We start from the raw sequence: 144,179 nt of genomic DNA on the forward strand, positions 1-144,179 counted from the left end.
GCAATGATGGCTTGTGATTAGACTGCACCTGATATTGGTCAGCGCTTCAAGTTTAACGCCACTGAGCTAGGCTATTAGCGTTGATTTAACAGAAACTTCACATGAACATTGGTTAAACCTCTCAAGTGTCTACCCTTGTGTGTTGTTAGTTGGTATGCTTGCAGTAGAATGAGGGTGAGTGTGAGGGGTGGTTAGTGAGATGGGGAAGTGATAATGTAGAGAGGGATGGGTGGAGGTGCAAGGTAAGTTGGTGGGAGTAGTGATGTGCAGGAGTAGGGTAGGGAAGGCAGAGTGATGGGGATGCGATGAGTGGCAAAGCAGGGTGAGTTTGAGTGTGGCTTTGCAGTAACATTTCCTGATCTACTGAGATCATTGAAAGGTTGGTGCCACTGCAGCCAGGAACTCCTGATGATATTCCTGCTTGTGTCCTCCTGTGCAATGTGCAACCAGACTGCGTTGATCTCCTGGGGAGGTCTCTTCCGCCCATGGGAGGGGAAGAGAATCTCCCTGCGTGCTGTGAATCCCTCCATAAACATATGGAGGGAGTCATGCGTGAGCTTGAATGCAGACGTGCACTTCTGTGCAGTGCTTGTCCGTGTTTGCAGCACCTCAATGCTGTAGAACACTGACAGTGCAACTGTCAAAATCAAAATGGCTCCTTTAAGGAAACCGGCTGATGACGCATCATCAAATGATGTCATCAGACCCGCTTCCTGTTAATTGGCCAGGAAACGCGCAGGGCGGGCTTAAAAAGTCCAATCTACAGAAAATCATTTTCAGAGAGCGGCTGCAGAAGGGAGCGGGACCGGATCCCGCCAACCAGCTCTCCCGCCGCCATCCCGCCAACCAGCTCTCCCGCCGCCATCCCGCCAACCAGCTCTCCCGCCGCCATCCCGCCAACCAGCTCTCCCGCCGCCATCCCGCCAACCAGCTCTCCCGCCGCCAACCAGCTCTCCCGCCGCCATCCCGCCAACCAGCTCTCCCGCCGCCAACCAGCTCTCCCGCCGCCATCCCGCCAACCAGCTCTCCCGCCGCCATCCCGCCAACCAGCTCTCCCGCTGCCATCCCGCCAACCAGCTCTCCCGCCGCCATCCCGCCAACCAGCTCTCCCGCCGCCATCCCGCCAACCAGCTCTCCCGCCGCCATCCCGCCTCCACAGGGAAAATCCAGCCCGAAGGGTTTGTCAGCCTTGTCTCAGTGCTTGTGGGCTCAAGACCCACTCCAGAGACTTGAGCACATATATCCAGGCTGACACTCCAGTGCAGTACTGAGGGAGTGCTGCACTGTTGGAGGTGCCGGCTTTCAGATGAAACGTTAAATCAAGGTCCCATTTACCCTTTCAGGTGGATGTAAAAGATCCTATGGCACTATTGGAAGAAGAGCAGGGGAGTTCTCCCAGTTTCCTGGCTAATATTTATCCCTCAACCAACCTCATTAAAGAACAGATTATCTGGTCATTTATCCCATTGCTGTTTGTGGGACCTTGCTGTACACAAATTGGCGGATGCATTTCCCCATGTTAGAACAGTGACTACATTTCAAAAGTACTTCATTGTCTGTAAAGCGCTTTGGGACGTCCTGAGGTCATGAAAGGCGCTATAGACATGCAAGTCTTTCTTTAAAAGATTGTAGGAGTAAGGGAACACTGGGAAAGGTAAAGAATTGCACAGTTCTGAGGTCCTGGGAAACAATGAGTCGGAGCAGAGGAAAGTGATCATCATCCAATTGGTTTACACTAATAATCTCAGTCGTTAATCTTTCTGCTTGGATATTATATCAATAGTACAGATAGTGCACAGGCCATTAACTTCTGCCATGGTATTGACCGACAGCGAAAGAAAGTAAGCCTAGAGTTAATTAAAATACTTTCAGTGAACTGTAGATGTTATAAAAATACTAGATGCAGTAAAAGTGATACCACCGCTGGCAGGGGTGGGCTTTAGTTGACAGTTACAAACTGCTGTGGCATTTTTCTCGCTGTTTCTGACATTGTCTAGTCCCTTTGTATGTCTGATCCCACCCCCAAACATATCTTCCCCTCCCCTCACCCCCCTTTCAGCATTCCGAAGGGACCACTCCCTCCGCGACACCCTGGTCCACTCCTCAATCACCCCCAACAGTCACTCCCCTTCCTACGGCACCTTCCCGTGAAAGCACAGGAGATGCAACACCTGCCTTTTTACCTCCTCCTTCCCCACCATCCAGGGCCCCAAACATTCCTTCCAGGTGAAACAGCAATTTACTTGTACTTCTTGCAATTTAGTATACTGTATTCGCTGCTCACGATGCAGTCTCCTCTACACTGGGGAGACAAAACGCAGACTGGGTGACTGCTTTGCGGAACACCCCCATTCAGTCCGTAAATGTGACCCCGAGCTTCCGGTCGCCTGTCACTTTAATTCTCCGCTCCACTCCCACTCTGACCTCTCTGTCCTCGGCCTCTTACACTGCTCCAATGCAGCTCAACGCACGCTCGAGGAACAGCACCTCATCTTTCGATTAGGCACTTTACAGCCTTCTGGACTCAACATCGAGATCAACAATTTCAGACCATAACCTCTGCTCCCATTACCATCTCCTGCTTTGTACAATCGTACCTTTTGTCATTTAATTTCTCCTGTCTTCCACCCTATCACAGACCTTCCCTTTTGTTCTTTCCTCCCCTCCCCCTTTCCTTGCCCCTGCACTTGCTTAAAATCTCTTACATCTCTAACTTTTTCCAGTTCTGACAAAAGGTCATCGACCTGAAACGTTAACTCTGTTTCTCTCTCCGCAGATGCTGCCTGACCTGCTGAGTACTTCCAGCATTTTCTGTTTTTATTTCAGATTTCCACGTCCGCAGTATTTTGCTTTTGCCCTTTGTAAGACTGCTGGTTTCAAATCATTTAAAAGGCTCCTTTCGGGGTCATGTTCCAACTTTGCGTTGCTGGCATTAGGTGCTCGAATTTCCGATGCACATTCCCTGCTGGCAAGGCTCTCAGCCAGGAAGGCAAAGTCAGAAAATGAGCTCTGTCGTGTCTGCAGTGCCCAACCAGCAGCCCATGGGACAAATCCATTCATCTTACAGTTTTATCTGACCTGATGAACAGCTCTTCATTTAAAACAATTGCTGCACCTGACCTAATCTGATCCCTCCTGCTCCCAGAGACGAGTGAGATCAACACTATTCATGAAAAGTGCTCATTTCCAACAATCCCGCCAGCAGAATTAACTAATCTTCCGGACAGGACTACCTTTGACTGAGATGCTGACACTCTCAGCTGGAGTGTACATAGTTGATATGCATCTCCCACTTCTACTTCTCCTCTGAAGTGATTGTGCCATTAGCTAGGGATCAGCCAAGTCTATTTTGTGCTCACTCTCAATGTTGCAAAAATTCCATTTTTTTGCTGCTATTCAGTACTAATCATGTACCCATTGTTGGGCAGCCATCCAATCAAGTTAAGACGTCACTGCACAGGATGCAGGGACAGAGTAATTATTCATTTTCTTCTGTAGCTACAGTATTGACATCAGACAGCTGGAGGCCTGGCTATGGCACTCACTGCGAATACAACACAAAGCAACACTTTGAACAAACACTTTAATAAAAACAGCTCTGCATTATGGCTTTGCTACAACAACTTCTTTTGTTCCTCATTGTCATGCGTAAAACAACTCGTTTTTACATTAATTTTACATGGAAAAACACCGACAGAAATGTTCACAGCATTTAACATTCGCTTTTATTCATGTGTATCTGTGGAATGTGTTCAAACTGCTGTGCTTGTCCTTGTGGTTTGCGAGTATGTGTCTTGTTCTTTCTCGTGTCTTACTAAGTGATGCTCTTCTGGTAGGTGTAGGTGTGGATGGTTTCAGGCACTTGCAATAAAGTAGGGCTTCACTTTTCTCATTAGTGCCTTTGGGCGGAATCTTACCTTTCAGGCCAAGTTCGAGGTGGCTGGTTTTCGGGTTCCAGTCCTACCCCTAGCGATGTCTGACGAGCTGGCTATTTTGCCCTGATTGGCCTTGTTAAGCCCGCCCTGCGGGCTTGCCGGCCAATTAAGGGAAAGCCGGTGTCAGATGACGTCAGTTGATGACACTTCATCTGCCGATTTTCCTAAAGGCATATGCACCACACTTGTTTGACAGATGATTTGACAGTGTTTGACAGCATTGAGGTGCTGTCAAACACTGACAATCACGGTCCAAAAGTGAGCCCTTGCACCTAGGCTCTCCAGTTACTCTCTCCTTCGGATAAAATAGATGGCAGCTGCAGCTGAGATTGCAGATGCCATCTGTCACTTCTCCCAATGAGATGAGCCTACACAAACACTTCACAGCTTGTCACCTGCAGAAACATCTAAACACAATAAAAATTACTTTCATAACTTTTCCTTACCTCTGATACTCACCAGTTAGGACCCTGCTCATGGTCCCGACTCCCGGGAAGATTGGTTGGAGGTGGGTTGGGAGCAGGTTTGGGATTCGCTCCCATTTTTGGGGATTTTCCTAGCAGTCCTGTCTCCAGACCCGCCTCATCAGGGCTGGTAAGATCCAGCCCCTTAAGTCTACTGTCAAGCCAACGAGTTGTATCCCTGAGGACCTGCTCAGAATCCTGGCTGCCTACAGGGGCAGTGTTTACCTTCCTGCAGCAGCGGGGCAGGTGGGGGGTGGGGTGTCCCGTGCAAAGGTTCGGTTTGTAGCCCCTACGCTTTATCAGGCAATGGTATTAAATACTTATCACTTTGAGAAAGAGGTTGGATTGCACCTAATGACTGTTAGAAATATCTAAAGACATTTTTGCCCAGACTCAAAATAATACAATCCAAGCTATACCTGTACCGCGACATATGTAAATATTGTGAAGAAGCCATCCTAATACAGCAGATCTTCGATCATTGGGATGGAAAATGTGATTGTCATGTGATATCCATGTTGGTCTGAGCCAGAAATTTGAATAAAGAATTAGTTTTCAAACCAAATTAGCAAAATGTAGTGATCTTGACAGCATAAATATATAGGAAGGTTAGAAAATCCAGTGTAATTGCATAAACTACAGTGGATAGATTGTATCCTGACTGTATGATAAATAATGATTGATGATTTATAATTGACATATAAAACAATTCAAAGAGTTTAATTAATTAAGAGAAGAGAGAATCCCCAGGACTGGTTCTTGAACCTTAAAGCCACAGGTTAGAGCTAATGTCCTTGAGCTATCCTGACCACCGCAGGCTTTGTGCATCAACTGAAAAGCCTAATATTTGTGTGGGTAGCCGCCCAGCTAATTGGAACTTGATCACTGGCTAACCGCATGTGGCACATCACTAGTTGACTAATCCACCTTTAATTCAGCTAACAGCAGCAATGTTGGCACAGTGGGGCTTTATTTGCCCTTGGGTTCCTAAACTTCCTCTGGTAGACAAGCTCGGATGCACTGCTGTTGACCGCACTTGAGCTCCTATTGCTGCAGTAACCGCTTCAGATGACGTATGCATAATAGGAGAGCTGCCGCCTGAACATTGTTGAGCTTTATAGCCATCTTGATTCATGCCTCGTATATTTTCTAGAACCATTGCCACTTGAAGTGGTTTTGGAATGTATGTTCCAAACTCAGCCCACTGCGTGATCTACAACAAGTAAAGGGAGGGCGCAAAAAAAGTTTAGATTAAATACTTTATGGATAGGGTGGTGAACGTATGGGAGTTGTATAAGTATCTGGAGAAAAATTGATAGAGAGGTATGAGACGTAACGTCGGATATGATATTCCTAGACACTGGCATCGGCCACATGGACTGCAGTGATCCTTTCCAATCCTATATGTTCCTATGTAACTAATGGATGAAAGAACTGTGGGTTATGTGTCCACAAATCGCTAATATAACTGTCTGATGGTGACATGAATTAGAGCCTCTAGAATTTAATACATGGGATAAAATTAGTTAACCCTTAGAAAGATGAGGATTGATTAGGGATAGTCAGCATGGTTCTGTAATGGTTGTGCTTGACTAATTTAATTGAATTTTTTCAGAAATCAGTGTATTAATAAAGCGAATGAGAGGGAGGTTGTGTGTGTGTATATTTATATATATATATGGATTTTAAGAAGGCATTTGATTAAGTGCCAAGTTGTTGTGAAAATTAAGATACATGGTGGTAGATTTCCAACTTGCGTAAAACTCATTTTCATTTCCATTCTATAATGGATGTCTGATCTTCACAGAAGTTTATGTCCAGGCGGTAAGTTGAAAACCTACTCCATGGCGTTAAAGTGTATGCAGCCTCATGGATCAAGAAATGGCTAGGGGGCAGAAAGCAAAGAGGGATAAATGGATGTTCTTTGGTATTGCAAGACATGAGTAGTGGTGCACCCCAGGGATCGGTGCTAGGCCATCTTTTCTTTTCAATTCATAGAAATAATTTGGACATAGGCAGAAGAGGAATGATATTGAAGTTTATTGAAGATACCAAATTAAGAACATGGCAAGCCGAAAGGAAAAATGCAGGAGATTGTAGGAAGGCATGAACAGGTTAACAGAGTGAGCAGATTGGTGCCTGAAATAATTCAATGCAGAGAATATGAAGTTTTGGGAAAAAGAAAGGTGGAAGAAGTATACCATAAACAGTAAGAATCTTAATGGCAGTGGAAGAGCTAGGCTTGGCTGACCGGAAGGGTGAAATTTGAGATTTGGTAGACTTAGCAGGAAGGGGACCAAGCTGGGAACTGAGGATGCCGAGATACCTAGTTCAAAGGCCGGTCGGGACGACACAAACATGCAGGCTGAACCTGTAGGCTGAAGACGGGTGACAGAGGTTCCTGGGAGCGATATAGAGGCGGTCCTCCAAAGCCAGTTTGGCTGACCTCAAATTGATTGGGGGGGGGCGGCGGGGGGGAGGGGGAGGGGGGGGGAGAGATGTTATCACCCCCATTCCCCTGAACCCACATTGGTTCTGCCATTGCAGAGTGGAGGAACAGAGAGATCTAGTGGAAGACTTCACACTTCCCCACATTGAACTCCATCTGCCACAATTTTGCCGACTCATTTAAGCTATCAATGTTCCTTTGCAACTTTCTGCTCCCATCTACACTATTTACTGTGCCACCTAACATAATGTCGTCAGCAAACTTGAATATATGGCTCTCTATTCCTTCATCTAAGTTATTGATCGATATAGTGAAAAACTGATGCTCCAGTAGAGATCCTTGGGGGACACCGCTAGTCACATCCTGCTAATTGGAGTACATATCCACAATCCCTACTCTCTAACCAATTCCCTACCCATTTCAAAAGTTGCCTCCAATTCAATACACTTTCGTTTTTGCTAACAATCTCTTGTGTTGTACCTTATCGAATGCCTTCTGGAAGTCCATTAAAATAACATCCATAGAAACTCCTTTATCACATTGGTGACCTCCTCAAAATTTAACTAGTTTAGTTAGACATGACTTATCATTTACAAATCCATGCTGGCTCTCTCTGATCAGTTCATGTTTGTCCAAGTGCACAGTCACGCTGTCCCTAATGATTGATTCTAGTAACTTCCTCATAAAAGACGTTATACTAATAGGCCTATAATTTCCTGGTTTATCTCTCCCACCCTTCTTAAATCATGGAGTGACATTGGCGATTTTCCAATCCAAGGGGACAATTCCTGAATCGCGGGTTTTGGAAGATCATGACTCTCCTGGCCAGCCTCCCGTCCTCAACCCTCCGTAAACTTCAGCTCATCCAAAACTCTGCTGCCTGTAACCTCTGCTGCACCATCCAACTCACCCATTACCCCTGTCCTTAATGAACTACATTGGCTTCCACTGTGTTTAATCACTCCACGCTCTCACCCCTCACTATCTCTGTAACCTTCTCTAGTGCTACAACAGTCTCTCTCCAACCGCTCTGTTCCACTGATTCTATCCTCTTTTACAACCTCTCCTGTGCACAGTTTTGGCCTCCTTATCTAAGGAAGGATATACTTTCCTTGGAGGCGGTGCAACGAAGGTTCACTAGATTGATTCCTGGGATGAGAGGGCTGTCCTATGATGAGAGATTGTGTAGAATGGGCCGATACTCTCTGGAGTTTAGAAGAATGAGAGGTGATCTCATTGAATCATACAAAATTCTGAAGGGGATTGACAGGGTCGATGCTGAGAGGTTGTTTCCCCTGGCTGGAGTGTCTAGAACTAGGGGGCATAGTCTCAGGATAAGGGGTAAGCCATTTAAGACTGAGATGAGGAGGAATTTCTTCACTCAGAGGGTTGTGAATCTTTGGAATTCTCTGCCCCAGAGGGCTGTGCATGCCGAGTCTTTGAGTATATTCAAGGCTGAGATAGATGGATTTTTGGACTCTAGGGGAATCAAGGGACATGGAGATGGGGCAGGAAAGTGGAGTTGAGGTCGATGATCAGCCATGTTATTGAATGGCGGAGCAGGCTCGAGGGGCCGTATGGCCTACTCCTGCTCCTATTTCTTATGTTCTTTTGCCCCATCATTGGTGACCATACCTTCAGCTACCTAGGTCCCACGCTCCAAATTCCCCCCCAAACCCTAGTGCCTCTCCACCCCCTCTCCTCCTTCAAGACCCTCCTTAAAATCCACCTCTTTGACCAAGTCTTTGTTCACCTCTTTGCTCACCCCTCCTAATTTTTCCTTCTTTGCCTCAGCATGCATTTTTCCCCTTGTGCCTCCGCGAAGCACGTTGAGATATTTTTAAAGATGGTGTATAAATGCAAGTTGTTATTTTTTATAGTTACAAAACCAATATAGAAATGTTTATTTTTTCTCAGTGGAAAAACTTGGTATCTTTGCTTAGTATTTCAGTTTGTTTTTCCCAGAAGGGAGATGAATTGCTGACTAGTTATTTTTGTAAATGCCTTGCTACCTCCTGATTTAACTGCTGTCCATGCTAATCACAGCAAGCCATTTCAATTTTCAATTTGGCTTCGAGGCTTTTATTTGAGGCAAATAATGTTTTCTGAGAGAAATTCTGGAAACATTAGTACTTGACAACATTTCACTGGATAAAAGTGAAAATAAATTGATTTTTATATTAAAACATTTAAACAATATAAAACTTAATTTTTTTTTGGCACAGGCACTCAATATGCCAGAGCCACCATTTTTGAAGCCTTTCAATCATCTCAATATGAACTCACCCAGTGTTTACTTGACAACAAGTGGACTTTGCTCCCTTAAGGGACACAACATCACCTCACCAGCAGAATAGTAATTCCTACATTACATGATATAAAGCTGCTGTCCGTGTAAAGTAGCTTGATTTATTGTAAAACACCAGGAGAAATCATCCAGTTATATAAGTCTGCATTTCCTGTACCTCACAATTATCCATCACATTTCAAGAGTCACACCACAATTTTCAGTGTCATACCTAAAAGAAGAAATATTAGAAAGCAATCTTTTGGAATGTTTAAAGTTCCCCAGTGATTCAAAATGCTTTAATTGACTCAGGAGCCAGCTTGCCTGTAACACCTGATTGACCATACCTATTACACTTAAAAATGAGTAAAAAGCCTGACCTCCAGTCTGATAGACAATTACGGAGAAACTGTTTCCACTGACAGCTGGGTGGGTAACCAGAGGGCAGACATTTATGATAATTGACTAAAGAACCAGAGGGGAGATGAGGAGAATTTTTTTAATGCTGCGAGTTGTTATCATCTGGAATGCACTGCCTGAAAGGGCTGTGGAAGCAGATTCAATCGTAAATTCCAAAAGGGAATGAGATCATAAAATCATAGAATGATTCTATGAAGGAGGCTGACGTGAGAAAACTACTAGGCACTTGGTCTGAGGCTTTAATCAACTGTTTTTCAACATGGAGATCTAGTTGTGTCTTTCACTAGTTCCTGTTAAAGAATGTCCTGAGCAAGCTGGGCCCATGCCCAAATATTTATACTCTCCCTGGACAGCGCCACCAGCAGGCCGCCCAGTATCATTTCATAAGTCATTTCCACATGAATGACAAGATTCATGTCAGAGGCCATTCAGCCCATCATGTCTGTGCTGGCTCTTTGGTAGAGCTAGCCAATCAATCCCACTCCCCTGCTTTTATCCCCATAGCCCTGCAATTTTTTTCCCTTCAAGTATTGATCCAATTCTCCTTTGAATGTTACTATTCAATCTGCTCCCACCACCCTTTCAGGCAGTGCATTCCAGATCACAGAAACTCACTATGTAAAAAAAATGTTTCCTCATGTCGCCTCTGCTTCTTTTGCCTTATCACCTTAAAAATATATACTTGAAAATGGAAAAAATTGCAGGGCTATGGGGAAAGAGTGGGGGGGAGTGAGACTAATTGGATAGCTCTTTCAAAGGGCCGGCTGAATGGGCCCCTTCTGTGCTGTAAGAATCTAAGAACGCTAACCTCGCCTAATGTTTGCTTATCTGCAATTTAACTTTGTGTCTGTAAAAGGACGCAGTTTCACTTTAGCAGCAGAATAATACACTGTATAATGTCCCTGTTCTAATAAAACCGCATATCATGCAATGTAATATCAGCAATGTCACATAAATTCACTAGTGTACCTGTATATCTAAATGTTTTGAGTCCATCACACTTCAAAGTGTCAAAAGTATTTAAAAAAAAAGACAGAAAGCAATCATTTGATATTTTTTGCTGATCTACAGCCCAAAGTTTAAGAGCACCTCCCAATCTAAAAAGTTTCCTCACTAACCTCTAATTGTCTTCAGGATCTCCTATTTGCAGTGATTAGTCTTTGTGAATCTAAAGGGAAAGGTCCAGTCAAACCTAGTTGCACCTTAGCAGTAGAACAATGCACAGTTTAATGCTCCTATCGCAATCAAATGGCACATCATCTGACTTACCATAAGTAACAGCACAGGATATATGTATTACATGTTGGTAGCTTTTCTGCAGTAGTCAGATGATGAATGGGTCCATAAATGATGTGACAAGCCTGCTATTAATAAAATGAAATGCATTAGTGACATTACTGCCGACATTACAAAGAGTGTCAGCATTGTGAGCTACAGGAAAATATCAGGCGTGTGGTACAGTGCACAGTTACCACATGCTGCCAGATTGCTGTTTAAAGAAAGTAGCTTTGGGCAGTACAATGCTGACGTGTGTTAGGCTAATTGTTGCCGTAAACCATGTTCTAGGGTTCTGACTTCGCAAATGCTATCTTTCATATGAAAAAGGTGTTGTTGCTGAGGTTTACCTGCACAGACAGATGAGCTTATTAGATTCTGGTCTCTTGCGCATCCCCGATTTTAATCGCTCCACCATGCCTTCAGCTGCCAAGGCACTAAGCTCTGGAATTCCCTCCTTAAACCACTCCGCCTCTACCTCTAGAGAACCATATATCCAAGTTTGCCGATGACATAAAGATTGGTGGCATAGTAAGTAATGTAGACGGGAGCATTATATTACAAAGAGACATTGATAGATTAAGTGAGTGGGCGAAACTGTGGCAGATGGATTTCAACGCAGGTAAATGTGAGGCCATCAATTTTTTGGATCAATAAAGAATCAATCCGAGTATTATTTAAATGGTGAAGAGCTAGGAACAGTGGAGGTCCAAAGAGATTCAGACGTGTACACAGATCACTAAAATGCAGTGGTCAGGTACAAAAACATAATCAAAAAGGCTAATGGAATGTTCGCCTTTATAACTAGAGGGCTAGAATATAAAGGGAGGAAGTTTTGCTACAGCTATACAAAGCCCTGGTTAGACCACATCTGGAGTATTGTGAATAGTTCTGTGCACTTTAGATAAGATAAATTGTTCTTGGAAGGTGTGCAGCACAGAATCACAAGAATGTTACCAGGACCCCAAGGATTAGATTGAGGAAAGATTACATAAAATAGGCTTGTATTTCCTGGAATGTAAAAAGAAAAAAAAAGACTTGCATTTATATTGCGTCTTTCACGACCACTGGACATCCCAAAGCACTTTACAGCCAATGAAGTACTTTTTGAACTGCAGTCACTGTTGTAATGTAAGAAATGTGGCAGCCAATTTGTGCACAGCAAGCTCCCACAAACAGCAATGTGATAATGATCAGATAATCTGTTTTTTTGTTATGTTGATTGAGGGATAAATGTTGGCCTCAGGACACCGGGGATAATGCCCCTGCTCTTGTGTGAAATAGTGCCATGGGATCTGTTATATCTGAGTAGTAAGGTCCAATAACTATGATAAGTGAGACTTCAGGAACTCAAAACTTTACTTTTAATTACACAGAATAAGGAGAGAACAGAGCTCTTACAAGCTACAGGCATGCACTTCTAATTCTACTGCACGAGCAAAACATGGAGGGTGCTATGATGTCATTTTACCCATAATGCAATTTTACCTTAAGACAAGTAAATATAATCCCTTTGCATTTGTCTCCATCTAGTGGATAACTTAAGCATTACATCCAAGATTACTATAGGATCTTTCACATCCACCTCAGATGATAGATGGGGCCTTGGTTTAACGTCTCCTCCAAAAGACGGTATCTCCGACCGTGCAGCACTCCCTCAGCATTGCACTGGAGTGTCAGTCTAGATTTTGGTGCTCAAGTCCCTGGAGTGGGACTTGAACCCACAACCTTCTGACTCAGAGGCAAGAGTGCTACCCACTGAGCCACAGCTGACACTAAAATGTTATGTAGAAGGTTATGGGGTAATTTGATTGAGGCATTTCCACAAAAAGCAGTAGATGCTTGCTCAATTAATAATTTTAAATCAGAGTTCGATAGATTTTTGTTAGACAAGGGTATAAAAGGATCTGGAGCCAAGGCAGGTGGATGGAGTTAAGATACAGATTAGCCATGATCTCATTGAATGGCAGAACAGGCTCGAGGGGGTGAATGACCTACTCCTGTTCCTATGTTCCTCGCCCTCCTCCTTTAAGATGCTCCTACCTCTTAGGATAGATGACCAAAAGCTTATTCAAATATTGCCTTATGTGGCTAGGTGTCAAATATTGTTTGATAACGCTCCTGTGAAGTGCCTTGGGACGTTTTACTATGTTAAAGGTGCTATATAAATGCAAGTTGTTGTTGTTGCTGCATGCAGACACCTGGGTGGAGTTGCCAATCCCCAGTGCGGTATCTCACTGCAAAGGAAAAGATATCCCACAGCTCTCTGGAGGGTCAGCGGTAATTGGATTCAGTACTCCACTAGCACAGCAATTTGTTGAGAAGGACCACAAAGCAGGAAAGAGGTGCCCATAGCGTTGGTGGCACACAAAGTGCTGTTGGTGTATAACAAAGTGGGCCCACTGTTCGAAGAACAACTGCTACCCGGGGAAAAAAAATAAAAGAACACTGTCTCAAGAGGCTATGAATAGGGAAAACACAATTCTGCCATTTACTGACTGGTCATGGAATGGATCAATTGATTGTTGTCACTGAACTCATGAGGCTCATCCGAACTGTGCTGCCCATATCCTGTCCAACTAACGCATCACCTCTGTGTTCTACATTGTTGAACTACATTGGCTCTCGGTTTCCAAATGCCTCAAAATTAAAATTCTCATTGTTGTGTTTAAACCTCCTTAAAACCTACATAGCCTCACCCCTCCCTACTTCTGTAACCTTCTCCAGCCTTCTGAGAGCTCTGTGATCCTCCAACTCTGTCCTCCTGTGCATCCCCCATTCTCTTTGCCCTATCATTGGTGGCCATGACTTCAGCAATCTAGTACCTAAGCTATGGAATTCCCTCTCTGAACCTCTCTGCCTCTCTACATTCCTCGCTTCTTTTAAGACACTCCTTAAAACTCACCTCTTTGATCAAGCTATTAGTCACACCTGCTAATGTTTCCTTCTTTGGCTTGGCATCAGTTTTTGTCTGCTTACGACTGTATGATGTGCCTTGGGGTGTTTTTCTATGTTAAAGATTTCTATATAAATGCAAGTTGTTGTTGTAGCAAGCAAAAGATTGCTTATAAGAGTGGTCTTTGGCACTGAATCTGAGGGAAAATATTTGAAGTAAAAGAATAAAAACAAAACATTCCCTTTCCCAGTTTTTATTTCCAGTAAGTGTTCCTTCTCATTTTTCTGTATTTGACTGCATCTGCCACCTATCTGCCCAGCTTGATAGCCCATCTGGTTCCTCTTGCAGTCTTTCACAATCCTCAGCACAACTTACCATACTCCCAATTTTGTGTCTTCAGCAAATTTTAATTTTGTTTCTTCACATTCTAAGTCCAGATCCTGGAACTTTACCTCAGCTCTTCAGGAAAGGATAGAGGGGAACAGGGGAGAAAATTAGGGGTGGAAGAGGAATAGTAAAGTCTTTGAAACTGATGAATATTTATTCTATCCTTCCCAATGAATTATCTTGCGATACCAGTGCTTAATATATTAAAACTGCTAGAGAGATACTTTGGCCTAGAAATTGAGTTTTGGCGCAGCCAGGGCTTTAGCGCCGGAAGTTAGTGCCGGAGCTAAGTCGCGCTGGTCGGGCCCAAAATTCAATAGTTCTGCGCCCAAACGGCTGCCGGCGCTGCTGAGAGCTGTTTGCGCCTGAAAACTGGCGCTACGCGCTGAATTTCGGCGCTATTCCGGCGCTGCGGCGCCCGCTGCGGTGCGGCAGGTTCGGGAAGTGCAGGCCTCCTTCCCTTAAGGAGGAGCTGGCTGCACCCGGCCGCGGCCCGCGAAAATCTTTTAAAAAATGAGCCCGGCACCTCGGACAAGTGCCGGGCTTGCTTCTGTTCCGGGGGGGGGGGGGGGGAAGTCCGGGGAGGGAGCTGCGGCCAGGCGGCCGGCGGGAAAGCGGCCGGCCGCCGCGGGGCCTTTAATGCGCCGGCGCAAAGTCATGTAAGACTCTGTTGCCAGAGTCTTAGTTGCGGCTGCCACGGGCGAGGCGGCCGCAACTGAATTTCGGCGCTGGGGCCCGTCGGCATGGCAACCGGGACGCTGCGCACACCGATGACGTCATCGGTGCCGGCGCAGCGCTACCGGTGCAACGCCGCTTTAGGGCCCCAGGGAATTTTTGAACTGGCCATAACTCTGGCGCTAGTCCCTCTAGCGCCTCAAAAGCGGCGCTAAGGCAACTCAATTTCTAGGCCTTTGTGTTGATCGCTGCACACTGTAAAATCCTGTCCAGGAATTGGAGCAGAAAAATAATCTACACACTTTAAGGAAGGAGAACATACAAAATTGACAGACAGGAAAAGACAAGCTGGTGCACCAAGCCTGCTCCACACCATGATGGCCAAAGCATCATGACTAACCATTTCTTTCCTCCCCTGCCCCACCTCTCCCCCACTCCTGCAGCCATGTCATCTCCTGGGAGAGGCAAAAAACCAGAGGAAAAAACCCTGGGCCAAAAGGGAAAAAATACTCTGGAATAATTCTCTCCGACCACCTCAGGCAATCAAAACCAGTCCAGGAGCTCACGTGGACCAAGTGTTACCTATAAAGGCACTTACGTTCTATATGATGTGATATCTGCACCGCTCAAGAACCATTCCAGTTCCCTCTTGAAGGCAGGCAGAGAGTCAGCATTGACTGCACCAGCCGGCAGAGTATTCCAGAGGCTCGCTACTCTCTGGGAAGCAAGGAGCCGCCTAACAACCAGTCTATTCCTACTCTTAAACAGTTTAAACTCTGTCCCCTGGTCCACCCCAATCTGTTAAACTGGAATCATTTATCAATAGTCAAGCTAGCCAACCCTTTAATTATTATATCGACCTCTATTGGGTGACCTCTAAGTCTATGCTGCTCTAAAGTAAATAGAACAAGGTCTTTGAGCCTATCTGACTAGCTGAGGTTCTTTAAGCTAGGAATCATTCTTGTAGCTCTTCTCTAAATATTTGTGTTTTCCTGATATACAGTTAAGACTTATGTTAATTTGTGTGCAGGGAGAGGGGTGTGTGTGCAGGGAGAGGGGTGTGTGTGTAGGGAGGTGTGTGTGCAGGGAGAGGGGTGTGTGTGCAGGGAGAGGGGTGTGTGTGTAGGGAGGTGTGTGTGCAGGGAGAGGGGTGCGTGTGCAGGGAGAGGGGTGTGTGTGTAGGGAGGTGTGTGTGCAGGGAGAGGGGTGCGTGTGCAGGGAGAGGGGTGTGTGTGTAGGGAGGTCTGTGTGTGTAGGGAGAGGTGTGTGTGCAGGGAGAGGGGTGTGTGTGTAGGGAGGTGTGTGTGTGTGCAGGGAGAGGGGTTTTTGTGCAGGGAGAGGGGTGTGTGTGCAGGGAGAGGGGTGCGTGTGCAGGGAGAGGGGTGCGTGTGCAGGGAGAGGGGTGTGTGTGCAGGGAGAGGGGTGTGTGTGTAGGGAGGTCTGTGTGTGTAGGGAGAGGTGTGTGTGCAGGGAGAGGGGTGTGTGTGCAGGGAGAGGGGTGTGTGTGCAGGGAGAGGGGTGTGTGTGCAGGGAGAGGGGTGCGTGTGCAGGGAGAGGGGTGTGTGTGCAGGGAGAGGGGTGTGTGTGCAGGGAGAGGGGTGTGTGTGCAGGGAGAGGGGTGTGTGCAGGGAGAGGGGTGCGTGTGCAGGGAGAGGGGTGTGTGTGCAGGGAGAGGGGTGCGTGTGCAGGGAGAGGGGTGTGTGTGCAGGGAGGTGTGTGTGTAGGGGGAGGTGAGTGTGTGCAGGGAGAGGGGTGTGTGCAGGGAGAGGGGTGCGTGTGCAGGGAGAGGGGTGTGTGTGCAGGGAGGTGTGTGTGTGTAGGGAGAGGGGTGAGTGTGTAGGGGGAGGTGAGTGTGTGCAGGGAGAGGGGTGTGTGTGCAGGGAGAGGGGTGTGTGTGCAGGGAGAGGGGTGTGTGTGCAGGGAGAGGGGTGTGTGTGCAGGGAGAGTGTGTGTGTAGGGAGAGGTGTGTGTGTGTAGGGAGAGGTGTGTGTGTAAGGAGAGGGGTGTGTGTGTAGGGAGAGGTGTGTGTGTGTAGGGAGAGTGTGTGTGTAGGGAGAGATGTGTGTGTGTGTAGGGAGAGGTGTGTGTGTGTAGGGAGAGTGTGTGTGTAGGGAGAGGTGTGTGTGTGTAGGGAGAGGTGTGTGTGTGTAGGGAGAGGTGTGTGTCTGTAGGGAGAGGTGTGTGTGTGTGTAGGGAGGTGTGTATTTGTGTAGGGAGAGGGGTGTGTGTGCAGGGAGAGGGGTGTGTGTGCAGGGAGAGGGGTGTGTGTGCAGGGAGGTGTGTGTGTGTGTCGGGAGGTGTGTATTTGTGTAGGGAGAGGGGTGTGTGTGCAGGGAGAGGGGTGTGTGTGTAGGGAGAGGTGTGTGTGATGAAATATTCCATTCATCACTCATCAGTATTTCTCTGCCTGTGACTGTGGTTGGTTTCAGTTTCATTTCCATTGTATTGTACTGTGTGTAGGGCTCCGCCCATACCTGGCTCCTATGTAAGCTGGCCCAGCCTGCAGCACATCCAGTACGGCAGACCTCTGGATGGAAGATACATTCTCCTCTGTGTGTTACCTTCTAAGTCAATAAAAGCCTTGTTTTGTTTCGCTAACATCGAGTCTCGGATTTATTGAGGCACATCAATTTTATTGACTTAATTTTCAACACAATGGATCAACTCTTGAAACCCGAACGTTTGGATTTGGACCAGCATGCTTCGGACGCATCGGCACGCTTCGGACACTGGTTTATGTGTATGGAATTCTTCCTGGACAATTCCGCAGCCGTCAAAGACGCTACGGACGCTGCGAGTATGAAACTTGGAATTCTGCGGAATTGGGTAAGCCACCGGGTTTACCCCCTCATCCAAGACGCCGACACGTACCCGGCCGCCTGCGACATCTTAAAGGCGCATTACCAGCAGCCTACGAATGAGGTGTATGCTAGGCACCTGCTCGCTACTCGCGCACAGCGACCTGGGGAATCGGTGGAGGAGTTCCTAGGCACCCTGAAAACGCTTGGCAAAGACTGCAAGTGCCAAGATGTAAAAGCCACAGTGTACACTGACGAGCTTGTTCGCGATGCCTTTATCACAGGCCTCAGCTCCACTTACATCCGGCAGAGGCTGCTGGAAAAAACGGGATTGGACTTGAAACAGGCTGCGGACACAGCACGATCCCTGGATGTGGCCCAGAGAAACTCGGACGCCTACTCTTCAGCCCGCGCCGTCCACGCCGCCACATGTGCACCAAGGGCGCCGCCATCTTGGAAGGCACCTTCCCCGCCCGGCAGCCCGACACCGTCGGGGCCCCGCTCTCCCCCCAAAAGCCCTACGACAGCCGCGACGCGTCGGGGACCCAACTGCTACTTCTGCGGGCAGCCGAAGCACACCAGAAACCTGTGCCCGGCGAAAGGCACCACCTGCTTTAAGTGCGGTAAGAAGGGGCACTTCGGGAAGGTGTGCAGAGGGAACCCCGCCGGAAAACCCGCCACTGCCGCGTGTGCGCCGTGGGAGCGGCCATCTTGGACGCCATCTTGCCCGACCTCGTGGGGTCCGCCATCTTGTGAGCAGACAGCGTGGACGCCATCTTGTCTCGATCAGGGCCCTACAGTGGCATCGGTCACAGTGGACCAGACCAGGCCGCACCCGCTATCCAAATCAATGGTGGACATCGAGGTAAACGGGTGCAGGGTTAAATGTTTAATTGACAGTGGAAGCACGGAGAGTTTTATCCACCCTGAACTGGTACAACAACTCTCCCTAAAGGTGGTCCCTACTCGGGGTACCATCTCCATGGCTGATAAAACCCAGACATCGACCATTATGGGTTACTGCACGGTACAATTGTCCGTTAACGGAACTGTATACGATAATTTTAAAGTATTAATCATGAAGAATCTATGTGCGAGCGTGATCTTGGGCCTGGATTTCCAGTGCTACCACCAAAGCATCACACTCAATTACGGTGGGTCCCAGCCGCCCCTCACAGTGTGCGGTCTGGCTACCCTGAAGGTAAAGCCGCCTTCGCTATTCGCGAACCTTACCCCTAACTGCCGGCCAATAGCGACCAAAAGCAGGAGGTACAGCTGGGAGGACAGGCGGTTTATCGCGACCGAGGTAGACAGGCTCCTGAAAGAGCGCATTATTGAACGCAGCAATAGCCCGTGGCGCGCCCAAGTGGTGGTGGTAAGGGGTAGCGAGAAGAAACGGATGGTGATCGACTATAGCCAAACGATCAACAGGTACACCCAACTAGACGCCTACCCGCTACCCCGCATATCAGAAATGGTGAACCAAATCGCCCAATACCGGGTGTTCTCCACCATCGACCTCAAGTCAGCGTACCACCAGCTCCCCATCAGACCAGAGGACCGCCCGTACACCGCCTTCGAGGCGAACGGACGCCTCTACCAATTCCTCAGAGTCCCCTTTGGGGTGACGAATGGGGTCTCGGTCTTCCAGAGGGAGATGGACCGCATGGTCGATGACCACCACTTGCAGGCAACCTTCCCCTACCTCGACAACATCACCATCTGCGGTCACAACCAGCAGGATCACGACTCGAACCTCGAGAGGTTCCTGAAAACCGCACAAAAACTCAAGCTCACCTACAACGAGGACAAGTGCGTTTACAACACCACGCGCCTCTGCATACTAGGCAGCGTGGTGGAGAATGGGGAAATCGGACCAGACCCCGACTGATTGCGCCCCCTATGGGAGCTGCCCCTGCCCAACACTCCCAAAGCCCTGAAAAGGTGCCTGGGGTTATTTTCTTATTATTCCCAATGGGTCCCCAACTACTCCAACAAAGCCCGCCCCCTCTTGAAAGCATCCTCTTTTCTGTTCTCTGCTGAGGCCCATGCCGCCTTCAAAAGCATTAAGCAGGATATTGAGCGGGCCACGCTACAGGCAGTGGACGAGAACACTCCCTTTCAAGTGGAAAGTGATGCGTCTGACTTTGCCTTGGCGGCCACCCTCAACCAGGCGGGGCGGCCCGTAGCTTTCTTCTCGAGGACCCTCCAAGGGCCCGAGATCAGACACTCCTCCGTAGAAAAGGAGGCCCAAGCCATCGTGGAGGCAGTGCGCCACTGGCGCCACTACGTAGCCTGCAAACGCTTCACCCTACTTACCGACCAGCGGTCGGTAGCGTTTATGTTCAATAATAAACAGAGGGGGAAGATTAAAAACGATAAGATTCTTAGGTGGCGGATCGAGCTCTCCACCTTCGATTATGACATCATTTACCGGCCAGGGGCCCTTAACGAATCCCCCGACACCCTCTCACGAGGGATGTGTGCCAGCGCCACCGGGGATCGGCTACAGACCCTCCACAATGACCTCTGCCACCCAGGGGTCACGCGGCTGTTCCACTTCATAAAGTCCCGCAACTTACCCTACTCGATTGAGGAAGTTCGGTCCCTGACCAGGAACTGTCGCAATTGCGCTGAGTGCAAGCCTCAGTTCTACCGCCCAGATAGAGCCCACTTAATCAAAGCTACACGGCCCTTTGAGCGGCTCAGCTTAGATTTCAAGGGCCCCCTCCCGTCCGTCGACCGCAATGTTTACTTCCTGAACATTGTGGACGAATACTCCCGGTTCCCATTCGCCTTCCCCTGCCCAGACATGACCAGCGCCACGGTCATTAAATGCCTCAACAGCCTGTTCTGCCTGTTCGGTATGCCGAGCTACATCCATACGGATAGGGGGGCGTCCTTCAAGAGTGAAGAGCTACGCCAGTACATGCTGTCCAGGGGGATCGCCACGAGCCGTACCACCAGCTACAACCCCCGGGGTAACGGTCAAGTGGAGCGAGAGAACGGGACAGTATGGAAAGCAGTCACTCTAGCTCTAAGGACCAAAGGCCTCCCTATCTCCCGCTGGCAGGAAGTCCTCCCAGATGTGCTCCATTCGATACGGTCGCTATTGTGTACTGCCACTAATGCCACGCCTCATGAGCGAATGTTTGTCTTTCCCCGGAAATCCACCTCAGGCGTATCTATGCCGTCATGGCTCTCCACCCCAGGTCTGGTATTCGTGCGAAGGCATGTGAGGGGCCACAAGACGGACCCTCTCGTGGAGTCAGTGCACCTACTCCACGCCAACCCCCAATACGCGTATGTCCGGCACGCCGACGGAAGGGAGGACACCGTGTCTATAAAAGACGTCGCCCCAGCCGGTAACGACAACAACCACGACAACAGCAGCAACAACGACCACAGCAACTCTTACCCACCCACTACTCTTTCATCACCCCCGGAAGAACACCGACCAATGGTACCCCCACCAACTACCCCTTCAACAACCCTGGCGGCACCCCCGGCAGAGACCCAGGAGGCCACCGGGGACACCCAGCCGACACCCGCGGCACCACAACAGCCACGTCGGTCGCAGAGGACTATCAAACCCCCGAACAGACTAAATATATAGAAGGGGTGAATGTGATGAAATATTCCATTCATCACTCATCAGTATTTCTCTGCCTGTGACTGTGGTTGGTTTCAGTTTCATTTCCATTGTATTGTACTGTGTGTAGGGCTCCGCCCATACCTGGCTCCTATGTAAGCTGGCCCAGCCTGCAGCACATCCAGTACGGCAGACCTCTGGATGGAAGATACATTCTCCTCTGTGTGTTACCTTCTAAGTCAATAAAAGCCTTGTTTTGTTTCGCTAACATCAAGTCTCGGATTTATTGAGGCACATCAGTGTGTGTGTGTAGGGAGGTGTGTGTGTGTAGGGGGAGAGGTGTGTGTGTGTGTAGGGAGAGGTGTGTGTGTGTAGGGAGGTGTGTGTGTGTAGGGAGGTGTGTGTGTGTGTAGGGAGAGGTGTGTGTGTGTGTAGGGAGAGGTGTGTGTGTGTGTAGGGAGAGGGGTGTGTGTGTGTAGGGAGAGGGGTGTGTGTGTGTAGGGAGGTGTGTGTGTGTGTAGGGAGAGTGTGTGTGTGTAAGGAGAGGGGTGTGTGTGTGTAGGGAGAGGGGTGTGTGTGTAGGGAGAGGTGTGTGTGTGTAGGGAGAGGGGTGTGTGTGTAGGGAGAGGGGTGTGTGTGCAGGGAGAGGGGTTTTTGTGCAGGGAGGTGTGTGTGTGTGTAGGGAGAGGTGTGTGTGTGTAGGGAGGGGTGTGTGTGTAGGGAGAGGGGTGTGTGTGTAGGGAGAGGGGTGTGTGTGTAGGGAGAGGGGTGTGTGCGCAGGGAGGTGTGTGTGTGTGTAGGGAGAGGGGTGTGTGTGCAGGGAGAGGGGTGTGTGCGCAGGGAGGTGTGTGTGTGTGTAGGGAGAGGTGTGTGTAGGGAGGGGTGTGTGTAGGGAGAGGGGTGTGTGTGTAGGGAGAGGGGTGTGTGTGTAGGGAGAGGGGTGTGTGTGTAGGGAGAGGGGTGTGTGTGTAGGGAGAGGGGTGTGTCTGTGTAGGGAGAGGTGTGTGTGTGTGTAGGGAGAGGTGTGTGTGTAGGGAGGTGTGTGTGTGTGTAGGGAGAGGTGTGTGTGTATGTAGGGAGGTGTGTGTGCATGTAGGGAGAGGTGTGTGTGTGTGTGTAGGGAGAGAGGTGTGTGTGTAGGGAGAGGGGTGTGTGTGTAGGGAGAGGGGTGTGTGTGCAGGGAGAGTGTGTGTGTAGGGAGAGGGGTGTGTGTGTGTAGGGAGAGGGGTGTGTGTGTAGGGAGAGGTGTGTGTGTGTAGGGAGAGGGGTGTGTGTGTGTAGGGAGAGGGGTGTGTGTGTAGGGAGAGGGGTGTGTGTGTAGGGAGAGGGGTGTGTGTGTAGGGAGAGGGGTGTGTGTGTAGGGAGAGGTGTGTGTGTGTAGGGAGAGGTGTGTGTGTGTAGGGAGGTGTGTGTGTGTAGGGGGAGAGGTGTGTGTGTGTGTAGGGAGAGGTGTGTGTGTGTAGGGAGGTGTGTGTGTGTAGGGAGGTGTGTGTGTGTGTAGGGAGAGGTGTGTGTGTGTGTAGGGAGAGGTGTGTGTGTGTGTAGGGAGAGGGGTGTGTGTGTGTAGGGAGAGGGGTGTGTGTGTGTAGGGAGGTGTGTGTGTGTGTAGGGAGAGTGTGTGTGTGTAAGGAGAGGGGTGTGTGTGTGTAGGGAGAGGGGTGTGTGTGTAGGGAGAGGTGTGTGTGTGTAGGGAGAGGGGTGTGTGTGTAGGGAGAGGGGTGTGTGTGCAGGGAGAGGGGTTTTTGTGCAGGGAGGTGTGTGTGTGTGTAGGGAGAGGTGTGTGTGTGTAGGGAGGGGTGTGTGTGTAGGGAGAGGGGTGTGTGTGTAGGGAGAGGGGTGTGTGTGTAGGGAGAGGGGTGTGTGCGCAGGGAGGTGTGTGTGTGTGTAGGGAGAGGGGTGTGTGTGCAGGGAGAGGGGTGTGTGCGCAGGGAGGTGTGTGTGTGTGTAGGGAGAGGTGTGTGTAGGGAGGGGTGTGTGTAGGGAGAGGGGTGTGTGTGTAGGGAGAGGGGTGTGTGTGTAGGGAGAGGGGTGTGTGTGTAGGGAGAGGGGTGTGTGTGTAGGGAGAGGGGTGTGTCTGTGTAGGGAGAGGTGTGTGTGTGTGTAGGGAGAGGTGTGTGTGTAGGGAGGTGTGTGTGTGTGTAGGGAGAGGTGTGTGTGTATGTAGGGAGGTGTGTGTGCATGTAGGGAGAGGTGTGTGTGTGTGTGTAGGGAGAGAGGTGTGTGTGTAGGGAGAGGGGTGTGTGTGTAGGGAGAGGGGTGTGTGTGCAGGGAGAGTGTGTGTGTAGGGAGAGGGGTGTGTGTGTGTAGGGAGAGGGGTGTGTGTGTAGGGAGAGGTGTGTGTGTGTAGGGAGAGGGGTGTGTGTGTGTAGGGAGAGGGGTGTGTGTGTAGGGAGAGGGGTGTGTGTGTAGGGAGAGGGGTGTGTGTGTAGGGAGAGGGGTGTGTGTGTAGGGAGAGGTGTGTGTGTGTAGGGAGAGGGGTGTGTGTGTAGGGAGAGTGTGTGTGTAGGGAGAGGGGTGTGTGTGTAGGGAGAGGGGTGTGTGTGTAGGGAGAGGGGTGTGTGTGTAGGGAGAGGGGTGTGTGTGTAGGGAGAGGGGTGTGTGTGTAGGGAGAGTGTGTGTGTAGGGAGAGGGGTGTGTGTGTAGGGAGAGGGGTGTGTGTGTAGGGAGAGTGTGTGTGTAGGGAGAGGGGTGTGTGTGTAGGGAGAGGGGTGTGTGTGTAGGGAGAGGGGTGTGTGTGTAGGGAGAGGGGTGTGTGTGTAGGGAGAGGGGTGTGTGTGTAGGGAGAGTGTGTGTGTAGGGAGAGGGGTGTGTGTGTAGGGAGAGGGGTGTGTGTGTAGGGAGAGGGGTGTGTGTGTAGGGAGAGGGGTGTGTGTGTAGGGAGAGTGTGTGTGTAGGGAGAGGGGTGTGTGTGTAGGGAGAGGGGTGTGTGTGTAGGGAGAGGGGTGTGTGTAGGGAGAGGGGTGTGTGTGTAGGGAGAGTGTGTGTGTAGGGAGAGGGGTGTGTGTGTAGGGAGAGGGGTGTGTGTGTAGGGAGAGGGGTGTGTGTGTAGGGAGAGGGGTGTGTGTGTAGGGAGAGGGGTGTGTGTGTAGGGAGAGGGGTGTGTGTGTAGGGAGGGGGGTGTGTGTGTAGGGAGAGGGGTGTGTGTGTAGGGAGAGGGGTGTCTGTGTAGGGAGAGGGGTGTGTGTGTAGGGAGAGGGGTGTGTGTGTAGGGAGAGGGGTGTGTGTGTAGGGAGAGGGGTGTGTGTGTAGGGAGAGGGGTGTGTGTGTAGGGAGAGGTGTGTGTGTGTAGGGAGAGGTGTGTGTGTGTAGGGAGGTGTGTGTGTGTAGGGGGAGAGGTGTGTGTGTGTGTAGGGAGAGGTGTGTGTGTGTAGGGAGGTGTGTGTGTGTAGGGAGGTGTGTGTGTGTGTAGGGAGAGGTGTGTGTGTGTGTAGGGAGAGGTGTGTGTGTGTGTAGGGAGAGGGGTGTGTGTGTGTAGGGAGAGGGGTGTGTGTGTGTAGGGAGGTGTGTGTGTGTGTAGGGAGAGTGTGTGTGTGTAAGGAGAGGGGTGTGTGTGTGTAGGGAGAGGGGTGTGTGTGTAGGGAGAGGTGTGTGTGTGTAGGGAGAGGGGTGTGTGTGTAGGGAGAGGGGTGTGTGTGCAGGGAGAGGGGTTTTTGTGCAGGGAGGTGTGTGTGTGTGTAGGGAGAGGTGTGTGTGTGTAGGGAGGGGTGTGTGTGTAGGGAGAGGGGTGTGTGTGTAGGGAGAGGGGTGTGTGTGTAGGGAGAGGGGTGTGTGCGCAGGGAGGTGTGTGTGTGTGTAGGGAGAGGGGTGTGTGTGCAGGGAGAGGGGTGTGTGCGCAGGGAGGTGTGTGTGTGTGTAGGGAGAGGTGTGTGTAGGGAGAGGGGTGTGTGTGTAGGGAGAGGGGTGTGTGTGTAGGGAGAGGGGTGTGTGTGTAGGGAGAGGGGTGTGTGTGTAGGGAGAGGGGTGTGTGTGTAGGGAGAGGGGTGTGTCTGTGTAGGGAGAGGTGTGTGTGTGTGTAGGGAGAGGTGTGTGTGTAGGGAGGTGTGTGTGTGTGTAGGGAGAGGTGTGTGTGTATGTAGGGAGGTGTGTGTGCATGTAGGGAGAGGTGTGTGTGTGTGTGTAGGGAGAGAGGTGTGTGTGTAGGGAGAGGGGTGTGTGTGTAGGGAGAGGGGTGTGTGTGCAGGGAGAGTGTGTGTGTAGGGAGAGGGGTGTGTGTGTGTAGGGAGAGGGGTGTGTGTGTAGGGAGAGGTGTGTGTGTGTAGGGAGAGGGGTGTGTGTGTGTAGGGAGAGGGGTGTGTGTGTAGGGAGAGGGGTGTGTGTGTAGGGAGAGGGGTGTGTGTGTAGGGAGAGGGGTGTGTGTGTAGGGAGAGGTGTGTGTGTGTAGGGAGAGGGGTGTGTGTGTAGGGAGAGTGTGTGTGTAGGGAGAGGGGTGTGTGTGTAGGGAGAGGGGTGTGTGTGTAGGGAGAGGGGTGTGTGTGTAGGGAGAGGGGTGTGTGTGTAGGGAGAGGGGTGTGTGTGTAGGGAGAGTGTGTGTGTAGGGAGAGGGGTGTGTGTGTAGGGAGAGGGGTGTGTGTGTAGGGAGAGTGTGTGTGTAGGGAGAGGGGTGTGTGTGTAGGGAGAGGGGTGTGTGTGTAGGGAGAGGGGTGTGTGTGTAGGGAGAGGGGTGTGTGTGTAGGGAGAGGGGTGTGTGTGTAGGGAGAGTGTGTGTGTAGGGAGAGGGGTGTGTGTGTAGGGAGAGGGGTGTGTGTGTAGGGAGAGGGGTGTGTGTGTAGGGAGAGGGGTGTGTGTGTAGGGAGAGTGTGTGTGTAGGGAGAGGGGTGTGTGTGTAGGGAGAGGGGTGTGTGTGTAGGGAGAGGGGTGTGTGTGTAGGGAGTGGGGTGTGTGTGTAGGGAGAGTGTGTGTGTAGGGAGAGGGGTGTGTGTGTAGGGAGAGGGGTGTGTGTGTAGGGAGAGGGGTGTGTGTGTAGGGAGAGGGGTGTGTGTGTAGGGAGAGGGGTGTGTGTGTAGGGAGAGGGGTGTGTGTGTAGGGAGAGGGGTGTGTGTGTAGGGAGAGGGGTGTGTGTGTAGGGAGAGGGGTGTGTGTGTAGGGAGAGTGTGTGTGTAGGGAGAGGGGTGTGTGTGTAGGGAGAGGGGTGTGTGTGTAGGGAGAGGGGTGTGTGTGTAGGGAGAGGGGTGTGTGTGTAGGGAGAGTGTGTGTGTAGGGAGAGGGGTGTGTGTGTAGGGAGAGGGGTGTGTGTGTAGGGAGAGGGGTGTGTGTGTAGGGAGAGGGGTGTGTGTGTAGGGAGTGGGGTGTGTGTGTAGGGAGAGTGTGTGTGTAGGGAGAGGGGTGTGTGTGTAGGGAGAGGGGTGTGTGTGTAGGGAGAGGGGTGTGTGTGTAGGGAGAGGGGTGTGTGTGTAGGGAGAGGGGTGTGTGTGTAGGGAGAGGGGTGTGTGTGTAGGGAGGGGGGTGTGTGTGTAGGGAGAGGGGTGTGTGTGTAGGGAGAGGGGTGTCTGTGTAGGGAGAGGGGTGTGTGTGTAGGGAGAGGGGTGTGTGTGTAGGGAGAGGGGTGTGTGTGTAGGGAGAGGGGTGTGTGTGTAGGGAGAGGGGTGTGTGTGTAGGGAGAGGGGTGTGTGTGTGTAGGGAGAGGTGTGTGTGTGTAGGGAGAGGTGTGTGTGTGTAGGGAGAGGTGTGTGTGTGTAGGGAGAGGTGTGTGTGTGTAGGGAGAGGTGTGTGTGTGTAGGGAGAGGTGTGTGTGTGTAGGGAGAGGTGTGTGTGTGTAGGGAGAGGTGTGTGTGTGTAGCGAGGTGTGTGTGTGTAGGGAGAGGTGTGTGTGTGTAGGGAGAGGTGTGTGTGTGTGTGTGTGTGTAGGGAGAGGTGTGTGTGTGTAGGGAGAGGTGTGTGTGTGTAGGGAGAGGTGTGTGTGTGTAGCGAGGTGTGTGTGTGTGTGTGTAGGGAGAGGTGTGTGTGTGTAGGGAGAGGTGTGTGTGTGTAGGGAGAGGTGTGTGTGTGTAGGGAGAGGTGTGTGTGTGTAGCGAGGTGTGTGTGTGTAGGGAGAGGTGTGTGTGTGTAGGGAGAGGTGTGTGTGTGTAGGGAGAGGTGTGTGTGTGTAGGGAGAGGTGTGTGTGTGTAGGGAGGTGTGTGTAGGTAGAAGAGCGTGCAGAGGTTCGGAATGCACCCCTGAATACTTCCTGCCTTATTTCATCCTTTCATCATGATGCTGCTGAAGCCTGTCCTCTCATAGCGAATCTTGTCGCTAACGGTGTGGCTGGAAATCTGATTCCGGAGTCAGAGCAAGTACTGTACCCCCATGGCTCCGGTTGTGGTGCTATTATAAGCGGTAGATTGGAAACTGTTCCCCTCCCCCAGCCCCCCGTGGATTGCTGCTGTCATAAGCTGCTGACCAAATTCATCTGTATTCTGGCTGACAGTCATAGTGAAAAGCAATCCGCAAATGCATATCATTCTCGACATAGGTCAAGAAACCAGCTTCATATATTATTTTCTGACACTTGCACACTAAGGTGGGAAGCAGAGAAACAGAAATGTCTTTGTTCAAGATGTTGTACTGAAATATTAACTTGAGACCAAATATTTTGCATCACTTAAGTGTCTGTCTCCAAATTCAAGAGGACTAGAGGTGCTGATTTGTTTTCTTGGACATTTTACATATTAATCAACAATTTTGTGCAGGGTAGGAAGCATAAACAGAAAGATTTCAAAGGGAACTAGTTAGCAAGGAGACGGAACATGAGATTGGACACTAGGCTCATGTAGATTGACATAAGAACACAAGAAAAGGTCATGGACTAGAAAAGGCTATTCAGCTTATCCCTTCAGCATTCCATCTCACCAGCCAACCTGGACCAAGCCACATAAATGCTATGGCAGGTCAGAGGCTGGGAATTCTGTGGCAAGTGTCTCACCTCCCAAAGCCTTTCCACCATCTACAAGGCACAAGTCAGGAGTGTGATGGCACTTGCCTGGATGAGTGCAGCTTCAACAAGACTCAAGAGGCTCGACACCATCCAGGACAAAGCAACCCCATCCACCACCTTAAACATTCACTCCCTCCACCACTGGCGCACCGTGGCTGCAGTGTCTACTATCTACAAGATGCACTGCAGCAACTCACCAAGGCTTCTTCAGCAGCACCTCCCAAACCCGTGACCTCTTCCACCTAGAAGGACAAGGGCAGCAGGCGCATGGGAACACCACCACCTCCAAGTTCCCCTCCAAGTCACACACCATCCTGACTTGGAAATATATCACCATTCCTTCATCGTCGCTGGGACAAAGTCCTGGAACTCCCTCCCTAACAGCACTGTGGGAGTAACTTCACCACGCGGACTGCAGCGGTTCAAGAAGGCAGCTCACTACTGTTGTATCCGTGTGTTAATGAAGACACGGAATGCAGGAGTTGGTTTACAGGTGTTTACTGGACAAAGTCTGGAGGTGAACTAACAGATACAAGACACTATACAGGCTTATATAGCCCGAGTGGCCACTACTGGCATTACAGTACACAGGGGCTCTTAAAGGCACATACACCACAATTCCTCCCCTTTTAGATAACCAGTACATAACATTTTAAGTAATGGTTATTAACATGTGTACAAGAACAATAATCTAAACATTTGCTGCAGTTAATCAATTATAAGTCAGTCTCTCTGGAGGCTTCCTGACTCGGTCCGGATAACGCCTCGGTGGTGTAGTAGTTTTTGGTGGTGTAGTAGGTTCTTTTGGCAAGGTCGATTCGGCTTGAATGCCAGTGTCGGGTTCATCTGGTTCCAGTATCACCGGATCGGAGGTAGATACTATGGGTATCTCTACTTCATCATTAGGCGTATAGAGTGGTGGTGTAGGTTGTCCCTTTTCGGATGACTCTATGATCTGGTCAGCTGGTGCCTTATTATGCTTTCTCCAATGTCCACGGTATACATCAGTGGTCCTAGATGTGTGCAAATAGTTCCAGGCTGCCATTTCTCGGTACGGTAGTCCCGGGCCAAAACTTGTTGACCTATCTGGAAGGTTCTGGTTGGCCTTTCATTCATGCCTTGAAATTGCCGGTTCTCTACGTCCCTTCTGATGTTTGGCTTGATCAAATCCAGCCGGCATCTTAGTCTTCTATTGAAAAACATCATGGCGGGAGTTTGGTTTGTAACCATATGTGTTGCATTCCTGTAGGCAAACAAGAAGTTATCTACCTTATGCTGTAGATTAATGCCTTCATTACCCATAGCCTTTATGGCCTTCTTGAAGGTCTGGACAAACCTTTCAGCCAATCCATTGGTGGCGGGATGGTATGGGGCGGATATATAGTGCTTAACCCCATTGTTTCTTTAAGAACTTTCTGAATTCTTCGGACACAAATTGTGGTCCATTATCAGAACAGATCTGTTCAGGCAGCCCATTCCTGGCAAATATGGTCCTTAATACTGTGATGGTTTTTTCCGTGGTGGTGGAGGAGATCTTTATTACCTCCAGCCACTTGGAGTGTGCATCAACCGCGATTAAGAACATTGAGTCCATAAATGGACCAGCAAAGTCGATGTGTACCCTTTGCCATGGAGATGAGGGCCACTCCCATGGATGTAGAGGGGCTTGTGGTGGGGCGTTTTGGACCTTCTGGCATCCTAGACAGCTCTTGATCATTTCTTCGATGTCTCCATCGATACCTGGCCACCACACAAACGCTCTGGCTAGGTTCTTCATTTTCACTCCACCCAGATGCCCCTCGTGAAGCTCCTTTAGCACTTTATCCTGGAGTTTGGGTGGAATCACCACTCTGGATCCACACATCAAGGTTCCTCGGCACAATGACAGCTGTTCTCTTCTTTGCGAGAATGCTGGCAACAATGGTTCGCCATGTGCTGGCCATCCCTTCACCGTTAAATCGTAGACTCGAGAGAGAGTCGGGTCATTTCTCGTTTCCTTTTCAATGGTAGAATTTGTTATTGGTAGACATTCCACTATGGTTGAGTGGAACATTTCCACTGGGTCCACTGTAGGTGCCTCTTCTACCGTTGGCAACGGTAGGCGCGGTAACCCGTCAGCATTTCCATGCTGTTTTGACCCTTTGTATTCTATGTCATGTCGGTGTGCCCCTAGGAAAAGGGACCACCTCTGTAGCCTTTGTGCTGCCATAATGGGAGCGCCCTTTTTAGGGTTGAATATGCAGACGAAGGGTTGATGGTCAGTCAACAAGGTAAATTTTTGCCCGTGTAGGTAATGGTTGAATTTCTTCACTCCCCATACCAGGCTGAGTGCTTCCCTGTCGATCTGGGCATAGTTACGCTCAACTGAGTTCAATGAGCGTGAAGCAAAAGCTATCGGCCGCTCCGAGCCATCAGGGAATCTATGCGATAATACCGCTCCTATGTTGTAAGGGGATGCATCGCACGCCAGTGTGATTGGCAGTGATGGGTTGTAATGAGCCAAAACTTCCTTGGACGTGATCAAGCCTTTACATTTATGGAAGGCACGTTTACAGTCCTCGCTCCATTCCCAAATTACTCCTGTTTGCAGGGTGCAGAACAGTTGACAAGTTCGGTAAAAATTTATGATAGTAATTTATTAATCCCAGGAACGACCTTAATTGTGAGACATTTTCAGGTGCTGGGGCTTTTATGACCGCTTCAATTTTTTCAGGGGACTTATGCAACCCTTCTTCGTTAATTATGTGGCCATAATATGATATTTGTTTCTGGAAAAATTCACACTTGGGGCGGTTTGCTCGTAGGCCCCGTTCTCTCAGCCTAGTGAGCACCTGCTCCAAATTGGCAAGGTGCTCGTTGTCATTTTCTCCTGTTACAAGGATGTCGTCTAGGTAGCATTGAGTCCTAGGAATCCCTTGCAGGACTTGTTCCATAGCTCTTTGCCAGATAGCTGGAGCTGATGCTACTCCGAAAACCAGTCGATTGTACTGGTACAGGCCTTTGTGTGTGTTTATTGTGAGATACTTTTTAGAAGTCTCCTCAACCTCCATCTGTAGATATGCCTGTGCCAAGTCAATTTTTGTGAAACGTTTCCCTCCGGATAGTGAAGCGAAAATATCTTCTATCCTCGGAAGAGGATACTGTACCGTGTGAAGGACCGGGTTTACAGTCACCTTGAAGTCCCCACAGATGCGAATTTTTCTCTGTTCTTCAAATTTATCATTATTCAAAGTTTTCTTCATGACCGGGACGATGGGTGTTGCCCACTCACTCCAATCTATCTTGGATAACACACCTGTCCTTTCCAAATTCTCCAGCTCTGCCTCGACTGCTGGACGAATTGCGTATGGCACCGGCCTTGCCTTAAAAAACTTGGGAATTGCCGCATCCTCCACCTTTATTGAGGCGGTGACGCCTTTCAAGGTTCCTAGTTCCTGTTGGAACACTTCTTTGGCATTGGCCAAGATGTCTTTCAATCGTTCAGGTATGACGTCATCATCATTTTTTTTCTTACTGATCACCGTCAGTGCCTGAATGGAGTGCCAGTCTAAACGTATCTTTCTGATCCATTCACGTCCCAACAGCAGTGGACCACCATTTTGCAGAACGTATAAATACAACTTCTGTATTTCCTTGCCGTTGTATACAACAGGCACCCTTATTTTCCCTCTGGGGTATACTTTCTGCCCCGTATATGTTTTTAAGATAATGGATGTGTCTTTCAAAGGTATATGCGGAAATAGCCGCTCGTAATCCTGTCGACTTATGACGGTCAGAGCTGATCCTGTATCTAGCTCCATTTTAACTGGGGACCCTGCTATCGTGAGGGTAACCCAAATGGTCTGGTAATCTTCTTTGGCAATTACATTATGTAATTTGAGACAGCTTAGTCTCTTGTTTCCGGAGTCGCTATCGCTCTTCTGGTCTTCGGAGCTACTGTCCATCATCATTTGTACCTTTTTGTACTTTTTTTATTGATTTGTTTTTTGTCAGTGGATTTTTTGTTTCCAGAACGGCATACACATGCAATGTGTCCCATCTTTCCGCATTGCCTGCATGCTTTGTCCTTGAACCAGCAGTCTCTTTGGTCATGGGTGGATCTGCCGCACCGATAACATCTCTCGAAACCCTGTGTCATTTCATGGGTGCCGAAATCCTGTGGCTTTTGCTGTATCTCTGCAGCTCCTCTCGCTGCTGCTTCGTATGATACAGCCATACTGAAAGCCTTGTCCAGTGTTAACTCTTTCTCAGAAAGTAGCCTTTTCTGTGTTCCTTCACTTAGGAGACCGCAGACGAATTTGTCTCGAAGAGAATCTGCCAGTCCTGCTCCGAATTGGCAGTGCTTTGATAGCTTCCTTAATTCGGTGAGGTAATCAGCGTTACTTTCATTCTTGTGCTGATTCCTCCTGAAGAATTTGAACCGTTCCGCTATCAGCAGCGGTGTTGGGTTTAAGTGCTCCTGTAGGGTATCAACAATTTCCTTAAAATTCTTGTCCATCGGTTTGGCTGGAGTGATTAAGTTTCGTAACAGCCCGTATGTCTTTGCGCCCATTAGATTTAGGAGTATCGATGCCTTTTTATCATCCTCTATTTCATTTGCTGTGCAATATACCTCCACTCTTTCCTTATATGTGGTCCAATCCTCTACATCATTATCGAAAGCAGTAATATTGCCAGTCTTAGGCATCCTGGAAAAAAAATGGCGCCTCCCGCGCTTTCCTTTCTTCCTTGCTGAAAAAAAAATGGCGCCTCCCGCGCTTTCCCGCCGCTGTTGCTGCTGACAACGCTGTTCTCCGCGGTTTTTATCTATACAAATATTTTTAATAGTCAGAGACTTGTTTCCACCGGACTCTCTGGGACTTTCCCCGCCCTCTGCGTGGTCCGAACGCTGACCTGCTTTGCAGAGCTGGCCGTCTCCCGAGTGCTCCACCCTTTGTCTTTGTTTGCCTGCGCCTTCACTGCTTGGCCCCGCTGTAGAGCTAGGCGATCGAGCCCCAGCCCGCCGCCCAGGAAGGATTATTGCAGTACCTGCCACCAGCCCGGCTAGCTGGTGAAACCACAGTTTTTTTTGTTTTTTTTCTTCTTCCTTCGTCTGAGGAATCGATCTCCTTGAGGTGCTGCCGAACTGCAGGTAAGTCCGTTTCCAATTCGTCGCCACTGTTGTATCCGTGTGTTAATGAAGACACGGAATGCAGGAGTTGGTTTACAGGTGTTTACTGGACAAAGTCTGGAGGTGAACTAACAGATACAAGACACTATACAGGCTTATATAGCCCGAGTGGCCACTACCGGCATTACAGTACACAGGGCTCTTAAAGGCACATACACCACAATTACCACCTTCTCAAGCCAATTAGGGATCGGCAATAAATGCTGGCCTTGGCAACGACGCCCACATCCCAGGAACGAATATAAAAAAACCACCGATGAGGCTGTTGTTGACATTTTGAAAGAGGCCTACTGCTGGGCACCCGAAGCTCCCTCTTTTCTTCGGTAGTAGGCCCCTATTAATTTAAGCCAGAACTGGTTAGAGTGTGCGCTGTGTAAGCCAAGGTAAGTTTGGAATTATTTTTGTGGGTCCTGGAGGAGCAGGAGTCACTCCGGGACCCGCATCCTCTGCAATCATGATTTCACCTCCCTCCGCACATACCTTGTTGGTGGCTGGGGCAGCTCGATATCAGGAAGCCTGAATCCGTTGAGCCACATCGGGACTCCCGTTTGGCAGCCTGCAGCTCGCCGCTAAAATTGTTAATGGGGTTGGTGCCTCAAAATCACGGCTGCCTCTTTGCCGCAGTCACCCAAAGGCCAAAATTGACCCCACCCCGGGGGAGTCTGTTTGGTTGATGTTATAATAATGTTACTACAAAGTAATATAGGGATTTGTCATATTGTGGCTGTCATTGTTTGATTTACCACTGAAGCAATTATTACCTTCTTAAAGCAGCAACCCATCTCCTTCTGTGGCAAACAGTAATGGAGGTATAATTCCCCAAAAACTCGTTGAATCTCCACCAGGAACAAAGACAACCAGAAAAGTATCTCATAATTGAATCAGGTATCAAACATTCACAAGTTGCTATCTGGCCTTCGAGTTCAGACCTCAGATGTAGGCAAACAAAAGGTGACAACCCACTGATCCACTCAATTCAGTCAACTGATAAGTATTATTATATAAGCCTCTTGTGCACCCCTGACTTCCTTCACCTCTCCATTGGCAGCCGTGCCTTCAGCTGTCTAGGTCCTAGGCTCTGGAATTTGCTCGCTAAGCCTCTGCAGCTCTCTCTCCTCCTGTAAGACGCTCTTCAAAACCTACCTCATTGACCAAGCTTTTGGTCACCTATCCTAATGTCTCCTTCTTTGGCTCGGCGTCAAGTTTTGTCTGATTAGGCACCTGTGAAGTGGCTTGGGATGTTCCACTGCATTACAGGCTCTATATAAATCTAAGTTGTTGTTGTTATATCCCATGTATAACAGGAGATATTTCCAAAAGCATCTATTCAAAGACCCAAAACAGGCTCCAGCATACATAATAGTTGGTAGACATAAATCCATTTGCCAACTAGCTATGAAAACCCTTTGGACTCAATGACCACTCACAGAACAAAGTAAGCAGGTAAATAAGGTTGCAATTAAAAATTAGCATAATACTGCCTTCCTGACTCATAGCCAACACTTCATCACTGTTTCTAAAGCTGGCTGTGACAGTAAATGTATTGGCCCGTAATTAGCGGTCAGCGGCAATGCGACGGCAATCGCCACTGACCTCGAAGAAAGCTGCCCATGGAGATCTTGCGATCTCTGTGGTGAAAACTTGAGGTTTCTCGACGTGTAATTGATTGTAGCGCTGTGCATAGGGAATTCCTAGCTTAGCGCAGCAGTGATGGCATCAAGCTGTTTAAGCAGCCAATCACGTTGAAGAATTCTCACAGACAGCAAACCAGGAAATAAAAAGCAGCTTTCATCCTCACTTTAAAAAAATGTTAGAGAGTGAAATAATAATTGGGACATACACATGGGGTTAAGGTAGAAGCTGAAATATAATGAATAAACTTAAAAGTATATATATATTTTTCAAAAATTGTAATTTTTATCATAATGGAGAAATTTGACATTTCACAAATCTAAAAATTAGTTTTTCAGGGCCAGAATGGTTGTTTAGCAGTCAATCCGCTATTAAAAGCCCAGTTAGACCTATTCCAACAAGGCGTAACATTTAATGGGGTATTTAACAGCGATATTAGTGCAGAAAAGCTTAAGTTTTCATCAATTTCACTGATTTCACCGATTACACTGCCAGCTACGGGGGGGGGGGGGCGGTGGTCGTCCACTGCGCAACCTGTGTCAGAGCAGTGAACAATGGACTGCACCAAGGATTTCCACGTTTAGATGCACATGTGCTAAATCCTGAACTTACAGTCAGTTTCAGAGGAGTAAGGACGGCAAACGCTAACAGTTTATACCCACTGCAAAATCCGAGCCAATATAAAGTGACTTCAAGTTTCCTATACAGAGCTATATTGCTCTTGATGGTGCTGCTACCCTGTACATATTCTTTTAAATGCCAAGATATGATTCCATATTCCAACCTAAGGAGCTTATAATTCCATTGCAGCCATTTCTAGTGGAGCTAGTCTAATCCCTCATGCTAATTCTTGTGTATTTGACCATTGTACACTATGTAATTCACTAATTCTCCTACCACTTATGATGTGCTGACGTTATCTTATGAAGGCCATGTCTTTCTACTTTAGCACTGCTTTCAGAAACAGTTCTGCAATATAGCTTCAGGATTCCAGTTCTATGGAAAGTGCCCAATTTATATACATTGCACTCTCTGTGCTTCATCTAAATAGCTTCTCAAGTGTGAGCCTACAGTGAGTGCCTGCCGGCTGCTTGACCACATGTGCCAACCTTGAAAGCTGGTGCAAAAATGCCCCAAAAGCCTAAAGTAGCTGACAGCTCAAAAACAGCCCTGAATATGGACCGTATGATGCGCAAAGACGAGGAATTAGACTGAGAGTGCAGCCAGGCGGAACGTGGCTTGCCATGATCTTTAGCTGCCGGTATACCTGAATTGCAGGGGAAAGAGTACACTAAACTATCCAAAAGTGCAGGTTGCACCTGTGAATGCTAAAGGCATGAGATTAACTGAGCAAGATCTTTGGCCTCACAGTCCCTGAAAATTCTAATTTTGGGGGGCGGTTATCATTTTGCTATCACCCTGCTCATGCTCAAAAAACAGGGCAATAGCGGAGCCGACATTGAGCAGCTGCTGGACCCGCTCACGTACCACTGCGCTGATTTTTAGGCAGACGTGAATCCTGGGGGCCAAAGGTACCTGTCAGAAACAGATGGGAGCCTCATGGATATTATGTGTATATAATGGGTCAAGTGATGCCATTTAGACCCCAATGCTGTTTTCATCACTTGCCGCCTGACTACTGCCAGTTACTGCTCCCACCCGCCAACCAGAGGTAGTCCAAGTCGGCAGGTGGACAATTGGAGCTATACTTAAAGGGATCTTCAACTGCTCCGAGGTATTGAGTTTTTGTTTGCATTTTATTTTGCAGTCACTTGTGGGTTTTTCACCTTAATGGATTTGAAAGCTTATGTAGATGCTGCTGCAGGCCATGAATTCATGTTGCCTGCTGTTCTTCACTGTTGCTTCTCTCTGTCCCTGACAAAAATACACCTCCACTTTAAGCTGCTGTTGCAGCCCTTGAAAAGTGGCCATGCTGCCAAATTTCCTACCTCCAAATCAGTGAGCTGCCTATGGAGCATGTTTCGCATTGGTTTAATTCTGAAAATCAATGTAGTTGTAGGGACTTTAATACAGCTGTATAGGATTCCGTTCCTTTAATTGGGACTCTAAACTGTGATACATCTTGTTAATTTGTGGTGTGAAACCGTTTACAACACACACTTACAATAATTCTAACTGACAGTGCATTCCAGAAGACAGAACTGATTATCCCTGTCCCAATCCCTAAATCCGCTCTGAGGCAGGTGAGTAATCACTTGAGATGAGGGTATGCTGATTTAATGATTTTTAAGTCGTTTCAGGAGAGATAAGTCAATATCATCAAGATAAAACCTTTGAATGAAGTTGTGATGAAGGGTCACCTCCAAACTATAACCTGCCTTTTCCATGTGTAGATGCTGATCAACTTGCTGTGCATTTCAACTATTCTCCATTCTTAAAAACATTAAAACACATGAGAAGGCCCAGTCTTCCCTTAGATTTAGTAGCATGAGGTATTAGCATCTCCCAAACCTGCGACCTCCACCACCTAGAAGAACAAGGGCAGCAAATGCATGGGAACACCACCAGCTCCAGTCACAAACCATCCTGCCTTGGACATGTATCGGCGATCCTTCATCGTCGCTGGGCCAAACTCCTGGAACTCCCTACCTAACAGCACTGGGAGTACCTTCACCACACGGACTGAGCAATTCAAGAAGAAGGCTCACCATCTTTTCAAGGGCAACTAGGGATGGGCAATAAATGCCAGTCTTGCCAGCGATGCCCACATCCCTAGAATGAAAAAATTGTAACCATGTACTTGTGGGCTTGAAAATATCAGCAATGTTTGAAGTCTGCCAACTACATGAAACCAACTTACTTCAGCATAATGTTTTAGGGTTCGGAGTGGAGCGTGGGTTAGTATTTTCAGAAATAAAAACAGAAAATGCTGCAAACACTCAGCAGGTGAGGCAGCATCTGCGAAGAGAGAAACAGAGTTAATATTTCAGGTCAGTGAGTTTTCATCAGAACTGGAAGAAGTTAGAGATTTAACAATTTTTAAGCAAGTGCAGAGCCAGGGAAGAGGAGAGAGGAAAGAACAAAGGGAATGGTCTGTGATAGGGTGGAGGATAGGAGTTATTAAATGACCTGAAACATAAGAACATAAGAAATAGGAGCAGGAGTAGGCCATTTGGCCCTTTGAGCCTGCTCCACCATTCAGTAAGATCATGGCTGATCTTCTACCTCATCTCCGTAGAAGATAGGAGCAGGAGTAGGCCATTCGGCCCCTCGAGCCTGTTTCGCCATTTAATGAGGTCATGGCTGATCATCCAAATTCAGTACTCTGCCCCTGCTTTCTCCCCATATCCCTTGATCCCTTTAGCCTTAAGAAATATATCTAACTCCTTCTTGAATATATTTAATGAATTGGCCTCAACTGCCATCTGTGGTAGAGAATTCCACAGGTTCACCACTCTCTGGGTAAAGAAATTCCTCCTAATCTCATTCCTAAATGGCTTACCCCTTATCTTTAGACTGTGACCCTTGGTTCTGGACTCCCCGCCATCGGGAACATCATTCCTGCATCTAGTCTGTCTAGTCCTGTTAGAATTTTATAAGTTTCAATGAGATCCCCTCTCATTCTTCTAAACTCTAGCGAATATAAGCCTAATCGTCCCAATCTCTCCTCATATGTCATTCCTGTCATCCCAGGTATCAGTCTGGTGAATCTTCGCTGCACCCTCTCTATGGCAAGAACATCCTTCCTCAGATAAGGCTACCAGAACTGCACACAATACTCAAGGTGTGGTCTCACCAAGGCCCTGTACAACTGCAGCAAGACATCCTTGCTCCTGTACTCGAATCCTCTCGCTATGAAGGCCAACATACCATTTGCCTTCTTAACCGCCTGCTGCACCTGCATGCTTACCTTCAGCGACTGGTGCGCAAGAACACCCAGGTCTCATTGCACTTCCCCTTTTCCCAATCTATTGCTGTTCAGATAATAATCTGTCTTCCTGTTTTTGCCACCGAAGTGGATAACCTCGCATTTATCCACATTATACTGCATCTGCCATGCATCTGCCCAATCACCCAAGCTGTCCAAATCATACTGGAGTTTCTCTGCATCCAGCTCACAGCACACACCCCCACCCAGCTTTGTGTGATCTGCAAATTTGGAGATATTACATCTAGTTCCCTTGTCGAGATCATTAATATATATTGTGAATAGCTGGGGTCCTAGCACCGATCCCTGCGGTACCCCACTAGTCACTGCCTGCCACTCGGAAAAAGACTTGTTTATTCCAACTCTTTGCTTCCTGTCTGCCAACCAGTTCTCTATCCAAGTCAGTACCTTACCCCCAATCCCATGTGCTTTAACTTTACACGCTAATCTCTTATGCGGGACCTTATCGAAAGCCTTCTGAAAGTCCAAATACACCACATCCACTGGTTCTCCCTTATCTATTCTATCAGTTACATCCTCAAAAATTTCCAGTAGATTAGTCAAGCAGGATTTACCTTTTGTAAATCCATGTTGACTTTGTCCGATCCTGTCACTGTTTTCCAAGTGCTCTGCTATTACATCTTTTATAATGGACTCTAGCATTTTCCCCACTACCGATGTTAGGCTTACCGGCCTATAATTCCCCGTTTTCTCTCTGGCACCTTTTTTGAATAGTGGGGTTACATTAGCTACCCTCTAATCCATGGGAACTGTTCCAGAGTCTATAGAATTTTGGAAGATGACCAGCAATGCATCTACTATTTGTAGGGCCACTTCCTTAAGTACCCTAGGATGTAGATTATCAGGCCCTGGGGATTTATCAGCCTTCAATCCCGTCAATTTCCCTAACACCATTTCCCTACAAATACTGATTTCATTCAATTCCTCCCTCTCATTAGACCCTATGTTCCCCAACATCTCTGGGAGGTTATTTGTGTCCTCCTTTGTGAAGACAGAACCAAAGTATGTATTTAATTGGTCGGCCATTTCTTTGTTCCCCATTATAAATTCCCCTGATTCTGACTGCAAGGGACCTATGCTTGACTTCACCAATCTTTTTCTCTTCATATATCTATAGAAGCATTTACAATCAGTTTTTATGTTCCCTGCAAGCTTACTCTCATAATCTATTTCCCCCCTCTTAATTAATCCCTTTGTCCTCCTTTGCTGAATCCTAAACTGCTCCCAATCCTCAGGTTTGCTGCTTTTTCTGGCCACATTATATGTCCTCTCCTTGGATCTTATGCTATCTCTAATTTCCCTTGTTAGCCACGGTTGAGTCACCTTTTTTGTTTTATGCCAAACAGGGATGAACAAATTCTGTAGTTCATGCGATCTTTAAATGTTTGCCATTGCCTATACACCGTCAACCCTTTAAGTAACGTTCCCCAATCCATCCTAGTCAAATCGTGCCTCATACCATCGTAGTTTCCTTTATTTAAATTAAGGACCCTAGTCTCTGAGTCAACTACTTCACACTCCATCTTAATGAAGAAACCTATCATATTATGATCGCTCCTCCCCAAGGGGCCTCGCACAACAAGATTGCTAATTAATCCTTTCGCATTACATAATACCCAGTCTAAGATGGCCTGATCTCTAGTTGGTTCCTCAACATATTGGTTCAGGAAACCATCCCATATACACTCTAGGAATTCCTCCTCCACAGTATTTTTACTAATTTAGTTAGCCCAATCTATATGTAGATTAAAGTCACCCATGATAACTGCTGTGCCCTTATTGCACATGTCTCTAATTTCCCATTTAATGCCATCCCCAACCTCAGCATTACTCTTTGGGGGTCTGTATACAACTCCCACTAACGTTTTCTGCCCCTTGGTATTTTTCAGTTCTGCCCCCATACAGATTCCACATCATCAGAGCTAATATCCTTCCTTAATATTGTGTTAATCTCCTCTTTAACCAGCAATGCTACCCCACCTCCCTTTCCTTTTTTCCTGTCCTTCCTGTTCCCAGCCTTGGTCACCCTGGAGCCATGTCTCAGTAATCCCAATCATATCATATCCGTTTACATCTATTTGCGCAGCTAATTCATCCACCTTATTACGAATGATCCTCGCATTAAGACACAAAGCCTTCAGTCTTGACTTTTTAACACTCTTAGTCCTTTTAGAATTATTATTTACTGTAGCTCTGTTTGATTTACATCCTTGATTTCTCTGCCTTCCACTTTTGCTTTTCTCCTTCCTGTCTTTTGTTTCTATCCTTGCTTCCCTTTCCTCTGTCTCCCTGCACAGGTTCCCAACCCCCTGCCATTTTAGTTTAAACCCTCCCCAACAGCACTAGCAAACACGCCCCGTAGGACATCGGTCCCAGTCCCGCCCAGGTGCAAACCATCCAGTTTGTACTACATAGAAACATAGAAGATAGGAGCAGGAGTAGGCCATTCGGCCCTTCGAGCCTGCTCCGCCATTCAACGAGATCATGGCTGATCATCCAAACCCTAGCACCCGGTCCCTACACCGACAGCCATCCCACCCAAGCCCTATCCCCGTAACCCCATGTATTTAATCCCCCCTAACACTTAGGGTCAATTTTAATCATGGCCAATCAACCTAATCCGCACATCTTTGGACTGTGGGAGGAAACCGGAGCACCCGGAGAAAACCCACGCAAACACGGGGAGAATGTGCAAACTCCACACAGACAGTCACCCGAGGCCGGATTTGAACCCGGGCCCCTGGCGCTGTGAGGCAACAGTGCTAACCGCTATGCCACCGTGCTGGCCCCACCTCCCCCAGAACTGGTTCCAATGTCCCAGGAATTTGAATCCCTCCCCCTTGCACGTTCCTCTAGCCACGTATTCATCTGAAATATCCTTCTATTTCTACTCTGACTAGCACATGGCACTGGTAGCAATCCTGAGATTACTACCTTTGAGGTCCTATTTTTTAATTTACCTCCTAACTCCCTATATTCAGCTTTTAGGACCTCATCCCATTTTCTACCTATATCGTTGGTACCTATATACACCACGACAACTGGCTGTTCACCCTCCCCCTCCAGAATGCCCTGCAGCTGCCCCGAGACATCCTTGACCCTTGCACCAAGGAGGCAACATACCATCCTGGAGTCTCATTTGTGGCTGCAGAAATGCCTATCTATTCCCCTTACAATAGAATCCCTTATCACTATAGCTCTCCTACTCTTTTTCCCCCTGTCCTGTGCAGCAGGACCACCCATGGTACCAGGAAGTTGGCTGCTGCTGCCTTCCCCCGATAAACCATCTCCCTCAATAATATCCAAAGTGGTATATCTGTTTGAGAGGGGGATGGCCACAGGGTTCCCCTGCACTACCTGTCTGCTACTACTCTGCCTGGCGGTCACCCATTCCCTTCCTGCCTGTGCAGCCTTTACCTGCGGTGTGACCAACTCATTACATGTGCTATCCACAATGTCCTCAGCATCGCGAATGCTCCAGTATGTATCCATTCACAGCTCCAGCACTGCAATGCGGTCTGTCAGTAGTTGCAGCTGGATACACTTCCCGCACACATGGTTGTCAGGAACACAGGAAGTGTCCCTGATTTCCCACATAGTGCAGGAGGAGCATGCCACGGGGCCGAGCTGTGCTGCCATGACTTACCCTTTAATTAATTAAAATTAAATTAAATCAAATCAATACCACCAATTACACTGCAATTAAATTATATACTCAAGGGCCCTTGTTTACTAGCGCGCCCCACTACACAACAGAGACCTTACAAACTATAACCACAAAAATTAAGACCTTCTAAACTTTATAAACTATTAACCTTAACTGTCAAACTATAGAGTAGTATAAGTACTCACCTGGCCGTACTCACCCAATCAGCTGCTTCCTCTTGCCCGCGTCACCTTTTGAATCGTGACATGGCTCTAGAACGCCGCCGCTGGTCTGTGAGATTGGTAAGCCTCTGAAAAAAGCCCGTGAAAGTGAGTTTAAATACTCACCGGCTTCTCCCGACACTGGGCCTCTGAAAAAAGACCGTGAAACTGAGTGTAAATACTCAGCGGCTTCTCCCGACACTGGGCCTCCACTTTCCTGAACTATCCCCATATCCCTTAATTCCCTTAATATTCAAAATCTATCGCTCTCTATCTTGAATATACTCAACAATTGACCCTCCACAGCCCTCTGGGGTACAGAATTCCAAAGATTCACCACCCTCTGAGTGAAGAAATTTCTCCTCATCTCAGTCCTAAATGGCTGACCCCTTATTCTGAGACTGTGACCCCTGGTTCTAGACTCCCCAGCCAGGGGAATCATCCTCCCTGCATCTACCCTGTCGAGCCCTGTAAGAATTTTGTATGTTTCAATGAGATCACCTCTCATTCTTCTAAACTCCAGAGAATATAGGCCTAGTCTACTCAATCTGTCCTCCTAGGGCAATCCCCCCATCCCAGGAACCAGTCTGGTGAACCTTCGTTGCACTCCCTCTATGGCAAGTATACCTTTCCTTAGGTAAGGAGCCCAAAACTGTACACAATACTCCAGGTGTGGTTTCACCAGGGCCCTATATAATTGCAGTAAGACGTCTTTACTCTTATACTCAAATCCTCTTGTAATAAAGGCCAACATACCATTTGCTTTCCTAATTGGTTGCTGTACCTGTATGTTAACTTTCAGTGATTTGTGTACAAGGACACCCAGGTCCCTCTGAACACCAACATTTCCCAATCTCTCACCATTTAAAAAATACTCTGCTTTTCTATTTTTCCTACCAAAGTGGATAACTTCACAACTCGCCACATTATATTCCATTTGCCATGTTCTTGCCCACTCACTTAACTTGTCTATCTCCCCTTGAAGACTGCTTGCATCCTCCTCACAACTTACATTCCCACCTAGCTTTGTATCATCAGCAAACTTGGATATATTACATTTGGTCCCCTCATCCAAATCATTGATGTAGGTTGTGAATAGCTGAGGCCCAAGCACTGATCCTTGCGGTACTCCACTAGTTACAGCCTGCCAACCCGAAAATGACCCGTTTATTCCTGCACTAAAGTGCTGATGGTGCAAGGCAAAAGGGTATGGTAATGGGACAAGTGAAGAATCAATAGATGGGACCAGAGGGGATGTAAATCATCACAGCAGAACCATTATCAGCACCCGCGGTTCGAGAAAATGGGAGCAGTGGTTGAACTCTATATTGTGGCTGGAAAGTGCCTAATCAAAAGATGAGGTGCGGTTCCTCGAGCTTGTGTTGAGCTTGAGATGACTGCTAATCACAGACGGAGAACGTGTACAGGTCTTGCTGTTCAATAAATTTGTATTTATTTAAAGGCAGACAAGAAAAACACACGAGGATGGACATTAGAATTGACAGTAAGAGTGGGCGAGCGTGTTTGTGTGACATTCCTCTGACCGCTATTTTAATGCAGGTTTTAATCCAGTTAAAATAAACAGGTTAATTCTTTGGTTAATGTCAAATAAATGCAAAGTGTTTGTTCGCTACTATGACCAACATTAATTTCTGTCCCATGTTGCTCTTTTTTTTCCCCCCTGTTAGAGAGATTTATTTCCTTTGTACCAGGACACTGCAATCATTAAACAAAACACTGAAATACACAAGCATGTAATTGGCAGGAACTGGGAGCTGGATTTTGTGCTTTCAGGTGAACCTGACTGCCTCCAGTCTGGGACTTGCAATCTATTACACTGGTATTGATTATTAATGTCGCTCCTTATATTTCCCCGTGGATGTTGTCCACTCTAATACAGACGGCGCAATCTCTGCACGGTAACAAATGGACCTCCACCACCAGCGTGTAATCCGAAAACATCTTTCAAGGTTACAGAGCATAATCAGACGCTGTAACCCACTTACAAACAGGCTAATGTTCTGCATCACACATCACAGTAGTATCCTGTTGTTAAATCCTAAACATGGGAGTATATTATTTTTTCAATTAAATGCAACTCCTCATTATTCAAACCCCACTCCCTACTTGATTTTCCAACCCTGGCAATTCTGCAACTGCAGTGACAGGAATGCTGAAATAAAGCCAGTTAATGCATTCTCACATCTTCCTTATCGCAGGGGGCTGCAACCAAAAGACTTTTACATAAAACAACAGCTGGGTGTTACAATTCAGACTCTCTCCCAACACTCTATGCGTGACACTGACAGAGCCCTATTTCCAATGATGCATAACTTACACGCTTATGCCATGTCTGTCCACCATGCACACCTGAACACTGCAAAAGCTGGAAGAACACCATGCTATCGGAATGTATGGTTTAGACCAAAACTAGTGGCTAAATTTATCGACAAGTTTTATAATTATGCAGAAGCAACAGGGATCCAGTAGATAAGCGGCAATATAATGTTCGACTCACACAATGCTTTAAGCAGTCTAAGGAAGCCTGGATTTACCTGCACTATTCCTCCACAAATCAACTGGTATAGCGGAGAAAAATTTGGAGAAATCAGGTGATGAGGCCAACTGTCATGTACCCGCCCCGACCTCTATTCCCTCTTCCACTACGACTACTGGCCGTCCCTTCCCCGCCCACCACATGTAAATCATGATGGGGAGTCAAGGTCCAGCAAACCACCCGATTTCCCCTCTTACCACTGCTGATACCCACAACACCAGGGACAGCCAGGAGAGGAGTGATTATAATCCCTGGGGTTGCAGTGGCAACTCCCATCATTGGTTGGAGGGAGAAGGCTTAGTAGTGATCTCCTCTTCCTCCATAATAGCCGCAAAACCTCACCCATTGAAGGCCTTGGTCTAGTTCGACGCCTTCAGTACAAAGTTTGACAAAGCCTTTGGGGTGTTCTGCCCCTTTAATTATATAATCCACCTCTTCTGGTGCTGCAGTGGGTGTCCCACCATCTCTTCCTCCTCAGCAGCAGCAGGCTGCCTTTTGGTGGTGGAAATCTGATCAGGAGACCCGCCCTGCATATTTAATAAGGACTGAGGAGGAAACTGGGCCGGGGCTGGGGCCGGGTGTCTGGAACTAGAGCCCAGGAGTCTGGGGCCCAGGAGTCTGGGTCTGGGGCCCAGGAGTCTGGGGCTGGGGCCCAGGAGTCTGGGGCTGGGGCCCGGGAGTCTGGAACTAGGGCCCGGGAGCCTGGGGCCTAGGAGTCTGGGGTTGGGGCCCAGGAGTCTGGGGCTGGGGCCCGGGAGTCTGGAACTAGGGCCCGGGAGCCTGGGGCCTAGGAGTCTGGGGTTGGGGCCTGGGAGTCTGGGGTTGGGGCCCGGGAGTCTGGAACTAGGGCCCGGGAGTCTGGGGCCCAGGAGTCTGGGGTTGGGGCCCGGGAGTCTGGAACTAGGGCCCGGGAGTCTGGGGCCCAGGAGTCTGGGGCTGGGGCCCGGGAGTCTGGAACTAGGGCCCGGGAGTCTGGGGCCCAGGAGTCTGGGGCTGGGGCTGGAGCCCAGGAGTCTGGAGTTGGGGCCCGGGAGTCTGGAACTAGGGCCCGGGAGTCTGGGGCCCAGGAGTCTGGGGTTGGGGCCCAGGAGTCTAGGACTGGGTCGGGGTGGTGGCCAAAAGTCTCTCCCTGCCCCTTCAGACAATAGTTGTAGAATCATAGAAATTTATGGCACAGAAGGAGGCCATTCAGCTCGTCTATGTGCCGGCCGAAAAAGAGCTATCCAGCCTAGTCCCATGAGGGTTTCTGCCTCTACCACATCTATGCTGCAAATATGCAGTCTCCAGAGAATACGCCGCTACACCAGCAAAGACATGCCGATCCAGGGCGACTTGAACAACCTACCACCAACCCGTCTCAAACCTAGAAGGCCATTTTAGACCGTCATCGAAGCCCTTTAGTGATCTCCCCTCAGCCTTGATGACCGATGATGAAATGCTTGGAAGAACTGCGACATATAGGGTTAGGTTGATTGGCTATGATAAATTGACCCTTAGTGTTAGGGGGATTAAATACGTGGGGTTACGGGGATAGGGTGGGATATGTGTTGATGTAGGGGTTACGGGGATCGGGTGGGATATGTGTCGGTGCAGGCTCGATGGGCCGAAATGGCCTCTATCTGCACTGTGGGGTTTCTGTGATTCTGTGATTCTGTGTGATATGGAATGGATTCCTTATAGAGGACCCCACAGTACAACCTGAAGGATCAAACCTTTCTCGCAAACAGTGGACAACCATCAACTGCCTCAGAACTGGTCATGGTAGATGCTGCCACCTTCTCCATAGGTGGAAGATTAAAGCATCCTCATCATGTGACTGTGGAGCTCCTAATCAGACTCTGGTGCACATCATTGAGCACTGCCCTCAGAGGAAATTCGCAGGAAACCTACAAGATATCCACGCTGTTACACCGGAAGCTTTGGCCTGGATATCCAACGTAGCTATTGACGTTTGACTTGCTTTGCTACTACCATACGAAAGAAGAAGAAGCCTCTACCAGCCTTTCAGGCAATGAGTTCCAGACCCCCACCACCCTCTGGGTGAAAAAAGTTCTCCACAACTCCCCTCTAGTCCTTCTACCAATTACTTTAAATCTATGACCCCTGGTTATTGACCTTTCTTCTAAGGGAAATAGGTCCTTCCTATTCACTCTATCTAGGCCCCTCATAATTTTATACACCTCAATTATGTCTCCCCTCAGCCTCCTCCATTCCAAAGAAAAGAACCCCAGCCTATCCAATCTATCTTCATAGCTAAAATTCTCCAGTCCTGGTAACATCCTTGTAAATATCCTCTGAACCCTCTCTAATGTAATCACATCTTTCCTGTAATGTGGTGACCAGGTCTGTACGTAGTACTCTAGCTGAGGCCTAACTAGTGTTTTATACAGTTTAAGCATAACCTCCCTGCTCTTATATTCTATGCCTCGGCTAATCAAGGAAAGTATCCCATATGCCTTCTTAACCACCTTATCTACTTGTCTTGTTACCTTCAGGGATCTGTGGACATGTACTCCAAGGTCCCTCGGTTCCTCTACATTTCTCAGTATCCAAAATCTTACAGTCTTTTTCTGAATCGTTTAACTGAGACTTTGATGATCCTAACAGGGACAGTTCCTCACTCTGTGGAGTCCCACCTCTGCTGCGACTTGTAAACAAAGAGTTGAAGCAGGGAACTGCAGAATAGAGAATGGCAGTACTGATACGGCTACACGCAGGCTTTTGACAACCTCAGATCAGAGCAGTCCTCTCACACTAGGCAGGTAAACATGATACTAATCAATTTTACCTTTCAGGCAGATGGAATGTGACCTTGCCGACGTCCATGAGTTGATGGGATTCGATTGCTTTTGACACCTGACTTACATGTTGCATAGCTTGGCTCTCCTCAAACAGATAGCTTGGCGTTGATGTGAGGATTGCATCTCAGAAACAAGTAAAGGAAAGGAAGACTTACATTCACGTAGAGGGTGAATTTTAACCACCAAGGACAGTTGGGTATCGGGGTGGTGAGAGGTGAAAATAAAAAAAATCTCAAATTCGACCCCAACCCGCCCACTTCCCATCTTAACGGAGGCGGGTTGAGGGACGGGTGACCAATCTGCTCTCCAGCGGCGGGTCGATCAGTAAAAGCTTTTAAAGAGGCTGCATGCCTCCATTTTTATTTTTAACCTATGGAGGCCAGGTTTCCCAGGGCTGGGGAATCCCAGCAGGTAAAAGGAGTGGAGAAGGGCCGGATCCATGAGGTACTTGCCTTTACAGCGCTGCTTGTGGGCCAGGAGGAGCAGGATATCCTGCAGTTAATTTCAGCAGGACGTCCGTGAAGCGGCCCCGAGTGTCTTTCACATCCTCAGGATATCCCAAAATTCATAGAATAATACAGCACAGAAGGAGGCCATTTGGCCTATCGTGTCTGTGCTGGCTCTGTAAAAGAGCTATCCAATTAGCCCCACTCCCCTGCTCTTTTCCCATAGCCCTGTAAATTTTTCCCCTTCAAGTATTTATCCAATTCTCTTTTGAAAGTTACAATTGAATCTGCTTCCTCCACCCTTTCAGGCAGTGCATTCCAGATCATAACCACTCGGTGCGTAAATTTTTTTTTGCTCATGTCGCCTCTGGTTCTTTTGCCAATTATCTTAAATCTGTGTCTTCTGGTTACAGACCTTTCTGCCGCTGGAAACAATTTCTCCTTATTTACTCTATCAAAACCCTTCATGATTTTGAACACCTCTATCAAGGCTCCCCTCAACCTTCTCTGCTCTGAGGAGAACAATTCCAGTTTCTCCAGTATCTCCACATAACTGAAGTCCTGCATCCCTGGTACCATTCTAGTAAATCTCTTCTGCACCCTCTCCAAGGCCTTGACATCCTTCCTGAAGTGTGGTGCCCAAAATTGGCCACAATACACCAATGTTTTATAAAGCTTCAGCATAACCTCCTTGCTTTTTTACTCTATGCCTCTATTTATAAAGCCTTTTTAACAGCCTTCTCAATTTGTCCTGTCACCTTCAAAGATTTGTGTATGTATACACCCAGATCTCTCTGTTCCTGTTCCCCCTTTAAAATTGTACCATTTAGTTTATATTACCTCTCCTCATTCTTCCTACCAAAATTAATCACTTCACACTTCTCTGCATTAAATTGCATCTGCCACATGTCTGCCCATTTCACCAGTCTATGTCCTCCTGAAGTCTGTTACTATCCTCCTCACTGTTTACTACATTCCCGAGTTTCGTTAATCTGCAAACTTTGAAATTATGCCCTGTACCCAAGTCCAGGTCATTAATATATATCAAAAAGAGCAGTGGTCCTAATATTGATTAATGAGGGACACCACTGCACATTTCCCTCCAGTCTGATAAACAACCATTTGCCACTATTCTCTGCTTTCTGCCCCTTAGCCAATTTCATAGCCACGCAATCACTGCCCCTTTAAGTCCGTGGGCTTCAATTTTGTTAACAAGTCTATTATGTGGTACTTTATCAAACTCCTTCTGAAAGTCCATATACACAACATCAACCGCACTACCACCATCAACCCTCTCCATTACTGCATCAAAGAACTCAATCAAGATAGTTTGCTTTCAAAGCAAATAAATTACTTTTTCAAGTTTTTATTTTATTAGTTCCTGGGTGTCGCTGGCAAGGCCAGCATTTATTGCCCATCCCTAATTGCCCTTGAGAAGGTGGTGGTGAGCTGCCTTCTTGAACCGCTGCTGTCTGTGTGGTGAAGGTGTTTGTTTTTTTTTCTAATGTGCGCACAGCATGGGCCCACGAAGAGCAATGAGATTATTGACCATTATTAAATTTGGTGATGTTGCTTGAAGAATGAATGTTGGCCAGAACTTCCAGCTCTTCTTCATTAAAATGCTTTGGGCCCTTTTACATCCAGCCAACCAGGTAGGCTGGTTTTATGTCTCACCTGAAAGACAACACTTCCAACAATGCAGCACTTCCTCAGCACTGCACTGCACTGCATTGTACCTGTAACTATCAATAGAAAGATTTGTGTGTTGTCTGGAAAAAGAATCATTTTCATAAACCTCTGAGAGAGACATCAACTTGGCTCCATATCACTTCCTTTTACAAGCTATAATGGCTTCTGCTTCCACCATTTTTTTTTGGTAGGGCATTTTATGTCCTAACAACCGGCTGTGTAAAACAATGCTCCTAACTGTAAAGTCCGCGCCTCAATAATACACGGACTTCGGGAGAACAGTTTAACAGGTACTTTACTGAACAAGAGGCAGCTTGAAACTGAAACTACAGAAGCCTGCTAGGGCCTTTTATACAGGGGTGGTCACTGCCGGTACTGCAGTCTAAGACCAGTTATTCCCTTAAAAGTACATACACAACAATTCCTCCCCTTTTAGATAAACAGTACATAACATTCATTTAACAACTAAATAATAACTAATTACAATTACAATTTTCTCAGTAATATATACATCAACTGAAATAGTCATTTATAAGTTCAGTCTTTGAGGAGGCTTCCTGATCCGGACTGGATAGTGCCTTTCTCGAGTATCCTGTTCTGGCGGAGGAGTCAATTCTGGCTCATTGTCATTGGTTGGTTCGTCAGCTTCTAATACCCCTGCTTCTGAGGTAGATGCAATCTGTACTTCGGGCTCATTACCAGGTGCACATGCTTGTGGTACAGGTTTGGCTTGTTCCTGTGACTCTAGAATCTGGTCAGCATGGCGTCTCACGATGCTCTCTCCAACGTCCACTGTGTACATTAGTGGTCCCTGCTGTGTGCATATCATGCCTGGCTGCCATTTTTCTGTTCGGTAGTCGCGGGCCAAGACTGGTTGCCCTATCTTGAAGCTCCTGGTTGGCTTCTCATTTATGTGCTGGAACTGCTTATCCTCAACATCTCGTCTTATGTTTGGTTTGAGCAAATCCAAGCGACATCTTAGTCTCCGGTTGAAAAACAGTACGGCTGGAGTTTGGTTGGTTACTGCATGTGTCGCATTCCGGTAAGCAAACAGGAAGTTATCCACCTTGTGTTGCAGTGGAATGTCGTCATTATACATTGCCTTTATGGCCTTTTTAAAGGTCTGAACAAACCTCTCAGCCAATCCATTTGTGGCTGGATGATATGGGGCAGATGTGTAATGTTTCACCCCATTATTCTTCAGGAACCTCTGGAAATCCTCAGACACAAACTGTGGGCCATTGTTGGAACAGATCTGTTCTGGCAACCCATTCCTGGCGAAGATGGTCCTTAGGACTGCGATAGTTTTCTCCGTGGTGGTGGAGGACATTTTAATGACCTCTGGCCATTTTGAATGGGCGTCCACAGCGATTAGAAACATTGAGTCCATAAATGGACCAGCGAAATCAATGTGTACCCGTTGCCATGGAGATGAGGGCCACTCCCATGGATGTAGCGGGGCCTGTGGTGGAGCGTTTTGGACCTTCTGGCATCCTGTACATCTCTTGGTCATATCCTCGATTTCTTTATCGTTGTCTTTAATCCTTTTGGAGTCCCAAGTCCTTGTTGGAACACCTCTTCCGCGTCAGATAGAATTTGTGACAGACGTCCAGGTGCGACGTCATCATCTTTTTTGTCAGTCACAGTTAGTGCCAGAATGGAATGCCAATCCAATTGTAGTCTTCGGATCCATTCACGTCCCAATAATGGTGGTCCTCCATCTCGTAGTATATACATGTATAGTTTCTGTGTTTCCTTTCCGTTATATTCAACTGGCACCCTTATTTTTCCTCTGGGGTAGACCTTTTGCCCCGTGTATGTCTTCAATACAATGGACGTGTCCTTTAAGGGTATGTGTGAGAATAGCCGCTCATAGTCTCGTCGATTCATGACAGTTAGGGCTGATCCTGTGTCCAATTCCATCTTCACTGGGGACCCTGCTATCATGAGGGTGACCCAAATGGTTCAGTGATCTTCTTTTGCGATCACGTTGTTTAACTTTAAACAACTTAGTCGCCTGCTCCCGGAGTCCTTATCACTCTCCTGATCTTCGGAACTACTATCTGTTAGTTTCTTTACTTTCCTGTACTGTTCCTTAGTAGTTCTTGTCGTGTTGGTCTTCTTTCCCGACCTGCAGACTCTTGCTATATGTCCCATTTTCCCGCATTGCCTGCATATTTTGTCTTTAAACCAGCAGTCCTTCTGCTCATGGGTTGTTCTGCCGCAGCGATAGCACTTTTCGGCTCCATACGCCATTTTGTTAGCGCTGTATTCTTGTGGTTTCTGTTGTATTTCCGCAGCTCCCCGTGCTGCTGCTTCGTAGGATACTGCCACGCTGAAAGCCTGTTCTAGTGTCAGGTCCTTTTTTGAAAGTAGTCGTTTCTGGGTTCCTTCACTCTGGAGCCCGCAGACAAACTTATCCCGTAAGGTGTCTGCCAGTCCTGCTCCGAACTGGCAGTGCTTCGATAACTTGCGTAGTTCCGTAAGATAGTCAGCATTGCTCTCATCTTTGTGCTGGTTTCTTTTATGGAACTTGAATCTTTCTGCTATCAGCAGTGGTGTAGGGCTTAGGTGTTCCTGTAAGATATGAACAATCTCCTCAAAACTTTTCTCCATTAGTTTAGCTGGGGTAATTAAATTCCGCAATAGGCCGTACGTACTCGCACTCATCAGATTTAATAATACCGACGCCCTCTTTCCATCAGCCACCTCATTTGCCTTGCAGTACACTTCAATTCTTTCTACATACGTGGTCCAGTCTTCTACCTCGTTGTCGAAAGCAGTGATACTGCCACTTTTCGGCATCTTGGGCGATTTAAAATGGCGACTCCCGCGCTTTTTCTTCTTCCCCAACGGGATAAAATGGCGCTTCCCGTGCTTTTGCTTCTTCCCCTTACTGCCACGCTGCTCCTAGCGTTCTACGGGGTAATGGCGGCGACCCGCAGCTTCGGCGCGCCTCGCTTTCCCTTCCCCCCCGTTTAGTTTCTCTCCGCTGTGCTGTTCTCGAGCACCGACCGCGCCCTGTGCGCTCCACCCTCTCTCTCTTGTTTTCTTTTCCCGGCGATGCTGCGCGGCCCGATTTGTAGAGCCGCTCGATCGAGCTTGAGCCCGCCGCAGCACGATTCGCTGGAACCACAGTCTCTCCCGCAATTCTCCAAACACCGATGGATTCTTTGGGCGGTTGCCCTCGGTCGACGCCCGTTGCTCAGACTACGACCTTCCAGGACCTTCCTTTCAGGCGAGATCCCCGTGAGATGATGCCACACTGCAGGTGAGTTCGAACTTACTCGTCGCCACTGTAAAGTCCGCGCCTCAATAATACACGGACTTCGGGAGAACAGTTTAACAGGTACTTTACTGAACAAGAGGCAGCTTGAAACTGAAACTACAGAAGCCTGCTAGGGCCTTTTATACAGGGGTGGTCACTGCCGGTACTGCAGTCTAAGACCAGTTATTCCCTTAAAGGTACATACACAACACTAACTGTTAAGTCTGTGTGTTATAATGAGAATTACTACACAGACCACAAGAGTAAACTTTAACAGGTCTTTACTGGTTGAAGGTCAGGGCGGAACTGCCCAATAAATCCTTACACAGCACTTATATACCGGTGTGGTCACCACCGGTATTACAGTATACAGCAGCCAAGATAAAGTAGTGCAACCCTTAAAATAGTTCTCTTAAAGGTGGAACGGTTACATACACTACAATCCTCCCTTTTTAGGTTAACAGTACGTCTTCCCATTAAACATAACATCATAACATATATACACAACTTAATGTAAAAACAGTTCACAGATTCAGTCTCTCTGGAGGCTTCCTGACTCGGTCCGGATAACGCCTCGGTGGTGTAGTAGTTTTCGGTGGTGTAGTAGGTTCTTTTGGCAAGGTCGATTCGGCTTGAATGTCAGTGTCGGGTTCATCTGGTTCCAGTATCACCGGATCGGAGGTAAATACTATGGGTATCTCTGCTTCATCATTAGGCGTATAGAGTTGTGGTGTAGGTTGTCCCTTTTCGGATGACGCTATGATCTGGTCAGCATGGTGTCTTATTATGCTTTCACCAATGTCCACGGTATACATCAGCGGTCCTAGTCGTGTGCAAATAGTTCCAGGCTGCCATTTCTCGGTACGGTAGTCCCGGGACAAAACTTGTTGACCTATCTGGAAGGTTCTAGTTGGCCTTTCATTCATGCCTTGAAATTGCCGGTTCTCTACGTCCCTTCTGATGTTTGGCTTGATCAAATCCAGCCGGCATCTTAGTCTTCTATTGAAAAACATCATGGCGGGAGTTTGGTTTGTGACCGCATGTGTTGCATTCCTGTACGCCAACAAGAAGTTATCTACCTTATGTTGTAGATTTATGTCTTCATTACCCATGGCCTTTATGGCCTTCTTGAAGGTCTGGACAAACCTTTCAGCTAATCCATTGGTGGCGGGATGGTATGGGGCGGACGTGTAGTGCTTAACCCCATTGTTTTTTAAGAACTTCCTGAATTCTTCGGACACAAATTGCGGTCCATTATCAGAACAGATCTGTTCCAGCAGCCCATTCCTGGCAAATATGGTCCTTAATACTGTGATGGTTTTTTCCGTGGTGGTGGAGGACATCTTTATTACCTCCGGCCACTTGGAGTGTGCATCCACCGCGATTAAGAACATTGAGTCCATAAATGGACCAGCAAAGTCGATATGTACCCTTTGCCATGGAGATGAGGGCCACTCCCATGGATGCAGAGGAGCTTGTGGTGGGGCGTTTTGGACCTTCTGGCATCCTAAACAGCTCTTGGTCATTTCTTCGATGTCTCCATCGATACCTGGCCACCGCACGAATGCTCTGGCTAGGTTCTTCATTTTCACTCCACCCAGATGCCCCTCGTGAAGCTCCTTTAGCACTTTTTGCTGGAGTTTGGGTGGAATCACCACTCTGGATCCACACATCAAAGTTCCTCGGCACACTGACAGCTGTTCTCTTCTTTGCGAAAATGCTGGCAACAGTGGTTCGCCATGTGCTGGCCATCCCTTCACCGTTAAATCGTAGACTCGTGAGAGAGTCGGGTCATTTCTTGTTTCCTTTTCGATCGTAGAATTTGTTATTGGTAGACATTCCACTATGGTTGAGTGGAACATCTCCACTGGGTCCACTGTAGACGCCTCTTCTACCGTTGGCAACGGTAGGCGTGATAAACCATCAGCATTCCCATGCTGTTTTGATCCTTTGTATTCTATGTCATATTGGTGTGCCCCTAGGAAAAGGGACCACCTCTGTAGCCTTTGCGCTGTCATAATGGAAACGCCCTTTTTAGGGTTGAATATGGATACCAACGGCTGGTGGTCTGTCAGCAGTGTAAACTTCTGGCCCTGCAGGTAATGATGAAACTTCTTTACTCCCCACACCAGGCTGAGAGCCTCCCTATCTATCTGAGCATAGTTGCGCTCAGCGGAGGTCAATGATCTGGATGCAAATGCGACTGGCCTTTCCGAGCCATTTGGCAACTTGTGTGAGAGTACTGCCCCAATACCATAAGGAGAAGCGTCACAAGCTAATCGAATAGGTAGCGTTGGGTTGAAGTGAGCCAACACTTCCTCTGAGGTGATCAATGTCTTGCTTTTGCGAAAGGCCTTACAGTCCTCGCTCCACTTCCATGGTACTTCTTTCTGCAAAAGAGCATTCAGCGGGTGCAGCACCGTGGATAGATTTGGCAGAAACTTATGGTAATAGTTAATCAACCCTAGGAACGATCTCAACTGGGATACATTTTCCGGAGCGGGAGCCTTCACAACAGCTTCGATCTTGTCAGGTAACTTGTGCAGCCCCTCCTGGTCAATGACATGACCACAGTACGAGATCCGTTTCTGAAAGAACTCACATTTCTGGCGATTAACTCGAAGGCCATATTCCTTCAACCTGGTGAGCACCAGTTTCAAATTTGCAAGGTGTTCCTCATCGTCATCTCCTGTAATCAGGATATCGTCCAAGTAACATTGAGTGCTTGGAATTCCCTGTAATACCTGCTCCATGGCCCTCTGCCAAATTGCCGGAGCCGAAGCCACTCCAAAAACCAGTCTATTATATCGATACAAGCCTCTGTGCGTGCTGATTGTGAGATACTGGCGCGACTCTTCCTCAACTTCCATCTGTAAGTACGCTTGCGCCAGGTCTATCTTGGTGAAGTGTTTCCCGCCAGACAATGAAGCAAAGATATCCTCAATCCGCGGAAGCGGATATTGCACCGTGTGAAGCACCGGATTAACTGTGATCTTGAAGTCTCCACAGATGCGGACCTTCCCCGGTTCCCCTGGCTTGTTACTCGATGAACGCTTCATGACGGGGACAATGGGCGTGGCCCACTCACTCCAGTCCACCTTAGACAGTACTCCTGAATGTTCCAGCCCTTCCAGCTCAGCTTCCACAGCAGGTCGTATCGCATACGGTACCGATCTGGCTTTGAAAAATTTTGGGTTTGCATGTTCTGCAATCTTGATTTTTGCCTTACTTCCTCTCAGTGTTCCCAGTCCCTGTTGGAACACCTCTTTAGCCTCATCCAATATTCTGGACAATCATTCAGGTTTGACATCTTTTCCGGAATCTACCGTTATTGCGTTTAGGGAGTGCCAGTCCATATTTATTTTCCTGATCCACTCCCGTCCCAGAAGTGGTGGACCTCCCTCAGGTAGTACATATAAGTCCATTCCTTGGTGTTCTTTGCCCTTGTGTATCACCTTGACTTTTATCTTTCCGATGGGGTATACTTTTTGCCCCGTGTATGTCTGCAATACTATCTCCGTATCCCGTAGGGGAATATGTTTGAATAACTTTTTGTAATCTTGCTTATTCATGACCGTCAATGCTGATCCGGTGTCCAATTCCATCTTCACTTGGACTCCTGCTATCTGCAGTGTGACCCAGATAGTTTGTCGGTCAGCTTCCTTACTCACGTTGTGAATTCTCAGACTACCCAGTTCCTTGCTGTTGGAGTCTGAATCCAAATTCTGTTCATCCGAACTCTTCTCAGCCACCTTATGTACCTTTCTGCACTTTTCCTGTGGTGACTTTTTGTTGCTGGTCTTCTTTCCTGACCGGCATACTTTAGCTATGTGACCAAGCTTGCCACATTTTCTACATTCCTGGTTTTTAAACCAGCATTGGTTCTGATCGTGTGTTGTCTTCCCACAACGATAACATTTTGTTGTACCCGAAGCCATTTGATCTACGCTGAGTACCGCTGCCTTCAGCTGCATTTCCGCGGTGCCTCTCGCTGCGGCTTCGTGCGATGCTGCAATAGTGACAGCCTTATCAAGTGTAAGATCATTCTCTTCAAGCAACCGCTTTTGTGTTCCTTCTTTCGACAATCCACACACGAATTTGTCTCTCAGTGCCTCTGTCAGGCTTTCCCCAAACTGACAGTATTTCGCTAGCTTGCGCAGTTCAATTAAATACTCCGCGTTGCTTTCCACTTTCAGTTGCGTTCTCGCATAAAATTTAAATCGTTCCGCTAACATCAGCGATGTGGGGTTCAAATGATTCTTCAGGACAGCAACAATATTAGCGAAAGTCTGATCCGCCGGTTTAGCTGGTGATAGAAGATGCTTCAATAGCCCGTATGTCTTCGCACCCATTGAGTTTAGTAAGGTTAGTGCTTTATCTTCATCTGATATTTTATTTGCCTTACAATATATCTCTATGCGTTCTACATACGTGGCCCAATCTTCCACATCGGGATCGAAATCGTTGATGTTACCACGCTTAGGCATCCTCGCGATCTTCTTGAGAAACAAAAGAATTATTATTATTTTTTTCCTTTTACAAAATGGCGGTTTCCCGCGCTCGTCTTCTTCCCCCGCCTATGAAAATGGCGGCTTCCCACGCTTGCCTTTCTCCCCCGCTGGCTGTAATGGCGATTGCCGTATTGCTGCGTTCGCCCTCCCCAGCGGTTTGCAATCGTGCCTCCCAGCCCCTCTTGCAGTCCGGTCCTTTCCCCACCGGCTGCGGCTGAGTTCTCCGCGCTTTTTTTTATTTTCTCCCGCGCCTTACGATCGTCCCGGTCGCTGCGCCTCGCAGCCTCGGTAGCTGCCCGGCCTTTTTCACCGGTCGCGGTCGAGCTCTCTCTTGACGCTGTTGCGTCTCCCAGCCCGCTTGCAGCCCGGTCTCTCACACCGGCTGCGTTTGCAGTCACCGCGGCTTCCGTGCCTTACGCTGCCCCAGTCTCAGCGCCTCTGGCCCCGACTTCTGTCCGGCTCTTGTCCCCGGCCGTGGTCGAGTTCTCCGCCCTTATATCCTCCGTTTTTTTTAAATTTTCTCCCCTACTCACAGTCAACGTGGCCGACTTGCTGCTCGTCGCTGATCGGCTCACCCACCACCGTGATAGAAGGGACGATCACTGCCTGTTGCTGATGGAAGGCTTCGTGTCAGAATTCTTCCTTCTTCCTTTGCTCTGCAGACCCGAGTCTTTTCTCAGCAGAATGATGAGGGCGGATGCCTCCTCTCGACGCCCGTTAAACTGCCTTGGATGTATCTCTGCCGCAGGGTAAGATCGTACTCGTCGCCACTGTTAAGTCTGTGTGTTATAATGAGAATTACTACACAGACCACAAGAGTAAACTTTAACAGGTCTTTACTGGTTGAAGGCCAGGGCGGAACTGCCCAATAAATCATTACACAGCACTTATATACCGGTGTGGTCACCACCGGTATTACAGTATACAGCAGCCAAGATAAAGTAGTGCAACCCTTAAAATAGTTCTCTTAAAGGTGGAACGGTTACATACACTACACTAACCACTCCATTCATTCTTTTGATGATGACTTTAATTTATTGCACTTTAGTTACTAACTCATTGACCAGTGAAAATAATTTTTCCTGATTTTAGTTTATCAAAACCTCTCATAATTTGAACACCTCTATTGGAACTTTCCTTTGTTCTCAGCTAAAGAGCCCAAGGCTTAGAACTTCAAGCGCACCCACAAATGGGTGTGCAGGGAACGTCCCCGCGCCTGAATGGATAGGCCCGAGCCGCACGTGATATTGGACCTCGGGTTTCATTGTCATCGAGCTGGTGACCTGCGGACACCTAATAGACGTCACCAAGCAGATCACTGGTGAAGGAGTCGAAGATCGGGCTGCTGCAATGCCAGCAGCAGCCCTCACCTAAGTTGTTAAAGGAGAAGGGGGCGCTCGAGAAGGGGGATGACCCGATCGGGCAGGGGGGCAATCGGGGTTGGGAAGGGGGGGTGGCTATTGGGTCAGGACCGTAGTGGTGGCCTGGAGGGTTGGGTAGCGGTGATCGCGAAGGGTTGGTGATGGGCAGAGGCTTGGATTTGATGTGTGGGGGGTGGGGGTGGGGGTGGGGGTGGCGTAGTGGTAACCACGGTGATCGGGCAGTCGAGGCCACGATGGGTGGGCGGGAAATGGTGGCCAGCAGCGGCCCACGTGGTTTGAATGTGAGGTAATTTTAAACAGCTGTTGGTTGCCAATTGTTTTTTGCCTGCACCAATATGGTGGATGGTGCATGTTGGCTCGTAATGAGCGTGCATTTCCTGCCTGCCATATTGGAGCCTTAGGAAGCTGTTTAGTGTCCGAAAAACTGCCGCTTCTCAGTTAATTTTCTAGGCCTTAGTATATCTGCTATTCCTTCATCCTCCATAAAAGTATTTCATTTTTCATCTCTCATCGCCCTTACCCTTTCTTTAATTATCCTTTTACTTTTTATGTGTTTATAACATCCTTTCTATATCCTTACCTTTTACCTGGAAGTATCTCTTCATACCGCCATAACATTTTTAAACTCTTCTTAACTTCCCCTCTATATTTTCCATAATGGACTTGATTGTCTTTTGTATTAATGGCCCAAAATCTGCGATCGGAGGCTTCCCGCAGGCGGATGCCTCCGACCTGTAAAAAAATCTACGCATTTACCTGGTGGTCCGGGAGATATTGAGGCTTGTGATCCTGGGCCTCTCCGGGTACCCGCGGGCAGAGGCCCATGTATCCCAGGGGTGCAGGCGGTTCACAAGCGCCTCTGGGATCACATGGGCCGGCCCAACCAATAAAAGAAGGGAATCAATTCAATTCAATTCAAATCGCTTTATTGGCATGATAATGAATCTCCATTCATACTTATGGGAGTCCCGTGCAATTGTAAAACAGCAATAAGCTGACACATGGGATGTAACACTGATTGTCAGCTTAAAACACTGGTGTTTGGCCTAAATGCATGTGGGGCATCACAACACAGCTTGATTCTTGTGGCTAAAAATACACTATAGCCCGGGAATGGGCGGTATAATTAGAAAAGTTGGAGAATTAGCGCCAGGCGCTAATGCTTTAAACTGCACCAAGATTCATTCTCACTGCTCAAAAAAATGATTGGAGTGCTAATTCAAGTCTTGAAGCCCAAGCTCATTGGCGTTACACTCAAAAGGTGGACAAATATCAGGTGCAGTCTAATCGCAAGTCGTGATTGCCACAGGCTTTTTCCAGTTCTTAAAGGGAAAGTTCTTTGATGCTGCATAACCTCATCCTCAGCATTGCTGGCTGTGCAGCTGCCTCAGCAAGCAGCAGCAGGTCAAGGAGAAGGAGCAGGAGGACTGAAGCAGTTGTACTCATGGCAGAGCCACACCCGCAGATTCAGCAATCAAGCATTAGAGGCATTGGTGTTTGCTGTGGAGAGATGGAGGACGGTGCTCTACCCGGCAAGTGGCAGGAGGCCCTCGCCGCATCTTCCGCACCATGTGGAGGGAGGTAACCCAGCACATCCCGGGCAGCACTGTTTTCCCCAGGACCCGCACACAGTGCAGGAAGTAATTTAATGACCTCACTCGGGTGGTCAGCAAACCACCATCTGAACTATAGTCTTCACACACTGCCCAAAGCACCACATCCCCAGCACTCACCCACCCACAATCTCTACCTACAACCCACATCTCACACCTAGCACACAATGACAGCTATTCAACTATGGCAGGCACATCACCCAAACACATTGCTCCACACTCACTCACATACTTTTCTTTATCTGGCAGGCCAAGGTGGCTCACAACAGGAGGAAGCAGGAGCACACAGCCGGGGGACAAGCCGACACCCAACCACTGGAGAATAGAGTGCTGGAGATTATTGGGCACCAGGTGGTGGGCGCCGTGGCCACCGGCGACGTTGACCCCTTGGGGACAACGACGGTATGTTCATCCCTACTCCTTCTCACATCCCACTTCCCCCTCACCCCACAAGCGGTTTGCACCTACCAGCTATTCATGCTGTATGCATGCATTTCTCTCTTCTTGCCCCCCTCCCCTCACCTTAACCCGACTCTTGTGCCTTTATGCTTTCAGATAATGAGCAAACACCTGAGGAGCCTGTCCCTGAGGGTACCGTAGAGAGCGAGGCGGGAGAAGAGGAGGAGCAAGAACACACCGCGTCACTGCATGTCTCACCCGCAGGCACCAGCTCAGATACTGGCACTATGCGTTCTTTAGAGGCTAGTATAGTAGCGGGATCTGCACAGGGTGAGGCACCGGGGACGTGTCATGGGCAATCTGGCAGCTTCCATTGCAGCACAGGCAGAAGCAATGCAATGTCTTAGTGCTGTAATACAGTCTATGCTTGGTGGCATCTAATCTCAGACTGCTCTCTTGCAGTCTCAGCTTGATGCCACGCAATCTCTGACTGCTGCCATCATGGCTGGGTCTACCACCGTTGACCGGGGCTGTCACGGTGTTGCAGCAGGCCAGCAATCTCTGCTCCAACAGATTGCTAGGGATGCTGAGGTGCTGCCCTGAGGGGATGGCAGTGGGTCAGTGGAGCAGGAACCTGCTGCCCTCTCACAGGATGACAGCATTCCTGCTCCCACCACTGTTTACGGAGGTCACGGACCATCATCAAAGACCCTACCCACCCCAGCCACAGTCTGTTCGCCCTCCTGCCATCTGGGAGACGCTACAGATGCATTCGCACCCGTACGACCAGATTTAGGAACTGCTTCTTTCCCAGGGCTGTCATCCTACTGAACTCCACAAATAAACTCTAAAGCCTGCACATCTGCCAATGCACTTTATTATGGTTATGTTTATGTTAATGTATTACAAGCCAAATGTATGTTGAATGTTTAAATGTCTTAATCTAAATGAACACTCTCGGGAGCCGCAAGCCTCCATTTCGTTGTACTGCACTTGTGCACTAACAATGACAATAAAGTTGATTATGATTATGATTATGATTATGCTACTCCTTGTCGCTGTCTGTCATCCAGCCAGCCCAGACTGCTGCCGCCCATGCTGAGGTGGTGCAGTCTATAGCCAGACCTTCCAGCCCAGAGCTGGTCGAGGGCGTCCTGCAAGGCCATCTGAAGTCTCCCGCATGGACCCTCAGCAGCCTTCCACCAGCCCTGCTGCAGCCACTGGGCCAATACTTCGTAGGAGCACCAGAGTAGGCAAAGGCACAGTAACGAGAGGCACTAAGGGATTGCACAAGGGTGAATAGTTAATATTTTTATTGTAAATATGTGTTCACTGATTATTGATAAATTTATTAATTCAGTTTGGATTCTTTTGTGGAGTCACTCGTTTCCGCTTAGCGCTGTGATATGGCGACAGGGATGGAATGATGGATATGTGATGAGCAACAGGGATCTGGGGTTTAATTTATTGGAACCGCAGTCTGATGAGGAGGTCACGGACCGCCCTTCCGCAAGGCCGATTGAGTGACTGCCTCCTCCTTCGCTCCTGTTCCTCCTCCTCCTGTTCCTCTTCCTCCTCCTCTCCCTCTTCCTCCTCCTGAGGTGGTCCCGCAATCCCTGGTGGCCAGCGCTGGGCCCTCATGATGGCCAAGTTGTGGAACATGCAGCAGACCACCATGAAATGGGACACCCGCTCAGCCGAGTACTGGAGGGCTCCTCCCGAGCGGTCAAGGCAGCGGAATCATTGCTTCAGCAGGCCAATGGTCTGCTTGATGATGTTCCTGGTAGCATCATGGCTCTCATTACATGGGTACTGGGCAGGAGTGTTGGGGTTGTGGAGGGGAGTCATGAGCCAAGTGGAGAGTGGATAGCCCTTGTCTCCGAGCAGCCAGCCATGAACTTGATGTGGTGGCTGGAAGAGTGTTGGCTCACCGGTCTGGCACAGGACGAAGGCATTGTGGCTGCTGCCAGGATAGCGGGCATTGAGTGGTAGCCTTTGCGGTTACGGAAGATCTCAGGATTGTTATGCGGTGCCCGCAAAGTCACGTGGGTGCAGTCAATGGCGCCCTGCACCATGGGGAATCCCACTATCTTGGCAAAGCCACATGCACGTTTGTCCTGCTTCTCTCTGGTGATGGGGAAGGAAATGTAATCCCTTCTCCTACTGTAGAGAGCCTCTGTGACCTCCCAGATGCAGCGATGGATGGCGAACTGCAAGTGGTTAGCTATGTCTCCTGTTGCAGACTGGAAGGATCCACTGGCGAAGAAATTGAGGGCGACGGTGACCTTGACTGCCACTGAGAGAGCCGTGGTCGACCTGATCTGAGGCTGGAGGTCTGGTTGCAGGAGGTGGCAGAGTTCTGTGACCGCTTCCTTGGTGAAGCGGAGCATTCTAATACACTGCTTCTCTCTTAATTGGAGGTAGGAGAAGTGCTCTTGGAATACCCTCGGAGGGTAAGGCCTCCTGTTGAGAGCCCTGATGGCCCTCCTCCTCCCTCTGGCCACATTATCCAGTCTTTCTCGCCGCCTCTACTCCCTCCACCGTAGATCCTGGAGGGCAAGAACGACTGGCAGTACAGCCCCCATGAATGTAACCAAGTGTAGCAGTTTGATTATTTTTAAGAATAAATGTAGCTACTTTTTAGTTGCCACAACACTCCTGATACTAAATAACATTGAAATGACGGAATGACACTGTTGCACGATGTGAAACTGACAAGGAAGCATTGAAACTCCACTAACCTACAGCTGCGTCTCAGATACCACCCCTGGAGCTAGCTTCCTGTTGCTTCACACCAGCTCTCCCTGCCGCTGTTTCCTCCAGGCGCAAAAGTAGGTGGCGACAATCAATTTTGTAGATCGGGCGGTCGTGAGTGTTGCACACTCACTGACGTCATGATTCACCTGGCGTTGAGGTTACCAGCGATAACTGTTAGAGGTGGCACTGCTAACAGGAAGCGCTAAGGTACTGAATTTACCCTGCCAGATCCCTGATTTAGTTTCTAATTCACTGACCAGTGTAAATAATTTTTCCTGATTTAGCTTATCAAAACCTCTCATAATTTGAATACCTCTATTGAATTTTTCCTTTGTTCTCAGGTAACGAGGCCAAGGCCTAGAAATTCGAGCGCGCCCACAAATGGGTGTGCAGGGAACTACCCCCCACGCCTGAATGTGCACTTTCCAGCAAGGGTCACTGTATGGTGACCAGGAGAGTGAAATCTGGCTGTTGTTTCCCCTCTAACCCTCCTCCTTCCCCAGCAAGCATCACTGAGGCCAAATGTAGTGTTCTTATTGCTGTGGCTGATATCTACTAACTAATTATAAACCATGGGTTGGAACTAGGAACTTCATTGTCCAGGAGCATTGAGCAACCAGTTTCTGAGTAAGTAGATATAGTTAAAGCCATTAGAAGTACCTCTTGGCCCATTCTACTCATTGTACCCATTAGCTGTTGTAGACGCTGGTGACTCATGACACATAGGAGGAGAAATCACTTTTGCGGGAGCGCATAAGTATCGCCAGGCGCTACCCAATACTAATGGACATGGGCCTAGAAATTGGGTTTTGGCTTAGCCAGGGCTTTAGCGCCGGAAATTAGTGCCGGCGCTAAGTCCCCTGCGCGCGCCAAAAATTCAGTGGCGCCGCGCCCAAACGGCTGCCGGCGCTACTGAAGGGTCTTAGCGCCTGGAAAAGGGCGCTAACTGCCGTTTCGCGCCGCAATTCCGGCGCTGCGGCACCCGATGCGGTGCGGCAGGCTGGGGAAGTGCAGGCCTCCTCCTTCCGTTAAGGAGGAGCTGCCTGCACCCGGCCGCGGCCCGCGCAAATCTCCTCAAAAATGAGCCCGGCACCTCGGACAAGTGCCGGGCTTGCATCTGTTCCGGGGGGGGGGGTGGGGAGAAGTCCGGGGAGGGAGCTGCGGGCAGGCGGCCGGCGGGAAAGCGGCCGGCCGCCGCGCCTCCTTAAAGCGCCGGCGCAGACTCCGGCAGCACTCGTTTGCCGGAGTCTTAGTTGCGGCTGCCACTGGCGAGGCGGCCGCAACTGAATTTCGGCTTGGGGCCGGGTTACCACGGCAACCGGGACGCTGCGCACACCGATGACGTCATCGGTGCCGGCGCAGCGCTACCGGTCTACCGCGGCGGAAGGGCCCCAGGCAATTTCGGCGCCGGCGCCAATTGCAGCGCTAGGCCCTCTAGCGCCGCAAAATCGGCGCTAAGGGCACTCAATTTCTAGGCCATGAACTTCCGGTTTAGCGCTCCAGGAGGGAAGTGGAGCGCTAAATCAAGTGTTACCACTTCCCCTGGAGCGCTAAACCAGGCAAGAGGGGCGGTAGTGGCAGACCGTGGCACAATGTCCAGTGCAGCGCTGCCGGGATCAGAGGCTCCTTCTCTCCCTTAAAGGGAAGGGCCATTGCTGCAGGCTCTGCAAGAAAACAAATCCCCTGATCGCTAATGACACCTCCGATCGGCGCTGATCAGCCTCAAGCACTCTAACAGAGTGCAGGGCTGATCAATCACGGCACCTGAAAAATAGAAACAAATGCACAGAGTCTTGATGAAACGCTTTTCGCCTACCTCACCGGCAATCCCTTTGACTACCGCTCCCCAAGCGGCCGTCTGCAGTGACGACGCCTCCTGCAGCTGCCGGTGTTGACGCCCGCCGATACTGCAGAGGGCGGAAGCCAAGTTCCCATCTGGGGCGGTACCGGGGCACTGCGCACCGGATGATGTCATGATCTCCGGGGCGCAGGAGATCGTGGTGTTCGGGTTTACCGCTGCCGCTAACTTGCAGGGGAAGTTTGTGGGCGTCAGTACTCTCACCTCACCCAGTCGCAAAGCAGGTAGCGCCCTGTTATCGGCCCCACCCTCCCGGAGGCGCTAACAGGAGGCGCAAACCAGGGGAATTTCTAGCCCATAAACTTATCCCATACATTGGCAATGCCTTGTTGTTGCAGAACTCTCTCTTGCCAATTTGTTGATCTGAACAGTTTACTTGAGTTAGCTTCATTTAAAATGAATACAAGCTCTTAAACTGTGCCAGCATGTTGGCCCTGTCTTTTTAAAATATTTTAATGAGATAATTAGTAATGTAATCTCCCTCATACTGTAATCTCTTGAGCCTCTCAAATCTCTTGATTCTAACAAATGTAAAGTCTGTGGTCCCACCTCCTCAACTCTCCATGAATAATGTGTACAGCCTCTCAGCTTTCCCTCATAACCTTTAGCAAACATCTTTATTAATTGCACTCAACTAAAAAATACAAAAATGTTCCTACAGCTGTAACTGATTATGATTAATTATATCATGCCAGCCCCTCTGTTGATGGTTATGTTGTGAATGATGGGCTCAGGAACTGAAAGATTCTGTGATTATCTTATTTTAAATAGATGGAAGGGTTACCTCCCATTGTTTCTTCACAAAATTGCTTTGACTAACTTCCAAGAACAGTGATGGCACTTCAAAAGTAATTCATTGTATGTAAAGCATCTCAAGTTATTCTAAGGATGCGATAAGGTGCTATATAAATATAACTTAATTGGGCCAGATTGCATTGTAACGTGCTCCGTTAGTTAGACTTACAATTTCACATTTAGGTTTTTTAATTTTCTGCCCACAAAGTTGCTGGAAGTGCGAGCTGATAATGGTGCAGCGAGGGCAGCAGGGCATCTGGTGAACAACGGGACAAACAGTGTATCTCATAGAAACATAGAAGATAGGAGCAGGAGTAGGCCATTCGGCCCCTCAATAAGATCATGGCTGATCATCCAAATTCAGTACCCTGTTCCTGCCTTCTCTCCATGTCCCTTGATCCCTTTAGCCTTAAGAAATATATCCAACTCCTTCTTGAATATATTTAATGAATTGGCCTCTACTGCCTTCTTTGGCAGAGAATTCCACAGGTTCACCACTCTCTGGGTGAAGAAATTCCTCCTCATCTCTGTCCTAAATGGCTTACCCCTTATCCTTAGACTGTGACCCCTGGTTCTGGACTCCCCGACCATCGGGAACATCCTTCCTGCATCTAGTCTGTCTAGTCCTGATAGAATTTTATAAGTTTCGATGAGATCCCCTCTCATTCTTCTAAACTCCAGTGAGTACAAGCCCAATCGACCCAATCTCTCCTCATATGTCATTCCTGCCATCCCAGATATCAGTCTGGTGAATCTTCGCTGCACTCCTTCCATGGCAAGAACATCCTTCCTCAGATAAACTGCACACAATACTCCAGATATGGTCTCACCAAGGCCCTGTACAACTGCAGCAAGACATCCTTGTTCCTGTACTCAAACCCTCTCGCTACGAAGGCCAACATACCATTTGCCTTCTTAGTATCTCCTTAACCAATGAGATTTAAGGACTGAGAAATAAAAAGAGGAACGACTGAGAAGGAGGGCGATTAGAGTGGGCGAATTCAATGTCAAATCAGGTACAGAAAGAGAAAGAAAGATTGTATTGAGGGAAAGAAAACAAGAGACGGAAAGGAAAAGGAAGAAAAAAAATTGAAGTTAAAAATTGGACGTTTTTAAAACCTTCTAAATTAATTCACAACCTCAAGGAATTGGACACTTATAATTGTTTACTATCTGGGCAAGAGAGGTTTATTGGCAGTAATTAACAATAATCATGTCATTAAAAGGGTACTTACGCTGATAATTGCTAGACTTAACTTTCTGTGGTGAGTTTAATGGACAATTAATGTGCAAATGCAGTTTCCTCTAAATGTAGGGGCAGGCATTTCCTCCGCCTGCCCCTTCAGCAGTGTTGTTATGTAAAGAATATGGTAATTATAGGATGATACCCTATGTCCAATTTCCCATCATTACCCTCTTCACTGTACTGAGTGTAAAATACGACAATATAAATGAGGCATTATGGCTTGCCAGGATCAGCTGATCCTGGTGAGAATGCTGAACTTAAAGGAGCTCACTGCTTGGAGAAATTTGGCCCATATCTCAAGTTTGTCTGTATATTTTTTAACATTTTTTTTCTTTGGGGAGCTATTCAGATGGGCCTCAGCTGGAGAGAAGGACTCTTCTGTTACTTGCAGCTGGCTGACTCCCATCCCCCACTAAAAGATAGATTTTAACAGCATGGGTTTCCGTGCACGAACCGGGCGCTTTTCTTCCCCTCCCTGTCCGCAGCTCACCGGCAGCATTTAAATGAGGCCCGAAGCCAAATTTGGCTCAGACACGACGCACGATGCAGTTACTCTGCCGACTCCCTGCCTGTCTTGGCTGCAAGTCGAATTTCTCCCCAATTGGGCGTTATTTTATCCTGGATCAAGAGCAATATTGTTAGGTGACAGAAAACATTGGAAGGAAATCTCTCAGGTGGCGGCAGAGGGCTGAGTGCTAGAAGGACCCTGTGAAGTGAAAGGTTGGAGTTTTAAGGGCCGACATGCAAAAAAGACTTGTGAAGGGAATTCCAAACAGAGGTTCCAGGTGGAAGGGTTAGAGAGCCGTTGAACTACGATACGCGGTGCATGCTGAGTTTTTAGTCTATTATAAAAAGTCAGAGCGAGCAGTGAAGCTTCTAAAAAAATCACTAATCTTCTGGGCATCCAGAAAACTGCTGCCATGTTCCATAAGAACATAAGAAATAGGAGCAGGAGCAGGCCATTTGGCCCCTCGAGCCTGCTCCGCCTTTCAGTAAGATCATGGCTGATCTGATCTTGGCCTTAACTCCACTTTCCTGCCTATTCCCCATAACCCTTGACTCTCCTGTAGTGCAAATATCTGTCTATCTCAGCCTTGAATATATTCACTGACTCAGCCTCCACAGCTCTCTGGGGTAGAGAATTCCAAAGATGCATGACCCTCTGAGAGAAGAAATTCTTCCTCATCACCGTCTTAAATGGGTGACCCCTTATCCTGAAACTATGCCCCCTAGCTCTAGATTCCACCACGAGGGGAAACATCCTCTCAGCATCTACCCTGTCAAGCCCCCTCAGAATTTAATATGTTTCAATAAGATCACCTCTCATTCTTCTAAACTCCAATGAGTATAGGCCCAACCTGCTCAACCTTTCCTCATAAGACAACCCTTTCATCTCAGGAATCAACCTAGTGAACCTTTGCTGAACACTCTCCAATGCAAGTATATCCCTCTTTAAATAAGGTGACCAAATCTGTACGCAGTACTGCAGGTGTGGTCTCACCAGTGCCCTATACAGTTGTAGTAAGACTTCCCTACTTTTATACTCCATCCCCCTTGCAATAAAGGCCAACATTCCATTTGCCTTCCTAATTACTTGCTGTACCTGTATGCTAACATTTTGTGTTTCATGTACGAGGACACCCAGATCCTCCTGTACCGCAGCATTCTGTAGTCTCTCTCCATTTAAATAATGTTTTGCTTTTCTATTCTTCCTACCAAAGTGGATAACCTCACATTTTCCCACATTATACTCCACCTGTCAAATTTTTGCCCACTCACTTATCCTATCTATATCCCTTTGCAGACACTTTGTGTCCTCCTCACAACTAGCGTTCCCACCTATATTTGTATTGTCAGTAAATTTGGCTACAGTACACTTGGTCGCTTCATCCACATTAACGATTTAGACTTAGGAATCAGAAACACAATTTCTAAATTTGTGGATGACACCAAATTGGGAGGGATAGTCAATACTGAGGAGGACTGCAACAGGTTACAGGAGGACATTAATAAACTTGCAGAATGGGCATATAATTGGCAAATGGAGTTCAACACAGATAAATGGGAGGTATTACATTTTGGTAGGAAGAATAGGGAAGTCACTTATCACTTGGAGGGTGCGAGTCTAGGTGGGGTAGAGGAACAAAGGGATCTCAGAGTACAAATACACAAATCACTAAAAGTTATGACACAGGTTAGCAAGGCCATAAAAAAAGCAAACCAAGCAATAGGGTTTATTTCTAGAGGGATAGAATTGAAAAGTAGGGAAGTTATGCTAAACCTGTATCGAACCTTGGTTAGACCACACTTAGAGTACTGCGTACAGTTTTGGTCGACATAGTATAAAAAGGATATAGAGGCACTGGAGAGGGTGCAGAGAAGATTTACAAGGATGATACCAGAAATGCGAGGGTATACATATCAGGAAAGGATGAACAGGCTGGGTCTCTTTTCTTGTAAAAAGAAGGCTGAGGGGTGACCTAATAGAGGTCTTTAAAATTATGAAAGATTTTGATAGAATGGATAGAGAGAGAATGTTTCCACTTGTGGGGAAGAGCATAACTAGAGGCCTTCAATATAAGATAGTCACCAAGAAATCCAATAGGAAATTCAGAAGAAACTTCTTTACCCAAAGAGTGGTGAGAAAGTGGAACTCGCTTCCACAGGGAGCGGTTGAAGCGAATAGTATAGATGCATTTAAGGGGAGGCTGGACAAACATATGAGGGAGAAGGGAATAGAGGGTTACGCTGATAGATTTAGATGAGGAAAGACGGGAGGAGGCTCGAGTGGAGCATAATTGCTGGCATGGACTGGTTGGGCTGAATGGCCTGTTTCTGTGCCGTATATCCTAGGTAATCCTATGTAAGTCATTAATATAGATTGTAAATAGTTGAGGCCCCAGCACTGATCCCTGTGGCACCCTGCTAGTTACAGTTTGCCAACCTGAAAATGACCCATTTATCCCGACTCTCTGTTTTCTGTTAGTTAGCCAATCCTCTATCCATGCTAATATATTACCCTTACAACGTGAGCTCTTATCTTGTGCAGTAACCTTTTATGTGGCACCTTATCGAATGCCTTTTGGAAATCCAAATACACTACATCTACTGGTTCCCCTTGATCCACCCTGCTCGTAACATCCTCAAAGAACTTTAATAAATTTGTCAAACACGATTTCCCTTTCATAAAACCATGTTGACTCTGCTTGATTGTATTATGATTTTCTAAATGTCCTGCTATTACCTTGTTAATAATGGATTCCAGCATTTTCCCAATGACAGATGTTAGGCTAACCAGCCTATAGTTTCCTGCTTTCTGTCTCCCTCCTTTCTTGAATAGGGGTGCAACATTTGTGGTTTTCCAATCTGTTGAGACCTTTCCAGAATCTAGGGAATTTTGGAAGATCACAACCAATGCATCCACTATCTCTGCAGCTACCTCTTTTAATACCCTAGGATGCAGGCCATCAGGTCCAGGGGACTTGTCAGCCTTTAGTCCCATTAGTTTGCCTAGTACATTTTCTCTAGTGATAGTGATTGTTTTAAGTTCCTCCCTCCCTTTAGCCCCTTGATTATCTACTATTATTGGGATGCTTTTAGTGTCTTCTACAGTGAAGACAGGTAAAAAGTATTTGTTCAAAGTTTCTGCCATTTCCTTGTTTCCCATTATTAATTCTCAAGTCTCATCCTCTAAGGGACCAACGTTTACTTTAGCTACTCTCTTCCTTTTTATATACTTGTAAAAGCTCTTACTGTCTTTTTTTACATTTCTTTCTAGTTTGCTCTCATAATCTATTTTCTCCCTCTTTATAATTTTTTTAGTCATCCTTTGCTGGTTTCTAAAAATGTCCCAATCTTCTGGCCTACCACTAGTCTTCGCAACATTTTATGCCTTTTCTTTCAATTTGATATCATCCTTAACTTCCTTAGTGAGCCACGGATGGTTCATCCTTCTCATAGTCTTTCTTTCTTACTGGAATATATCTTTGTTGAGAGTTATGAAATATCTTCTTAAATGTCTGACACTGCTTATCTACCGTCTTACCATTTAATCTATTTTCCCAGTCCACTTTAGCCAACTCTGTCTTCATACCTTTGTAATTGCCTTTATTTAAGTTTAGACACTAGTTTCAGACCCAAATTTCTCACCCACAAACTGAATGTGAAATTCTATCATATTATGATCACTCTTCCCAGATGATCCTTTACTGTGAGATCATTAATTAATCCTGTCTCATTACACATTACCAGATCTAAAATAGCCTGTTCCCTGGTCGGTTCCACAATGTATTGTTCTAAGAAACCATCCTGAATATACTCTATGAACTCGACCTCAAGGCTACCATTGCCAGTTTGATTTGTCCAATCGATATGAAGATTAAAATCGCCCATGATTATCGCAGTACCTTTCTTACAAGCCCCCATTATTTCTTGATTTATGCTCTGTCCTACAGTGTAGCTACTGTTCGGGGGCCGATAGACTACTCCCACCATGACTTCTTTCCCTTTCTATTTCTTATTTCCACCCAAACTGATTCTACATCTTGATCTTCCGAGCCAAGATAATTTCTCACCACTGCACTGATCTCATCCTTTATTAACAGAGCTACCCCACCCCCTTTTCCTTTCTGCCTATCCTTCTGAAATGTCAAATACCCCTGACTATTCAATTCCCAACCTTATTCACCTTGCAACCACATCTCTGTAATGGCTATCAGATCATACCCATTTATTACTATTTGGGCCATCAATTCATCTATCTTGTTATGAATACTGCGTGCATTCAGATAAAGAGCCTTCAATTTTGTCTTTTTAACATTTTTCCCTACTCTGCCCCTATTTGCTGTTACACTCTTATGTTTGTACGCTCTGTCCTTTCCTGTCACACTCTGGTTATCATTACCCCTATCGCTACCCTGCACTATTGTCTTATCCTTTCTCTTTAACTTTCTAAATTTCCCCTCACCTGACCCCTGCCCCCCACTATTTAGTTTAAAGCCCTATCTACAGCCCTAGTTCGCCAGGATACTAGTCCCAGCAAGGTTCAAGTGAAGCCCATCCCAACAGAACAGCTCCCTCTTTCCCCAGTACTGGTGCCAGTGCCCCATGAATCGAAACCCATTTCTCCCACACCAATCCTTGAGCCACGCATTCAACTCTCTGATCTTATTGACCCTATGCCAAGTTGCTCGTGGCTCAGGTAATAATCCAGAGATTATTACCTTTGTGGTTCTGCTTTTTAATTTAGCTCCTAGCTGCTCATTCTCCCTCAGCAGAACCTTTTTCTTAGTACCAAAGTGCATAGGGGCAGGTGCCAGCTCTCTTACGTTGCCTGCCCTCGTCAGGTCACTGAACTTTTCCTGCTCTTGTCTGTCATCCTGGGCATGTGAGACGTGGCACTGCCACCTCACTCCACATGGCTCTGGCTACCCCTTTGATTAGTTTCTTCCCGTGTATCCCCAGTAATCTTTCGCTGTGCATTCTCACCTGCTCCTTCAAAACCTCTAGGTCAGCAGCGGGAAAATGGTGAGCCTTGGTCCTTTTGGTGCCAGGGAATTGGTTGGGGCTGCTCTTCTGGCATTTGTGCTTAGGAAGCTGCCCTGAAGTTATTAAGCACCTGGGAAAGCCTATTCTTAGTATCTAATTCTAGAAGCACAAAAAAGACGCTAACAAAAGCTGCAAAAGCAATCACCTACCGCTGGCCCTCCAGAGAGCTGTGCGATATCTTTTCCTTTGCAGTGAGATACCGCACTGGGGATTGGCAACTCCACCCAGGTGTCTGCATGCAAAAGCAACAACTTGCATTTATATAGCACCTTTGATGTAGTAAAATTGTCTAAAGTGCTTCACAGGAGTGATTATCAAACAAAATTTGACACCGGGCCACATATTAGGACAGGTAACCAAAAGCTTGGTCAAAGAGGTAGGTTTTAAGGAGCATCTTAAAGGAGGAAAGAGAGGTAGAGAGGCGGAGAGATTTAGGGAGGGAATTCCAGAGTGTAGGGCCTAGTGATATTGCTTTGAAGTGCAGGCTAGCTTTAATCGCATCTCCTTTGAGACTCACACTACCACCCTTGTGCCAGGCACTGAAAGAATGCACTGTGGTATGGTATGAAAGAGGTGTGTGAGCTGGTCCTGAGGTTTCTGATGAATATTGAGGTTTTACATCTACCCAGTCATTTATACTGAGAGGAGATGTTAGATATGGAGGTGAGTCATGCTTCTATCATTCTCACAGGTGTTGTATGGGGACTTCTGGTTCCACTTAGTTTGGCCAAGCCATTGCCGGCACCATGGCAGGAACTTTCCCATCAAAAAATGGGTGGGTTTGGAGCGTGGGGGCAGTTAAAGTGTTAAAGATGGGATTCACGATCTGATTCCGCCTCCAACCCATCCACTTCCAGTTTTGCCAGAGGCGGGACAGGGCAGGACGGGGGCGCGGGCAACCAACCCGCTGTCAGGGGGTATTACCTCAAATTAAATATTGTAATGAGGCTAGAAGCCTCTATTTTCCCCTCCATTTTGTTTTTAACTGCCTGTGGATGGGTTTCCTGCAATTTGTGAAACCCGGCAGTTAAACGGAGACAGGGACTGCTGCATTCAGGAGGTAAGTGGATTTATAGCAAGTAAGTGGCAGTAAGTGGAGGTAGCACTGAATGCCACAACCACTTCCCCTCCGTAATGCCACCCTTCAGTTCCTAGGAGATGGTCGCTCCTCAACCTCTTTGCTGCTGCCCCGCATTCCCCCCCAAGCAAGTGCAGACTGGCCATATCGGCAGATTTACTGATTGCCCCAGTGACTGGTTGCATGGCGCTGTATTATCGGTGCGCCCCATTTTTCTGTGAGATCCCTGAAGAATCCTGCTTCTTTCAGGAGAGCCAATCCAGCTGTGCCCCCAAGTTTGCTCCTCCTTCGGTCATTCTTGTCGTCTTTTACTTTCTGTAGTTTGGTTCTAGAATGCTAAAACATGTGTGACTATTAGCTATAGAGGTTATGTGAAAAGAGTAAAGAACTTGCATTTATATAACGCCTTTCATGACCTCAGTCTGTCCCAAAGCGCTTTACAGCCAATTAAGTACTTTTGAAGTGTAGTCACTGTTGTAATGTAGGGAAACGTGGCAGCCAATTTGTGCACAGCAAGCTCCCACGAACAACAATGAGATAAATGATCAGATAATCCATTTTTTTAATGATGCTGGTTGAGGGATAAATATTAGCCAGGGCACCGGGACAGAGCTCCCCTGCTCTTCTATGAATTGTACCATGGGATCTTTTATATCCACTTGAGAGAGCAGATGGGGCCTCAGTTTAATGTCTCATCTAAAATACAGCACCACCGACAGTGCAGTGCTCCCTCAGTACTGCACTGAGGTGTCAGCCTAGTCAGCTCAAGTCTGTGGAGTGGGACTTTGAACCCAGAGGCGAGAGTGCTACCAACTGAGGCAAGGCTGACACCCTTTGGGTCAAAGGAAGGAAAAATTCAGCCAGTGTTGACATTGTTGATTGGTGCTCAGTGATCCATGCTGACAAGTATGCATATGTAGACTTGAGATGAGGCCGTGGTGGTGCTGAGTTGTGATGCTCTGCAAAGTCAAATAATCTTCCGGCCCTTGCTTCTAGGCTTAAAGTGGAAGAACGATCGTTTAGTTGAGGTACCTGAGAAATAAAATGACTGGCAGATCATATTGAAGCATTAGCCAACATCTTCAAAAGATGAGGAGCGAGATGGGGGCTGGTAAACAATGAGAAATGTTTCACTGTAGCATATTTCTCTATTATTAGGACTGCTTGATTTATGTTTCTAGGTCAGATTTATAATTTAAAGTAGCCATAATTTCAGTTCCCACCTCTTGCGTTTCACATAAACTTTATTTTGAGGACAGCAGAAATTTTTGCTGAAAATCAAGCATTTTAAATATTTATTATGCACAAATTAGTGCTGAATGTTCTCACATTGTCAAGAGAAACATACTTTATTATTTTCTCTGTGCTAGTGTGCTTTCAACATGATTAATTTTAGTCAGCAAACTTGTGTTAATTATATGAGTAATTCAGCAAGACATGTAGACGTAATAAAGATTTTTTTTTCAAACTTGGATTAAATTGAAGTTTAGTGGATCGTTAGTACGGAGCCATTCGGACCAAGAAGGTTTGAGGCTCAAATCCCAGATCTGTACTGCGTTAGCTGCTCTCTGATAGGTCGGGTATGGGGCACAACACTTGGCCTCAGCATTTCTGGGCTGGGAAGGAGAAAAATCAAGCTGAGTTCCCACTTCTGATTGCTAGCCACTACCCTCCAGCGGAAAGTACATATGTGCAGATGCTGAGTGAAATCCCAACTGAAGATTGCCGTGATGCTCTCTACGGTTGGGAGGCCTGCTCAATTTCCAGTGTTAGTGACTACATTGGAAAGGAAATTCAGGTGGGGTGCATAACAGGCGGCCTATATGCTAATGTCCATTTTGCGTGCCGGCCGACTTTGAATTTGACACTCAGTGAATTTTCAATTGTCGCCATAGCTCTTTGGGGGAAGCTCTCAGTTGATAAGTGCACTGTCTAGTTCAAAGCTAAGCCTAATTGACCAGAAATATCCCAGGTATTTTTTAGGGCTGTGTTAGCTCGTCCCAGCCAGGGTGGCAATAGAGGTGCTACAGGTACCTCAGTGCCCAGAATGGTGTGGAGTGGGGGCAGGGAGTAATACAGCCAGGATTCCCGCTTCTGATCACTATTCAGTTAATCCTGCTGGAAAGTCACATGTTGACGCTGGGTGACGATGCGATCAGGATTTGCCTTCATTGTCAGATTACCTGCTGATGACTTTCCTGGCTCTCACTTAAGGAATAGTCGCCCGTGCAAGATACAAGAAGGCTGTAAGTGACTACGGGTCAATGCCTTGAGGAAAACTGAGGGGAGAAAATTGGAAGGGGAGAAAGTTTAAAAAAGACTTCAAAAATATCTTTTTGATATATATTAATGTCCTCGACTTGGGTATACAGGGTATAATTTAAAAGTTTGTAGATGACACAAAACTTGGAAATGTAGTAAACAGTGAGGAGGATAGTAACAGACTTCAGGACGACATAGACAGACTGCTGAAATGGGTAGACACGTGGCAGATGAAATTTAACGCGGAGAAGTGTGAAGTGACTTATTTTGGGTGGAAGAATGAGGAGAGGCAATATAAACTAAATGATACAATTTTAAATGTCGTGCAGGAGCAGAGAGACCTGGGGGTGTACGCACACAAGTCTTTGAAAGTGAAAGGACAAGTTGAGAAGGCTGTTAAAAAAGCATACAGGATCCTTTGCTTTATAAATGGGGGCATAGAGTACAAAAGCAAGGAAGTTATGCTAAACCTTTATAAAACTGGCTAGTCCCCAGCTAGAGTATTGTGGCCAATTCTGGGCACCACACTTTAGGAAGGATGTCAAGGCCTTGGAGAGTGTGCAGAGGAGATTTACTAGAATGGTGCCAACAACAACAACAGCTTGCATTTATATAGCGCCTTTAACATAGTAAAACATGCCAAGGCACTTCACAGGAGCGTTATCAAACAAAATTTGACACCGAGCCACATAAGGAGATATTAGGGCAGATGACAAAGATATAGGTTTTAAGGAGCTTCTTAAAGAAGGGGAGCGAGGTAGAGAGGCAGAGAGGCTTAGGAAGGGAATTCCAGCGCATAGGGACTCAGCAGCTGAAGGCACGGCCACCAGTGCTGAGTGATTAAAATCGGGGATGCGCAAGAGGCCAGAATTGGAGGAGCGCAGATATCTCAGAGGGTTGTAAGGCTGGAGGAGATTACAGAGATAGGGAGGGCCGAGGCCATGGAGGGATTTGAAGACAAGGATGAGAATTTTAAAATTGAGGTGTAGCTTAACCAGGAGCCAATGTAGGTCAGTGAGCACCTGGGTGCTAGGTGAATGGGACTTGGTGCGAGTTAGTGTACAGGCAGCACAGTTTTGGATGACCTTAAGTTTATGGAGGGTGGAAGCTGGGAGGCCAACCAGGAGTGCGTTGGAATAGTCAAGTCTAGAGTTACAATGCTATGGATGAGGGTATCAACAGCAGATGAGCTGAGGCCGGGGTGGAGTCGGGCGATGTTATTGAGGTGGACATAGGCAGTCTTAGTGATGGCGCGTATATGTAGTCGGAAGCTCATCATGTGGTCGAATATGACACCAAGGTGACGAAAAGTCTGGTTCTGCCTCAGACAGTTTAGATGTACCAGGGAAGTAGGCAGTTACGTGGAGAGACTAGAGAAACTGGGGTTGTTCTCCTTGGAGCAGAAAAGGTTACGGGGAGATTTGATAGAAGTGTTCAAAATCATAAAGAGTTTTGATAGAGTAAATAAGGAGAAACTATTTCCAAAAGGGTTGCTAACCAAAAGACACAGATTTAAGATAATTGGCAAAAGAGCCAGAGGCGGCATACGGAAAAAAAATGTATGCACTGAGCTGTTGTGATCTGGAATGCACTGCCTGAAAGGATGGAGGAAGCAGATTCAATATTGGGCCGGATTTTCTGACGAGGTGTGTACGCACCCATAGGGGCCGGGTTTAGGCATCCAGAGCTCATGCGCTAAAACCCTGCACTTGCAATAATTCTCTCGACAGATCGTCCGCCTGCCCAGGGAAAGGGCCCACGTGGGCAGGGAGTTCCGCTTTCTCCACAACTTCCACCCACTGAAAAACTTTAAAAATCTTACGCCTGGTAAAAGCTGGCATATAGCCTGCTTTTACCAGCATAAGAATTTAAAAAAATAAAAAATAAAAAAATTTCACTGATTTATATTTTTAAAATACTTTAAAAAAGGTAAGTTTATTTCTAGCCCCGTAAAAAACTTTAATTATTTTTTCAAATTAAATTTTGGTTTAATATATTTAATTTAATGTCATTTTAATTAATTTAAAATATGTGATGTCTTTTTAAAAATGTATTTAATGTTTTACTGTGTTTTTTAAGTGATCCCCATTCATACTTTTGACAGTTCTGTGCGTTGAGAACTGTCTGAAGTATGAAGGCGGATTCCCTCCTTTGATTGGTTCCCCATGGCCCACGTGATCCCAGGGGCGCTTGTGAACCACCTGCGCCCCTGGGATACCTGGGCCTCTGCGCATTTGGTAGAGCAAAGGCCCAGGATTGCAAGTCTCGGGACCTACGGAGCCAGCAGGTAAGTGCGTAGATTTTTTCCGATCGGAGGCATCCGCCCTCAGGAAGCCTCCGATCGGAAATTCAGGCCCATCATCTTTCAAAAGGTAATTAGCTAAATTTTGGTCAGGATCCTAGGAAAACTCCCCTATTCTTCAAATAGGGCAATGGAATCTTTTATGCCCATCGGAGAGGATAGACTTCGGTTTAGCGTCTCATTTGAAAGATGGTACTCCGACAGTGCAGCATTCTCTCACTACTGCACTGGCGTGCCAGCCTAGATTAAGTACTGGAGTGGCGATTGAACCCATGACCTTCTGATTTAGAGGCAAAAGTGCTAGCACTGAGCCAAAGCTGTCAGAAAGGAGAGTCAACTCAAGTTACTCAACCACACTGTCCTGTTGGTTACAGGACAGCACTCGTAGGGCCAGGCAACAGGACACTGCCACACTTCTCTGTCACAGGAGGGAGGACATCTTTTAAAAATAGAACAAAACAAGTAAGTTTAATTCTTCCGTAGTCTGTATTGGAGCACATCCGTGAGAAGGTCACCTTCAAAATATAATGTAACAAATTATTATTCATTATCTTGCTCTCTCCAGACAAAGATGCACACAGACCTCTATACATTTTATATATCTCAGCAGCAATCATAGACATTTGCTTTTTAGCATTCAAAAGGTCAGTGGAAGCATAATCTGCATCATCATCCTCACAAAAACCCTGGATCATACCTGAGAGAAATCAGTACTGGTGTATGTACAGTAACTGCCTGAGGCTTGAAGAGACAGGCTTCCATATATGGTGTGAGATATTCCTAAATGAAAAAGGAACATCATAATGGGCCAGAAATTTGGGTCCCCACGGGTGAGTACGCACTGTGTACTCATGCGTAGGCCCAACGAAAGTGCCGGTTTCGTGCGTGCACTGCGCATGCGCTGGAAACCGGAACTTCCGTTCCCTTGAAGGAAGGAGTTCGGAGGTCAAACGCATGCGCCAGAGAGGCAGAGCGTACGCCTGGAACTTCTAATTTTTTTACAGGTTTCTCTGGGAGGGTAAGTCTCCAGCAGCTGTGCATGAAAAAAGCAGTCGCAAGGCCTGCTTTTAACAAGGTAAGTGGTGAATTAAGTAAAATTAAAACATTTTTTCCACAGGTTTATTATTTTTAAATACTTTAAAGAAAGGTAAGTTTATTTTTAGCCCCGTTAAAAACAGTAATTAATTTTTTCAAAAATTTAAATTATTGTTTAAAATAGTTATTTTATGTAATTTATAGTTATTTTAAAAATGTGATTTAAAAAAAATTCATTTGAAGTTTTAGTTAGGTTTTGGGGCCGATCTCTATTCATAGATTTGACAGGTCTTCCTGTCAAATCTATGAATACAGATTCCCTGCTATGATTGGCTCTCCATGGCCCACGTGATCCCAGGGGACGCTTGAAACTAACTGCGCCCCTGGGATATGCAAGCACTGCGCGCCGGCAGCTGGAGGAGGCCCAGGATCAGAATCCCACACGGGCCCACAACACAACGGCAGGCGCGCTAGGTAAGTGCAGGTCGGGGGTATGCATCTGCGGGAAGCCTCCAACCCGAATTTCTGGCCCATTGGCTTAATTCATAGATTCAACTATTCTTTCTTCCCACATTATTGCTTCCTTCTTGCTAGGCCCAAAATGGAACAATGCAAGTTAATTTAATTCTTACACTGGTCAGTATTGGAGTACTTACTTCCACTCAAGTGAACATTAATTTTTGGCAGTCCAGTCCCATTCAACTGCTGAGGCTGTAACAGACTTTTTGCAATCTTTGCGTAATATTCAATCCCGATCTGATGTACAAACTCTTATCATCTTTGTCATCGAGACCACCTACCACCTCTGTAACATTGCCCCTACCTCAGCTCATCTGCTGCTAAATCCCTCATCAGGTAATTCAACATAGACCAGGGATCAAAGCTGAGAACTTCACTTCTGTATGGCTTAGTGTCATACAATAGTGTGAATTTATCAGCTGAGAAATTGGGGAGCCACTTGAACTTGTTCTAAATCACTCTCACCAACGGTGCATTTACTACAACTGTAGTGTCGGTGCAAAACAGTTTTGCAGTTGTGTAAACGCAACTGTCACCAGAACAAAGCGGAGTGAGATGCCTTTGAGGAAAGAATGCCAATCCACTTCAGAGTCAGTTTGGGCTTTTATACACGTCTTACACTTCACAATTTTAAAGTGGGTACAAAGCCAAAGCTGCTTCACAGAGACACTAAGGTAATGTGAATCCACTGTTAGACATCTTCATATTTTGAAAAGGACATGCAGCAGATTGCTACGAGAAACTAATTGTTTATATAGTTCCCAGTGCGATGTTATGGTAGGAGACAACAGCCAGCTTTATTATAAACTTTTGGTTTTATAATTCTTACAAGTCTACTGACTCCTTGAAACCTTGAGCAGAGAACAAAGTATTTTTAATATAAAAGTCATGCTCCAAATAATATTTAATTTCCTGTTATTTTTCTCAAAATGTTACATCGTATAATCAAACAGACAAAGAAATTCACACGCACAATTGAGAAAATGCGTTAGTAGGTCTGCGAAACAGGTGGGAGGTGCAAATAGAATAGAATTCACCATAGCACGATTTGGCCCCAGTGTTGGTCCCCCAGGGCACTGGACAGGAAGAGTGGCCTCAAGCCTGCCAGGTCGAGTGACATAAAAATTTGGTCATACTCCTGGCACTGACCCACCCTCTGGCAAGAACTTGCTCTGGGAACAAGGGGTAGAATTAGCAGTATAGCTGTTGGAGAGTAGCAGCCAGGGGGCCTTCAAGGCTGAATATCCAATGAGAAAGAAAGCATGGCTTGCATTTATATAGCGCCTTTCACGACCACCGGAGGTCCCAAAGTGCTTTACAGCCAATGAAGTGCTTTATTTTTTGAAGTGTAGTCACTGTTGTAATGTAGGGAATGCGTCAGCCAATTTGTGCACAGCAAGCTCCCACAAACAGCAATGTGATAATGACCAGATAATCTGTTTTAGTGATGTTGATTGAGGGATAAATATTGGCCAGGACACTGGCAATAAATCTTCTGCTCTTCTTCGAAATAGTGCCGCGGGATATTTTACGTCCACCTGAGAGAGCAGACGGGGCCTCGGTTTAACGTCTCATCTGAAAGACGGCACCTCCGACAGTGCAGCACCCCCTCAGCACTGCCCTGGAGTGTCAGCCTAGAATTTTGTGCTCAAGTCTCTGGAGTGGGCTCAGTAAGGCCAGTTGACAAGTTCTTATTGTCCCTCTTCACCTTGCTGTTCTTCCCCCTCAGACCGTTTAATCTGAGGGGGGCCCAGGTGTAAAGACCACCATCATCTTCTAGGCACGCCGCTGTAAACGGATACCCCTGGGATGCAAGGACAGAAAATTACCATGCCAATGCTTGGCTTGCACCTATTGCAGGTGCAGACTCTGCTCTGCACATCTGGGGAAGCCTAACATTTTCAAGGCAACGTAAAGGATGTTGGAAGCTTAATAGTCTTTTGCTCAAGGTTGCACATTATTCATACTTTGGAGGAGATTCTTGCCATATTTATTGGCATGTTTGTTTGAGAAAGAAGATTGAAGTCTCCCAAAGTCCAGAAATCAAACTGCTCCCCTTGTTTGTGCCGTTACACGATATGTGGTTTGAGGCAACTTAGAACACATCACAGGGCCTAAGACTTACCAATCCAAAATCCTTCAGCGATGATCCCGAGCGGCTAAAGTACCTATTGATGAACAGTCTTTAATTAATCCTCACGAGCTCCTTTTCCTCGTCACAGGTTGTACTGTCCATGAAAGTGCCTGCTGAAGTACTCAAACTATTAAACTTGATTTTAACTGTCATAAGAGTTCACCTCTCATCTTGGATAGACCATCCAATCAGCTGCACTGGTAGTTCAGGTGTCATTAGGATGAGGGGGAGATCAGGGAGAAGGCCGGATGACAGTTTCTCAGCCATTTTATATGCTGTGCGAGTTCGAAGTGGGAGAAAAAGTAGCTACAGAGCATGTTAAGGTCTCATTAAAGATTGAATTCAATGCAAATTCGTGTAAATAGCTGTCAGTTGTGATTTACTGTGGCTTTTCACTGCAGCTTTGTACATCCGTATAAAATGGTCTTTGAGACGTAGATATTTAGAGCCGTAAACTTTACCATCTCCTGCTGGAGTTTGTTCATTAGTGTTTTTGGATTGATTTGCAGCATTGTTTTACTGCGTCTCATTACTTGTAGCTTTGTTTAGCCCATAGTTTTTGTATTTTTTCCTCTTTTCTTCCCCTGTTTTTCCCACCACGGCATTACCACCAGCTGCATTGCAGCAAATCATGGTTTGAGGATAGGAATTCCTCTGGGTATTCCTCTTACACTCTTTTGGAGGAGACACTCTGCCTGAGACACTCTGCCTTACAGGCCTAGGCAGAGCTACCTGTGGAAGTCAGAGGCGACGTGTTTTGATGGAGGAGCCAATGATTCTGTCTCTTCAAGACAAGATCTTCAGGCAACATTAACTACAGGAATGGATCCGGCAGTGTCACTGATCCTTCCAAACCAGCGCTGGTAGTCTCTGCCAAGTAAGTCAATCAGCGGTACACCGATGCATGAAGAGGTTGACAGAAGCATTCTTTACTCAACAGAACTCTCTCACCTAGGGAAAGTCAGCAGCAACTTGAGCACAGCACTTAATCAGCTGGCATGTTTCTTAAAGTACAGCACATCACAGGCCTACTGCCACTAACTCATTCTGTTCATGAACAGAAAGAGGGTTTCATGTGATTAATGTCGCCCATGGCCATAGGGAATAAACAATGCAAATGTATGCAAGGTACCTGATAACATTTAAGATGCCTTCATTTTATACAATCCATTGTGCCACCATTATTTTAAGAACAAGAGACACTTGGCTTCTGGGTGACCAAGAATCTCTCCATAGATGCTGACTGACCTGCTCTGCGTGTCCAGAATTTTCTGTTTTTGTTTCAGTGTCCTGTAGAGCCATTATTCCCCTTGAGACTGTTATGTACAGGAGCAGAACACTAACAGAGTGAGGCCCATGCTTCCCTTATAATTCTTGTGGAACATGCAATCGACATTAAACAGAGGTTCAGATTCTTGGCCAGTTCAGGAAGTGTTGTGCAGTATAGTCTGACGAAGGTCTCCAAATTCATGGCAGTGTGCACAGCTTATCCTTGCAAAGAGGAGCAGTTTAATGAGGAGGATCAGGCACGGCTATTTACAGATGAGAACAATGAGGATGAGGCTGAAGAAATTGAAGATGAGACTGAGTTGCAGTTACTAAGACTAATATGTCCGGTTATAAACAGTACATTTACCTGAATACCTAAGCTGCCTAATGCACAGCCAATCCTGTCAAATTGTGTACAAGGCTGTCACCATATCCACAATGACCATCTACCCTACATCTGCTTGATCATTCTTTTGTCTGCTTCTACCTTACTCTACCCCATCAAAAATGAACTTTTTGAACAAGGCTGTAATAAAGTGCGACCATTTCATTTCCTTACAGGTGAACAGTATATAACTATTGTTTTATACCTCAGTGCTTCCCCTTTGTGACAGAGTACAGCATATATAAGGGCTCTGTCTACATGCTTCTCCAGTGGCAGGAGTATGTTAGCTGGCTGGCTGGCTGCTGGATGTTTGTGGATGCGTCATAGAATGGAGGTGGCCCTCTACCTCTTTGCGCTGGATTATGAGATGGCTGATGCTGTGGGAGCGGTTTTGCACTCTGGAAACAGGGACAGATGGGGTGTAACCATCCAGGACAAAGCAGCCCATTTGATTGGCACCCCATTTACCACCTTAAACATTCACTCCCTCCACCACCGGCGTACCGTGGCTGCAGTGTGTACCATCTACAAGATGCACTGCAGCAACTCGCCAAGGCTTCTTCGGCAGCACCTCCCAAACCCGCGACCTCTTCCACCTAGAAGGACAAGGGCAGCATGCGCATGGGAACACCACCACCTCCAAGCTCCCCTCCAAGTCACACACCATCCTGACTTGGAAGTATATCGCCGTTCCTTCATCGTCGCTGGGTCAAAATTCTGGAACTCCCTCCCTAACAGCACTGTGGGAGTACCTTCGCCACACGGACTGCAGCGGTTCAAGAAGGCAGCTCACTACCACCTTCTCAAGGGCAATTAGGGATGGGCAATAAATGCTGGCCTTGGCAGCAACGCCCATATCCTATGAACGAATAAAAAAAAGTGAGTTGTGCCAGTTACTGCAAGATAAGGGACTTCAGTTATGTGGAGAGACTGGAGAAGCTGGGGTTGTTTTCCTTAGAGCAGAGAAGGTTAAGGGGAGATTTGATAGAGGTGTTCAAAATCATGAATGGTTTTGATAGCGTGGAGAAGTAGAAACTGTTTCCAGTGGCAGAAGGGTCGGTAACTTGAGGACACAGATTTAAAGTAATTTGCAAAAGAACCAGAGGCGACAAGAGCGAGTTGTTGCGATCTGCAATCCACTGCCTGAGAGGGTGGTGAAAGTAGATTCAATAGTAACACTCAAAAGAGGATTCGAGAAATACTTGAAGGGAAAATAATTACAGGGCTATGGGGAAAGAGCAGGGGAGTACGATTAATTTGATAGCTCTACCAAAGAGCCGGCACAGACATTATGGGCCGAATGGCCTCCTTCTGTACTGTATCATTCTATGATTCTGTGATTCTATAACCTGCAGCCAAACTCCAGGGCAACTGTGGGACTGCTCATAACAGTAAAGGTCACTGCAGCCCTAAATATGTTCGGCTTTGGCTCCTTCCAGACTACCACAGAGGGAATCAGTAACACCTGCAAACCTATACAGGTGTAAAGTAGGCGCCCACACGTTACTTCCCAATGGACAACTGGAAACAGGAGAACCTTGGTTTTTGCCCAGATTTCAGGATTTTTCAGGATGTCATAGACAGCACTTCCACTCCATTAATGCACAGCTGGTCTGTGAAATGTGCATAGGTTTGTGCAGGCAAATGCATGCTTCCCTGGCAGTGGTCGTGATGTCTTAATTTAATGATAATCGCCTATTCCTCCATCGTTTGACCCTGGACAAAAGGTGCATGGTTGGCTCCTTGGCGACAAAGGCTACCTAACTGCGGGCCTGGCTTATGACACTTCTGTACCATCCACAAACATCTATTGAATGCAGATGTATTTTGGTCCATGAAATCTACCATTAAACGGGAGAAATTCGGTACAGCCCCATCTGGGGCATGAAGGGGGAAAAATTGGGCTGCTTTGTGCCCCGCTAGCGCCCCCTGTTGTGTCCGTCAGTAGTAAGACACAGACTGCAGGAGAACGGTACAACAGGTGTTTACTCAACGTGGCTCACTCTGGAACTGAACTGTACAGATTACTACTCAGTGCTATATACAGGTGTGGTCACTGCCGGTACTACAGTATACATGAGCTGTAAAAAGTAGTTCCCCCCTTAAAGGTATATACATTACAATTCCTCCCCTTTTAGATTAACAGTACCATAACACTCATTTAACAATTAAATATCAAACTAATTACAATTAACACTTTTAACATACAACGTTAGCTGAAAATAGTCCATTTATATGTTCAGTCTTTGGGGAGGCTTCCTGATCCTTTCTGGATAGCGCCTTTCCCGAGTGTCTCGCTCTTGGTGCGGAGGCGATTCTGGCCCCCTGTCGTCGGTTGGGTCATCAGCTTCCGATGCTACTGTTTCTGGGGTAGATGCGACCTGTACGTCGGGTTCCTCACCAGGTACGTATGGGCGAGGCATGGGGTTGACTTGTTCCTGTGACTCTAGGATCTGGTCAGCATGGCGTCTCACGATGTTCTCCCCAACGTCCACTGTGTACATTAGTGGGCCCTGCCGTGTGCATATCGTTCCTGGCTGCCATTTTTCTGTTCGGTAATCGCGGGCCAAGACTGGTTGCCCTGCATTGAAGCTCCTTGTTGGCTTCTCATGGATGTGCTGGAATTGCTTACTCTCAACATCTGTTCGTTCCTGGCAAAAATGGTCCGTAGGACTGCAATAGTTTTCTTCGTGGTGGTAGAGGACATTTTGATGACCTCAGGCCATTTCGAGTGCGCATCCACGGCCATTAAAAACATTGAGTCCATGAATGGACCAGCAAAATCAATATGCACCCGTTGTCATGGAGATGAGGGCCACTCCCATGGGTGTAGAGGGGCATGTGCTGGTGCATTTTGGACTTTCTGGCATCCTGAGCAGCTCTTGGTCAGGTCCTCGATTTCTTTATCGATTCCCGGCCACCACACATAAGCCCTGGCAAGGCTTTTCATTTTTACCCCTCCCAGATGACCCTCATGAAGCTCATTGAGCACTCTATCCCTTAACTTGGGTGGAATCACCACTCGGGATCCACACATCAAGGTCCCCCGGCACACTGACAGCTGTTCTCTTCTTGTCGAGAATGCTGGCAACAGTGAGTCGCCATGTGCTGGCCATCCCTTCACCGTCAAATCATATACCCGAGACAGTGTCGGGTCATTTCGGGTCTCCTTTCCTATACGAGCGTTAGTTACCGGTAGGTATTCAACTATAGTCGAATGAAATATTTCGACAGGACCCACTGCTGGTGCTTCCTCCGCAGTAGGCAGTGGCAGGCGTGATAGCCCATCAGCATTTCCATGCTGTTTCGTACCCTTATATTCAATCTCATAGTGGTGCGCCCCTAGAAAGAGTGACCATCTTTGTAGTCGTTGCGCAGTCATCACCGGAACGCCCTTCTTCGGATTAAAAATGGAGACAAGAGGCTGGTGGTCAGTCAGCAAGGTGAATTTCTGCCCGTGCAGATAGTGATTGAACTTTTTCACTCCCCACACTAGGCTGAGGGCCTCTCTGTCAATCTGGGCGTAGTTACGCTCGGCTGAGGTTAGTGATCGTGACGCAAAGGCAATTGGCCTCTCTGAGCCGTCCGAGAATTTGTGCGACAGCACCGCTCCAATGCCGTAGGGTGACGCATCACACGCCAACCGAATTGGTAGTGCTAGGTTGAAATGGGCCAATACCTCTTTCGATGTGATTAGTGTTTTGCTCTTCTGGAAAGCTCGTTTACGTTCGTCACTCCACTTCCATGGCACTCCAGTTTGCAGTAGGGTGTTCAGTGGGTGTAGTATTGTAGACAAATTTGGCAAGAACTTATGGTAGTAGTTTACCAGCCCGAGGAACGACCTCAGTTGTGACACATTTTCCGGTGCTGGAGCCTTGACTACTGCCTCAATCTTTTCTGGGGACTTATGTAACCTCTCTTTATCGATAACGTGGCCACAATACGAGATCTGTTTTTTAAAAAACTTGCATTTGGGGCGGTTAGCTCGGAGCCCATATTCCTTCAATCTAGTGAGCACCTGCTCCAGGTTGGCGAGGTGATCACTGTCATTTTCGCCCGTGACCAGGATGTCGTCCAAATAACACTGGGTCCCTGGGATCCCTTGCAGGACTTGTTCCATTGCCCTTTGCCAAATAGCCGGAGCTGATGCTACCCCGAATACCAGCCGGTTGTATTGGTAGAGACCTTTATGGGTGTTGATTGTGAGGTATTTTTTTGATGCTTCTTCTACCTCCATTTGCAGATACGCCTGGGCCAGATCAATCTTTGTGAAGCGTTTCCCTCCAGATAGCGAGGCGAAAATATCTTCAATCCGTGGAAGTGGATATTGCACGGTGTGAAGGACTGGGTTCACTGTTACCTTAAAGTCCTCACAGGTGCGAACCGTCCTTGGTTCCCCAGGCATGCTGCTCAACGACTTTTTCATCACAGGGACGATGGGTGTAGCCCACTCGCTCCAGTTTACCTTGGACAGTACTCCTGAATGTTCCAAACTCTCCAGCTCTGCTTCGACAGCTGGGCGGATCGCATAAGGTCTGGCCTTAAAAAATTTTGGGCTTGCGTTTTCTTCAATTTTAATTGTTGCTGTCATGCCTTTTAGTGTTCCGAGGTCCTTGCTGGAACACTTCTTGCGCGTCGGTTAGGATCTTTGACAGTCGCCCAGGTGTGACGTCGTCATCCTTTTTGGCAGCCACAGTCAGTGCTTGTATGGAATGCCAATCCAGCTGTATTTTCCGGATCCATTCATGTCCCAGCAATGGTGGTCCTCCATCTTGCAATACATACAGGTCTAGTTTTGGTGTTTCCTTACCGTTATATATAACGGTCACCCTTATTTTTCCTTTGGGGTAGACTTTTTGCCCCGTGTACGTCTTCAAAATAATTTTTGTGTCTCTCAAGGGTATGTGTGAGAATAGCCGCTCGTAGTCCCGTCGGTTTATGACTGTTAGGGCTGATCTTGTGTCCAATTCCATTTTTACCTGGACTTCTGCTATCTTGAGAGTGACCCAAATGGTTCGGTGATCCTCCGTTTTGATCACATTATGTAGTTTCAGACAACTCAGCTCCCTGCTTTCAGAGTTGTTATCACTCTTTTGTTCGTCTGAACTATTCGCCGTCACCTTATGTACCTTCTTGTACTTTTCTTTTGGAGATTTCTTATTGCTAGTTTTCTTTCCCGACCTGCAGACTCATGCTATTTGTCCTACTTTTCCACACTGTCTGCACACTTTGTCTTTGAACCAGCAATCATTGTGGTCGTGTGTTGTTCTGCCACAGCGATAGCACTTCTCTGTTCTGTATGACATTTCGTTTGTGCCATATTCTTGCGGTCTCTGTTGTATCTCTGCAGCGCCCCGTGCTGCTGCTTCATATGATACCGCAATGCTGAAAGCCTTGTCCAGCGTAAGGTCCTTTTCAGATAAAAGCCGTTTCTGGGTTCCTTCACTTTGAAGCCCACACACAAACTTGTCCCTAAAGGTATCTGCCAGTCCCGTTCCAAACTGGCAGTGTTTCGATAGTTTGCGCAGTTCTGTTAAATATTCAGCATTGCTTTCATACTTATGCTGGTTCCGTTTGTGAAACTTGAATCTTTCTGCTATCAGCAGCGGTGTGGGGTTTAAGTGTTCCTGTAGTATCGTCACTATGTCTCCAAAACTCTTTTCCACTGGCTTCGCTGGGGTTACTAGGTTTCATAATAAGCCATACGTCTTTGCACCCATTAAATTTAACAATACCGGCGTTTCTTGTCATCTGACGCCTCATTTGCCTTGCAGTATACCTCTATTCGTTCGACATATGTAGTCCAATCTTCAACTTCATTGTCAAATGCGGTGATACTGCCACTCTTCGGCATTTTGGGTGTAGTTTAAAATGGCTTAAAATGGCGTCTCCCACGCTTTCCTTCCTCCCCCGCTGCTGCCAATGCCACTCTCGGCGGTCCTCGTGGCAATGGCGGCGCCCTGTAGGTTTCACGCGCTTCTCCTGCGCTGCTGCCAACGCCGCTCTCAGCCGTCCTCGTGGCAATGGCGGCGCCTCGCGGGTTTCTGCGCGTCTCTCTCCCTCTCCTCGACGCTGCTTGGCCCCTGAACACCGGCTGCGCCCTGTGCGCTCTGCCCTCTCTCCCTCTCTCCCGTCGACGCTGCTCGGCCCTTTGCTGTGCCGCTCGGTCGGGCTCTAGCCCGCCGCTGTCCGGGAAGGGTCTGCGCACTACCTGTTGCCAGCCCGTTTCGCTGGACCACCGCGACTGGAAAGCCAAGCCTGGCTCTCAACAGCCTCCCCCGCAATTCTCGAGTCTCTGCTGGATGACTGGGCGGTTGCCCGTGGTCGACGCCCGTGTCTCTGGCCTTGACCTCCAATCTACTGGTCTCCAGGAACGAATCCCTGGGAGGTGATGCAGAGTTGCAGGTAGGATCGAATTTGCCTCGTCGCCAATGTTGTGTCCGTCAGTAGTAAGACACAGACTGCAGGAGAACGGTACAACAGGTGTTTACTCAACGTGGCTCACTCTGGAACTGAACTGTACAGATTACTACTCAGTGCTATATACAGGTGTGGTCACTGCCGGTACTACAGTATACATGAGCTGTAAAAAGTAGTTCCCCCCTTAAAGGTATATACATTACACCCCCCTCCCCCGTAAAATTCAGTGGGAGGTTAGTGGCGGCGGTAGCTGGTAGCGCCCTTTGGTACTGCGCCTCTGGTGATGAGATCATTGCCATGTGCAGCGCCCCGCTCGCGCCCTGGCCGCAAACTTGGCTCGCGCCCCCTGACCTACCACCAGACACTATGTCCGACAGGGTCAGGGTGCCGTGTTTGTGGCCGGGGCCGCGCAAATTAAAGGGCAGGTGCTGGGCGGCCATTTTCTTTAGGGCCGCCTGCCAGCACCTTCCCCCCCTCGCCTCCTCCTGTGGGGTGCCGGCCGCATCAGTCAGCCCGACACTCCTCTTGAGTGCCAGGCTCTTTTGCCTGCACCCTGCTTCCCGGTGGTCCAGCAGTGCCCCAGTGCGCACTGCGCTAGGCCCCTCCCCTTTAATCAGTGGAGGGAGGCCTACAGTACCGCGGCGCTACGTGTCGACACACGTGGCGCTGTTGCACATAGTGCCGCGATATTCAACGGGAGCGCCACGAGGGAGGGGGAGTGCTTCCAGTTGCGCCTCACCTCCTGCTTGGGGCGCTACCATTCAATTTCCAGCACGGGGGTGCTAACATTTTTGGGGTGCTAAAAGTAGCGAAGTTAGCGCCCCAAAGGTGGGGGGCGGGGCGACCCAATTTCCCCCCCTAAAACTTTAAAAGTTGAAGAATTAGCGCCAGGCACTAATCATTGTCAACTCCCACGAAATTCATTGTTAGTGCTCCAAGAGGGAAGTGGAGCGCTAAATCAAGCGCTGCACACCTAACTTAGCGTGCTAACCTCTGAGAGCGGGGCGCTACCAGCACAGCGATAAAGGTCCAAACCGTACTCTTTAATCACACAGTATGCTTCCATCTCTTAAAGGTAAGGGCCAATGACGCTGTATAACCTCATAGTCATCAGTGGTTTTTCCAACGCGACCTGGGCGACTGCCATTGCCACCCCCATCACTTTCCGAAAGTGCAGCATTTGGAGATATTTGTGGAAAAGCTGTAAAAAATGTTGCGCAAGAAATAAACAGTGCGATCACTGAAAGCGCCTTTTTCGCGATGTTCAAGTGACACGGAAGCATTCCCTTTAATTACCGCTCCTGCGGCGCACTTCCGAGTGGACAGCGCCTCCTCTTACTGGCCTTGTTGGCGCAAGGTGCTAAAGCAGGGGGCCGAAAGGCAATTTTGCATCGGGCCATTAGCGAGGCGTTGCACACGCATTAACGTCACCATGTGAGAGGCGCTAGAGGCCTAGACGCTAAATGTTAGCAGCAGCGCTAATTCACCACTGAAGGTCGCATGTGGTGTTAGATTCACCGCTGCTGGTCGCTAACCCCTTAGCACCCCTGTTAGCGCCCCCGCCAGGCGCTAATGGGAGGTGCTAACCTACCGAATTTCGCAGCCAATGTATTAATGGTCACACAGAGATTCTGATGCCTCGACAGGTCTGGGGATTTCCTTCAATACAAGCCAACTAAAGTGTCATGCATCATTGTGGTTTGCTATATGCTGCACAACCTTGCTGTACAATGTGGAATAAACATGGAGCTGCTGGGGGAAGGAAGGCCCTCAGCCTTCTGAAGGGGAAAACATGTGAGATTGAGGGTGCCAGTGTGCCATTAGGATCTGATTCAGAAGTCCTTTATATAGTGACATTTTCGACCCCTTGCATGATCAGCCCTCCCTACATCTTCACCATCCTCTCAACAAAAATCCTCTCACATCCCCACTACTAAGAAGACCAGACTCCCATTAGATGCAACTCTATTACCAGAACACTCTCTGGACACAATGCAAATGAAGCATCTTCAAATTTTATTTCTTTGCTTGTGATTTTTGTCTTTTGAATGCTTGCCTCCCTTTTGTTCCCCTTGGTGCCTGAGTGCTGTGCTCTACCCCCTAATCTAGTGCCTCTTTGATGTTCCCTCCTTGCAGCTGGAGCAGAAGGTTTTAAAACAACGCAAGGATACATTTTCAGATCCTTTACAGCTGGCAAGGAGTCTAGCTCAATAAGGAATCAGGTGTCATTGTGTCTGGTTCACGGTACTCTTGATTTTCCAGACTGGATTAGCACTAATTGCTGCACCCAGTTCTTCAATCCGTGCTTTTGTTGAGGAGGTTAGCCCATAGTATACATTGGCCCGGATTTTCCGGGACCTACGGCCGCGTGCGCTGGTCGTAAGTGCCCCGCAAGTTCTGGGTTGCCGCATGTGATGCGCATGTGCGAAAACCCGGAACTTGCGATTTGTCAAGTTTCAGCTCGACAGATCGTACAAATGCGCAGGAAATGGACATTCGCTGGCGGAGAGTTGAGCTTTTTGCGAATGCCCACGAAACTCTTACGCCTGGTAAAAGCAGGCATAGGGCTTTCTTTTACCAGTGTAAGGGTTTAAATAAATATTAAAATATCATTTAAACATTCAAAAACCTTTAAAATTAGTTTAGGCTATTTTTAGAAATGTTTACATTTATTTTTCAAAAATTAAATTTTTGTTTTAAATGTTACTTTTTTTAAATTAATTTTTAATGAGATGATTTATTTTTATTTAGGTTGTGTGAAAGTGTGTTTTTTATGTCATTCCTATTATACCTATGGGGACTCTGTACGTAGATGGAATCTCCATAAGCATAATGGGAATCCCCCTTTGTGATTGGTTGGCCTGGCCCACGTGATCCCAGGGACGATTGCGAACCGCCTGCGTTCCTGGGATTCGTGGGTTTTTACGCAGGCGACGCCTGCAGGCCCAGGAGTGCAAGAGTCCGAAGATACGGAGGCATCAGGTAGGGTTCGTACTTTTCTTGCCGATCGGAAGCCTCCGACCACAATTTCCAGCGCATTATTTAGCAGTTCTCTGCCTCTGTTAATATAATTCATATGGTGCCGTCTGTGTCTGCAGAGGACTGCCTCAACCCATTTGGTTAATTGAGATACTGATTGTTATGGGAATGTCTCTATCTTACAAGGCAGGGTCAATTCTCTAGCTCTAAGACCGAGTAAGTGACCCAATCTCTTATTTTATGCACGAATAATACAAGATAAAAGAAGGCATGCCAAAGAGATCAACAGACACCAGAGCCAGACTGCAGGCACCCACCATTATGCCCCCAATCATATCCGCAGGTCCTGGCACACCTTCCTGGCAATGATCGTCAGAAACTAGAGTTGCAGTTCTGTGGCAGTTGCTCCATGGAGCCCTGCAGTCAACCTGCGCCATAGGGACAGCACTGACAGTGACAGTCAAGGTCACCTCCTGCCATGCACGCTACATTGCTGCCTTCTGGATAAGATCGCCTTGAGTGGCAAACAGAATATGGAGTGATTATTTGCACCGCGTTTTTCTGCGTGTGCGCGTCTGTTTGGTACCACGCATGAGTACTCGATGCGGTCGCGCATGCGCAGTACCAAACAGTGCGGCGGCTGCCGCTGCGGCCTGCACCACCACTCTTTCATTGGCTCTGTGCAGAGAAGGTCAGGGGATCAGATGGGGGGAGGAGAGGGGTTCGAAGGAGGGGAGAGGGGATCAAAGGGGAGAGGAGAAGGGATCGGAGGGGAGAGAGGAGAGGGAATCAAAGGGAAGAGGGGAGAGGGGATCGGAGGGGGGAGAGGAGAGGGGATCGGAGGGGGTAGAGGAGAGAGGATCGGAGGAGGGAGAGGAGAGAGGATCGGAGGGCGAGAGGAGAGGGGATCTGAGGGGGGAGAGGAGAGGGGATCGAAGGGGGAACAGGAGAGAGGATTGGAGGGAAGAGGAGAGGGGATTGGAGGAGGGAGAGGAGAGGGGATCAAAGGGGGAAGTGGAGAGAGGATCTGAGGGGGGAGAGGAGAGGGGATCGGAGGGAGGAAGAGGAGAGTGGATCAGAGGGGGGAGAGGAGAGAGGATCTGAGGGGGGAGAGGAGAGTGAATCGGAGGGGGGAGAGGAGAGAGGATCTGAGGGGGGAGAGGAGAGTGGATCGGAGGGGGGAGAGGAGAGAGGATCTGAGGGGGGAGAGGAGAGTGGATCTGAGGAGGGAGAGGAGAGTGGATCGGAGGGGGGAGAGGAGAGGGGATCTGAGGAGGGAGAGGAGAGTGGATCGGAGGGGGGAGAGGAGAGTGGATCTGAGGGGGGAGAGGAGAGAGGATTGGAGGAGGGAGAGGAGAGAGGATCTGAGGAGGGAGAGGAGAGGGGATCGGAGGGGGGAGAGGAGAGAGGATCAGAGGGGGGAGAGGAGAGAGGATCTGAGGGGGGAGAGGAGAGTGGATCGGAGGGGGGAGAGGAGAGTGGATCGGAGGGGGGAGAGGAGAGAGGATCGGAGGAGGGAGAGGAGAGTGGATCTGAGGGGGGAGAGGAGAGTGGATCGGAGGGGGGAGAGGAGAGTGGATCTGAGGAGGGAGAGGAGAGTGGATCGGAGGGGGGAGAGGAGAGTGGATCTGAGGGGGGAGAGGAGAGAGGATCTGAGGGGGGAGAGGAGAGAGGATCGGAGGAGGGAGAGGAGAGGGGATCAAAGGGGGAAGAGGAGAGGGGATCGGAGGAGGGAGAGGAGAGAGGATCGGAGGGGGGAAGAGGAGAGTGGATCGGAGGGGAGAGGAGAGGGAATCAAAGGGGAGAGGATCGAAGGGGAGAGGAGAGAGGATCGAAGGGGAGAGGAGAGAGGATCGAAGGGGAGAGGAGAGAGGATCGAAGGGGAGAGGAGAGAGGATCGAAGGGGAGCGAGGAGAGAGGATTCGAGGGGGGAGAGGAGAGAGGATCGGAGGGGGGAGAGGAGAGGGGATCGAAGGGGTGAGAGGAGAGGGAAAAGGAGAGAAGTGGGGATCCAAAGGGTGGGGGGTGGGAGTCGAGGAGGGGGGAGAGGAGAGGGGATCGGAGAGGAGAGGGTATCCAAAGGAAGGGAGGAGAGGAGATCGGAGGGGAAAGGAGAGCAGATCCAAGGGGGAGAGGAGAGAGGATCTGAGGGGGGAGAGGAGAGGTGATCGAAGGGGGGAGAGGAGAGGGGATCCGAGGGGGGGTGGGAGGAGAGATGATCGGACGGAAAGGAGAGCAGATCCAAGGGGAAGAGGAGAGGGGATTCGGGGGGGGTGGAGGAGAGTTGATCGAAATGGGGAGAGGAGAGGGATTCCGGGGGGCAGGGGGGGGGGCGCGGCAGGGAGAGGAGAGGGGATTATCGGGAGGAGAGGAGAGGAGAGGGGATCCGGGGGTGCGGGGAGAGGACAAGGGATCCAAGGGGAATAAGGAGAGGGGATTGAAGGGGGGAGAGGATCAAATTACACATTGCAAAAATCTTAATTACTCAGGCAGGCAGGATCAAATTACACATTCCTGACAAACTGCTGGGTGTGTCTTGTACTCCAAGGGGACCAATCAGAAATCTGGTCTTGTCATCTAAGGGAGCCAATCAGAACTTTGGTGTTGCAAATACATGCTGCCAACAGATTAATCTAAAACTCCCTTAATGCAGCAACACCTTCACTTCATCAGCCTTCACACAAGGGGTTTCAGTGCTGTACAGCTGCATCACTTGCCCATAGACTCTATTTCTTGCTTCCACCTTTATCGTGCCAGCGATTGGATTTTCTGAGCAAATTTCTTCGCCCCAAACAGCCTTCAAAATGGCTGAAATCTCCTTTTTAAAATACTTCCAGCCTTTATAAATAGTAACAACATTTTAGCCCCCATATTAAGTAGATCCATCCCTTTAAGGCTGCTGGTCTACTCAGTTTCTCGTGTTTTGCCCCACCCCCCTCCCCCACAGTCAGGTGCGTCAGGTCTGATATAGACTGGGAGTCTCATGTGTATGGAATTAGGGCCAATTCCGATAAATCCTAGTAGTTCAGCCCAAGTGTAAAGTAATGAGTACAAAGCTTGCTGCTCCATCACATGGTGTTTTTTTAAACCTGTGTAAAATCTACCCTATTGACACTGACTGAAGTAAATGAAGATAAATGATCGTACCATATCATTGCATCTTCCTTCAAAGCAAAACATTTGCACTTACCCATAACCACATGACTCACTTTTTTTTGTTTGTTTGTTCTTATTAATCCTGTAGTATACTAGACTCATGCATCTTGAAACTCATGACGATTTCTACGTAGTTGTATTTAGAAACTTTGGGGGGAAAATTGGGTGGCGGCCGTTTTGGGGTGGTAACGTTGCTGGGGCGCTAACCCGTTTGCGCCCCTCCGCCGTAACTTCAGTAGTAGCGAGCGCTCCACCTCCTGCTTGGGGTGCTACTACAGAATTTGACGTCGCTACATGCAGCAGCGTCACGTCATTGCAGGCCTCCTCCCCTGCTTAAAGGGAAGGGGCCTAGCGCTGCGCGCACTGGGGCCCTGCTGGATCACCGGGGTGCGGGGGTGCCGTGAAAACAGCCCGACACTCAAGAGGAGTGCTGGGCTAAACGATCGCGGCTGGCACCCTGGGTAAAAAAGTGAAAGGGGGCAGGTGCTGGCAGGCGGCCAAAATAAAAATGGCCGCCCGACACCTGCCCCTTTAACTTGCGCCGCCGCTGCAAAAACGCCCCCTGATCCTGTCGGACATGTCGTCGGGTGATAGGTCAGGGGGCACAAGGGAAGTTTGCGACTGGGGTGCAAGCGGGGCGCTGTGCACGGCAATGAAGTCATCACCGGAGGCGCAGCACAGCGGGGTGCTACTGGCTACCACCGCCACTAACCTCTCGCTGAATTTCGTGGGAGGCGTTAGCGGCGTCACGCCCGGGCTCTCGGGGATTTAAATCAACCCAATTTTTTCCCCTTTAGCCTTTTAATAAATGCAGGGTAAGTTTTCCATTTGCCATCGTTGGTAGCGCTGGAGTGGAACAGGTGCTGAGAGACTGGAAAATTAGGCAAAGATGGATTTACTATGTAAAATATGTGACTGACCTGCTGCGTGGCTTCCAGAATTTTCTGTTTGTAATATTGAACAATTGCTCCTTAATCTGTGCAAATCTTCTCTGCACATCTGTCAATACATATTCAACAGGCAGATGCATTGACTGAAATGGAGACAGGACGTGCGTCATTCTGCAGCAGCATGGTCCCTAATCCTATCTGTGCCGCAGCAGTGGAAATTTTATTGGCTTTTCAGGATCAGAGAGCTGCAAAAACTAGTTCTTGCATAAGTAGCCTTTAAATGTTTTCATATTTCTTTCTGGTCATTCAGTAGTCCTTTCTAAACAAATTTCACGAGGTAATACTTTTTCCAAAAGATTGGGTGTGAATTGACGATCTCAGCAGTCTTTCTTGTACTGTGGACATGACATGTGCCCGATAGATGGGACTTCTATCATGTCAGGCTCAACGCCTTCATTATTGATGATGCCAGCAACATATGTCAGCTCGGTGACTCCAAAATTCACTTCTGTCTGTATTAAGCTTCAGGTTGACTCGTCTATTAACTTTTGAAATCTGCCTTCACACTCCTCTTTGGATGAACTCCACACTATTATGTCATCCATCAATGTGTCAACACATTCAATGTATTCATATATCATACAATATACCCCCAGAACTGAAGAATACCACACTGAAGGTGTAAGAATCTATACCTTCCTTAAGGAGTGTTAAACGTGCAGAACTTGGAATCTGATTAATCTAGTTTCATTTGCCAGAAAGCTGAGGATACATCTAACTTACTCAAATATTTTGCATTAACATACTGTGTTGTAAGGGATAAATCCACGAGCCCGCATTCCAAGCTGGGAGCCACACTCACAGGGAGCTTGAACCAGAGATTGTGCTATAATATTGTAGCCCTGATTCTCCCTGTAAGCCTGGCTCCCAGATGGGACTAAGGGATCTAGCCCGATACTTCCCTCATGCATAGGAACCTTGAAATGTAAAATCTTAAAAGAAAGAACTGGCATTGATATAGAACCTTGCCACATCTTCAGGACACCCCAAAGCACTTCACAAACAATTAATTATTTTTGAAGTGCAGTCACTGTTGTATAAGCAAACAATTGTGCACAGCATGATTCTACAAAGAGAAAATGAGATGAATGACCAGGTAATCTGCTTTTGGTGGTGTTAGCTGAGGGGGACGTTGGCCAGAATACCTCGATCTTCTTTACATTGTACCATGGGACCTTTAGCATTCCCCTGAACAGAGTGATGTGGTCTTTCAGTTTAACATCACATTTGAAAGCTAGTACCTTTAAAAATAGAGTCCTATCTCAGAACTGAACTGAAGTGCTAGTCTAGCTATATGCTCATGTCCTGGAGTAGGGCTTGTTTAATTTTCTAGGGTTCAAGCAAATTTACAATTCACCAATCATTTGTGTCATTAATTAATAATGAGTTCTTTTTTTTATTCATTCACGGGATGTGGCCATCACTGGCAAGGCCAGCATTTGTTACCCGCCCCTAATTGCCCTTGAGAATGTGGTGGTGAGCCGCCTTATATAACCGAGTGCCTCACTAGGCCATTTCAGAGGGCAGTTAAGAGTCAACCACATTGTTGTGGGTCTGGAGTCACGTGTAGGCCAGACCAGGTAAGGACGGCAGATTTCCTTCCCTAAAGGGCATCAGTGAAATAGATGGGTTTTTCCGACAATCCAGTAGTTTCATGGTCACCAACTTTTTATTCCAGATTTATTTAATTAACTGAATTTAAATTCCCCAGCTGCTGTGGTGGGATTTGAACTTTGATTCTGTTGGTACAGCTATTTTGTTCTTATAACTTTTAAGTCCTCCATTCCATCAAGCTCCATCTCTCATTTTCCCCAGCATGCAGACAGTACATGGGTAACTTATCAATGCTGATCCAATGTTCACCTGGCAAACAACTAAACCCTAGAGATAATCCCTTGTATTCTAGTAATTTATGTCCACACTTGTAATGCTGCTCAAATAGGGTAGCCACTTGTGCTCCTAAATCCTGTTTAAATCATTTGATCATTTCATTTACACCTATTCTTGCTCCTTGATTCAAAGTTACTACATTCACAGATAATTTGTTGGGTGGCTTTTCCTCCATAATGTGCATTTGATTTTACCTGTTTGATTTACAATATCTGACTATACTTTCCCAAAGGCTGGGCAACCTTTGGGCCTATGTTGCATTCCAAACTGCCCACACAGATTTATTTTTTCTTCCTCTCTTTTATCTTTGATGTATCATGTTTCAGATTTCTTATTTGATTGTTCCTTAATATGTTTCTAAAATAAATGTGAATACGCACTCTGTTCCAATGGACTCTCTTGTCCAGCTACTACATGCTGGGGGCTGGATGGAGAATGCTATGGCTCAGGACTTCATGGTGATTGTTTTCTCTATGAGAGCCGAGTGTTCTACTCTCCCAGTCTGCAAAGGTGGTGACATTCTCAGGGCCATTGTCAGTGTTCTGATCTGGCTTTATCGGTAGCTGGGCCTCAGCTTCCACACTTAGGCCTCCATGGAAGGAAGAGTAATGCAACAGATAATGTTGAACTTGGAGACCCTGTCAGGGTTGTACTGCAAGACACCCCCTTGATCTTGCAAGGTATCTGATACCAATTACAGGAAACTTTGTGCTATCCGGCACCGACAGGACCGAGCTGTTGCCGTCCCATCAAAAGTGCCGGACAAACCAGCGCTAATGTTGAAACATACGGAGATTTTGAGCTCCGTATCTGGCAACAAACCCTGTTGCTTACAGCTTCCAAACAGTCGGCCGTACCTTGCAAGCGTCTCTGTAGCTTAGCAACAGCTTCAGCGAGACCTTGCAGAGCCTGACTGGTGAAAAAAAAGCAACGAAAAAGAAAAAACCTAACGAAACGGCTCCTGATTTTTGCCGGTGGCTCGAGCATTCTGGACAGTTAACCTCCGGATAAACCAAAGTTTCCTGTATATATTCTATTATCCTACTGGTAGCTGCAGGGATTTCATTGTGTTCTATCCACGGCTCTGACATGGGTGCCATTAGCTAGGGCTGCAGATGGTAACCTTGGCCTTACTTCAAGTCTGCTTTTTCCTTTAAATAAACCTGGCACAGAGGACTGCCTTAAAAATAAAAGTATTTGTGACAGCTGCCTGGAAAGCTGTCTTTAACCTGCTTGATACTATGCTGCTGATCACTAATCATATGGAGATTAAATGGAGATTCATGAATGCCATGGCATTGTGCCTATTCCACATGGATATCACCAGTAATTTCCTGGACTTGAGGGAAATGCTGCAGTCTGAAAGACTGATGTACCTTCTCATTTTGATGTTTTTTTTCATTAGGAACTGATTGAGATGCTTGTTGGTGAAAAAAGCATGCTCTGCATATTGACTTATATGACACACGTCCCTTGCAGGAGCCTGGACGTAGGCATAAACGTTCTGGATGGTGGTGACCTTGACTGCCACTGGCATTTGCCACCCCGGTGGTCGAGGTTGCCTGCAGTTGTTATAATGTTTTAGTACGTTAAAGGCGCAATATAAATGCAAGTTGTTGATGTTGTTGCAGGTCAGATTGCAGCCGATGACACAACTCTGAATTGCCTTCTTGCTGAACCTAAGTCTGCAAAGGCAGTTCTGTCAAAAAATTGGCAGGTAGCTATGCCTAGGTCTGTAACCATGGCTCCATGGGTGATGGTGGTTGTGGGGAGTTTGTCTCTGTTAGAAACAAATCTCCTTGTCATCCCTTCTTTCATCTTCTTCCACCTCCACAAAACTTTAGAAGAGGAGTACTCACTGCACTACCCATTCTTATCTTTCTAATCGTAACCAGAGGATCACCTGCAACGGCTTCTCTTCCCGCTCCCGCATCGTTACCTCTGGATCTATCCTTGGCCCCCTCCTATTTCTCATCTACATGATGCCCCTTGGTGACATTGTAGGAGTCTACGTACTCCTAGCAAAAAATACTGAACTCGGAGAGGTTCAACATGTTGAACACAAAAATGGCGTCAGAGACTACACCAAGTCCGACTGCCTTTCATCAGTCCACAGCTTCGACTGCTCCTCCCCCGCTCTGGGCTTAACTATGTTGCAGATCGAGTTTCTTAAAGGTGTGATCCTTCTTAAAGGCATGACGCCTGATTTATAGTCTACGGACCGAAAAGCGGATTGTGTCCTTTCTGTGATCGGTACGCCACAACATCATCCGAAAACACAGCATCAGTTTCCACATGTACGCCGACGACACCCAGCTCTACCTCACCACCACTTCTCTTGACCCCTCCACGGTCTCTAAATTGTCAGACTGCTCATCTGACATACAGTTCTGGATGAGCAGACATTTTCTCCAATTAAATATTGGGAAGACTGAAGCCATTGATTTTGGTCCCTGCCACAAACTCCGTTCCCTAGCCACTAACGCCATCCCTCTCCCTCACATCTGTCTGAGGCTCAACCACACTGTTCACAACCTTGGTGTCATATTTTTTGTCTTAAAATACTCCTGTGCATCACCTTGGGACGTTTTACTACGTTAAAGGTGCTTTATAAATACAAGTTGTTGTTGTCTTCAATTTTGGTTGTTGCAACCAAAAATACAGCAGTTCAGCTTTAAGCAAGCACTTCCTGAAAGGTTAGAACAGGAATGGTCTTTGAAGACTATTAAATATGGACAGAATGAGTTTTCTACACAATCCCTGCATAGAAATGGATTATTATAATGTCATTTACATAAAATTGAGCATTTAACTTAAGCGCTCACACATTCTGTGCGAGCAAGATTAATATTGGCGGTCAGCCAGGTATGGAAAGTAACATCCTGTACTCTCAATGGGGAGCTGCAAAATTTCACTAATACATCATTTCCCAGACCCCACCTCTTGTACCTGCCGAAACGTTCAGAAATTCTGCTATATATAAGTATATATATATAACATAATATAATATGAATCTGTGTGCTTCTCTTTCTGTTATTACGGTTCTCTTTTGTTCTGGTATGAATTTGAACTCTCTCTGCGTGTGTATCTGCGCTTTCTCCCTCAGTGATTTTTCCCTTGTCACTGAGATTACGAGACTGGAGTAAATGTGTGAGGATGTGTGCGTCAGACTGGGAGTACAAGACACTGGACGAAGGGGGGGGGGTGCGGGGGGGAGGAGATTGTGAGAAACTGGTAGTATAAGAGAATGAGGGTGCCAGCTAGATGGTAATGGCTGTCATTAGTTTTCTTTTTGATTTCATGTTTGGATTTCTTGGTTTATTATTCAAGAGTATCTGATGACCTCTGCACACTGTCTGTGTACAGCCATCGACAGGGCAGCAGATCCCAGCATTATTTTCTTTCGATTGGGCACTTTACAGCCTGCCGGACTCAACATCGAGTTTAACAATTTCAGATAATTATCCCTGCCCCCATTTTTCATGCAGTATGATTTTTGCCACTTCCATTTGCAACATTTTATCTTTCCTGCCTCTTACAAAAGTACAGGATGTTCTTTCAATTCTTTCCTCCCCTCCTAACCCCTCCCCCCCGCCCCCCGTCTCTGCACCTGCTTAATATCTGTTACATCTCCAGCTTTTTCCAGTTCTGATGAAGGGTCCCAGACCTGAAACGTTAAACAGCCCAGAAATTCGGGTCGGGGGCTTCCCGCGGGCGCAAGCCCCCGACCTGCACTTACCTTGCGCGCCGGCCGTTGAGCTGTAGGGCCCCGTGGAATTCCGCTCCGGGGCCTGGTCCAGCTGCCGGCGCGGAGTGCTTGCGTATCCCAGGGGTGCAGTTAGTTCGATGCGTCCCCTGTGATCACGTGGGCCATGGGGAGCCAATCGGAGCAGGGAATGCCCATTCATAAGTCTGACAGGAAGTGCTGTCAAGACTTATAAATACTACGGCCCCAAAATAGCACTAAACCTTCAAATAATTTTTTTTTAAACATCACATTTTTTAAATAAACTATAAATTACATGAAATAACTATTTTAAACAATAATTTAAATTTTTGAAAAAAATAATTTTATATTCTAATGGGGCTAAAAATAAACTTACCTTGCTTTAAAGTGCTTAAAAATAATAAACCTGTGGAAAAAATGTTTCAATTTTAATTCATTCACCACTTACCTTGTAAAAAGCAGGCCTTACGCCTGGTTTTTACATTTCTAAATTCTGCAGACTTACCCTCACGGAAAAACCTGTAAAAAAAACCTAAGTTTGATGCGCACGCGCAGACTCCCCTGCGCACGCGTTCGACCTCTGAACCCCTGCTTTCAGAGGAACGGAAGTGCCGGTTTCCCGCGCATGCGCAGTGCATGCAGGAAACTGGCACTTCCATCGGGCCTACGGGTGAGTACCCTGTGCGTACTCACCCGTGGAGACCCGAATTTCTGGGCCATTAACTCTGTTTCTCTCTCCAGGGATGCTGCCTGGCCTGCTGTGTATTTCCAGCATTTTCTGTTGTTATTTCAGATTTCCAGCATCCGCAGTATTTTGCTATTATATTATCCCAGCACTATTTTGTTCTATATAAAAACATGTGATTAAAATCCCACCCAAAACTGCTTCTTTCACACAAAAAATTCACGCGAGAAAGGCAATGATGTACAACATAGGTTTTTTCAAGCTGCGGTCCTTGGACATTACAAGGTATCCAATGGGTCACCAAAGTCATGAGTTTCTGTCAATCCATCATCAGATTTCTGATTTTATTTCTGTATTTGTTGATTTATTAGCGTTACTCCTGTGCCTATATCTTAATCCAAAAGAAAGTTTTCTGCGATGATCCTGATGTTTTCCTTTAGGTAGCTGACATTGTCTTTCAGAAGTTAGGGCAGAGAGACCCTGGATACATGTCAATATTTGCAGAGATGTTAAACAGAACTGTCTGCCTGTTCCAATGGTTCAGGTCAATGTTAAAGAACTTGGCGTCGATTTTCCTGTGATTTACGCTCGGGAGACATTTATCCCCCTAAGCATGAAGCACATGAAATGGGGGTGGAGACGCGTAACACCAGGAATTCTGGGGCTTCTCCCACTGGTGGATGAGTGGGGGTGGGAGGTGGTTAAGTACCTGTATCTGCAATCGGCACAGGCTGAAGACGATCATTCAACTCACGTAGGAGGATGCTTTCCTGGTCCTTTTGCCTCATTTTCCTCCAACATCATCGTTGAGACACCCATTTTGAGGGACAGCCCAGCAGAAGCGGGCCTTAGGCCCTGCATTCAGCCCCTCTCAGATCAGAGAATTGGAATGAGCCAGGGAGCCAACACACAGGCCCTGAAGCTAAGCCCCTTTTTTGTTCTTACAGAGATAATGGGCCAAGGATCGGTGCCGGAGGACTTCTGGCTGCTGTTTTTGGACCGGAAGTGGTGGACTTTCCACCCCCACTTCCAAGCACTAGGCCTTGTCGGAGGATATGCATGTGCTGGAGGAGCATCTGAGCCATTTAAATGACCTGTACCAGTAAATACCGGCGAGTTCCGAAAACTAAAGACAGAGTGCACTTTGGATACACTCTACCTGCCTAGCACCCAGGTACAGGGGCCATGGGGAAACTGATGTCTGAAGAACACCACTACTACTGATGTCCTGGCTAACATTGCTGCTGTAGAATCTTGCTATATGCAAAATGGCTTTGCAAAGTAGCATCCGTCCTCACCTTTTCAGACCCTGCTCTACCTTAGATCCCTGGGTGGCGCTGCATAGGCAGCCACAAACAAGCCTTTTACACTTGCTGCTTCTTGTTTGATGCAGAGACAGACCACAGAGGGTGGACCAGCAAAACCCAGGCCTCTGATCCTCTAAGTGGAGGAAGCCCTGGCACTACTGGAGTTGGAGAAGGAGAAGTGGAAACCAGGTACCGGCTGTCGGTTTGGCATCACATTCTGCTGCTTTGCCATCTATTATCGCTGGAGCACAGTAAGTTTCCTGCTAACAGCCTCAATGTTACTGCATCTGCTAAAAGTGATTAGAGAGCTCTGTAGCTCCAAGACCCATTCTAATCTTTCTTTCTCTTCTCCTCTAGATGAAACACCGCACCAATAAGCAGAAGATGAGTTAGAAAAGCAGCCAGGCCCCTCAGCTTTAGTTCCTGCCAGCACTGCATTCTCCATGCCATCATTCACCCTCTCTCTTTCAAGCACCAGACCAGAATCAAGCACCTGGGGGTCTTCAGATAATGTGCATAAGGATATAGCACAAGTTATGCACATGTGGAAGGTTGAGGGGGAAATGATTTGAAGATTGATGTTCCTGAGTGGAGGGTCAGGAGAAATCAACCTTTGGCTGAACAGTCTGTGAACTCCGATCTTATAGGTCCTGCATTTAAAAGAAAGATGCATGAAGAACATCACACCACATTCATATTGTAGGAATTAAACACAAGCGGGGTTGGGGTTATTGTCTCTGGCCAGTCAGAAGCCTCTGAGCTGCTCCAGGGACCCCCGTGTGGTTTTGAATCGCTCCCCTATTGCTGGTTCTGACCATCGGACTTATTCGGTAGCAATAATGTAGACAGAAAAACGTGACTCGTGGTTGGGTGCAAAACAGACCAGTATTTATTGAAACAAAAAGAAAGAAACAACTTAAAAATAATCGATACAACACACCTATGCCTGGTACAGCACTTTTGCTCAACACAGTTCACTTATCGTTTACTACAGCACTATTGCTTATGAAACACTCCTTTACTTAAATGCAGCACTTTTAATACAGTACACTCTTACTTAAATACAGCACTTTTAACTAGTGCAGCACTTTTAATACAGCACACTTAGTGTCCACTACAGCACTTTCCTGCTTAGTGCAACACTGTTACTTAAATACAGCACACTTAGTGTCCATGACAGCAGTTTCCTGCTTAGTGCAACACTGTTACTTAAATACAGCACTTTTAATACAATACACTTAGTGTCCACTACAGCACTTTTCTGCTTAATGCAACACTGTTACTTAAATAGGGGAGGACAAAACGGACACAACGAGGGAAAATTGACTAAAATTACAGTTTTAACAAAATTCCCTTTAATTCCCACCCCCATACCCTTTCTAAGTTGCCTTGTAATGGGCCAGAAAATGTATGCTCACCAATGAACGCCTGCCCCGTGCCCTTGCGGTCTTAGATTCTTCACCACCCCGAAAATGGAAATACCCCAGTGTTTAAAAGTAACTGCTGGTATTCCACTCCCTTGGGCGGGCTCCCGAGTTGTAGATGGGGCACGGAGGTGAGGCTGCAGAGAGAGAGAGAGATGGCTTCTTGAGAAGCTATCTTATACCCCATTTGGGGCCGAAATCTTCCCGCCCAAATCCGGATGCATCTGGGCTAAACAAAAGGGATCCGATATCCCCATTGACTGTGATGGGGTTTGGATGAATTACCCAAATGTATTACACGTTTAATGTATGATGGGTTTTTGAATGTAACCCCATTCATTGTGATGGGTTTGAATAGAGCTGTCTTGGTTTGAAAAAAACATGTCCATTTCCTTAATTGCTGAGTAAACAGCCGTTGGATGTTAGTGTAAAGAAAGCCATTGTCCTGTGGTCACTCCCAACCGCAATTGATTGGCAGTGTCAAGTGGTTAATCCTTTGTGTCAACATTGTAGACTCTCTGTAAACAAACATCGATTGTCCTGCAGGGAAACTCCCCGAACTGCCTTTGATTGACAGTTTAAATCTTCAGGGGCTGGGGTTTTTTCTAAATCCTTTGTCAGCCATCTTTGATTTTCCCTTTTCATATGCACACAGACTGTGTGGTGTCTTCTGCCACGAGGTCGGACAGCCATCTTTGATTATCCTTTTTCACAGACACACACAGGCTGCCTTTCAAGTCCTTTTTTGTCAGCCCGTGCTTTGAACAGAGACTGTCTTTTGTCTTCTGCCTCAAGGTCTGACGGCCATTTTGATCCCTGGATTATTAAAGGTATATTCTACGCAGGTATTCTTTAATCAAAAATCAATCTTCGGAACTGTAGAAAATTGCGAAATTATTGCGAAATCCTACAGTCCCCCATCAGATACTAAAACTTGCTTGTAGTATCCTGTCCAAAAGGTGAGCAATAATTTCTGACACCCCACAAACAACCTTCCCTGATACTTATCTAAATCTATCTTCGATCCCCCGACACCTCCATCCCCCTACCTAGAGAGAATTGCAGTACATATATCGACGGAAAAACAAGTTTAATTAAATAATCAATACACGGAGGGGGTCCAATGCCCCTGCACCACTTGCATTCACAATAATTCAAGCATGGAGGGGGCCCAATGCCCCTGCACCACTTGTATTCATAATAATTCAAGCATGGAGGCATTCCAATGCCCCTGCACCACTTGCGACATAGTTTTCCACATGATACAATGGCCTAGAAATTCAGTCTGGCCACTTTTGGGGCGGTAAAGTCGGGCGGTCGCTAAAGTTAGCGCCCGCCGGAAAGTGTAGGCCACTTTGCCGAAATTCAGTAGATTTGGCCAAGAGTTTGGACGAGCGCTGAAACTAGCATTGCACTGCTATCTTCAGGCGCTAAGCCAGCGATGCGGACTGATAACGCCGAGGCCGGGCGCAGCGCAGGTGCGGTCATGTTTTGATTGACAGCAGACACCCTGACGCCGGCCAGCTCTTAAAGGGGGAAGGGTCGACTTTGACTGCTGCCACGCCCTGGATAGTGGAGCCCTGCAGCTAGGCCTCAACACTGCTGGTGGACCCAAATAGCGCCTGAAGCCATGGAGAAGGCCCGTGAACGAGCACAGCGCTTCTCCCAGCATGCTTTGAGGGTGCTGGTTAATGGTGTGGAAAATAAAAGAGAGATCTTGTGCCCGGACAGTGGCAAGAAGGCTCCCAGGAGGCAGTACAGGAGAGCCTGGAAGAAAATCGCCCACAGGGTGTCATCCATCAGCGATGTCCCCAGGAGTGCGGACCAATGCCGCAAGAAGTACAAGGACCTCACTCGGATGGTGAAGGTGAGTACCCTTTCCAGTGTCCTCCTCATCCTTGCATGTGCACCTCACATTATGGGCAAAGGGACCTCAAAGGCCTAATGGCCAGCCCTCCTCCCGCAGCTATGGCACTGGCATGATCATCAATAGCACTTTCTGCACTTAACTCACTGGCCAAGCTATTCGACCATGGGAGGCAGTGCACACAGCAACAGGGCACCACACTGGCCAAGCTATTCGACCATGGGAGGCAGTGCACACAGCAACAGGGCACCACACTGTACTTAGAGGCCGTCCTTTCTCTTGCAGGCCAAGCTGGCGTGGAATTTGAGGAGCCAGTCTGCCACTGGGGGAGGCCGTCCCCAGTACCAGGCGCTCAGTGAGCTGGAGGAGAGCGTGGCTCGACTCATGCGTGGCCGGGTGACTGGCCCTGTTGCCATTGGAGATGCGGACCCTGTACTGGGACCCACTGGTAAGGACCTGACCGGTTGGACCTCTCTCGTTGCCCTTACGCTTCAGATCTACATCCTTTCCCACTGTCCGACCAATGCGCATAATGCCACCACTCATGCCTCCCTCGCTGACGCCCTGTCCTCACTCTAAAGCTACTCTTGTGCCTTCCTGCTTTCAGCTGGTGAGGAGGAGGTGGTCCCTGAAGCTCAGAGTGCCAGGCCCTTGGAGGAGGAGGACGACGAGGACCAGGAGGAAGGCGGCACATCGGGGGAACCCTCATCCGCGCCAGGGGATGGCAATGGAGGGGAGACGTCTGGCCTGGAGGAGAGGCAGGGGGAAGTGTTGCAGGGGGGTGTAGCTCCTGGGCCCAGTGGGGTCGAGGCAGGCGGGAAGGGTCGGGCAGCACGGCGGCCTTCTCCCCAGAGGGGGGAAGTTTTGCAGGGGAGGGCAGTTCCTGGGCCCAGTGGGGTCGAGGCACGCGGGAAGGGTCGGGCAGCTCGGCGGCCTTCTCCCCAGAGGGAGAGTCCGCCCTCCAGTCCGGAGACGGTCCTCGCCCAGGAGGTGCGCCTCCTTGATGAGATGTCCGCGGCATCGGAGCGGCACCACAAGGAGTTCATGGGGGTTGTGGGACAGTTGCCTCAGGCCATTGAGTCCCTGGCTCATAGTGTGGTCGCTTTCGGGGAATCACAGGCCAGGGGGGTCGAGCAACTCGCGGCAGCACACGACAGGGGTGTCCAGCAACTCGCGGCAGCGCAGGACAGGGGTGTCCAGCAACTCGCGGCAGCGCAGGACGCGAGTCGCGAGTCCATGAGTGGTGCCGTCCAGACACTGGCAGATCTGATGCGGGCACATACCAGGGCAGTTCGGGCACTCACTTCTGCCACACTCGCTGTGGCGCGGAAGCATCGCCAGGGCACCCGCCGCCCTGCTGCAGCACAGCGGTCTGGCCTCCACCAGATTGCTGCGCTTGCTGCACTGCCAGCCCGGCCGAGTGCCAGTGTCTCTGGCGAACAGCGCGCGCCTGGCATCAGCCAGCTTGCCCCCATTGGTGCAGCCGACACTGCCACTCCCCCAGCCAAGGTGCGACGAGCTGCTGCTGAGACTGATGCTGGCCAGCCACAGCTGCAGCAGTCAGCAGCCGGCCCCTCCCGGGCCGGGCCTCGTCTAGGCCGACCCCCAAGGGCATCTGCCGTCACGCATTGTGGCCCTCATGAGCCTTCCCCCAGCCTTGCCACACCCACAGGGCCCAGGTTGAGGTGGAGCAGCAGGTCGGGCAGGGGCCGGAGAAGCCTGCATAAGGACTCGCCCTCTCGGCACACCCAGTAGAGTGTGGTGATAGCGGTTTTTTTTATATGGGGGTGTTTGTGTTCTGGGGGGGGGCTTATTTTGGTAAGGCCGAAGATGAAGGCATTTTTTGTTTTTATGGGGGTGTTTGTGTTGTGGAGTGGGGGGCTTATTTTTGTAAGGCCGATGATGAAGGCCAATTGGATGGGCAAGTTTTGTTATTCCTCCTCAGGTTGTGGGAGTGACAGATGTTTTTGACTGTTTTTTGGGGGTCTCGTCTGTTTTTCTGTTTCATGTGGGAAGGGCCCTGAGTTTGTAAAATAAAGCTTTTTATTTATTCAGCATGTCCATGTGTGATGTTTCAAGTGGTTGTTCCGTTAACCGGCTGAGGGCTTGCGGAGCGGCTGCATTCAGGTGCGTTCATTGCCACAGGCCATTCCCTGACAGGGGGCCTAGAAGTGTCGTTCAATAAGCCGCCGGCGGACGGCCCTTGGACCTTGTGGCTCCCTCCTGGGCTGGTACTCCTCCTCCTCCTCCTCATGGTCCTCCTGCTCGTCCTCCTGAGGTGGTGGTGCAACGTCAGGTGGCAGTGCCTGAGTCCTGCGGATAGCCAGGTTGTGCAGCATGCAGCACACGACGACGAACTGGGAGACTCTATCCAGCGAATACTGTAGAGATCCGCCGGAACGATCCAGGCAGCAGAACCGTTGCTTGAGGATGCCAATCGTTTGCTCTATGATGTTCCTTGTGGCTTGATGGCTTTCGTTGTATGCCTCCTCCGCTGGGGTCCTGGGCGCGCGGAGCGGGGTCATGAGCCATGTACACAAAGGGTAGCCCTTGTCCCCAATAAGCCATCCCCTTGGTGGAGGCTGTGCCTCGAACATGTCAGCCACAGTAGTCTGGCGCAGGATAAATGCATCGTGGCTGCTTCCTGGAAAGCGGGTATTGACAGCTAGGATGCGCTGCCTGTGGTCACACACCAGCTGTACATTGGGGGAATGGTAGCCCTTCCGGTTGCGGTAATCCTCGGCATTGTCGATAGGTGCCCGCATAGCCACATGCGTGCAGTCAATGGCGCCCTGCACCATGGGGAAGTCCGCGATCCTGCCAAATCCGACTGCACGCTGCTCCTGCCTCTCTAGGGTCATGGGGAAGGAGATGAATTGGTGTCTCCTCGCGAAAAGTGCATCGGTGACCTGCCGGATGCAGCGATGCGCGGCGAACTGGGAGATGTTAGCTATGTCCCCAGCAGCGGCTTGGAAGGAGCCGCTTGCATAAAAGTTCAGAGCCACCGTGACCTTCACTTCCACCGAGAGAGACGTCCTGCACATCAGCTGTGGACGCAGATCTCTGTGAAGCAGCTGGCAGATCTCTGCAACCACCTCCCTTCTGAAGCGCAGCCTCTTAACACAATGCGCCGCAGTCATGGTGAGATAGGACACCTGCTGCCGGTATTGCCTGAGTGGGTAAGGCCTACGTTGCCGACGCCTGATGGCCCCTCTGCGTCTAGGCATGGCTGGCCCTCTCACACAGCGTCTGCGAGCCCTTCGCACATAATGCTGGAACTGAGGGTTGGAACCCCATACAGCCCCCATAATAAACTTGCAAACAGTGAAATCACAATGATTCAAATGTCAAAGCTCTGGCCAGAAGCCAAAAATACCTCTCCTATGTTGTCCCAAATCAGTAAGCTCTGTTCCTTGGTCTCTGTCCAGAAATCCAAAGCAGTAAAGTCATTGCAGCAAAATGGCTGGGCTTTATAGGTCAGTGTAAGTGCCCTTTAATTAGCGCTCCCCGAGGCCCACAGGGCCTCTGTTGCGTTCCACTTCACAGTTCTTAACAGCGCCACGCCCACATTGGGCGGGCGCCACTGAATTTCCGGTTTGGGGCGCACAAACAGCGTTGCACGACGAAATGACGTCATAAGCTGTGCGCGCAGCTGAGCGGGCGCAAACACTTTGCGCCGGCGCTAAATGTGTACTGAATTTGGGCGTAGGCGCAGATCGGCCTGCGCCCGGGCGCTAAGTGCCTAGCGCTGGAAATATACCCCTCTTATGGCGTTAACGGCTGGCGAACGCAACTGAATTTCTAGGCCAACATCTTTAATGGGATTATCACCAAGCCAACATATCTGCTAAAATACAAAATGGAAGAAAACGAGCTTCCCTTTTTAAAAATTTAAAATGCAATTGTCTGACACTTTATTAGATGGCACTATTCTTCAGCCATAAATGTATCTTAAATTTTCACCATGCAAACATAACAATTCATAGGCATATGCAATTTGTTGCCTTAACTCCAAACAATAATTAACAAGCTTTGTAAATTCTTAATCTTAATGGGATTATCAATAACAGTTTAAATGTTGTGGGCATCTGTTTCCTGCAGACCCCTTCATGGACTAGGGGTGCTTCCTTTCTCGAATCACCCGAAACACGATGGTCCTCTGTATCTTCCGGAACTCTGGAATAGACTAAAAAAAATCTAGCCAGATCCCCTGGCTCGGGGGAATGTGATCAGGTCCCGTGACCTCGATTCACAATACAATTCTAGAACGGTACCATACTTAAAACTTATACACTAATAATACCACTACTGAATTTCAATATACAGTCTAAACTTAACACGTACTACCTTAATCCTTTATTGCACATTACTTGCACAAAGCTATATATAAGCGCCGCCCGTCTCCAGATGGCCAGCCTAATCCCTGTTTGGGCTGCCACAAGCTGCGGCGTGGCTGGACTGTTTCCAATTTCTGGTCCCTCGCAGCTTATGGCTGCTGGTTGGGGACTTCTGCCTTTTGGCTTCTCCTTGACTCGGGAGGCCGCTCTACTCCACTGGAAAGTGGGTGACCATACTTCCTTGGGCTGGGGTACCCAAAGAGACCTCCTAAGGAGTGTCGCTGGTGGGGCTACCCTGGCGAGCAGACCCTTAGCTCGGGTCACACTCCCTGCTGGCTGGGGCCTCCTCCTTCGGGTCCCTCCCTTCCTAAACCTGGGCTGGGGACAGGCAATCCCTTGCCACCGGCTGCCGGTGGCTGAGAGCCTTCCCCTTCAGGTCTAAAACCTGGTTCAAGCTCCTCCTCGGAGTCCCACAAGAGAGGGGGAATCGCTCGGGCCAAGTGCTGGGGGACTTATCTCCTACACGCGACTGCACCTGCATGAGCAGTCTGTGTGTGTGTGTGTGCTTCAGGCTGTGGATTTCTAATCTCAGGTACAATCCCAGCTGCCTGTTCCCCTGCCCCCTGCTTAAACAACCTGCATTGTTTGATATAACTGGCTGCCAGTAATCCTGTTCAAAATCTTTTTCCCTCACCAAGGCAGCTTTAAAGGTGGAGCCTTGGGCTTGGATCTGCTTTTGGACCGGGGCCAAAGCTATCCCCTGTGTGCCCCCCTTATCCCAAATTGTTGCTACCGGACCTGCTCTACAGGGGTCCCAGAACTCTCCTTCCCTGTCCCCCTGCTTAAACAACTCACATTGGTCATGAATGGCTCCTCCCCTAACACAAGTCACAGCGCCTGCCTGTGCAGCCTGTGAGCTTGTACCCACTGCGGGCTGGGGATTTCTGTCCTCAGGTTCACTCCCAGCTGCCTGTTTCCCTGTGGGTCCCATTAGCTAAATGAGACCTCGTTAGACCGGGGTGAATTGGTCAGGTCTTCCGAGTGGACCACCGTGCTGGAGGCTCCAGTGTCAACTGAATATCTTCCCTGCACCATCTTCACCCCCATCTCAACATAGGGCCTGCTCCCCACAGCATTTTCGCGGGGACACAGGTCAACAGGCTGCGCTGGCTCTAGTCATTGCTGGGAGAGAGGTGGGGCAGACAGGGTCAAAGCACCGGTGGTGGCTGCTACTCTCCCCTGGCCAGTCAGAAGAGACCATAGGGACTGTAAAAATGACTCGACCTAGGGGGGGAAATTCCTGTCTCTACCACCTCATCCTCCACCCCCCTTTGCTGCCAGGGCTCCTGAAAGCTCAGACCTGCCTTCGGGCTGATCAGACATATCATCCCCTTTGCCCTTTTTAAAGCCATATTCAAGCATTCTATCTCTGCCCTACAGGGGCCATGATCTGCTTCCTCAAACCCTTGCTCGCAGGCCAGCTTATACGCTGCCTTTACCTCCCTAACCTTTTCCTCCTGCTCTTTTACTTCTTGTATGAGGCGGGCGTTCTCCTCCCGCACCCTCATCTCATTGTTCTTGGCCTCTGCAACTAGGCACTTCAGGTACTCTGACTCGTGCCTCGTGTGGTTTTTGCCCTCACTAAACTGAACCACCAGGCGCTCCATCTTGGCCTGGTATTCTTCAACCTCCCTTTCCCTATCCCAACTCTCTGCTCTAGATTCCCTAAGCCTGTGGATGACTTCCCCAAGCCTGCGGGCACCCAACCATAGACAGATCAGGGGCGTGAGAAAAAGAAAACCAACAACTGCTGCTCTTTCCTGTTGCCGACGGTCCTGCCACGGTCGTCATTTTGTAGGAATTAAACACAAGCGGGGTTGGGGTTATTGTCTCTGGTCAGTCAGAAGCCTCTGAGCTGCTCCAGGAACCCCCGTGTGGTTTTGAATCGCTCCCCTATTCCTGGTTCTGACCGCCGGACTTATTCGGTAGCGATGTAGACAGTAAAACATGACTCGTGGTTGGGTGCAAAACAGACCAGTATTTATTGAAACAAAAAGAAAGAAACAACTTAAAAATAATCGATACAACACACCTATGCCTGGTACAGCACTTTTGCTTAACACAGTTCACTTATCGTTTACTATAGCACTATTGCTTAGTGAAACACTCTTTTACTTAAATGCAGCACTTTTAATACAGTACACTCTTACTTAAATACAGCACTTTTAACTAGTGCAGCACTTTTAATACAGCACACTTAGTGTCCACTACAGCACTTTCCTGCTTAGTGCAACACTGTTACTTAAATACAGCACTTTTAATACAGCACACTTAGGCCTTGAAATTCAGTTAGGGGCGCCCAGCTGGCTAGCGCCCAAAAGTTAGCGCTGGGCGCGGAGCCATTTGCGACCGTCAGATATTCGGCTTCTGCGCCCCAATCCAGAACCGGGCGCTATTCCAGGGTGTGCCCGCCTCCGCTTGGGGCACTGAAACTGAATTTCAGCGCTCTTGGCGCCGCTGCGCCAGCTGCTGCGGAGCGGCAGGCTGCGGTACTGCAGGCCTCCTCCTTCTCTTAAGGGGGAGCTGCCTGCAACGGGGAGATCGCCACTGGAGAATGCCGGCAAATGAGCCCGGCACCTCGGAGAAGTGCCGGGTTCGCGGAAAGCAGCCGGCAATGCCGCGGGGGGGGGTGGTGGAGGAGGCCGGGGAAGGAGGTGCGGGCAGGCGGCCGCCGAAAAAGCGGCCGGCCGCACCTCCACCTTAAAGCGCCCCACTAAGGCTAGAGTACGGCCCCGTTTTCTGGTCGCTGTTTGCGGCCGCTGCGGAAGAGGCGGCCACAACTAAATATGGGGATCGGGCCGGTTTCGGGGCGGAACCGGGGCACTGCGCACACCGATGACATCATCGGTGCCGGCGCAGCGCTAACGGCTACCGCCGCCAATACCGCTGCGCTGAATATCAGCGCAAAATCATTTTTGGCGCAGAAGCCCTCTTTAGGCGGTAACTGGCCGCAAAGCTGGCAGCGCCTTAATGAATTTCTAGGCCTTAGTGTCCACTACAGCACTTTCCTGCTTAGTGCAACACTGTTACTTTAATAGGGGAGGAGAAAATGGACACAATGAGGGAAAATTGACTAAAATTACAGTTTTAACAAAATTCCCTTTAATTCCCACCCCTATACCTATTCTAAGTTGCCTTGTAATGGGCCAAAAAATGTATGCTCACCAATGAACGCCTGCCCCGTGCCCTTGCGGTCTTAGATTCTTCACCACCCCGAAAATGGAAATACCCCAGTGTTTAAAAGTAACTGCTGGTATTCCACTCCCTTGGGCGGGCTCCCGAGTTGTAGATGGGGCATGGAGGTGAGGCTGCAGAGAGAGAGAGTGAGAGATGGCTTCTTGAGAAGCTATCTTATACCCCATTTGGGGCCGAAATCTTCCCGCCCAAATCCGGATGCATCTGGACTAAACAAAAGGGATCCGATGTCCCCATTGACTGTGATGGGGTTTGGATGAATTACCCATTTCCCTTATGATGGTTTTTTTTGAATGTATGATGGGTTTTTGAATGTAACCCCATTCATTGTGATGGGTTTGAATAGAGTTGTCTTGGTTTGAAAAAACATGTCAATTTCCTTAATTGCTGAGTAAACAGCCTTTGGATGTTAGTGTAAACAAAGCCATTGTCCTGTGGTCACTCCCAACCGCAATTGATTGGCAGTCTCAAGTGTCAACATTGTAGACTCTCTGTGAACAAACATCGATTGTCCTGCCGGGAAACTCCCCGAACTGCCTTTGATTGACAGTTTAAATCTTCAGGGGCTGGGGTTTTTTCTAAATCCTTTGTCAGCCATCTTTGATTTTCCCTTTTCATATGCACACAGACTGTGTGGTGTCTTCTGCCACGAGGTCTGATGGCCATTTTGATCCCTGGATTATTAAAGGTATATTCTACCCAGGTATTCTTTAATCAAAAATCAATCTTCGGAACTGTAGAAAATTGCGAAATTATTGCGAAATCCTACAATATTCTGTCGACAGTCTCCCAGCATGTGTAGTACCTGACTGGTCAACTGGTGGAGTCTATGACTAGCATGTGCTGCATCATCAGGGATGGCTTCAAAGCACTGCAGGCCACCCTGGAGCATGCGGCAGTTCCAAGCAGGCCCACGGAGAAGGACAAACTTCCAAGGCAACTCACACAGCTGCCATGGACGCATTGGGTGACCAGTTCAAGAGTGCTCTTTGTTCCAGTTTGGTTGAATTGGCGACCAGTTGGAGACCTCTGCCAGACATGGCTTCACTGATCTCAAAAGTACCATTTGGCCTGTGTTCCCACAGATCAATGACCTTGCAGAGCCAGTGCTATTGGAGTGACAAGAAGATGCTCAATTGATTCTGTTATCTCTTTCGATAGAAGTATAGGATATCCTACAGATCCCATGTGTCAGGAAGATGGCAGGGCCAGGCTGCCCAGGCAACTGGACTACAGTGATAGCTATTATGACCCTCATGGCAGGATGGATGGATCTTACCTCTGCTGAGGTTCTGGAGAACTACACAGGTGTCATGAGCCAAGGAAAAAGGGTGTATCCTTCTTCCCCAGGATCCAGCTGGACAGTTGCGTTTGATCTCTGAAGATAGTTGGCACACTGGAATTGCTCAAGATAAAGAAGTCATGGCAACTCCCCAGAAAACACGCATGAACAGGCATCGGAACATAGGAACATAGGAATTGGAGGAGGCCATTCAGCCCCTTGAGCCTGAGCCACCATTCAATTAGATCATGGCTAATCTGTATCTTAACTCCATTTGCCCACCTTTTATGCACTGTGACAATATGAATTCACTACCACTTTTACCGCAGCGCTGTGGCAACAAGGAATGCCTGCTTAATAAAGGCAGCCCTTCCAGCATGCGTAAATTAATGCACAATGATGAAAAATGTGGTGTATGAAGTCACTACATCGTTGTACATTAATTTAAATATTTAAATTGGAGCATGAGCAGGCATTCTCTGTGCCCAGTGCCACCTCTGGTGGAAAATAGAAACAACGCAAAAATGGGCGGGATGCAGTGAAGCAAGAATCATACAGCACAGATGGAGGCCATTCGGCCCATCGTGCCTCTTTGAAAGAATTGTCCAATTAGCCCCACCCCCGGCTCTCTCCTCATAACTCTGCAAGTTCAAGTATCTAGTTCTGCCAAAACAATTGGTAGGAGGGGCTACAATTTCTTAGTCAGTGTTTCATTTGCATGGTAAGGATTTTAAAAAATGTATTGAAATTTACTCTAAACATCTTTGCTGCTGGCTGTTCCTCTATCCTAGATGTGTAGTTTTCTAAAAGTCCTCCTCCCTTTATGACTATGGCAGCTGTTCCATTAGATGTGCAATATGAAGGGTAATTTTTCTCTACCTGTCTGGTTTTATAGCCTGTACAAACAATGAATATTTAAGAGATGGTTAATGATCCAAATTTTCATATCTGCAAATGCTAATCTGTTACCGCTCATCTAAATGGGTCACTTTAATGCCTCATTATTCACTAATGACAATAGTCTAGCCAGTGTAAATGTCAGACCTCTAAATTCTTGCCTATTACTGTGGGGGAAAAGAACTTTGCAAAATATTTCTTTTTGCAATGCAGCACACTTTATGATCCATTTCTTTTAGGTGGCTCTTTGTGTAATAATAAATATTAAACATTAGGAGCTGCTGGTGGACTCCCAGTTGAGCAACTATCTATCAGAATATTTGGGACAAAGAGCAGAAATCCCAAATGTCCGCCCCCCCCCCCCCCCCCCCAACCACAGTTTTCTCAGGCAGTCCCTCGGAACCGAGGATGACTTACTTCCACATTAAAAATGAGTTCTCCGGTGACTGATGAGTCCAATGCGGGATCTACAGTCTCTGTCACAGGTGGGGCAGATGGTGGTTGAAGGGGCAGGTGGGTGGGGTGCTTGGGTTGACGTGCGCTCCTTCCGCTGTTTGCGCTTGGCTTCCACTTGTTCCCAGCGAAGAGACTCGAGGTGTTCAGTGCCTTCCCGGTTGCTTCTCCTCCACTTTGTGCGGTCTTGGGCCAGGGATTCCCAGGTGTCGATGGGGATGTTACACTTTTTCAAGGAGGCTTTGAGGGTGTCCTTGAAGCGTTTCCTCTGCCCACCTGGAGCTCTCTTGCCGTGCCGGAGCTCAGAGCAGAGCGCTTGTTTTGGGAGTCTCGTATCGGGCATGCGGAAGATGTGACCCGACCATCGGAGCTGATTGAGCGTGGTCAAAGCTTCGATGCTGGGGATGTTGGCCTGAGCAAGAACACTGACATTGGTGCGCCTATCCTGCCAATGGATTTGCAGGATCTTGAGGAGGCAGCGTTGGTGGTACCTCTCCAGTGCTTTGAGGTGCCTGCTGTACATGGTCCATGTCTCTGAGGCATACAGCAGGGCGGGTATCACTGCTGCTCTGTAGACCATGAGCTTAGTGCCGGGTTTGAGGTCCTGGTCTTCAAACACTCTCTTCCTCAGGCGACCGAAGGCTGCACTGGCACACTGAAGGCGGTGTTGAAGGCCTTTGTGAGATCAAAGAAGGCCATGTACAGCGGTTGGTGCTGTTCTCTGCATTTCTCTTGTAATTGACGTGCAGTGAAGATCATGTCCATTGTGCCCCTTAGTGGGCGGAATCCGCATTGCGACTCTGGGAGGAGCTCTTCAGCCACTGGGAGGAGGCGATTGAGGAGGATTCTTGCGATGACTTTCCCTGTGGCAGACAGCAGGGAAACTCCTCTGTAATTATCGCAATCGGACTTGTCACCTTTCTTGAAGATGGTCACAATTACGGCGTCTCTGAGATCCCCTGGCATGCTCTCCTTCTTCCAGATAAGAAAAATTAGTTCACAATTAGAAATTGTACAACTGCTTTCAGTGGCAGGCTCATAATGTAAATATATTAACATAATTACTGTCAGAGGTGAGACAGATCAGTTGGACAGACCATCACTTTAGCTGTTGATATAAACCCTGTCATTGGAGAAGGTGGCCAAAATCTGTGGCCACTGGTAGGCCTATGGGCTGCAATACCCTCCTGCCTCTCTGCATACAGACAGTGAAGTGGTCTCACTTATCGCCTCATAGAAACTTCCCAACTACAGTGGAAAATAGTGACATCTGTTGTTTCAATGTGGGTCTGTTGGAACTTTGTGCAATACAAATGGATGGCTTTCTGCAGTGGCAGGTCTGGGTGCCATTGCAAGCAATTCTTCAATATATATGTCGCTCAAAGGTCTCACATTCCTGAGAAATGTTTTGTCCTAGATTCAGGTAGATCGCTGAGCAAATTACCAAGGGATTCCTTGAATATGTAATTAGGTAGTGTCTCTATTTTCCCTTCCTCCCCTGAGTGTATAAAGTCCTTACTGGAATAAGTTTACCAGCTGGCCTCTTGTACCTCGCCCAAGTGGCCATTATTCACGTGCGTGCTGACATGCTTTTTGAATGTAAGACGCTGTGGCTGAGTCCGATTCTGTCCTCACCTGACACCCTTACGTGTACACTTTCCAGCAGGGGTCACTTCTCTGACCCAGGGGTCGTGAGGCCAACTCTAGTGCTTCTGCCCAGTTGACACAACTAATTCTGCACAGATCAGGTTTCAAACTGGGAGTTTAGACTGTTTCTGATAGTGGTCATGGCTGGAGCAATGGCCCTGCCTGTGAGTCCCTTAAACTAGGGGCTACTGGAGACCTCTGGAACTGGTTGTGTTTTATAAAGCAAAAACTGCCAGCTTCATTATTTTCTGTTGAACTGCTAATTTAAGATTAAATTTGCCTAATGGAAGCCATAATCAATAGGAGCATGAGTCAGACATGCCAATTCCCTGCTTAATACTCCCTTTGAGAGCGGTCCCCCAGGAGTGTGGAATCAGAGAATTGACTCTATCATATTTCTAATGAGATTTGGTGATGACTTATTTTCTGCAGTTTTAATATTTTTTGGTTTTACCTCATTGGACTAAGTACTGTACTAGAAAAATGGCAGGGAAATAAATGGATATTTAATTTTCTCACATATAAAAAGTGAAGATAATTAGCTATTCCCTTAACAGATAAAAAGGAAAAGCTGTGATGTTTAAAAACAGAAGAGATTGCTGTACCTGAAATGTTACCCACCTTTCTCTCTCAGGCACTGACTGCATTTACAGCGTGTTCTGTTTTGATACACTCAGGTATGCCTGTCATATACCTCTGTACTCACAAAGGGATGTTGCTCAGGGCTGCAATCCTTCTGCCACCCCACCCCAACCCCCCAGGTCCTAAATATATCAAATCAAGAGGAGAATCCTGAATTTTAAATAAAGGCACATGATTGAAGGTTCTTCCAGCTCCTGAATTATTCGCAGCTAGAATTGTGAAGACAGAATCTATTGAGGAGATGTAAAAAAAAAAGAAAGACTTGCATTTATATAGCGCCTTTCACGACCTTAGGACATCCCAAAGAGGTTTACAAACAATTAAGTACTTTTGAAGTGTAGTCACTGTTGTAATGTGGGAAACGCGACAGCCAATTTACGCACAGCAAGCTCCCACAAACAGCAATGTGATAATGACCAGGTAATCTGTTTTTTAGTGATGTTGGTTGAGGGGTATATATTAGCTAGGACTCCCCTGCTCTTCTTCGAAATAGTGCCATGGGATCTTTTATGTCCACCTGAGAGGACAGAGCGGGCCTCGGTTTAACGTCTCATTCTGAAAGACGGCACCTCTGACAGCGCAGCACTCCCTCAGCACTGCACTGGAGTAAGAGGAAAGATACACAGCAGCACAGGTTCTGTTTTAGGAGCCAGAGCAAAAACCTCACTGCTTTAAATTTGTACTATCATTTTTTTTGAAGGGGCGATCGGTATTGTTATGGTAACTTTAAAAATTTGCAGTTGAAACTCTGTACCTTCATACATTATGTAATAGCAGCAAATATATTTTCACATGAACAGGCATAGGAACGTAGGAACAGAAGTAGGCCATTCAGCCCCTTGAGCCTGTTCCACCATTCAATTAGATCATAACTGATCTATATTTTAACTCCATTTACCCGCCTTGTATACACTGTGACATTAATACTTACTGGAAAAATAATCATTACTACATAAATATGATACTCAATGTTAAATTATTGACTGTGGAACAAAGAGCATTGTAGGTGTGTCTGAGCTGTATAAAACTACCCTAAATTTGGGTACTTAAATGGTGGCGTTGATACTGTTAGCAGGGCATATGGAGGAAAACTTTGGTAGGTTAGCGCCCCGTTAGCACCTGCAGGGTGCTGATGCAGTAGCGCTGGGGCAAGACGAATCCAGTGGCGCACGGCAAATCCGGCCGCCCCGTTGCACTGTCGGTACAACGCCAGGCAGATCGTGACCTCACTGATCGTGAAACGCTCACCGGGTGCCCGATCTGCAAAATGCATTGTTGCCACTTACCTTTGCGCCTTGACTGGACAGCGATAGGGAGAGCAGGCGCACAGCTGACGGAAGCCGGCTCCAGCGACGTTATTTAAAGTCATCAGCATTAATCACTCGCAGCTATCAGGGCAGGTTAGTTTCAATGGCTTCTTGTCAGTTTCAGCCAGTGGAGCAGTTTGTATGAGTAATTTCAAGCTTCTTTTTTACCAGCAGTCTTCTGGTAAATGCAAAGAGGCTACATTTATTGTTCAAAGATTCAAACTGCTACACTTGGCAACATTAATGGGGGCTATACTGGCCACCTCGCCCTCCAGGATCTACAATGGAGGGAGCGTAGGCAGCGAGAAATACGGGAATGTGTGCTCAGAGGGATGAGGAGGGACATCAGAACTTTCACCAGGAAGCCTTACCCTCCGAGGGTATTCCGACAGCACTTCTCTCCTAATTTCAATTAATCGAGAAGCAGTGTATTAGGCGACTCCGCATCACCAAGGTGGTGGTCACAGAACTCTGTCAGCTCCTCCAAACAGACCTCCAGCCTCACAGCAGGATGACTTAAACCCAGATCCCTTTTGCTCACCACATGCCCACCATACCATCCTTGTGTCATGCCATATCACAGCGTCCTCCTGGTTGCAAATGTGAAATGAGAGAGAACACAAAATATTGCAAACTCCACTATTAAATTTATGCATAAACATATCACACATATCACATTCATTCTAATAACTAATGACCCTTGTGCCTGCCATAGCTGACATCGTGTGCAAGGTGTGAGACGTAGGTGTGAGTGTTGGTAGCTGGAGATTGTTGGTGGGTGAGCACTGGGGGTGTGGTGCTTTGGGCAGTGTGTGAAGCTTGTGGTACAGATGGTGGTGTGTAGCATTTGTTGAAGCACTCAATCACCCTGACCACCCGACTGAGGTGGATCTGCCATGAGCACACCTGCTTCAGTCCTCCGGCTCCTTCTCCTTGTTGTGCTTCTCCTTGCTGAGGCAGCGGCACAGCCAGCAATGCTGAGAATGAGGTGCTGCAGTATCAATGAGCCTCCCCTTTAAGTACTGGGAAAAGCCTGTGGCAATGATGAGTTGAGATTAGACTGCACCCGATATTGGTCCACCCTTTCAGTGTAACGCCACTGAGCTAGGCCTTTAAGACTTGATTTAGCGCCCCAATCATTTCTTTGAGCAGTGAGAATGAATTTTGCGTGCAGTCTAAAGCATTAGCGCCTGGCGCTAATTCTCAAATTTTTCTAAGGATACCACCCATTCCTGGGCTATAATGAATTTCTAGCCCAAAGTATTTAGAATGACTTTTTTATGTAAAATATTTTTGTGAATTATAAGCTGCAAGCACTCTTTAGCTAGTTTGTGTGATGTGCCTTTGAACTCTGCTCAGAAGTGTTTGGCCATCTTCCAAATTTGGAAAGTAAGCATAGAAAATAGATAACAAAGGAAAGAACAGGCCTCAGAGCTCAACAATTTGTCACAAAGCTAGTTCAAGTTTCCCACTTTGCACATTATTGGCATTGTAAATATTATAGAAATCACGGTACATTTTCAGCTGTCTTGTGTAGCATCTGTCACAGTGATTGTACTTCACCTTCCCCAGGCATGTTGAATGGGATTTGAAAGGGGAGCCCTTCCTTGTTACCAAGGAGATAACCTTCTTAATGTTTTTGTAATATTTGCATTCCAAATATTTTGTTTTTTCCTTACCTATTAGCTGGGGTATATATAGTTCCATGGCTGCTGGCATTGACTCTTAGCTGGGATATAGTTCCACGGGTGTTGGGATTGACTCTTAGCTGGGATATAGTTCCATGGGTGCTGGGATTGATTCTTAGCTGGGGTATAGTTCTACAGGTGCTGGGATTGATTCTTAGCTGGGATATAGTTCCATGGGTGCTGGGATCGACTCTTAGCTGGGGTAAAGTTCCATGGGTGCTGGGATTGACTCTTAGCTGGGATATAGTTCCATGGGTGCTGGGATTGATTCTTAGCTGGGGTATAGTTCCAGAGGTGCTGGGATTGATTCTTAGCTGGGATATAGTTCCAGAGGTGCTGGGATTGATTCTTAGCTGGGATATAGTTCCATGGGTGCTGGGATTGATTCTTAGCTGGGATATAGTTCCACGGGTGCTGGGATCGACTCTTAGCTGGGATATAGTTCCATGGGTGCTGGGATTGATTCTTAGCTGGGATATAGTTCCACGGGTGCTGGGATCGACTCTTAGCTGGGATATAGTTCCACGGGTGCTGGGATTGATTCTTAGCTGGGGTATAGTTCCATGGGTGCTGGGATTGATTCTTAGCTGGGATATAGTTCCACGGGTGCTGGGATCGACTCTTAGCTGGGATATAGTTCCACAGGTGCTGGGATCGACTCTTAGCTGGGATATAGTTCCATGGGTGCTGGGATCGACTCTTAGCTGGGATATAGTTCCATGGGTGCTGGGATCGACTCTTAGCTGGGGTATAGTTCCATGGGTACTGGGATTGATTCTTAGCTAGGATATAGTTCCATGGGTGCTGGGATTGATTCTTAGCTAGGATATAGTTCCATGGGTGCTGGGATTGACTCTTAGCTGGGGTATAGTTCCAGAGGTGCTGGGATTGATTCTTAGCTGGGATATAGTTCCATGGGTGCTGGGATTGACTCTTAGCTGGGATATAGTTCCACGGGTGCTGGGATTGATTCTTAGCTGGGATATAGTTCCACAGGTGCTGGGATTGACTCTTAGCTGGGATATAGTTCCACGGGTGCTGGGATTGATTCTTAGCTGGGATATAGTTCCACGGGTGCTGGGATTGATTCTTAGCTGGGGTATAGTTCCATGGGTGCCGGGATTGATTCTTAGCTGGGATATAGTTCCATGGGTGCTGGGATTGATTTTTATCTGGGATATAGTTCCACGGGTGCTGGGATTGATTCTTAGCTGGGATATAGTTCCACGGGTGCTGGGATTGATTCTTAGCTGGGATATAGTTCCACGGGTGCTGGGATTGATTCTTAGCTGGGATATAGTTCCATGGGTGCTGGGATTGATTCTTAGCTGGGATATAGTTCCATGGGTGCTCGGATTGATTCTTAGCTGGGGTATAGTTCCATGGGTGCTGGGATTGTCTCTTAGCTGGGATATAGTTCCACGGGTGCTGGGATGATTCTTAGCTGGGATATAGTTTCACGGGTGCTGGGATTGATACTTGGCTGGGCTGCAGTTTCACAGTAACCTATCTTCATGTGGGAGCCTAAAAAGATTGGCTGTGAAATTGGGAGGTTTAGCGCCAGCTGTTAAGGCTGGTTTTGCAGAAAAAATGGCGGCTGTCTCGCTTGCGCACTTTTCCAGTGCGGAACGCGGCGGCTACCATTTTGGGCAGATCGGCAGCACTGCCTTTGCCTGCGCTCACCACCCATATTTAAATGATGCAGATCGTGAAGTCAGTCGAAATGCAACGCCTGAATTGACGCATGATCTGTGATTTTCGACGCCGCCTTTCTTGTTACTGCCCTCTTCAAACCACGCAGGGAAGAATGTGCGTGCAGCAGTACAACAGAGACGCTGCTAGCGCTTCTTAAAGGGACACACACAACTTTCAGGTATGTTCAGATTTTTGCTTTTGGACTTTTTTTTACATTGTATTGGAGTAGTGGCTTGGTGCAATACATTTAAAAAGTTGTTAAAGTGTGCAGGGAGTGCTGCTGGACGTTTACAAGACTTTGGCTGTTAAAGGAAGGCCTCTGAGAAGACCACTAGCTCCCAGTCCTGGGGGCTGTAGTTGCAGTCTCCCTTGGGTTGCAACATCACATGGAGATGGAGCAGAGACAGCAAAGGGGACAAGCTGCTCGCAGAGGGAAGAGGAAGAAGCAGAAGAGGAAGAAGCAGGAGAGGAAAAAACAGAAGGAAGGAGGCAACCCAGACAGCCCCTTTCTGGCCGGGATATCCGGGATCAAATCATCCACCTGCGGTACCAGTGACCACAACCCCAATTCCCCTTTCATCATTTGTCCCACACCTTACCTTCCCTCTGTTACTGACCATCACAGCATCCTCTTGGCCACAATGCTGATATAAAAGCAAACTTTCCAATCCAACTTAATCCATATATGTATCCAATATCACATCAAAAAATCAACTAATCACCCTTGTGCATTCCCTTAGTGACTGTCTTGTGTGTGCCTTTGCCTATCCTACTGATGTCATGCAGTGCTACCCCAGTGGCGGCAGCATGGCTGGTGGAAGGCTGCTGACTTTCAGTGGGGGAGACTGGAGTTGGCCTTGCAGTACGACCTCGAGGAGCTGGTGGCTGGGAGTGTAAAATCGAGTGACGGTGTTTCTTCTTCTTCACTCTCCTCCCTGTTCTTGGTCAACCACTGACTGGGCAGGCTGGATTTCTTGGGTGTCTGAAATGAGGAAGGCACAAGGGTAGGGTTGTGGTGAGAGGAGGTGGAGAAAGCAAAAGATGCATACTTACACCATGTGCAGCTTGTAAATCAGCAGAGATTGTGGGAACAGGGGGAAGTGGGATGTGAGAAGGAGGTTAACGTATGAGAATACTGGCATCTTGTATTCTTTCAGCCACACTGATGGCCAAGGGCTCAGCCATACCCCTGCCAAGAATGGCCAGCACCGTCTCCTTCAAGGGGGTGAAGTAAATCTAGGAATGTGAGCTGTGCCTCGTGTTTGGTAGAGATTGTTGGTAGGTGAGTGATTGGGGGGGGGGGGGTTTCGTGCATTAAGCAGTGTGTGAGGCTAGTGGTGTAGTTGGGAGGAGACGACATTTGAAGATGCATTCACTGATCTTGACCACTCGCCTGAGATCATGAAACTTCTTTGGGAGCTGGAGCCAGGTCCTGGAGGCAACACTGCTGGCAGTGCCCTCATCGGTGATCTGGTCCCACGTCCTTCTTTCTGGAGGGCCTCCTGGGCCCCTGTGGGTAGAGGACCTCTCTTCCAGTGTTGCCCCCCCTGCATAAAGCTGGAGTGCTGCGTCCGAGACCCTGGGTACCCTTTCCCTGGCCTGTTGAACCATTTGTGTTAGTGCTGAAGCACTTTTACCATTTTTTATGTGCAGAAGGCAGTTCAGCTTTAAGAGCTGCAGACTGCCTAGTTCTGAAAGATTTTTAATTTATTTTACATGTAGAAGGCAGCTCAGCTTTCAGAGCTGCAGACTGCCTTGAAGAAGAGCAGGCTTTAAGTAAAGCTAGCCTCACTCCAGCGACGCGAACTTTGGCCCCCTGCTGAGCACACAGCCTGTCAGCAGCGCTTTCCTCGCTAGGATGTGTGCTCCTATCATATTAATTAGCAGGCAGCACCAAATTGACGCGCTGCCTGTGCTTTCTGAATGGGCGCAGGCATATCTCGCATCACAATGCCGGCGCCTGTTTTTTTGTGCTATTGAATTTCACCCCCATTATTTGACTTCAGAAGGCATCACTGACAAACCTGAAATTAAAACAGAAAATGCTGGAAATACTCAGCAGGTCAGGCAGCTCGAGGAACAGCACCTCATCTTTCGATGAGGAACTTTGCAGCTCAACAGGGTAAGGTAGTATAGTGGTTATGTTACTGGACTAATAATCCAAAGGCCTGGACTAATAAATTAATGTTCAAATCCCACCACAGCAGCTGGGGAATTTAAATTCAGTTAATTAAATAAATCTGGAATTTTGTTAAAAAAAACTAGTCTCGGTAATGGTGACCATAAAACTAGCAGACTGTTGTAAAAACTCATCTGGTTCATTAATGTCCTTTAAGGAAGGAAATCTCCTGGTCTGGCCTATATGTGACTCCAGGCCATTAGCAATGTGATTGATTCTTAACTGTTCTTTGAAATGTTATAACAAAACTGTGGGAGTACTTTCACCCCATGGACTGCAGCAATTCAAAAAGGTGACTTACCACCCTCTTCTTAAGGGCAATTAGGGATGGGCAATAAATGCCAGGCTTGCCAGTGATGCCCACATGCTGTGTGGAAAAAACAGTTCAATGAACCAGAACGGGACAAATATCCTTGCGGGGAGGATTGCTAGCACTGTTCGGGGGGGTTTAAACTAAAATGGCAGGGGGTTGGGAACCTGAGCAGGGAGACAGAGGAAAGGGAAACAGGGATAAAAGCAAAAGATAGGAAGGAGAAAAACAAAAGTGGCAGTCAGAGAAATCAACGGTTTAAATCAAACGTGGCCACAGTAAATAATAATTCTAATAGGTCTAAGAGCGTTAAAAAAACAAGCCTGAAGGCTTTGTGTCTTAATGCGAGGAGCATTTGTAATAAGGTGGATGAATTGGCTGCGCAAATAGAGATAAATGAATATGATTTGGTTGGGATTACGGAAATGTGGCTCAAGGATGGCCAAGACTGGGAACTCAACGTCCAAGGGTATTCGATATTCAGGAAAGATAGGCAAAAAGGAAAGGGAGGTGGGGTAGCATTACTGGTTAAAGAAAGGATTAATACAATTGTAATGAAGGATATTAGCTCTGATGATGTGGAATCTGTATGGGTAGAATTGAGAAATACTAAGGGGAAAAAAACATTAGTGGGAGTGGTATATAGACCTCCCAACAGTAAGGCGGAGGTTGGGGATGGCATTAAAAGGGAAATTAAAGAAGCGTGCAATAAGGGCACAGCAGTCATCATGGGTGACCTTAATCTACATATAGATTGGGCCAACCAAATTAGTAACAATACTGTGGAGGAGGAATTCCTGGAGTGTTTACGGGATGGTTTCCTGGACCAATATGTTGAGGAACCAACCAGAGATCAGGCCATCTTAGACTGGGTATTATGTAACGAGAAAGGATTAATTAGCAATCTTGTTGTACGAGGCCCCTTGGGTCGGAGCGATCATAATATGATCGAATTCTTCATTAAGATGGAGAATGAAGTAGTTGACTCAGAGACTAGGGTCCTCAATTTAAATAAAGGAAACTACGATGGTCTGAGGAGCGAGTTGGGTAGGATTGATTGGGGAATGGCACTCAAAGGGTTGACGGTGGATAGGCAATGGCAAACATTCAAAGACTGAATGGATGAGCTACAGAATTTGTTCATCCCAGTTTGGCATAAAAATAAAACAAAAAAGGTGACTCAACCGTGGCTAACAAGGGAAATTAGGGATAGCATAAGATCCAAGGAGATGACATATAAATTGGCCAGAAAAAGCAATAATCCTGAGCATTGGGAGCAGTTTAGGATTCAACAAAGGAGGACAAAGGGATTAATTAAGAAAGGGAAAATAGAATATGAGAGTACGCTTTCAGGGAACATAAAAACTGACTGTAAAAGCTTTTATAGATATGTGAAGAGAAAAAGATTGGTGAAGTCGAGCGTAGGTTCCTTGCAGTCAGAATCAGGGGAATTTATAATGGGAAACAAAGAAATGGTAGACCAACTAAATTCATACTTTGGTTCTGTCTTCACAAAGGAGGACACAAATAACCTCCCAGAGATGCCGGGGAACATAGGGTCTGATGAAAGGGTGGAACTGAAAGAAATCAGTATTTGTAGGGAAATGGTGTTAGGAAAATTGATGGGACTGAAGGCCGATAAATCCCCAGGGCCTGATAATCTACATCCCAGGGTACTTAAGGAAGCGGCCCTAGAAATAGTAGATGCATTGCTGGTCATCTTCCAGAACTCGATAGACTCTGGAACAGTACCCATGGATTGGAGGGTAGCTAATGTTACCCCACTATTCAAAAAAGGTGGCAGAGAAAAAGCGGGGAATTATAGACCGGTAAGCCTGACATCGGTAGTGGGGAAAATGCTAGAGTTTATTATAAAAGATGTAATAGCAGAGCACTTGGAAAGCAGGGACAGGATCGGACAAAGCCAACATGGATTTACAAAAGGTAAATCATGCTTGACTATTCTACTGGAATTTTTTGAGGATGTAACTGGTAAAATAGATAAGGGAGAACCAGTGGATGTGGTGTATTTGGACTTTCAGAAGGCTTTCAATAAGGTCCCACATAAGAGATTAGCATGCAAAATTAAGGCACATGGGATTGGGGGCAAGGTATTGACTTGGCTAGAGAACTGGTTGGCGGACGGAAAGCAAAGAGTTGGAATAAACGGGTCGTTTTCCGAGGGGCAGGCAGTGACTAGTGGGGTACCGCAAGGATCGGTCCTAGGACCCCAGCTGTTCACAATATATATTAATGATCTGGACAAGGGAATTGGATGTAATATCTCCAAATTTGCAGACAACACAAAGCTGGGTGGGAGGGTAAGCTGTGAGGAGGATGTCGTGAAACTCCAGTACGATTTGGACAGGTTGGGTGATTGGGCAGAAAAATGACAAATGCACTATAATGTGGATAAATGTGAGGTTATCCACTTTGGTGGCAAAAACAGGAAGACAGATTATTATTTGAATGGCAATAGATTGGGAGAAGGGGAAGTGCAAAGAGACCTGGGTGTTCTTGTGCACCAGTCGCTGAGGGTAAGCATGCAGGTGCAGCAGGCGGTTAAGAAGGCAAATGGTATGTTGGCCTTCGTAGCAAGAGGGTTCAAGTACAGGAACAAGGATGTCTTGCTACAGTTGTACAGGGCCTTGGTGAGACCGCACCTTGAGTACTGTGTGCAGTTTTGGTTGCCTTACCTGAGGAAGGACGTTCTTGCCACGGAAGGAGTGCAGCGAAGATTCACCAGGCTGATACCTGGGATGGCAGGAATGACGTATGAGGAGAGATTGTGTCGATTGGGCTTATACTCACTGGAGTTTAGAAGATTGAGAGGGGATCTCATCGAAACCTATAAAATTCTGTCAGGCCTGGACAGACTAGATGCAGGAAGGATATTTCTGATGGCCGGGGAGTCCAGAACCAGGGGTCATAGTCTAAGGATAAGGGGTAAGCCATTTAGGACTGAAATGAGGAGGAATTTCTTCACCCAGAGAGTGGTGAACCTGTGGAATTCTCTGCCACAGAGGGCGGTGAAGGCCAGTTCATTAAATATATTCAAGAAAGAGTTGGATATATTTCTTAAGGCTAAAGGGATATGGGGAGAAGGCAGGGACAGGGTACTGAACTTAGATGATCAGCCATGATCTCATTGAATGGCGGAGCAGGCTCGAAGGGCCGAATGGCCGACTCCTGCTCCTATCTTCTATGTTTCTATGTTTCTATGTATTTCAGATCATGACCAGTGCTCCCATTTTTTTGGTAATGGTTCTGCTGTTGTCATTTACAGTTCCTCTAGGCCCATCTTTTGTTTCTTTTCTTACCCCATTACCAGCCCCTTTTGCCTTGCACCATCATCCCTTTTGTCATTTAATCACTCCTGCCTTCCACCCTAACACAGACCTTCCCTTTTGTTGTTTCCTCCCACCCTCCCCCCTTTCTCTGCCTCTGTACTTGCTTAAAACCTGTTACATCTCTTAACTTTTTCTACTTCTGACAAAATGTTTCAGACCTGAAACGTTAGCTCTGTTTCTGTCTCCACAGATACTGTCTGATCTGCTGAGTAGTTCCAGCATTTTCTGCTTTCATTTCAGATTTCCAGCATCCACAGTATTTTGCTTTTGTTTTACTGTCAAACCTGAACTAGTTATCATTCAACACGTGCACATTCGAGCAGTGGTCACTGGATTGCGAGCAGGACTTGGAGCTCTAGCTGATTTATCCCTCCCAAATTAGTGGCACTAAGGCTGGTTACAGTCACCCTAGCTGAGATCAGCAAACTCAACGTGGCCTTAGGCTTGAACAGGGACTTTCCTGGTTTGTGTGACCAAGTTAATAACCAGATGAGCCACTGAGGAAGTACAAATAAACATTAAAAGGACTTACAGACTGTGAAATAAACCTAATTACTAAAATGAAAAAATGGAAATGGGCAATGAATACCCCTTTATACTGACAAAGAACAATATATTGCAGATGGTGGCAATCTGAAAACAAAAACCGAAAGAACTGGAAATACTCAGGAGAGACAGAAGTCAGTCAGTCAACGTTTTGGATCGAAGACCCTTCCTCAGGATCCCTGTATACTGACCTTCCTGTATGCACTATATTCTGGAGTTCCTTTGACTGCTGCTGTGCCTATTTACATTACTATTCACAGCCAGGACTTGCTGCATACAGATTACAGCTGAGTGAGCTGAGGCTTAAGGCTTCCAGAAAGACATACGTGAATCCGAGCAGTGGGTCCAGACCAAGCAAGGACATTCATCGTGTCCCAGTCCCACACACCACTCCTCGTTTACTAACTATTTACCCCAGCTCGTACCATCATCTCTCCTGTACTGTGCAAAGCTTCCACTTTGCACTCTCCACCCCACGACTACGCATGTACAATACCACAGGGCATCAACTATTAACATTATAAAAATGGCAAGTATGCACACAATTCCTGCCCATCGCATTTCCTCAGTAAAGCTTTGGCCATCACACTTTGATATTTAAAACCAGTGTCATACTTGCATGCGATTGACACAAATTATGTATTCATAAATTAGTGGAAAATCACATTTGAACAGACAGGCACCATGCCAATTGAAAGTGAAAAATTGCTAAAGGCTTATGAAAACAACCAATCCTCAATGACCAGTCAGGAGAGTCTACCAATAAGTGAAAGAGGTCCAAGCAATCAAATCAGATAAACTACTTTTTGCAAATTTGTTCATCTATAATTTTCTTTTCAGCGTGACTGAAATTTCTAATGTCCAAGAGAAAGTTTTAACATCATAAAACATTTAAACAGTACATATTTCACAAAAACACGTTCAAACCCACCTATAAAGTTGTATTTTATGTGCCTGAGTAGCTTCACGAATATTTTCACATTAAAGCTTCAGACTCTCTCTAGTTTCACCCAGAGCAATCACTCCGTTAGCTTTGGGGAAATAATGCAGTCTAGGCATGTGCAAGATTTCACATGTATCAGTAGCATCTGTCAGGGTGAGTGGCACGCTGACTCACAACTGGAAGGGTTTATCATCTGGTAATGCAAAAGGGCTTTTGAGTTCCTTGTTGAGTTTTGCCAAATTATTTGAAAACAACCTTCAGAAGTTTTCAAGTAAAGTTTATGTTTTTTTTATAGCTTAGTATGACAGCATAAGTAAGAGTCCGCTAGTCAGCCAACCAGCCTTTTAGAGAAAATTAGAGAAAAGCAAAATACTGCGGATGTTGGAAATCTGAAATAAAAACAGAAAATGCTGGAAATACTCAGCAGGTCAGGCAGCATCTGTGGAGAGAGAAACAGAGTTAATGTTTCAGGTCGATGACCTTTCGTGATTGAACTTACATGCAGAAGGACCCAACTTGGTCAATTACGTCTTTGCTAATGCTAGCTCTTCAACAGGAATTGTCTACTCTACTCCTATTTTCTGCCCTTTATCCCTATCCTTTTATATTTGTCCTTTTCAAAAATATTATCCAATTCATTTTTATATAATGTTATAGTCTCAGCCATGATCTAACTGAATGGCGGAACAGGCTCAAGGGGCTGAAAGGCCTACTCCTGTTCCTACATTCCTATGAAATAGGGGAATCAGATGCTGTGCAATATCATCACTTGGCCACCGATTCTATTTTCTATCACCACGTTTATTTTGCCTTCTTTTTTTGCCTCACACTGCCTTTGGAAACGCTTAAAAATAAATTCGAATTTTCTTTGGAAAAGGCTGAAACCATGGGGGTGATTTTACCAATAGGGGCTCATTGGAGGCGGGACTGCTGCTTGTCGGGTTTTAGTCCCTCCTCCATCGACTTGTGGCCAACCCACGCTATTTTCCCTTGATTGACCTTGTTTAACCTGCCCATCGGAATTAGCAGGCCAATTAAGAAGAAGCCGGTTACAGAGAACGCCAGCGTATGATGTTTCATCGATCAAAAGTTTTTGACAGATGAATTGTCATCGTTTAACAGCTCTGTGAAGCTGTCAAACACTGACATTCTCTGTAGTTTGATGAGTCCTTGTATTCAAGACTCATCAAACCTATCTGCTGAGCAGAAATCAGATGGCTATTGCATCGGAGAATGCAGCAGCCATTCTGTCATCTCTGCCAGTGAGATGCGGGAGTCTCCGGTTCCCCAACTGTTGAAGCCTACAGGAAGAAACAAAGGTAAGTAAACATTTTCTATCACTTTTCACTCACCTCACATACTTACCTCTCCACACTTGCACTCAGCTCCACAACGCACTTTTGGACCCCTCCTGCAGACCCACTGCTCGCTTCGCTGGCCCTGGCGGGGTTTCCCGACGTCAGGAAGCCCGTGCCTCTGCTGGAAAAATGGGGATAATCCTCTTAACTGCCTGTTGACTACCTGTTAACAGGCAGTTAAGTGGCTGCAATCCCCTTCCCGCCTCCAGGAGACGGGACCCAGCGTGGGTCAGGTACCTGCCTCCTGGGAAGATGGCATGGGGGCGGGTTGGGGACGGGATGGGTACCCGCCCCCAGATTCTGCCATTTTCCCGGCAGTCCTGCCTCCAAACCCGCCTCCCCAGGGCTGGCAAAATCACCCCCATTTTTTCTCCCCACATTGTGGCCAAGGGCTGTTCATGTGAACAATTTCCCGCAGCCTCCCCCTTTGCCCGTGTTTCAGCATCAGGCCCAATACGGGCTAGGCGCTTACCACAAATATGTAATTAATGTTGATTGCAAGAAATCCTACGAGGTCAGCCCAGCCTCAGCTTGCAGCTCCATAGTCTTGCCATTTTAGCCCACCAGAATGGAAAATTCACCTTTTTGCTCCTTCTTCTGAATCAGTCATGGAAAAGCCTTAATTGTAATTGTATTCCCTTAATTCTTTTTAAAAAATGCATATCCGAGGGGTAAGTGTCTGACTATCAGTGGGGCGAATCATCCACCGGGAGAGCTTGTCATAGATTCCGCATGCACTGCACACAGTTTCCCCACCATTTTGTTAGAAAATCTTACATTCGTATGCACAAATTTTTGATTTGTGTTCTCAGAGGGTAAAGCTTCCAGGCAAGAGTGAGAAGTTCGAAAATTACCTCTCAGGCCTTTTCTAAATCTTTTTCTTAATCAGGTTTGGCTCCTTTAGCCAGTGTTCGTAGCTCATTGTTTTAAAGCACAGGGTCATCCTTGGCGTAATGCAAGATTAATATCCTGGAGTTTTTCCCATGGGAAATCTCTGCTTGGAAGGTTTAACCATGATTATTCAGGCAGGTTATTAAACTGGAAAGAGTTCACGAAGGTCCAATTGTGCACAGTAAGTTAGAAGCAAAAGCCTATTGGTTTGATGGCCTTTCCTTGTTCCAAACCTTCTCCTGTTCTTGCCCATCACTGAGCACTTTTCAATGTCTCTATTGTTGGCCAAATGCAATGCATTACTCCGTGTAAGGGCTCACTAATGCTTTCTGAGGCACTATTATATTACAGCCCATACAGGTCAGGTTACCAGTGATCAGTGCCAAAATGATCTCGCTGTGTCACCCTCTCAATTTACATTTTAGATCTGACACTGGTCTCCTGAAGAATGATTGGGCATACAAAGACTTCTTCTTTTGCTCATGTCCTGTCTATGAATGTGTAGGGCAGAATTTTCATTGGGCCGTGGAGGCGGGATTGGAGGCATGTGGGGGGTTAAAATCGTGAAATCGGGGGGCACAAACCCATCCTGCCCCCAACCTGCCTCCATGCCAGTTTCAAAGGAGGCGGATACCCGACCTGTGCTGGGAGCCGCCTCCCCGAGGCAGGAAGGGGATTAGTGCCAATTAACTGCCTGTTAACAGCTAGTTAACAGGCAGTTTTTAGCCTAATCCCTATTTTTATTCCTGAAGTGTGGGATTCCCAATGACTCCAAACCACGCCAAGTTAGCGAGGTGGACCGTCGGGCTGAAGGGTTTGGAGGGTTCGAGATGTCTGGTGTTCAGGTGAGTGATAGGTGCATGAGTGCAGAGGTAAGTGTGTTTGGTGTGTGTTAAGTGTTTAAATAAGTTTTACTTACCTTTACAGCCTTCCTTCTTTCAGGTCTCAGGAGTCCCTCATCTCACCGGCACAGAAAGCAGAATGGTCGCGAGGTGTCAAAAGTTGCAGCATTCAGCTTTCTGTTCTGGAGAGATCTCTAAATCAGCCTGATAGGAAGGAATTAACTTAGTGTACAGATTGTCAGTGTTTGACAGCTTCAAAGAGCTGTAAACGCTGATATTTCATCTGTCAAAAGCTCTTGACAGATGAAATGTCAATCTGTGATGTCACCTGTTGCCGGGTGGCCCTTAATTGGCCTGCTGAACCCGCTGAGCGAGCTTAACAAGGTCAATCAAGTGAAAATCGTGTGGATTGGCCACAAGGCGATGGAGGCGGGACTACAACCCGAAAAGTTGTAATCCCTCCTCCTACACGCCTCCAGTATCAAAATCCAGCCCGTAGTGTCCAGTACACAAAGTGGACCCATTATATTTTCCAAATGTATTGAATTCTCTCTATACTTAGCGACACACAATAAAATTGGATTTGACATGCAGCGTTTGTTTTATCATTAAAGGCTTTCCATTTTCGATTTTGATGCTGAGCTCATACTGTGCATCAGCATGCTCACGCCATGATGCTATTTTGTATCACAACACAAGCACACTGGCGCACTGAATCAGCTCTGTGCATTTGGCAGACCAAAAGATAGTTCTGATGTCAGACTGTGAGACCCAAGAAGAATTGGCTGTCTGCTGTTGTTGGCCGAATGGAGGTTGTCATCCTTCACACTGGAGAATGCAGTCAATGCTGTGGCACCTGTGCATCATCAGTCAGTGGTACTCCAGTAAGGTAAAGCCTCCTATAGAATGTTATTATTACCTCCCAAGACATAACTTAAACATTGGCCTGGAGGTTGCTGGAGCGCGACATCTTGAGAGGGCTTAGAGAGGGTGCATAGGAGGTTTACCAGAAGGGATGCTGGACTTCAGTTACGTGGAGAGACTAGAGAAGGTTAAAGGTTGAGTGGCATTGCAGTAATATAAATCTCATCATTAAAAGGGTCCTTACATCACTAAGTACCAGCCCTAACTTTCTGCGGCGAGTTTAATTCATTTTGACAGCGCAAGTGCAGTACTTTGTTGAAACTCACGGGGAGGTTGAGGGTGAGCTCCTATTTTTGTGGCTGGGAAAATAAGGGTGTGTTAAATGCGCACGCCATTGTTAGTATGCAAATAACTCAGCAATTTGTGGTGATTCACAACGTACGTCATATCTCTTCCTCACCACAAATTGCTGAGTTATTTACACACTAATAATGACGTGCGCCTTTAACTTGCCATCATTTTCCCAGCAAATTCTGGGCCATTGGGTTTGGTTTGACAGTTGTTGTTGTCCAATGTGATATTTTGAATGTTTAACTGTCCCTATTTGGATTACTAGCACACAGTTACCTTGTCTTGATGCCCCCTACTCAACATTATGCCTCCCGTACAATCCTGCTGTGCCTTACATTGTTCAGCATTAAGACTTGATATTGATCTCACCAATTGCTAAGTGTCTACATGGCTCTCTGAACTATTCTTCACTTTGGGATATTCTGCTTTTTCCAAGCGTATCATCAATAAAGTTAGATATAGTTAGATATATTTATAGTGCTTTCATCAAGGTCATTAATAAGTAAAGGTCATAGGACCATTACCAAGGGACTAAACTTCTAATTAGAATTATTATCAATGTCTACCTTCTGTTTCCTATTATCTAGCCAGCTAATTATCCAATTTACAATCTTGGATCCTGAGAGCTTTCACTGTAGTCATAAGTCTCCTGTGAAAGGCCTTGTCAAGGGCTTTCTGAAAGTCAAAATATATAATATCCACCATCTTACTCATCTATAAATCTGTTATATCGTTGAAAAATTTCAGTACATTTATTAGATACAACCTGTCTTACAGAAGCCGTGTTGCCTGGGATTTATCAATCTTCATTCTCATCGGGTGCTGTTGAATTTCTTCCTTTTAACGGACGCCTATATTTTTCACACCACAGGTGTCGTGCCAAATTCGAATGCGTTTCACCTTCTTAGGATATTTAGTTCTCTATCTCCTTTTTGGTCTTGTTATCTAACACAATTTCCGTCAAAGAGTGAGAAGATATGTCACTTGCTGCCAAGCCTGGACCAGTATGGCTCTAAAACTCATACTTGGAGGTACAAGAGAGCAGTCCAGGTGACCATTCCTCTGAATTTCCTCCCCTCGCTGAGGGAAAGTGGTGCTCTGCACTTGGCACCTCCCATGGCTACATGCCTGAGATTGATAATTCAGTGTTTGGAAGGTCACAGGCATGACTCCATCTCCTACCAGCTCATGGCATGGCATCTTGTGCCAAAGCTAATGCATTTGAAACATTTCTCCCAGGTTGATAGTTTTCAATGTGATTTCATATTTACATTTAAAAAAAGCCTCCAATTTCCTCAGTCCTGTCTCAGTTCTTCATAATCCTGTGCACAGTACGTCAGCTTTGGAATCTATATAAAAATTGGGGGATATTTTCCTCCTTTCATATGGGCCCAGAAATTTGGGTCAGGGGCTTCCCGCGGGTGCAAGCCCCCGACCTGCACTTACCTACTGCGCTGGCCATTGAGCTGTGGGCCTGCATGGGATTCCGATCCTGGGCCTCCTCCAACTGCCGGCGCGCAGTGCTTGCGTATCCCAGGGGCGCAGTTAGTTCGATGCATCCCCTGGGATCACGTGGGCCATGGAGAGCCAATTGTAGCAGGGAATGCTTCATTCATAAGTTTGACCTGTCAAACCTATAAATACTATAAGCCCCAAAACATCACTAAATCTTCAAAAAAAAAATTTTTTTAATCACATTTTTAAAATAACTATAAATTACATGAAATAACTACTTTAAACAATAATTTAAATTTTTGAAAAAATTAATTACATTTTCTAATGGGGCTAAAAATAAACTTACCTTTCGTTAAAGTATTTAAAAATAATAAACCTGTGGAAAAAATGTTTTAATTTTAATTAATTCACCACTTACCTTGTAAAAAGCAGGCCTTGCGCCTCCTTTTTAAAAGTGTAACTCCTGGAGACTTAGCCTCCTGGGAAAACCTGCAAAAAAAAAGTAAGTTCGATGCGCACGCGCTGCCTCTCCTGCGCACGCGTTCCACCTCTGAACCCCTTCTTTCAGGGGAACGGAAGTGCCGGTTTCCCACGCATGCGCAGTGCATGCATGAAACCGGCACTTCCATTGGGCTTACGGGTGAGTACCCCATGCGTACTCACCCGTGGAGACCCGAATTTCTGGGCCATTATCATTTGTGAACAAGGCAGCGCATATACTTGTACTGGATTTTCCACTAAATGAATCAAAAGAAAGAACTTGCATTTATATGGCATCTTCATAACCAATTAATTATTTTTGAAGTGCAGTCACAAGGCTTTAGAAAACACAGCAGCCAATTTGCGCTCTGCAAGGTCCCGCAAACAACAAATGAGATAAGAACATAAGAATTAGGAGCAGAAGTAGGCCATACGGCCCCTCGAGCCTGCTCCGCCATTCAATAAGATCACTGCTGATCATCGACCTCAACTCCACTTTCCCGCCCGATCTCCATATCCCTTGATTCCCCTAGAGTCCAAAAATCTATCTATCACAGCCTTGAATATACTCAAAGACTCAGCATTCACAGCCCTCTGGGGCAGAGAATTCCAAAGACTCACAACCCTCTGAGTGAAGAAATTCCTCCTCATCTCAGTCTTAAATGGCCGACCCCTTATCCTGAGACTATTCCCTCTAGTTCTAGACACTTCAGCCAAGGGAAACAACCTCTCAGCATCTACTCTGTCAATCCCCTTCAGAGTCTTGTATGTTTCAATGAGGTCACCTCTCATTCTTCTAAACTCCAGAGAGTATAGGCCCATTCTACACAATCTCTCATCATAGGACAGCCCTCTCATCCCAGGAATCAATCTAGTGAACCTTCGTTGCACCACCTCCAAGGCAAGTATATCCTTCCTTCGATAAGGAGACTAAAACTGTGCACAGTACTCCAGGTGTGGTCTCACCAAGGCCCTGTACAATTGTAGCAAGACTTCCTTATTCTTATACTCGAACCCCCTTGCAATAAAGGCCAACATGCCATTTGACTTATTGCTTGCTGCACCTGCATGCTTGCTTTCTGTGTTTCTTGCACGAGGACACCCAAATCTCTCTCAACACCAAAATTTGAAAGTTTCTCACCATTTAAAAATACTCTGTTTTTCTATTCTACCTACCAAAGTGAATAACCTCATATTTCCCTACATTATACTCCATCTGCCACCTTACTGCCCATTTACTTAGTTTATCTATATCCCTTTGCAGACTTATTGGGCCAGATTTTCAGTGTGCCGTGAGGCAGGCTTTTAGGCGTGCGGGGGGCAAAAATCCCGAATTCGGGGGGTCCCGACACCATCCCGCCCAAAACCAGCCTCCACGTAAGTTTCAGGGGAGGGGGGCACACGCCCTGCACTGGGACCCGCCGACCTGAGGCGGGAAGGGATTAGTGCCAATTAACTGCCTGTTAACAGGTAGTTAACAGGCAGTTTTTAGCCTAATCCCTATTATGAGGGGTGTCGTGTGGGATTCCCGACGGCTCCAAACCACGCCAGGTTAGAGCAGGCGGGCCGTCGGGTTGAAGGACTTGGAGGGGTCGCGATGTCGGTGTTCAGGTGAGTGATGGGTGCATGAGTGCAAAGGTAAGTGTGTTTGGTGTGTCTAAAGTGTGTAAAGAAGTTTAAATTACCTGTACTTACCTTAACAGCCTTTCTTCCTCTAGGCGTCGGGAGTCCATCACTCAGCTGGCACTGAAAGCAGAACGGCTGCGATCTGTCAAAAGTGACAGCCTTCAGCTTTTAGTGCCGGTGACAGTTCTAACTGAGTCTGAGTAGAAGGACTCAGGTTAGAAGTCAGACTGTCAGTGTTTGACAGCTTCAAACAGCTGTGAAACACTGATATTTCATCTGTCAAGAACTCTTGACAGATGAAATTTCAGTCTGTGACGTCAGCTGTTGCCGGGTGGCCCTTAATTGGCCTGCTGAGCCTGCTGGGTGGGCTCAACAAGGTCAATCAAGGGAAAATCGCGTCGATTGGCCAGTTTTCGATGGAGGCGGGACTAAAACCCGAAAGTTGTAGTCCCGCCTCCTTTCCAACTGCCGAATGAAAATCCCGCCCATTGTGTTCTCCTCACAGCTTACTGTCCCACCTAGCTTTGTATCAACTGCAAACTTGGATATATTACACTCGGTCCCGTCATCTAGGTCATTAATATAGATTGTAAATAGCTGAGGCCCCAGCACTGATCCTTGCGGCACCCCACTAGTTACAGTTTACCAACCTGAAAAAGATCTGTTTATCCCTACTCTCTGTTTTCTGTCCAATAACCAATCCTCTATCCATGCTACTATATTACCCCCAGCCCCAGGAGCCCTAATCTTGTGTAATAATCATTTATGTGGCACCTTATTGAATGCCTTTTGGAAATCCAAATATATTACCTCCACTGGTTCCCCTTTATCTACCCTGCTAGTTACATCCTCAAAAACTCTAATAAATTTGTCAAACACGATTTCCCTTTTATAAATCCATGTTGACTCTGCCTAATCATGTTATGATTTTCTAAGTGCCCTGATACCACTTCCTGAACAATGGATTCCAGCATTTCCCTGACAACTGATGTCAGGCTAACTGGCCTGTAGTTCCCTGTTTTCTCTCTTCCCTCTCTTGAATAGCAGTGTTACATTTGTGACCTTCCAATCCGCTGGGACCGTTTTAGAATCTAGGAAATTTTGGAAGATGAAAACGAATGCATCCACTATCTATTCAGCCACCTCTTTTAGAACCCTAGGATGTAGGCCGTCAGGTCCAGGGGATTTGTCGGCTTTTAGTCCCATTAGTTTCTCTAGTACTTTTTCTCTACTTATATTAATTACGTTAAGTTCCTCACCCTCATTAGACCCTTGATTCCCCACCATTTTTGGTATGGATGAAAGAAAGACTTGCATTTATATAGCGCCTTTCACAACCTCAGGACGTCCCAAAGTGGTTTACAGCCAATTAAGTATTTTGAAGTGTAGTCACTGTCGTAATGTAGGAACCACGGCAGCCAATTTGCGCACAGCAAGCTTCCACAAACAGCAATGTGAAAATGACCAGATAACCAGATTTTGTTGTGTTGCTGTTGTCTGAAGAAGAATTGTTTGTTAGGACACTATGGGAACTCTCTACACTTTCACAAATTGTGTCAGGGATCTTTCATGTCCACCTGAACAGATGAGGCCTAAACTTAGCATCTCATTTGAAAGAAGGCATCTCCCACAATGCACTGAAGTGTTAGCCTGGATTATGTGCCCAAGTCCCTCTAATTTACAGGCGAGAGGGTTACTGGGTAAATCAAGCTGACACTTAAACTGAAGGAAAAGATTCCATTGTAAACTGTACTGCCCTTGGGGCAAAGCAAACCAGATATCATCACTGAGCTTGAAGAATTCAATTTAAAAAAAGGATAAGAGAATATGAAGCTGGTTTTATAAAAATGGTTACTGATTGGATAATTTTTTTTAGATCATACGGTGTGAGATATACATTTTGTTCTTGCAGTTTTGACGTCCTATATATTTGTATTTAGTCAAAAGTATAAAAGCACACTATACACTATAAGATACATTCATATAGCACCTATAACATTGTAAAACATCCCAAGGTGCTTCACAGGAGTGTGATCAAACAAGCCACATAAGGAGATATTAGGACAGATGATCAAAAGCTTGGTCAAATAAGTAGGTTTTAAGGAGTGTCTTAAAGGAGGGGAGAGAGAGAGAGAGAGAGAGGCGAAGAGGTTTAGGGAGGGAATTCCAGAGCTTAGGGCCTAGGCAGCTGAAGGCACAACCACCAATGATGGTGCGATTAAGATTGGGGATACGCAAGAGGCCAGTATTGGAGGAGCACAGAGATCTCAGAGGGTTGTAGGGATGGAGGAGGTTACCCAGATAGGGAGGGGCGAGGCCCGGGAGGGATTTGAACACAAGGATTAGAATTTAAAAATTGAGGTGTTGCTGGACCGGGAGCCAATGTAGGTCAGCAAGCACAGGGGGAATGGGTAAACGGGACTTGGTGCGAGTTAAGACACGGGCAGCAGCGTTTTGGATGAGCTCAAGTTTATGGAGGGTGGAAGATGAGAGGCCGGCCAGGAGAGCATTGGGATAGTCGAGGCTAGAGGTAACAAAGGCATGGGTGAGGGTTTCAGCAGCGGATGAACTAAGGCGGGGTGGATTTGGGCAATGTTACGGAGGTGGAAGTAGATGGTCTTGGTGATGGAGCAGATATGTGGTCTGAAGCTCATCTCATACAACACCAAGGTTGCGAACGGTCTGGTTCAGCCTGAGATAGCTGCCAGGGAGAGGGATTGAGTCAGCAACAAGACAATAGAGTTTGTGGCAGGGACCGAGGGCAATCGCTTCGGTGACCACAATATTTAGTTGGAGGAAATTTCTGTACGATAATGATAAGCCTACTTTACCCCTAGGTGGATACATGTTTGGTT

Source organism: Somniosus microcephalus, chromosome 22 (assembly GCF_052327205.1).
Source record: "Somniosus microcephalus isolate GS21.2 chromosome 22, FLI_Smic_1.0, whole genome shotgun sequence".
Taxonomy (NCBI): domain Eukaryota; kingdom Metazoa; phylum Chordata; class Chondrichthyes; order Squaliformes; family Somniosidae; genus Somniosus; species Somniosus microcephalus.